The sequence below is a fragment of the Hetaerina americana genome, unplaced genomic scaffold, assembly GCF_022747635.1.
Source record: "Hetaerina americana unplaced genomic scaffold, ioHetAmer1.1.p SCAF_83, whole genome shotgun sequence".
NCBI lineage: Eukaryota > Metazoa > Arthropoda > Insecta > Odonata > Calopterygidae > Hetaerina > Hetaerina americana.
In genome coordinates, this window is record NW_027287461.1 from 327,617 (window position 1) to 471,795 (window position 144,179).

General features: G+C 38.6%; 1 protein-coding gene across 1 annotated transcript; it reads left to right on the plus strand.

Moving 5' to 3' along the window:
- Positions 1–15,175: 15,175 nt before the first annotated feature.
- LOC139698350 (prolactin-releasing peptide receptor-like) lies at positions 15,176–72,949 on the plus strand (the record flags this gene model as incomplete). The annotated part of the gene is made up of 3 exons (XM_071597268.1): positions 15,176–16,672; positions 60,661–60,897; positions 72,440–72,949. Coding segments are annotated over exons 1-3 (1,266 nt in total), but the record flags the coding sequence as incomplete, so codon positions are not given.
- Between the last annotated feature and the right edge of the window lie 71,230 nt (positions 72,950–144,179).

Here is a 144,179-nt window from a genome sequence, read left to right on the forward strand (position 1 = left end):
GTCGTCAAATGCAATGTTTCTATTTTCTTAAATCTTTCTAAAAGACTCATTGTCACCTCGGTCTGTTCTGGTATCTGTTGGAGGGATATTTTTTCCGAAAAGGCGAGAACATCTACGCTGACCTCCAAGTCATAATAATTTCCGATAATTTTAGAGGAAATCCAAGGGAGGGGACGTGAGCGTCGCTAGCCCGGAGACAATACTACTACTGTTCCAGGCCAACACCCTCTCACTCTTTCTCACTCCTCTCCGCGAACTGGGATGGTTGAGTAGAGCCTTGTTATTCCTCTCCAAGTCAATTAGAGTATGCCGAGGTAAGTGGGAAACGGCATGTGAAAGCGCAGGAACATTAAAAGTGAATGCTCTCTAAGGGAAGGGATGAGTGATCTTTCCCTACATGTACGTACAATTTTGTACGGGAGTAATTAATAGAAATGCAATGCTGCAAGAAAATGTAATTGCATGGTATTACATTTAAAAAAATGCCTATAACTAGATATTATCAAATAAAATGAAATAAAAGAGTATTTAAGCACATAACGATACGCATTATGGGGACTAATTATTATTTTTGACCCCAGAAATGAGATTAAAGAAGGATTTATAGAAGGCATTAGTTGTTAGCAACGCAAATAGTGTATGCTGAGTTTATTTTTTAGCGTTGTAATTTAAATCCTATATTTATTGGGAAATAAATCCTGTATGATTTTGTTTTCTTCGGTGCATAGGTTCGCCTATTTTTGTTTTTAGAGATCGGAGTAAATTAGTAGTTCTACGTTAGCACGTAATTAATAAAAAAACTAGCGCAGAGATACCATTTATCTTAATTGGTAGGCCTTTAATGCCTTCAGTCGATTAGAAAACGACCGTATCAAGAAGAAATGGTTTATGGAAGTCAAGTCGACGCTACAGTATATTTAATTGTTATGATTGCGAAACTAAAGCATGAGTAAAAAAAGATCAAAATTTAAAAAAAGGGACTAATAAGTGATTTAAAAATATTTCGGTAGACACTAATAGCTACGCGCATTTTTCACTATCGCAGCATTAAAACCGGATGCTTTAAAAATTAATTGCTGTTTCGGTATAAAAAAAGGGCCCACTTTTTTCTTTTCAAACATCGTTCTTGCCCTGTACCCAGAACATTGATTCGATTCCGTCCGTGTCGTCAAGGACGAAACTCGACGGAAACCAAGGAGTTCAACATTTTTCTCTCTCCCGTTGAAGAAGTGCATCGATGAGGTCACATTCCCTTGCGATCAATTAGTTTTTGAATGAACACATCTCATACATCGAACCCATTCCAGAGATTTGAACACGGCGTGTCATGGAACAAAATCTTTCCACCAATTTGTTGAAAAGCCTGAGTAACAGTATTGTTCAAGTGCTTACGCTCAAAAAAACCTTAAAGAGCAGTTGACGAACTTCATACCCAAGGTTGCACAGTCTACGGGATTCGGACGCAGTCTTCGGAATTCGGGAGCGCTCCCGTCTCCATGCGCGCAGACTCTCTCTGTCCTCTCTCTCTCTCTCCTCTCCTGCCCCTCTCTCTGTATCACTCTCACCACCTCTTCCCTCCTCTCCCTTCTGTCCCCTCAACGTGTGTGTGTGTGTGTGTGTTTATGGGAGAGAGGGAGGCCCCTTCCCCCTCCGCTTCGCCCCTCTCGCCGAACTCCCGACCGTACGATCCGCGGGAGGAGGCCGACTGGCAGTCGACTTCATTGCCTCGCGGCGGCAAGCTCGTGCCACGCACCTGCGCCCTCCTCTCTCGCTCCATTTCCAGGCGAGAGAGAACGCGCGCTCCGCGCCAAACTTTCCCAGGACCGAAGGTGTCGTTGTGACCGCTCTCGCCAAGACGTGAGACATCGGAGTACATACGTCCACGCACGCACAGAAGTAAATAATCAATTGCGTGAGTTGTTTTTGTTTCGTCTACCATACGCCCTTACCATTCTCGCCTGACTCCGGATTCCGGTGCCCCCGGAGACCGAGTTGCTTGATCTCTTTTTTTCACGGCACGAATCGGTCCGGCCCCCTCCGCGTCATCGGAGCTGCGGATCGGACGTGGGGGATCGAGGGGTGGGGTGGGAGGAAGTCAGACGAAACTTCTTAAAAGCTGCGGGAAAGGAGGGCGTACTCCGAGGCTGACCAGGGAGTTCCCATTGGCTAGTGAAGGAGACCTGACGTCCCGCAATCAGCGAACCACGCTGGATCATCAGGGCGTCGAATGCCCAGTTCTCGGGCGGGAGCCTCGAGGAAAGGTCGGGTATCTGGAAAGGTCTAGGGAATACCTTCCCTCCGTGAAAAGAGTGGGATTCGAGGAATCCACGAGAGATCAGACGACGTAATTATTTCCCATTCTCCACCGAGAATCCCCCGACGCACCTGACCGTTTCCATCAATTCGGACGTTTCCCTCCATTCCCCATCCGACCCCAAGCTGACCGCTGTTCACTTCCAATCGCTCGTTCGAAGCTCTCGCTCCGAAGCCTCCAGGGACGAGGGAAAAGTTTATCTTTCATCCGTCACTTTCCTGCCTTCGTGGGAAACTCGACAAGACGAGCCAGAAAATTAAAAAAAATTCAGTTGAACCAGGAAACGACGGCCGGCGGTAGGCGGAGAGAAGTGAGAAACGAATTAGTCACTGATAAGTAGGAAATGTAAAAGTTCGATCTTGAATAAATACAGTTTTAATGGCAACGTAAAAAAATAAAATAACATTAATATGGGAATGTTCACCATTTTCATCTTCACAAGTGAAGAGTGAGAGGAGGTTGGGTGAGGGTGATATGACACGGTCGGGGAGAAAAGTCCACTACAAGCGGCCAAGTGTGGAAAATCCGATTACGCCCATGAGTTACCGGACTTGGAGAGCAAAGTTCACATTTCTCTTCTCGTAAGTGGCGGATTGTGAGGGGGAGGGGAGCAGGAGGGAAAAAAGGGAGGGCCGTCCGAGGGATATAAAACAGCCAATTGGCCTGGGATCATCGTAGAAAAAAAGACAACACTAAACAGAGATCAAACTCGACCACGCGGAACAATTAGCGCGACCGGAGAAAAATATTAACGGAGGGGGTTCTTGAAACCTCTTTCGTTTAAAAATAAAGCACGAGGTGAGTCATTAGGGGTAGGGAGAGGGAGACGTCCAAATTAAAGCTAGGACTAATACCTTCGCTCCCACCTTCGTCCGAGGTTCTTCCAAGCTTCTCATTCCGGATATAAACATGTTGACGGAGGAGAGTGTCCCCGAGAAATCGACAGTCTTCGAATCTCATTCTTTGATTCATTCTCTCTCTTCTCCTTGGGGGATCTTCTCGGAAGTCTCCGGGAGAGTACTCCGCTAAAGTTTTCCCTCTCCTCGGAAAAAGTACTTTATGACCGCGGACGGCTTATCTGGAAGTCATAATTCGTCCACGGCCTCCCTTCCATCCAGACCAGGCTGATGATAACCTACCCGCCCTGAGGCTCATCACGAACACTTCAAGCCAAACCTATTCCTAACCTTTCGCAAAAAACTAAGACCGAGCCAAGTCGTCGCCCCCAGGCGCCCTTGAAAACTTCCGAACCTCGCAGAAGTTGGCCTGTCACCCGCGGAAACAGCGGCAGGGAGCGAACTATTAACTTAAAAGGGAACGTGGTCCGCTAGTCAACGAAAATAATTCAAAGGTAGGAGTAAAAGAGAAGGACACCTTCAGGGGTTGGGGGAAACATGGGGCTCCACTTTGCTGGGTAGATGAAAAGCCGACGAGAGAGGCGGCAAAGGAAACATAAATAGCCCTTCTGTAAATAAATATATAAAGAGTGACGTAGTCATGCGCTTGTCCACGACAGAAAGCCTTTAGGGTTTTGTGTATATAAAAACAGAGCTGCCGCATCCCTAGATTCTCACAAGTGAGTCCTTGATTGACTGCGGGAAACTAGGGTTGAATGTGGAGTCTGCGACGTTAACGAGCGTCGCGCCAGTCGGATTCGAGGGAACAAGGACGGGAGCCGAGGTGGTTGTAAAGGCGCCGGAAAGGAAGGAATAAGCGAAAAGGGTGACAACTCAATCCGCTGCAGGTTTGGACCGGGAAGGTAAAAGCAGGGGCGTGATATACGTCGCCACAGCCTGCATCCAAGAGCTCTCAATAGTGCGGGTGGAGTCTCAATAGTGTGCGTGAGAGAGTGCGAAGGGGGAGGGGAAGAGAGAGCGGTAAACCAAGTCTTGGGGAAGTGGCAGAAGAGAGGGTGGTTGGGGGCGTGGATACGGGGTTGGGGGGAGAGGGAATTCATCGGAGGGGAAGCCGGACGGGGTCAGGGGAGGTTGTGGTGGAGGAGGGAGGGTGCCCGAAAGGCATATAGGGAGGCGCCAGCCCGTCCACTCCGTGATTCGCTCGTGGTACGCTGAGTGGGGCCGACCGACTTGCACACAGCTCCTATCGCCCGGACCTGCGCCCGCAGTCGCTCCCTCTTCACGCGTTCCGGGAGCCGCGTACCGCGGACGGAGATCATCATCCACTCTTCGCCTCGAAGATTTCCTCGGGGAGCCCGTCCATCCGATGATATCCAATCCTGTCTCGTGCGCATAAAGAAAAAAAATTTCCCCACATCTCCTTCACAAAAATTTACATCAACCGTATAGCTCCAGAAGTACGCCGACGACTTCGATACACAAACATATCCCGGGCCCGTTGGAAACCACCGAATGTCTTTAAACCCCCGGAATTTTCCCAAAACGCGACTTCCACGCCCGAGTCGAGTGCATCACCCTTTGGTCTCGACGACAATACATTCCTACTCCCAATTTTTCCTCCCCTTTGTGCCAATCTGTTTGAGGATTTGAGAGGGGGAGTGAAAAACACGCTCAAACAAAATTATTTTTTCCAAGGTTCAGCTGTTTCATTCGCTAAGCCTGACCATTTTCTTTTCTCAATTCCTCAATCCCATCCGTCTCCATCTTTCCGCGATCCGTCACCCATTGATCGCGAGGGAGCACATCGTGGCCGTACGGACCTTTATAAGGGAGGCGGAATCAGAGCAGCGAACGCCGCGGGGGCGGAGGAGAGAGAGAAAGGAGTGGGGAACGAGACCCAAGGCGAGGCAAGCGAAAGGGTGTGAGGAAGGGATCGGAAGAGAGACAAAAAAAACAAAGGGCTTGAAGAAGAAGTGTGTTGACGCGAGTGTGTGTGTGTTTGTGTGCATCCCTCTCTTTTTCTCTCACCATATCTCCTTCTTCTGTGGTGTCAACAAATAGTGCGGGGTATGGTAAGGAGGTGAAGAGAACGGAGACGTGATAACGGAAATGAGACCTCGGTGATCTCTTCGGGAATCGATTTACACCCAACCAAACCAGGGAGGAGGGGGTGGGGGAGGAGAACGAGAGGGAACAGAGTCAGGCGGGCGAGTGAAGTGAGGAGCCTTGCCGATCACGGGGCCAGGGGAACATACTCCCTCCATCCACCACTTAAAAGTGGAACGACGGCAGAGGAGGTGGAATAAAAAGGCAAGAGGTTGCGAGGGTAGTTAAAAAAAAGGGCACGAAGAGGTAGATGAGGAGGGGCCTTATTTTTGACGGATAGGGAAGGTGAGGAATCCTTCCCTCCTCCCGCTCCCGGGAAGGATTCGAGTGAACGACCCGGGATTATGCAAAGGTGTCGAGTGGGAGTCGAACCCGTTCAGGAGACGGGAGGACGGTGAAGCGAGGAGGAAAAAACTTTCCGATACTTCTTTCCCACACGGGGCGGGGGGAGGGAGGGAAAAAAAGGGGTGCTCAGAGAGGCGCGAGCTGACCCTTTTTGACAGAAAAAAAGCACAGAGCGTCGCGGGTGTGGGGAACTCGGGCGACGAACTTCACCGTTCGGGGAAGACGACGCCTGTGTTGCGGGAAGCCGGGGAGTGAGGGGATAGAGACGAAGGACGGCGAGGACGACTAGAGGTGCCAAGTTTCTTCCTCATTTCCATTATTCTTTTTTTTTTCATTTTTCTTTTCAAAGAGGCGAGTGCGTGTTTTCGTCGTCGCGCCGGGAGGGGAGGCATGCGCGCGTGGACCGCTCCCCTCGACGCCAGCGAGGGGTGTTAGCGCTTGAGAAACGACCGCCGCGGCGAATCTTCCCTGCCCTCCGTGCTAGGGATCAACAAGTAGCGAAGCAACGTCGGAGGCGGCAATACACGCGGCGGACGCGGCTTCGTCTCGTGATCGCTTCACTCCGTCCTCTTCCAGCCAACGCAGGCCTGACCCTCGGCCGGGACTCACACCCCTCATCAATCCTCCCTATACCTATCCCTATTCACCTCAACCTGATCGGAAGAAAAAACTGACGGGAAACAAGGGAGAAATCATTTCGTATTTTGAACCCTTGGATTTCAATTCTACTCCTTTCCGATACCACCCACCTTCGCTCCCCCTACTCACGCCCACCTTCTCGACCTAACGGTCTCACCTTGTTGTCCTTCCGCTTTGGTGATTGCCTCACTCCCTTCTCCTGGCAGTCAGCCACCCGGCTCCCGAAAATCTCTCTCCGCCTTCTCCTCTATGTTTCGTTTTCTTTCCGTGCTCCCATCCGGGGGCTAGGAGAGGGTTGAAGAGGGAGAGGGAAGGAGTAGAGAAAGAGAGAAGCGGAAGGGAGACGGAATGATTCCGGAAAACCACCCGGCGCTCCCGAGGGCAAGTCGCGGCGATCCCGAGTGAGAGCGACCCGGCCAGCAGGAGTGAGAGCAGCTTGGCGGCTGAGGGAACACGGGGCAGGCGAGAAAACGGCGGCCGGGAAGCGACCATCCGCTGCGCGGGGAGTCCCTTTCGACCATCGGGCGAACCTTCAGGGTGACGCGAAAGGGAGTGAGGAGTGTAAAGGTGGTGCGGATCGCTTCGTGGAGGTACGATTTTCATCACCCTCAATCGCTGCATCGTTTATTTCGCCACCCGCGATCCCGATCGCGTCCGCTGAATCGGTGCCGACACTCGCGGTGGAGAGGAGGGGCCACGGAGGAGTATTACGACAGAAGTGTCCAGTCTCCCTCCCCTCTCCATCCCCTTAAGTTATCTTCCCGCCACCTTCCCCCTCTCAAGAGGGGACTGTCACGCAGTGGTCGACGGAATTACCCCTCCTCTCCCCACCCTCCCCCTCCGTTCGACAAAAGTCTTTCCGCGTTCCCGACTGCAGCGGAGTCGCTTCCGTCTACGCGCTCGCAAGGGCAGGCATCTTCCCCATCGGGAACAGTGACCGTGATCTGAACTGAGCTCATCTCCTCTCATAAACTGTAGATAGAGGGAACAAAGGAAGGACAGAGACGGAGAGACTACATTCATTCATTTTGATCACTTCGAAGAGAGCACAAAGTGTCCGTTCGTGGGTCTGAAATCAATCGGTACCGGCCAAACAGGGACATCAATCGCCCGCATCGGACACCTAGTCCTAAGACGGGGCCGCATTCCGTGGACACCAACAGATCTTCTGGAAGATCCTCTTAGGAGAACGCTGTGTCCGTCTGGATCAGAGAGGAGGGTGAGGCCGTCGCCGTGATAATCAAGTTCTTTTCTGAGGAGTTAATAGGAGGGGTGTGTGTCTTTGTGTTTTGTGTTGTGTTCGTGATACCGGGACGCGGTTGGGAGGACAGGAGCCGTCGAGAGCGGCACTCCAGTACGACCGTTCTCTCCCCGTTATCGAATTCATATCCTCTTACGGCATAAAGGAAAAGTTACATATTTACTCCCTCGTTGGAATTTCTCAAACAAAATCGTGCAGCAAAAAGAAATATTGATGCGTAAAAATACAAATTTACAAAGATATAATAAGCGAAGCGATTCTATTCCATACGCACATGTACATTTATATGTATTTAACAACAAATTCGTGAAAGACAGCAAAATATTCTTCATCTCTTCGGGGTATTTTTTATTTTCACGCACTGGACGCAATAAAAACAAGTAAGCTGTCTGAAAGGGAGGGGTAAGGGGAATATTTTAGGAGGAGTAGCGGGCCGTGAGCCGCGCTATTAAAATATTCCCCGATCCTTCCGGATACCTCGTCGAATCATATCCGTCGAACCGCTTTCCTGTCGACGGGTGACGCTCACGCGTTCTCCGTTCCCCTCCCCGGTTTTCCCGGCACGTGGGGCCGGGTGAAAACGTGATAGGAGGCTCCCCCCGCGGGGAATAGTCGAGGGACTGAGCGGCCTTTCACTCGCGCTTTCATCGGGGCAAACTCCCTCCCCACGCTGCCCTGCGACGAGAGGATAGAGGGTCGTCCGGTCGAGAAGAGAGGGATAAGAGATTAAATCCTTCGAGGGTGCGATAAGGTTTACCCGAAAACGGGAGTAGGACAAACGACGGGAGTGGGTGGGGGTGAAGGGTGCGCGCAGTGTGGAGACTTAATGAGTCGAAATGGAAAAAAGGTGTAGTAGGGGTTAGAGAAGCGGGTGGAGAAGAAGTGCGGACGCATTCACTCCCAAGAGAGAGCTTTCCCTCCCAGGATAGGCCTCGAGGTGCGGGTTAAGAGGGTAGGACAGGGGGCGACATTTAGTGGGCCGGGAAAGGTATTCCTACCGCCCCTACGGACGTGGGCGTGGTTAGGATTTTCCACCGCTGGTCCTGCCGTGTCGGGAAAATAAGGGCTTTAAAAGAGTAGAGACAGTTCCCCATCCAAGGCGAGGGAGGGGATTACTCCCCCCTCTGCCCCATACTGTTCATTATACGGATAGGAGTGGAAGCTGACGCTTGGCGCTCATAAGGAAGGTCGGAGATAGCTGAAAGGTGTTTTCGCATGTGTTTTGTGTGTAGTGGGAGAACGGAAGCCTCTGCATGCGACGCTCGCGAGCGAGTCGGTCGGAATCTTTTCCGAGGATTACAGGAGCATGATCGTGGAGATTAACGACGGAGAGTGAACGCTGGTGGCATATTAGAGGCGGGGGTCCAAGGTGAGGGTGAACCAGAGAGAGTGGGGGAGGAGGCGGGAGGAAAGTTTTCCCGCCTTGGTAAAGCCACACTGCCGAGCGTTAAGAGATTAAATCTCTCTCTCCCTCTTTCGCTGGCATCCCAAAATAAAGCAGTCCTACGTCGTCAAAAGGAACATAGAAACGACCTGCCTCTCCGTGAAGAACAGAGAGGAGCTCACTTCGTTCGGATCAGTGTTGACGAATCCGTGCGGCCTGCATCCAATTCCATCTCATCTCACTCTCCCCGGAAGCCTTTTCAAAATATCCTCCCCATTCTTACGACTCGGACACCCGAAATAAGTCACCCATTCCCCATTACGGGGAGGGAGAACGCCTCAAATCCCTTCCCCCCCCCCCACCCCCAATCCAAGGAAGTCGATATCAGCGATTGTGTTCGGCGAATCCTTACCGGCGTCAATATTATTAGTTTGTCGAAAGAGCTATTCCTCAATATCTCTCACTCTCCCAAGACGCTCACACGCCTCTCACCCGCCACGCGTCTGCGTCTCGTTAACCGTCAGCTGGGATAGAGTTACTAACACTCCGCCAGGAATCTTTCTCCTCCTTTCTTCTTCCCATCTCCCATCATAAACTCTTTAATTTCGTTTTCCCCACCAACAGGGTAGCCCTGGAGCTCTCTATCAATCGACCCTCGACCTTTGTGCTACCGTTTTGATTCCTCGTCCTTCTGTGTTCTGTTCCCCATTCTCACTCATCCACTCTTCCCTCCAGAGAGATCCCGCCTTTTTAGACTCCTAAGACTACGACCGCCAGTCACCTTGCCCCCCAGCCCCATCCCTCTGTCGGGACCTGGGAAGGAGGAAAAATAAATTTCCCCAGTTTTCGATCGGAAAAATCGGCGTGAGACGTCTTTTTGGGGGAATAACACAGCTTTCGTAAAATTGCAACGCTCCCCTCTCACCGTAAAAGCGGAAAGGGTATAAGGCCAGGAGAGAAGGGTGGTTCATCCCCGTCTGTCCGCCAAGCTACGTAGCCTTTCGGCGCTGTATTCCTCTCATTTCGGCTTTCCCCTTTAAGGCCGTGCCATTCTCGTGTTCCTCTTAACTCCACCCGCCGTCGGCTCCCGTCGGTCCTCTTTCTCCTCCGTGCGCATTCTCTCATCCATAAATTTCCCCTCACATTCCTTCCTGCTCGTCATCCCTTTCCATTCCCTTTCTCCCTTGACGGCCCACCATTTTGCCCTTTCTCCAACGAAAGGACGAAATCCTCAGGATCTCTTTCGTTCTCCCCATTGGTTTCCCCCTTCCATCTAAAAAGTTCGGACAGATCTTGACCTTCCAACTCTCCATATTCCTTTTGCACACAAAATCTTACGATAATCAAATTTTCGACCCCCCTTCCGATCGCTTGGAACTGCGCCCCTTATTCTCTACCTCCCCTCCCAACCCGCCCACAATTCTTATTATTTTCAGTTTAATTTCGTCGAATATCGCTCACCAACATAAAAATTTAAATATCTGATACATCTCGAGAAGACGGAAACGTTTTGCGTGGGAGGGAAACGTCGAGCCTCTCCCCCAGGGAGATCACCCCTCTCCCGTCTTCTCACCATCTCTAGGCTGAGCATCCTTCGCAAAGGCGGGGAAAGAAAAGAAATAAATTTTCATTCGTTTAATCTACCTCTTCGGTCCCGTATCGTCCATCCGAGGCGGCTGTTTGTCAATCATTCATACGTTTTTCCCCTCAGTTTACCTCTTCGGAGCCCTCACTGAATTCCCTTCTGGTGAGTGAGAGAATCAAATACGAGAGAGAGAAGAAAGAGAGTGATACTGGTGAGGAAACAGTTTCGCCCAAGAAGATCTCTGCTTTTTCGTCCGCTTTCCCTTTCCCTTTCTGTTTTTTTTTCTTCCTTCCTTCCTCCTCCTCTTCTCGACCGTTTGGATTTTTTCCCAGTCATCCCTCAAGCGTTCACTCGAATTAACCACCTCCCGTCGTGCGTTTCCCTACGTGTCTCACTCTCTCTTTTTCTCTTTCACTCCCTCCCTCAATCTCTATCTATTTCCCTCTTCAGCGTCTTATTTATAACGGTTTTACATCCCTTTTGACCTTTTCATTCAGGGAACGAAATCGTTTTGAACGCCTACTCAGGAGTTAAATCGGACGATATTTTTTCTCTCCGTCTCGTTTCAGGAAACTGGTGTGATGATTCCACTGGCAGGGAGAAAGAACTCATAGGGAAAAAATACATTTATTCTGAAGGAAGAAGCGCAGAGTATGGCTGCCTTTTAGCACACGCGAGTTATAAAGTGACGGCTGATTTGGAAAGTCAATCTATTTAAGCTTTAAATAAATACTATAGTTCATTTTCGGTTCCCTTCCATATCTGATTCCCACTCCTTCGTGTAAAAAGGCGCATATATTCTCCACATACATATACATATCAATACATGCCCGTGAATCATTGCCTTTGCGAACGCCACTTTGTGAAAGAAACTCAAGTTGATTTTTGGGGAAACTCAACTATTCTTACCGCGAGTGAAAACACACCAACCTCCAATATTTCCAGTTTACGCAACCCAGTATTCTCTTCCACCTAGATAGAAGATCTTGTGACCCTTTCGCAAAAATTTTCATCTCCCCGAACGTCTATCAGTTACAGCTCGCGCCATCAGAGAGTTAATCTCTGAAGTGCCTATACCTCTCACCACAACTCCGGCGACTATATTTATTGTCTCCGAAACTGATGGCGAGAAAGGGTACAATGGAATAGTTATATTTACGGGGGTTAGCCATATTCTGACAAACTTTTTCCAATTTTTCTCTCTCATTGGTCGCGCGTCGAGACTTCTGTAGTCAAAATCTCCTTAAACCGTTCCGGAAGCTGTCACAAACGTATCGGTATCCCTGCGGGAGCCATCCAATTCCCAGTCCCTATTCCCCAAATACCCTCAGCGTTAAGGAGAAAGGATACCCACTAGGTTCTCCTTTACTCTTCTTCCTCTCTCTCTTCACCAGACTTATAAAAATAAGGGTTGCGAGGAGATCACCCTACTCTTGCGTGTGTCCGTGTAGGGTGTGTGCGAGGGAGACGGGGGAAAAGGGGGGGGGGACAAACGAGGGGAAATATTGATCGAATCCGGAGGGTGGGTGGAATCGGGGGAGAACGGGGTGGGGGCAAATAAAAAGGTTTGTGTTTCTCGACTGGTGGTAGAGGTTTTCTCATTGGAGGGACCCCTTGCGAGGAGGACAAGAGGGACGGGAGAGCATACAAATCCAACGGAGAAGGAGACGAATTCCATCTCTCGGAGGGGAACTGTTCATTCCGGTTATCCCACCACCTCCGTCCGGCGGGCACCGGGGACGAAGAAGGCGAGACCTTCGCCCTTCTGCCCTTGGTTTAGACCTTAGTTGGCATTCGACTAGACGAGAGCGGGGGTTGATCTGGGAGGAGGAGAGAAGAGTGAGGAAGAGGGAGAGGGGAGGGAATCCACGGGTGGGACCCTAGATCATAAAAGTAGGGAATAGGGAATTCCGCCGCGAGAACACTAGGTGAGAGGAATCGGGGCACTTGTCTGGAGTGGTAAGGAGCGGAGGAGGAGAAGGGGATAGGATACCATTTTTTGCCCGGCGTCGTCGACCCCCTATTCGGTGGGGCGTCTGCGCCCGTTCCGGGGGAAGGCGTCGCGAGTGAGGGGAAGAGCGGACGGGAGCATAAGGGTGGGTGTATGAGGCTTGTGGGGTGGGGTGAGGGGAGAGGGTATTTGGGTGGTTTAACGAGGGTGGGGTCGTCACATGCCAACCGAGGTTTCGATCCCGTGATCTTTGACCTTTGATCAACTTCGGAACGGTGCGAGTACGCGGCGCGGGAGGAGGGGGGGAGGATAAGGGGTGTGCGGTGTCGTGAGGGTGGGTGGTGGCTCAAGTGGACGTACCTTCAGAGTACATACATTTACTTCCGTCTACGTACATATATATATATATATTTATGCGCGTGGGTATATACTTTCATAAAGAGTGAGAAAGAGAAAGAGAGTGGGGTGAAGTGAAAGGGGGCGTTTTTATGGTCCCCTTCCCGCCTCCAGCCGATTCGGGCGCAAACACGGTCTCGCTCTCGGCCGGAGCGGGAAGGGTGGAGGCGGTGGGGAGTCCGTGGGCTGCCGCCTAGGGCGAAGCGTCCACACGAACACCGAACACTCCCCATCCCCTCCCCGTGCGCCCTTTTCCCTGGCGGGGAGTCCATCCCCCCCTATTTGTTTCACTCCGTCGGACTTCTCTCTGCATTTCTTTTTTCTCTTTCTCTCTCTACCCCCCTCCGAGAGCGCTGTGATTCCTTAGCGCGTCCCCTCCCCGTGATCCATTCCTTTCACTTTCCTTCCTCCGTTCTCCCCCTCCCCCCTCGCCCTACATCCTTCCCATCACTCCCATCTCTCTCTCTCTCTCCTCTTACCTCCCCCCGCACACAAACACACACACAAATAAATCACGAGCCTCCTCACTTCCACTGCCTCCCGTCCCACGCGATAATCTCCAACGCCCTCAATTCTCTCTCTCCCGATCATTTCCAGCTCCCCTCCCATTCCCCATCGTAATCGCTTCCGTCTTCCTTTCCTCTCACCCCTCTCTCGAAAAAACGTCCGCCATTAAACTTATTTCTTTCCCACTAGCACTTAATCACCTTTATTCATTTCGCCATTTCCGCACTTGCAAAAAAGTGAACAATCCAATTCGTCTTATCCAGTTATTCTCGTGGAAAATTATAGATACATATATTTTTTTCCTCTTACTCCGGCCCAACTTTTCCTCTTTTTTGATTCCTATCCGTTCCGACGACGTTGTCGGAACGGAAGAAAGGGAGTATTCCCTTCTCTCTCCCATTGCCCCAGGGCGCGCGTCCTCTGGTCAACCCACGTGCGATTTTCGACTCCCACGTGCCCAAAGGAAATCTCCGATCATTCCAATTCCTCACACCCGTCCCCCGGGAGGGAGGACTCGGAGGTAAGTTGAGGGAAAAGAGCGAGAGAGAGCGGGCCCGGTGGAGGTAGAGGCGAGGAAAGCGATCGTCAATTATTTTTGTCACCGATATCCCAGTAAGAATAAAAAAAAGAAATAATAAAGGGATTTCTCCCTCGTTCCTCGTCCCAACTTTGTATCTCTTTTGTTTATTTTATTCATAATTCCCCCACACTCTCCTGTTCCCTCAGGGTACTTGTTGCCCTCCCTCCCCCTCCTGCCATTTCCCACAAAAACTTCCACTCTCTACCGCGTCTTGGAGGGATAAGCGCTATCTCCTTCGCCGTTGCATCCTCCTCCTCCCCTCCTCGTCCTTTCCGTCCCTCTTACATATGACCCCGTCCTTCTCCGGCGAGTTCAGCTCCACCGAGGAGCGACGCGAACGCCTGATCTCAAAGGAATCCTACCCGTCGTCTGTGGCCTCCACGCCAAACACTCTCCCGAGCCGTATCTATTCCTACGAGGGAGGTTGAAGGAGTGGGTAGCAGAGCGGAGTGAAACGCGGGTTAACGAACGGTGGTGGTTGTTTGAGATTCATTCGCTCTTTTTTTCTATTACATGTACATACATTTATATATTATTTACAGTTATCTCTCTCTCTCTTTCCTTCGGGGCTCTCTTCGAAATTCGTCCCAGGGAGAGCGATTGGGCGAGATAGGGTTTTGAGTGTCGAGTGTGAAGGAGGGTGGGTTGGGGTGCGGTAAGAGGGTTTCTGAGGAGCCCGCTCGTTAATCATCAACACAAACCTTCCGAAAAGTGGAGTCAAGGACGGAGGGAGAGATCTCCCGTCTCCCACGGTCTCTTCAGAAAGCAAATACCTTAGGGTTTAAAACATCCCACTGAGAGTGGGCCTTTCCGACGGATAGTCGACTGGGGAGAAAGTGAATAAAAAACTTGAACAAGTAGGTCTGATACCTCGTATCGAGAGAAAAATATCTATTCTGCTCGCGAGATCTATTTATCAAAAAAAAAAATACGTTATTTCTCTCAAAATGAAAACCGAGCTGATGAATTCCAGGAGAATTCAAGACGCAGAGGTTTGACTAAGAATAATATTTACTCTTTTTTTTAAAGTTTGACATTAATTCCTCATAACATTTTGTGGTGAAGACGAGTCAAGTCTCCAAGCCGTTAAACTACTCGATCTCTGCATCGCTGCAACTCTCTTTCTTGATCGAAGGAAAGCACGCGGGAGGACATTATCGAGGAAATTTAATCGATATAATAGACAGAATTCGTCTATTGCATCGGAAAAGCTCCATTTTGAGCTCTAAATCTCCTGTGGTTTTGTCAAAAGACAATGCCTACCTATATCGACGGACATTAGTGGAGATCGGTTATTCGAAGCTAGTGCTGGACGATAAGGCCTTAGGTATCGAGACTCTTAGCTGTTACGAGATAGAGTGACTTTGATTTCTTGCGTTTTCAAAGTAGGAGGAAATCTATCGAGGAAGAAAACTCTTTGGGGATTTCCCTTCCACTTCAACGTCCTTTCAAATCTTGCGCTATTGGGTCCTAGAGACAATAGGAAGGACAAATAGGCCAATAGTCATTTTTTCCATGCTTTTTTCTCACACTCCAGTTCGGGAATCGTAAAGTTTCTCACTGCCCTGGAAACTCTCCGTTGCTTGGCAGAAACCCATTCCAACGCCCGCGCGAAGGTTTTACGATCCCCTCCGCGGTATTTTACGTCTACACACTGCATACTTGATTATACACACTGGTACAACATTTTTTCGCGAGAACATGGGAGGCAGTAGCGACTTCCACTCGCGCATACACTTTTGAAGAATACGCCCACCAACCACCTCCCGAAGAATTAAATACTTAAGGCCCCCCTCTCTACCCTCCACCCCCCAAAGCAAAAGGCCCCCGTTCTCTCACCCTCGACCCTGCTGGAACGTGGGAATTCCCACGCGCTGCTACGGCGAGAGGAAAAGTGAACAGCGCACCACCAAAAGTTGAACATCTGAATAGCATTCCCGTGTCATATGTCCGCTCTCGTTGATACTTCTCCCGGCGGCGTCAACTGTAGCGTGTGAACGAAACCCCCCCCCTCCCTCACGCCTTCCCGCAGAGTCCGACGACGGAGGGGAGGCTGCTTCTTCGCTGAATCCTCCCGTCCCACCGACGGAAGGGAACATCGCGTAAAGGGTCGAGTGACTGATTCCTTCCGTGTCTTGTGGTCCGAGGATCCCAAGAGACGGTTTCGACGGGCGCGATATACTCACGGAGTCCGCCGGAGTCAGTTATTGCTTGTCTTTGACCCTGAGATGTCGGTCAGCAACCACAGCATGTCACAGATCCTTGGCGGCCGGCCCGGGGACGGTACCGGCGACCCGTCATCCAAGTTGGTGCCCATCGCCATGCAGTGGTCCTACCCGGACTTCAAGGGCTTCGGGGTCAACTCCACGGGACTCGACGAGCCCTCCGAGTATCCCCTCTTCGCAAATTTGGGCTTCACGACGGAGAATTCGAGCTCGTCGTTCAACATGACTGAGGACCCTAATGACGTCCCGCACGACGACCTAATAACCAACAAGGCGGTCCAGGCCGTCTTCTACATCCTCTACACGACGATATTCGTGCTCGGCATGTTCGGGAACGCGCTCGTGTGCTACGTGGTGGGGAGGAACAGAGCCATGCAGACGGTGACGAATCTATTCATCACCAACCTGGCCCTGTCGGACATTCTTCTGTGCACCTTGGCGGTGCCATTTACTCCCTTCTATACGTTCCTCGGTCGATGGATCTTCGGGAAAGTGCTCTGCCACCTCGTCCCATACGCGCAGGTGAGTTGAATTCTCCTTTAGTTGCCCCATACATCTAAGTTCGATTTTTTTATGTCTGAATAACAGTTACAATGGCATTTTTATGATGTTGAGGACTGATTTGGAAGTAAAAAAGTATCGCATATGAGGACTATGTTAGTAGTAGTCCGCTAGGTTAGGTAAATTCCGACGAACCCTGACACGACTGTATTTCTGAGACCTAAACAATATGACATGACGTATCCCTAAACTTCATCCTGCAATTAAAATAACTGGCTAATGAGCAATTAAAATAGGGGGAGAAAAAGAATAGGCAGTGCTTTCGACATTCCTCTACAATACCTAGAAATACAGGGTCCGTACAAAAGGTATCGGGACCGGTTCGCTGTAGCCTCAACGGAGCTGTGGATAGGGGTTCGACCGGTCGGCTCGGTAGAGGGGCCCCCCATCACTCAGGCGCACTTTAGTTCAGTCGCCTCCGGGCATGCGTTGAGACAGCAGGTGGATTCTTGTGACGTATGATTGTTTGTGGTGACGTCGCGCCAGCATAGAGCGCACGCACCATCGAGCAATGCTACGCTGTGAAGTTTTGCGTTAAACTCGGGAAATCCGCGTCGGAGACCCTTGAACTCATTAAACAGGCTTATGGGGATGATGAGTCAAGACGCAAAACAGTTTTTGAATGGAACAAAATGTTTGAGGAAGGCCGGGAGCTCGTCAAAGACGAGCACCGCGTCGGACGCCCGACAACCGCTCGAAGCGATTATCAGGTGGCCAAAGAGAAAAAATGTTTTGGACTCTGACAGGCGTTTAACCATCTCCTTTATCAGTGAGGAGACCGGCCTTTCAGTCGGAACCGTCCACATCCTTGTAACAGAGGATCTTGTGATGAGGAAAGTGTGCGCAAAGCTGATGCCGAAAGCCATGAGCAAGGAACAAAAACTGTCGCGGGTTGAAATCGCAAGAAATTTTGGACTGCGTCCAGGAAAATGAGAATTTTCTCGGCAAACGTTATTAACTCAAAGGATAGCTCAAAAGGATCTCAAAGGATATCGGTTCGACTCCATCGAGGTGGTTAAAGTAGCGACGACAAAGGCTCTCGACAGTATTCCTGAAACCGACTTCCAGCGGGGTTTTGATGAGTGGCAGACGCGCCGAACTAAGCATATATCGATGCAGGAGGAATGTATTTTGAAGATTATTAAGCAATTTTCATGATAACTGCCATAAATTTCGATTTTTGGAACCAGTCCCGATAACTTTAGTACGGACCCTGTATCGGACTTGCTTTCTTGTCAGTCTAGTTTACCAGTTTCTATCGTTTTCCAAACCCACTTCCAATTCCTTCAAAGCGCGCTATCGACTTGCTTAAGCGACCATGTTTCCGCGCCGTTATAAACCACGCTCCATACCAAGTTTTTTACGAGCCTTTTCTTAACATCCCCTCTCAAAGTCGCTGCCATGAAGTCCCTCCTTGTGAAAGGTTCTTTGCCTTACGCAGTTACAAGTATTCTTGTGGTTCCACTACTTTGACTATTATTGTTCAGAACACTTCCAAGATAGGTGAACTATTCCATCTTATCTAGTTTATGAACTCATATTTTAATATTTATCTTAGCTTTTTACTTTTTCAACAACCGCATAGTTTATATATTTTTTAAATTGATAATCATCTCTTACCTATTACCCTGACTTTCCTATAGGCTCAGAACTGCTTGCAACCCCTTGGCTCACTGGCATACTAAAGCTTGACAATCAGCATACCTAACTGGTTCTATAAATCGCCCACTGACTTTTATTGTTATGACCAGTTTCCCCATGCCAAGGTTACGGTTTCCTCCACATGCACATATAAGCTGAAAAGCACGGGTGATGATGGACATCCTTCTATTACTAGTCTTCCCAGCACTGCCTATCCCCTCTCTCTATTCGCCACACTAACCTGTTCAGTCTGACCTATTTACCGGTGGTGGATGAGTCCCTAATCTCTATAATCAACTCCTTTCTTTGTAATGCATTCAATTTTTCTGCCCGACTTACTCGTGTAACGCATTATCTAAATATACGGAACAAACAAGCTCATCCTAATGGTTCTCTGTGCTCACCTCTATTAGTGGTCTCATCATACTACTATGGTATCACGTGTACTTCTCTCCTTCGTGATTCCAAACTGATAATCTCCAAAGTAACCATTAGCCCTCTTTTTCATCCTTATATTCTACATCTCCATAATACTCCGCAAGCCTCCTCAGAGGTTTATGGCGGGGGGTGTTAGGTCATCATCGATCAAAGAAAAAAAATCAAAAAAGGAAAAAATATTGATGATCCCAATTTTTATTCATCCAAAATCAAACATATTTTTCTTTACTGCTTACCTAAGGCTCCCTGTTCCTATTTTGGGGAATAAACTAACGCTGTTCTGACATATTTCTATGGATTAATTCATCCCTCATTAATTCTTCAAGTTAACCCGTAAAAACTTCTTCCTACCATTTTTTCGTATACCCTTAAACTTTTCCACCAGAATATTATCAATACCTCCGGTTTTATTTGATTTCAACTCCCTGAATGGTCTTTCTATCTTGCAATTAAGTATACCTCGGCCCGAGGTATCCCCATCTATCTCATATTTTCTTTCTCTCTCTAAAATTCCTGGATTAATATATTTACCAAATAGATCCTGTATATATTCTTACCCTCCTTCTGGAATCTTTCCGGATTTCATTAATAATTTTCTCTCGGATATTTATTAGTAAGAACGGATTTTCTCTTTTTACTTCCTGATAGACCTTTCCCCTTTCTGTATAGCGCTCCTATTTCACCTTTCCAATGTAAACTCTACATACTCCCTCTTACCACCGCAATTTTTTATTTCTATTTATCGGTACTTTCTTCCACCTAATTCTAATACACCCTTCCATTCCTCCTCTATCTTCCTAAGCATCTAGTCCGCAATCCATGGTTCCCTTGTCCTGTTTTATTAACTGTTCCAATAGTTTCGTTTTTCGCTCTTGAAATTCCTTTCCCTTTTTTTCCTTTTATCCCTTTTTATCTTTATATGCTCCCATCTATACTTCACAACATTAAATGAATTCCATCTCTATTACATGAAGTAAGACAAAGTTAACAGGAAACGTTGCGTATAAGAAATATCTATTTTACTTCCGCTATTAGGTTTCGCATTACCACGTAATCATAAGCCTTAAAAGAACATTCTAGATTTGTTGAGACGCTACGGCAGATAAGACCGTATTGCATTACGACGACGTCTCAGGAAAATGATCGAAAGGCAGCTAAAATTTTCTACGTAGGATTCGAAGGTCAACTTAAGGCCCTTCAATTATATGGTCTTAGCCTTTGTACTGCATAAGAATCAATCATTGTGACATTGGTATTTAGCGGCGAGTACGTTGCCCATAGGGCATATTCTTACCATCAATTATTATTTAAAAACAATTGATGCTATGGTATGATTTCCATTTTGAATGAAAAGTCGTTACATACGAGGTAATTTGAAAGTTCTCGGAATTGGGTAGAAATAAACGAATTGCCTCAGTGAAACTTTTTTTATTTTTCAATGTAGTCTCCCTCTACACTAATGCACTTGGTCCAGCGATGTTCCAATATCTTGATCCCACTCGAAAATTGAATTCATTCATGCCTGCTTATTCCCTTCTACTATTACCACTTTTAAAGGCGTTGTAATTTGCAGAGCCGGCTATAGTAGTGGTTACGAGGCGCAGGCGCAGTATTAGTTATAAATAAGATATTCGTATAATAGGCGAAGTGAATTTTCAAATATTAACACTAAGACGATCCTGTCAGTAACTTCTCTCGGCACTGCTTCTAACAGCTCTCCTTAAGATAAACGAATAGGTCATGAGTTAAAGCCCCACTTATCGCAGCGAACGTGTACTGTTTCTTGAATATAAGGTGAATTCAATAAACCTTCTAAATTATGTCCGAAAGAATAAATAGCATTAAAATCTTCCGGTAAAAATCACGGAGAATTTGAGCAGGTGATTATCCGATGCGCTCGAATAGATGTGATATAATTGGACCGTTAATGAAACAATCTCAGCTGCTCCCTAATGGTCTCCTGAAATCATTCTTCCTTCTGCTTTCCTCATCATTGACGTATCTCATTAGTGTAAAAATAGATGAAATGTAATGGATTTAATCATTTATGCTTCATTAAATTTAACACCCAAAGACGTTGAAATTATAAAAAGCAAATGGTGATATCGTATTAAATCATATAAGTATACTACTTTTTTAAGACGGAGTTATGTATTTAATTTTATTTTGCCCAAATTGATATAATATTTTCCAGTTTCCCACATTTTCAATCTACAAATGAAAATAGGGAAATCCATCAAATCACTTGACAACAAGCTCAGAAACTACAGGTCTTAAAAACTATTTCGTGACTGTTGTTTTAGTGATTTCCATACTCTCTTCCTAGCAACAGGATAAGCGATATTGGAGTTATTATATATAACGTATCCAAAGCACTGCACTGCAAGATCTAATTCAACTCAACCCCATTTCCCCTGATTCAAACTGGCGTCCTCACATTTTTGGTTTTGTCCAGGTCATCAAGTTCAGGAAATGAAATTTGACAGAAATTTCTTCTCCATGATACCTGTAGCTCTAGGAAACGGTAGGGCTTTTCTTTTGAATACTTTTAATGCTTAGTGAATAATTTCGAGAATCGAAATACTTTATTCATTAAGAGGAAATATTAAGACGTAATTCTAAAATTCTAAATAACCTACCAAATTGTTATTCAGTGTTTCCTGTCCATAAACGTTACTTATATCCCACTATAATTATAAGAACGGAGAAAGGATAACATTTAAAAGTAATGTCTCCCAGAAGAACTGTTTGAGGTGTCACTTTGTGGAAGCGGTTCATATCGGAAAAGAAAATACTTTGTTCTTCCACATATATTTTATTATGCACGACCTAGGTTTTGACTTACAAAGTCATCATCAGGAGAAGTACAGAGGTCACACAGTTTTATATACTAGACAGAGATGAGGAGGGAGGTGGTACTGGTTAAGTCAGAGGAGGTAAAAGAGAAGGGAAGGGGGAGAGGGCGGTTGGGTATGGCGTCAGGAGGGGAGAGGGGCTGTGGAACAGAGGGAGGTCCAAGAGGGGGAGCGGGAGGAATAAAACAGGTCATTAGCCAATATATCCTTATAATTACTGTTCTTGGAAATTTCCAAACGTTCTAAGGCCTCTTATCTTAAACCTTTCTTCTCCAAATGTAATATCCCAGGAAAAAAGTTACTAGTGCGGTTATTTTCCAATAGGTACTTGGGAAAATGGAAGAGGGATTTCTGTTTTTGAAACAGGCGAAATATTCTTTCGCACTTTCACGGGATTTCCTCCCGGTTTTTCCAATGTAAATATCAGAGCACTCACAAAGCAATCGATACACTCCACTCTTTTCCATGATGGGAATTGTGTCCTTGCTGTTAGATAAAAGGTTAATTAAGTTACCTTTATTATAGAAGACTGGTATTATTGTGTTTTCTGGAGAGGTTCTTGTCACTTTACGAGATAAATACTCTGTACTTCACCTAATGATGAATTTGTAAGTCGAAAATTAGGTCGTGAAATAATAAAATATATGTGGAAGAACAAAGCATTTTATTTTCTGAAATTTCTCCCAACAAGGGCTATTATTTGAAGAACAATTATATTTATTTGTCTTTAGTCCAAAAACTGAACATTTTGGCCTTTACATCGGACTATTATCAATGACAACAATGGTTACATTTACAAACACCCAAGCCCTCGGTTGAAGAAAACCCACCCAGGCGAGAATAGAACCCACGACCCTGGGAATCGCAGACGAGGAAGTTACTCCGCCGCCACCGGGATCTTTGTAAGAATTAGCAAATGAATTACCGAACGTAAGCTTTTGAGATACTAAAATTTCTCGCATTTGATCCAACCCTCATCAAAACTACCTAAAATCATCCTAGGTGGTATTGATTAGGTGATGCCACTCATAAAGTTATTCCTATTACCGGGTCTACCACCGTCAGATGCCATTTTGGGGCATGGAAGAGTATTTTTGAGTTTCAGTAGTGAGTGTAAATATCCAGGGACTTAATAGTACCAGGAGTCTTAATGGAAGTGAGAGGTAACGTATGGACATTAAAAATAAAACGGTGGAAGCTGGAAATGAAATTTTCCTTTCCTTCAATTAAATGTTTGAGGTCCTCCAACAAAAAATGACATTTTATGCTCCTTGAAATTTCGTTTTTTTCACTGTTGATGAGATAAAGGTAATTCAATCAACTTGGCATAAAAATTCATTTCATTTTCTGTTTTTTTTTTGATGAACACGTGAACGAGAAACTCAATTTCAATGCAAACATAATTTCGACTCGATAGAATTTACTATGCAATTACTGCCAATTCCTTACTGTGCAATCATTTTTGCGACTTTTCATAAAAATCATGCGAATGTGATCAGCTCGTTTTAATAAGTTTGTTCTTTATGTTAACATCACTAAATAGTTTGCTTCGTTATCGCCATAGTGTAGTTTGCGAATTGTTTATTTTTTCCACGAATTTTGAATATTTATTTCACTCGACAAATTCAAATAAACTGTGGGAGATGCCACGACAGTAACTTTTAACGGACTCATCCAATAATTCAAGGGTTTATTTAACTTATATCTCCCATTAGTGTAATAGAGATCATTAGTGACATCAACCTTCTTGCCCCACCTTTTTTTTTAAACTTACTTTCATATTTCTACGGCAGTTTGTGCTCTCGGTTATAAATATAGCCAATAGATTGTTCTTCTGATCTTTTATGTTCTTCTCATTTCCTTTATGTAAGCCAGCATTAGGTTTGGGTCAACGTTATCATGTCAAAGTGATGAAATTTGACAGAAATTAATATTTTTTTATATAATAGCTCTCAGGACTAGCAAGGCCTTACCCTAGCTGGTGCTCTCCTTACACCAAAATTGGTCTTTGACGAGAAATTCTTCTGCCATTTTACCTACCCTTCTGTTAATATTATACGTAGGATTTGCTATGTTTGAAGAATGGAAAATTACATTACCCTTTTACATATATTAATCCGGTTCTTTTGCTGTACATTGTAATTGTTTCAATTCATTTAAATTAGAAATATATCTCTCCTTTTTAAGTACCACAACTGTGCAATGGTTGACCGTACATACGTATTTCACCACATAACTACGTTAACGCACCCCTCCTAATTATTTTTACTGTCGGACGTGAAGAACAACCCTTAAAGACTATTTTCTTTTATATCCCCTTGAATGGCCAACTGGGATAATCTTCCCTTTACGACCAGCGCTGTCCGCTTTGTCTTGCCTCCACCTTGAGCAGTGAAAACTTGGATGGCTATCTAATTGAGGAATGACTGAACGTTGGACCTGAATTTCCCCGTACATTTTCTTAAGAAAATTAATCAGTCTTACCATTGCAGTTTCATATATTTTGCTTTGAAGACATTCAAAATCAATAATGACCCTGTGAACCAAATATTACACCATTCAGCCCTCTTGAGATCAGCACAAATAAAGTTGATGCGTGGGTATACACAAGAATAGACTATTCCTCATAAAAATCAAGCGAGAAAGAGACACGGCATTCAATTTAACGATACTTTTTTTTAGAACGGCCAGAGTCAGGCAAATATTTACTGACCGGGTATAGTGGTACAGTGATATTATACACGAGCGGTCAAAAACTATAACTTTCGTGGCAACATGTCTGTTTAACGTGGGAGGAAGCGACCCTTTTAATTTGAAATTTCACCAGGAAAGGTAGGTAGGTGAATAGAGATGATTTATCCCAAGAGGTATTCCGTGGCGGGGATGGAAATGCAGACTACAATTACACGTGGTCCTACCGCAGTTGGCCCCGAAGAAAGCCCAGCGGAGAGTTGCGGCTTCCTACTGACAAATCGGCCGTAGGTATCTATTGATACAGGCATGATTTGAAGCAGGAGTGATTTAAAATTATATGATACTATATGCCCTTAGCGCCCCAATTCCCCTCGAAAATAGCAGGCCAGCAGGCTTCAAATTTGCCAACAACCTCGAATACTTTGATGCAAACATGTTTGCATGACCCGTCTAAATAAAATGTAATTCGGAAAAGAATGATTAATTACAGTGTTTGCTAGTGGTAAACCTCTTTCATTCTCTATATCGCGCCTTGAAATTCCTTCCCGTTTCTACAACACAAACTCTTAGGTTCGTTACAAGAGAAACATAACTCCCCTTTCGTTCGGATAATCCAGTTTGCCTTTAGAGCTTAACAGAATCTTATCTACAGCTAAAGGATGTTGATTTAAGAGGTTTAAAGTGTATTTAGGAATGAGTTTTACGATTGTATATGTAAGATTGCCCATGAATGATAAAAATAACCACTTGATACTTGGGTGGGTTAAGAGTAGAGGGAACAACGTATGTAACATGGAATGATACGCAGACATTTTATCCTTATGTGTTTTTTTGAGTTTAGGTGGATGGTAACATCCAAAATGGCGTTCTTGCGCTAAATAGAAGGATGATGGAAACACAATCACACTCCCTTCCATTCCCTTGCCATCTCTACTATCTATGTAGGAGCAGTGAATATGTGCGATGCCGAGTATTCTGATAAAGACGCGCTTCTATCGAGACCGCTGTCCTCACTGTTCAGTATATTGATGTGGAAAAGATATATATTCCATTTTACACGGAACCATAAGTAATGAAAAAACTTAAGTACAAAAATTACTTAAAATTAATTAAAATTGTTTGCCATATTTTCCGAGGTTTTAATGGGAACTGCTCGTTACTATATGGACCAATAAGTTCTTCTGGAAGTCCATTATCCGTATTATCACCCATTGCGTCACAATTTCTCTGAAACTATTACGAGCTAATTGGTAAAACATTATCAGGCAGTAATTTCCAATGCATTTTTATTTCCCTGAGGAAATTTTATTTCCATGAATCTCTCATGTAGTTTTAAAAGTTCTTTCTAAGTGACTTCAATATTTCATCCTTTCGTAAAAGAATGCAATCCTTTTCATTCCGAAGTGGAATGAACTTCATGGGATGATTTTTGAAGTAATACCTAAAATTTACATTGCTTTTTTTCATAAATGTATAGGAATTGCTTACTCAAACATGCACATCACCACTAACAGTCAGTCAGTTGTGGTTAGTTAGTCAGGCAGTCTGCCAGTTGTGGTTTTCATCCCACTGTCGTACATCACTACTTGCTCAAATCTTTTCCGTCTTCTGCCCAAGGCCTCCCTTCAAATTATATCTACATTTGTTGCTATTTTTTTGTTAAAACTCATCATTCCGCTGTAGAACCATATTCCCTCTGCCTTCAATTCACTAAGTTTATTTTTCTCAGCTGGTCGGATTTTTCGGATCTAAATATCTCAGAAAGTTTTCATAAACCACTACCTGAAAGATATTTTAGTATTATTAGCCGTTGACATTTACTTCTTCTGATGTGAAGCCGACTATAATGTCCCTATTCAACTCATCCCATCTCTCTTGATTCTTTCCGCGAAGAATAGCCGACATGCAGGGGACATAAATAAGCATCTAATGGACGTCTAATAAATGATACTCCTGCGAACATTAGGAACTGGCGGGAATATTAATCGAAAGTTTCAGAATGGATTAACACCATCCGATAATAAGAGATGCAAATTTAAGGAAGTAGAAGGGAGGAACTGAAAAGTAAGTGAAGGGCTCCAAGTGTGAAGGGCTATCCTGTGTAAATAACTGTTCATGATGAAAAGATAACATGGATTAATGAGTTTTACGTCATGAAATGTTTGTCCTTACTTTTTTTAAATTTGAGCTCGATCACTTTTTTCGGACATGATGCTGACTTTGGTTATTGTCCTAATAATATATATATATATATATATATATATATATATATATATATATATATATATATACGTAAACATACATATATATAATATGTATATATATATAAAGATATATATATATATATATATACACACGTATATATACATATATATATACAAAAATATATATACATATATATGTATATATATTTTTGTATATATATTTTTGTATATATATATGTATATATATGTGTGTATATATATATATATATACACACACAAACACACCTGTATTTTTAACACTCGTCGATGCTCATGGATGCAGTAATAAAACAAACGGTGCATTATTTTTCTGTGAAAGCTTAAAAGGAGCGTTAAAACATAGTTACTTTGGAAAAAAGCAGGTAAATTTAAATTCTGATAGAAAGATCTAATAAGAACTTGTGTTAGCTAAAATTCAAACTGCATGTTATGGTTACTTTTGGGCAAAAATATTTAAAAAAAATAGGGTTTGAAGTTGAGAGACCATTATACGAGGGTCATCCGGAAAGTAGTACCCGTTCGTGAAATAAAGACACAAAAGTAAATATTAACAAACATAAAAAATTTTATTTGAAAGAGGATACTTTAAACTACTTCTCAACATAATCTCCAAGCAAATTAAGGCATTTGTCATAACGTGTGACAAGTTTCTGTATTCCTGCTGCATAGTCCTTCGCCGCCAGCTCATTGAGATACGCGAGGGACCCATCTTGCACAAATTTTTGCATAATGCAGATGGTGTTTAACAATTTCATGAACAATTGTTCGAGAAACATTGGGAAAATGCTCACAGATGTCATCAATTGTGACGCGCCGATCGTTCCTCACGAATTCGTCAACTGAGCTCACCAGTTGGTCTGTAATGACAGACGGTCTACCCGAACGCTCATCGTCGTGTGTGTTCCCCCTCCCCATGTTGAAGTTGCGACACCACCGCCGAACAGACGACTCGTCCATTACATTGTCTCCATACACCTCCTTTAATTGGCGATGAATATCACATGGGCGAACGTTTCTTGCATTGAGGAATTTAATCACTGCCCTCACTTCACAACTGGCGGCGTTCTCAATTTTTTTAAACATTGTAAACAATCACAGAAACAACACAGGCAATGCTAGCGTCACGCAACTTGGCTCAGAGAAGGCAGACAAGCCACTGAAGCTATCTGACCTCGTCCAGCGGCTACTCGCGTCGTCAGCACTTCATGCGGCACGAACGGGTACTACTTTCCGGATGACCCTCGTAGATAATAGGACTTTTTAGGCATGTTGGTGGAATAAAAAATGAGAATGTTCCATAAAAATCACCAAAAAATGAGCTTTTGAAGCTCTTGATATAATTAGTACTAATTATATTGAAGTCAAAATGCCAATAAAAATCACCTTAAGGCTCGGTAAGCTGCGTGTGTCCAACAAAGTCCGACTTTTAAATATTTCTTTTCAGTATATAATTTTATACTGAACATTTTTTCATCGTTTCAATATATCCCTTGAACCTCCATGCTTTCATAAAACATAATTTTACAAACAAAATGAATTTCTCGGTAATGGTTGAAGGTTTGTACCTGGACATACATACCTTGACCTTGAGGACGCAAAGTGGGTCTCTTGTCAGCTTTAAATAATTTTCTGGCCTTATTAACAGCTTTGTGCAATATATGAATATAATAAGGTAAAGTAATCATAATGTAAAGGACAAGCGAAATTTTTAGAAAATAATGTACATGCTTTAGATGAATCACTCCCAACAATTTGGTGTGTGACTGTAGGTAATTTGACTGTAGATGTGCTCATATTCACCTACTTCATAATAAAAGCTATCCATGTACACTAATATTAAAATTGATTATTTTTAATACCTTGATGTTGAAAAGTAGATAAATGGAGGGTATCATTGTAAATACAGCAGTATTTGTAGTGTGAAATTACAAAATTACTAGCTCTGGTAGCAAAATGCGATGAGCCGACACATTAGTGACAAAGAGATATTTTTATAACTTAATTTAAAAATTATATATCCGTCTTTCCAGATTTAACTTTTTAACCAAAACGACCAGTTTGGAAAAATATTATTCTAATCAATTGGTGACAATATTGTTGGAGGGGCAAGTCACACTTCTGAGGTGCAGCGGGGGGGGGGGGGGGCGTAGCGCTTTGGTGGTGCGTAATGAGTACAGTTAACTTCAGTAATGATCTGGGTGTGTGACTAAAGGTGGTATAGGCCATTGCTCATTGAGGATTTAGTGGGATTTTCATTTAACCTAGAGATATACCCCGGGGAGTGGTTGTGTAAAAACTGATCTTTGACTGATCTTCGGTCAAAGTCGTAATTATATCGAGTTAATTCAAACTGTTCCGGATGCTCGATTTGATTCATTTTCTTTCAAATTCCACGTTTATGGAAAAAATTCTGGACAAAATGTTCCTGTTTGTTTATTTTCGATTACGTGATTTGCGATGAGTGAAGAATATGAGACAGATAAGCAAGCGCATTCGCGGTTATTGATAACTTTGAACTTACAGCCTGTTTTCCCCAAACGAGTAGCATTGTAATGAGCTTATAAACGCCTGTTTTGGACATATTACTGCTTTTATCAGTATTATTTCAAAACAGGGTATTAAGAACAAGCAGAAAGACATGATTTTGAAGTGCATTTGCGATTTTTTAGCTAGAGGGGCCTTAGAATGGGAATTCGTTCCATATAAGAGGCCCATTTTTGCCATTTCCGCCATTTGATCGGGAAAACGAATAAATTTCCCTCAACAAAAGTTCTTTATTTTTGATGAAGAGTCTTAGATTTCTTTAAGTATTCATTTTTAAGAAGCGATATTTCTTACTGAGTTGAGTAAGTAAGTCTTTTTTTTTAGTTTTCGAGATTTGAGGGAATAAGGAGAATTTTGTGAAATGGACTATAGAAAGCTGCGTGCTCTAAGAAAGGGTAGGTCAGAGGCGGCGGATGGTAAATAGTTGGCATAATCGGTTTGGAAAAAGATTTAATAGAAGAATTAGTTGACGGAATGCTTATCATGACATTTAGAAGACTCAGTTGTCGAATATACCTATGACCTCAAAGAATGAAAACAGCATGATCATTTAAATGCAAAATATTTCTCGAATTTAATAGAAAAAGAACAGTTTGAAAAAAAAATTTGAATCAGTAATTTTATTTCAAATTTCCCACGACAATAATAATGGCTACACCTTTTTGATCCAAGTGAGAGTGATAAACAAAACTATGGTGGAGCTTCAGGTAACTTCTAAGGATACTTGTACTGTTTTACTGTTATCGTTTGTAGTGATTAGAGTTATTAAGAATTATTCAGTTTATGAAATTTTAAATTCCTCTACGGAAATAAATCAACTATAAGTTAAAAGATAAAATGAAAGACATTTATGCCAGTGTGCCAGAATGGAGAGAACACATCAGCCTTTCCCATAGCACCTATGACAATTTCGTCATCTAGCAGGAAAACGTTTTACTGAGCACACACCTTAGAGCACACAGCAGTTAATTGGGAAATATACCGTCTCCCTTGGTATCTATTAGCTGATAGTTTTGCTCACCAAAATATTTTTATGGAGATATAAAACTACCCTCTTTGCAATTATTGGATAATGTCAACTTATTCTGTTAACTTTAAAGCTCCGCGGAAGTCTTAAGGGTCGGTATCAATCAAATAAATGTTCAAATTGGAAGAAATGGAATTTATTTTTGCATTCAGATTGTGGGTTAGAGATAATAATGGATATAATAGGTGTTTAATCTATGAACTCTTAGGATTGTAATGCTTTTTCCATGGGGAATGTGTTTGCAAATTAAAGGTTTAGAATAAAAGTAGGCACAAAAAGGCCCTTTTTATACACCTCAAAATCTTCCCTCTTTGCCAAATACGTACTCGCAAATAAGCAAGCAACCTGAAAACTTACTGGAGTAAAATTTGGTTAAATGAAAAGAAAGAAGACATTAACTCGAACATCCTAGAAGAGTTTAAAATCTTGAGATAAGATTTTGACTCTGAACAAGCAGTAGTCCATTATCACTTGCACGAAATATCTTCCAGTTTGCTTCTCTCCACATGACCTCAAAATGAAATTCCCTTAGTAACGATCCACTTCTCCTTTAGTCAAACTCTAAACCAATTCCGCTCGTAACTCACCTACAGACATCATGCTCGCTTCCACAGTTGGTTTTCCCTGATATTTTTTAAAACCAATCTTTTTCGGTAACCAAATTTTGTCGTGGAAAAATATATTGTTTCAAAAAATTACCTATACATGCATTTTGCGGTGTTATTCCATCAAGTTACGCTCACCCCATTGAGTTCTTTTCACAAGGACGGGGACTGAAAGCGTTCAAAGTGGCGTGGTGAATTGATGTGTGTGTGAGAGAGAGAAAGAGACAGGTTTAATCTCAAACATGAGATTCACTTCAACCGCACATCACCACGCTTATTTGAGTTAAACGATATTTAATCGACACACAAAAAGATATTCGCCCCGTACATTTACATATTTTCTGTGAAATCTTCCTCAAAAAATTGATTTTTTTGCCAGAGTTAGTCGTAGGATTGACGCAAACTACTTTTTTTTCTGTTCGTTTCGAATTAGAAGGTCGTGTGAGTTCACGCTTGGGTAATAGAATGGAATAATATATAAAAATCAGAGAAAGGCGGCAAAAAACAAAACAATGTTTTGGTCTTCAATCAGCAAGATAGTAATACAATTTTACTAATTTGGATATCCCAGTATCATGCTAATACATTCAAATTGGTGGGAACGGAACTAATTAATACTAGCATATTGGTAGTGAAAATGCAGAGGGTTAATATTAGAGAGGAAATGATAAAAATAAAGGAGCTTCACCAAAATCATCAAGGCATGCATGACTACCAAATTTTCCTTGAGTGGGTACTGAGCGATACATCAAAATTATTATTATTTCATTAAAACAAATAAAAATCTAAAAACTTCTAACATTTGGTCATTGTAAGTCTGGATCAATCACATAGAAAAAATGCTCGAATGCGTTTCGGGTATTCATTTTCTATTGCCCTAAAGCTACTATTTTAGCAACGTGAAGAAATGGGGTATTGCAAAATCATTAGAAATCAGATAATATTTTCTAAAGTTGGTTTTACACCTGAGATTTTTCCGCGGGAAAATTATGAATGAAATTAAAACTGTGATACACGGAACTCTTTCGGGGCTGCATGCGAAATGGGTGTGCATTTAAATAAAGACGGCATGAAATCATTGTATAGTCTGGAATGAAGAATAAGATCCCAATCAAGCTTGAAATAAATGCCCTTTTTAAAAGTGGATACGAAATTCGAGCAGCCCTCCGTAATAGCCCAGACTGCTTACACGGGATATGGATGGTAAGGCAGAAACGGGAGACGCCCCATTACCCTAGGCATCAGTCTCAAGCTTACGGCAGCTTAATTTTTAAAGCAAGCGATTAAATTCGATGATGAAGGTTATTAAGAGTTAAAACATGCCGCCAAGTGCAAAACCATCGTTATTCCGCAGAAAATGTCGTTAAAGGCCGGGTAGATTACTCGTGCCGTAAAATTGAGTCGTAATTGAATTAGAATTTACATCGTTGCCTGCCTTCCGCCTAAGTGAGATGGAAATGGGGAAGGCAAATTAGTTCATGGTTTCCACGCGTAATAATACTGCTCTGCAAGGGAAGTGTGAGAGGGTCGCATCTTTTGCGGTTTTCCCAAGGGCCAATCACGTAATAAATTCATCAATTCCTGTGGATTTCATGATTAGGTCAATCCTACTGGGTTAACCCTGGGGAGATTTTAGACCTCCCTCTCTACACACAAACATATATTATTATTAAGTAATCAGCCGGTTAAGGTAGGTTTTGCATGGACAGGACTATCAAATAAATATTTTTTGACTCCAAACAAAACACAATCCAGCAAATACTCAACATCAAGTCCATCCTCATCTCTGTGTGCCTCCTTCCTCCATTCATCCCGTACAACATCCCTATCATGTTCCCGCCCTTTCCTCGTTTACCTAACATTCTCGCCTCTATTAAAGTCTTCAAAATCCTACTGCCGACCAATATCCTTCCCTTCATCCATTTTTCTTGCCTCCTCAGGATTTCTCCCAACAAACCCTATTCTAGCCCACCATGCCTAGTACTTCCTCATTTGTAATGCTTTCGGTCCACTTCACCTTCTCTATAATTCTCCACACCCACATTTCAAAAGCCTCCAATCTAATTCTGCCATCCTTCTTCAGTGACCACGTTTCCGCGCGGTACATAACTACGCTCCATATCAAAGTTTTTACGTGTCTTTTCTTAATATCCTTACTCAACGTCCCTGTCATCAACTCCCTTCCCCTTGTGAAAGCCTCTTTGCTTAGCGCAATTCTTCTCCTTACATCCCTACTACTTTGACCGTGTTGGTCCAAAACACTTCCGAGATACGTAAACTGTTCTACCTGCTCTAGTTTTTGCCCTCCTATTTTAATGTTGAGCTTAGCCTTTTTCTTTCTAGAAAATCGCATAACATTTGTTTTATTAATATTGATTCTCATCCCATACCTGTCGCACTGAATTTCCAAATCACCCAGCAATGCTTGCAAACCCTTGGCTGACTGACAAACTAAAGCTTGGTCATCAGCAAACCTAACTGGTTCTACGAATTCCCCGCTCACTTTCACTCCTACCTCCAGTTCTACGCATGTCTCTTTAATCATTTCCTCTACATATACGTTGAACAGCAACGATGACAATCGACAGCCCTGCTTTACGCCTCTTCCTTACACTGCGCATCCGGACTCTCCGTTCCCCACTCTCACCTGAGCAGTCTGAGACATGTACAGATTGCGGATTAGCCTCTTGTCCCGCCAATGTATTCCTATTTTCTGCAAGATACTCATTAGTTTTTCCCAATTCCCTCCATCAAACGCCTTTTCGAAATCTACGAAACAGGCAAATACATCCTGACTGTATTCTATATTCCTCTCAATTGGTGATCTCATTACTGCAATGGCGTGCCACTCCCCTTTCTAAATCCAAACTGATCATCCCCTAAGTCATCATTTGCCTTGCTCTCCATCCTTTGGTATTTAATCCTGAGAACCACTTTAGCTGGATCGGAAATAAAACTTATTGTTCTGCAGTCCTCTAATAATGTTGCCTTTACCTTTTTTGGAATAGGAACTAGCATTCACAAAGTCTTACGGCCAGATTCCTTCCTACATCTACATGTACATAATACCCCGCAAGCCGCCGCAAGGGCGTGTAGCGGGGGGTGTTAGGTCACCAACTGTAAAAAGGAACAAAACCACATGCAAAACAACAACATGGAATATTACACCCACAGCAGCGCACACAATCATGCAAAAATCCCTTCATCCAACACTCACTCTTCCTAATAGATACTACGAATCAGCCCATATAGCCAATCCCTCGCACATTTTTATGAAACTTTTAGTAGTTCCGCAGGAATGTTGTCTTATCTCCCACGGCCTTATTTAATTTAATCTCCCATTAATGCCTTTTCTATCTCAACGTCGAATATACTCCAATAGGAATAGCTCCACGTCATGTTCTCTTTCTATGCCTAACCCAGTTGGCTTAAGTTCATTAACATACAATTCTTCTATATATTCCTTCCGTCTCTCCTGGATCTTTTCTATGCTAAATATTATCTTACCCAACTTATATCCAACTGTTAGCACCGTTCTTCCCTTCTTACTTCCCGATAGTGATTTATCCTTGCTGTATAGCGCACCAATTTCTTTCATCTTCTGCAAATCTTCCATACCTTATTCTACGTCTTCCAAAATGCTTCTTTTGCTTGATTTGTTGCCCATCTCAATTTATTATTTAACTTTTTGTACTCCCTTTTGCCTAACACTGTATTTAGATTCTTCCATTTTCTTCTCTCATCTATATTTGTAGTCATCTCATCCGTCATCCATAGTTTCCTTGTCCTATTCCCCATTAATGGTTCCTATAGTTACATAAACACATATGTAAGATTAAATAAATATATATTGTACGAGGGTAAACCCAGAAGTACCCGGCCCAATGAAGAAAACACAAATATTTTGGAAAAAATTGTATTTATTTCTAAAGATAATATCCTTTCATCTCTATATACTTTTCCCAGCGATGTCCAATATTTTCGATACCCTTTTTATAATAAGAACTGTCTTGCTTCTCAAAATAGCCATTAACAGCCGACTTCACTTCTTCACGGTTGGAAAATCTTTGACCACCGGGCCATTTTTTCAAATTTGCGGACAGAAAATAATCCGAGGGTGCTAAATCTGGTAGCCATTGGGTAGCAATCATGAGGTAGCTATTCAAACTTTATTGTTGTATTGTTATAAAATATATAATTATTTTATACATATCGATATTATATAAAATCATTATACATTTATAATTTATATCTTTTTTCCAAACACTAAAAGACGCCAAAAAGTTGAAAACAATACATTTGGATGAGGAAAATGGAAAGAAACACGCAGAAGATAATAAAAAGGCTACTGCGGAAGGTCAAAGGGTCCCCATCACAAGCATAAAACGTTTCGTTGAACAGGACATGAACCACGAACCTTCCACATACCGTATCGCTGATCTATTAATTAAGATACTGAGAAAGAGTTATCATCACTGGAATTGCCACTGTTCCCGTCTACCTCGTCTATATTTATGTATGTATATATATATATATATATATATATATATATATATATATATATATATATATGTACAGATATGTACTTATGTATGTGTCTGTGAATACTTGCATATGATAACGACTGAAAAACCTCTTAGAGGAAGTATAAACTCGAGGCCGCTGTACAAATACTACACATGACAACATATAAAAGAAGAACGGTCGTTGGACTTTTATGACGGTTATCACCGCATTCGTGTACAGAATAAAAATGGAGGGTGAAAAACAGAAAATGGTTAAGGGGGCGGGTGAGGGGGTACAGGGGGAAAGGGCTATGACATGTTATTGGGAGTTGGGGGTCAGTGTTAAAGGAGGGTTCAAATGCACGCTGACTTACGAGTTATTACATCCATGTTGGTCGTGGATTTGAAGAGAGATTTTAAGGAGGAAAAAGAAAAGTAGTGATGGAAAGGTAAACCATGAGAAGAAGAATACACAGATGCAGGGTAGATGGACGGGGAAGCTGATTTGATTGAAATATCTGATTATTTATGCGGAGGTAGAATAGGGTTCTACATTTTCCAGTATGGAAAGGAGGGGGAAATATTTGCGAATGAGGATGTAATAAAGGACATTTTTGAAGGGATAGCCAGTGTGGAAGTGGAGTACATGGACAGATGACTTGAGGAGGTGAGGGACTGAAAATGGATTAATGGACTTTGAGATCTTTCTCAGTTTTAAGGACCGTTAGAATGATACATCATGATGAGCATTACATAAAAACGGTTACACACAAGAGGCACCAGAAAAATAGGATCGAGGTGGATTCACCATTTGTAATATGGGATAAAAATATTTGTTTTAAAATTTTAATTTAATGTGATTCAGGGAATTTCAAGGTTTTGCATAGGTTAAGTATGGTCTCACAATTTCGGGGCAAGAAGTGTAGGAGATGGAAAAAGGTGAAAGATTTTCTAAGGTGCTTCTGATATCCCCGTTTAAGCAGCACGCAGTGTGTGTTATCAAGATGCCTGTTTAATGTGGGGGTGTTGTAAATTTGATACCCTCTAATTGATTGCCATTATTGAAAGTGAATTCATGATTAAGTATTTGGAGTGGAAGGGAGAGAAACCTCTGTAGTACAAATATTACCATTTATTTGTTGATTTTATCGACACTGTTGTGTAGAATTTATGATTTTGAAGGTGAATATCGGTGATTAGGAAAGAAAAAGTAGAGCATTTAATGAATATAATGGGAGTAGTGAATTTAATGGAGGAAGATGAGGTTAGACTTGAAAAGAGACTGTAAAGGTTATTTTTTCAGTGTTGAAAGGTGAAAAATGTCAACAAATTATCAGGTTCATAAAAGTCGTTCAAAGGTTTTGCCGGAAAGCGGAATTTGTTCTAGCTTACCAATAAAGAGGTTGGTATTATCTGGGACCTTACGGAAGCCTATAACAGTGTTTAGGTCCGGAGTAGAAACGTTTGTTTTAGAGAAAAGCTATTCACTCACGACAAATTTGAAATATTCGGTAGAAACTGGTAGTTCCTAGTAGTAGTTTTGAGGGGAGGCGACCGACAGCTGAGGTCATTTGCGCCATAGGGGATGGAGAGGAAAGGATGAAGGGTGGAGAGAAACCCGGCGTCAGCATTAGCCTACTCTTTACGAAAGGCGCCAAGGGGTCCGCAGTTTAACGTCCCATCCGACGGACGGCGTACTCACTCAAAGTGCCCTCCACAAAGCACCTCGAGTAGGGATCGAGGTACCTCTGAAAAATATTCAACACCGCCGGGATTTGAACCCGCGCCCTCAGGGTGGGAAGCCAGTACGTTAGCCCCCGCACCATCTTGATCCCCCAAACTAATTGGAAGGAAGATTAGGCGTCTATCTTTGGGAAAAGGTGTGGTGTTTGAGAGGACAAGACATGATCGTAAGAGATGGATGTGTAGAATGAGGCGGCTTCCATAGCAACCATGGCAGGTTTTAAATGAGGATGGTAGATCGTAATATATTTGGTTGAAAAAATTGGAGATGTAAAACAGGAGTTTAAGGAATGGGTAATGGCTTGCAGATCTACGAAGACTGACATTCTTACGGTGGGGGTATTAAAACTTGAAACAATTGGGCGGCCCATTAATCATGGGCAGAATGTAGAATTGGACGGATCTTAGGGTTCGGGGTTGACAGGATGGACATATCTTATGGGGAGTGACTTTTATCAGGTTTAAATTCACTCGAAAAGGAATAAATATATCTTAGAAATTGTAGTTTGGGAGTTCTGATGAGGGAGGTATGGGCAGGTGGCTCATTAAGTGGACGAAGGCCGGTCAATTGATTTTGGGTTTTGAGTAGTAATACGGAGGAATCCTTGTCTAAGGAGTTCACCATAACATTTAGAGGGCTTTTCTTTCGTTTACGGGTAGATGTCTTCCGGGTTAAATTGATTCGATTAAGACTTTTGTAAAGTTTTTTGAAGAAGAAGTTTAATGAAGATTACAGCTGGATTTTTTTAAGGTAAGTATTTCGGTTCATGAGTGTGAATCGGATGGAATTTGATGAAAGCAGCATTGTTGGGGAAGCGGCTTGAAGATCGTTGATTGGAATCCCAAAAAGTCCGTCCCCGTTGATTTATATAAAAAATTAAGATGTCGGTGGTGACTTAAATGTGATTTATTTTTGGCGTTCGGGAGGAAGACAGACCGTTTTCAAGGAACGATAGCTCCTGTCTGTTTACTGTGGCCGTAGATGACGACTTTGTGCGGGGACTTCTGGAGGAAGGGTGGATACAGAAAGGCCCGAAGAGAGGCAGTTAGATTCTAGGAGGAACGGAGGGCAATGTGACGGAGGAGGAAGGTTATGATCTCTGTGGAGTTAGGGAGAATAAGAGAGCAGAGGGGAGGCTCCGGCGGAAGTGGATGGATAGGCCACGGCTGAAGGAAATAGAGATATTTATTTATAACAATCCAATCCCTAAGGCTCGAAAGAGAATTCTAAGATTCATGCGACAGACCATTTCAATGTCGAATTAAAACATTATATGTCATGCATTAAATAATCACATTTGAAATGCAAATATGGAATATCGTACAGAGCAATTACATTTAATTTGGGGTCGTGCAACACCGCCTCAAGGTATGGCGATTTCCTTTACTCTATATCTATCTTATTTTTACCCTATATTTTGGAATTAAAGTGCCAATGTTCTTAGTACTCATACTTTATTCTAGTCATCTCAAAAGCTTCTTAACTTAAGGAAGGATGCGGGAAGGAGATAATGAGAAGTATACTGCGCGTTGGGCTAGAAGAGGGTCGGGTCGTCACGCACCACCATCAGATGAATAGGCAAATTTTGAAAAGAGCTAAAAAGTATGCTTCAAATGATTATTTTTATGTTCTATTTAATGTATCGTCTATCAATTATTGCAAGGCCTAATATCCCTTTTGTGAGTGAAAAAATGACCTAAAGAATACGCATTAAGTTCTATGTTTATTTTGAAGCTGTTTTGCCGCAGTAAAACTGTGAAAATGTTTGAAAAGGCACTTATCAAGTAACTTTAGTTATTCATCAATGTATTATTTAATGAAAAATACAAATTAACAATACGATACAATGTATCCAAGTGCCAACAATACATTACATTAACCTTGAGATTCTCAACGGCCAAATGAAAAACTAGAGCTGGGCACTGTCCAGCGCAATCAAAAGCACATTCGAAGGAGGTGGTCAAATATTATCAAAATTGACAAACAGAATTGATTATTATTAATAGAATTTGGCCTTCCATTAATGACAGAAGTCGACATTTCTGATATAACCTTCCGCCGTAAACTATTCATCGCGGGGCAATAAATGACTTGCTAACAGAGGAGAAATATTTAACTACATACAAAGCATGAGATAGAACGAGTGATGGAACATGAAGCATTAGGAATATAATTGAAAAATGAACTTAAAACGATAAAAATTTGGTTACCTCTTTTTGAAAAAAATCCCAATTTTGTTTATTCATGTAGAGTTACTATGGTTAGCAAATTTTGTTTTCAAAATAATAATTTTTCCCAGATTTCGACGAATGTTAGCATCATCTGGTGAAACATTGTTTGAAGACTTGTTTGCTTTTTTATTAATGTTTCACCAGACGATGAGGACACGTCAAAACCGGCCTTGTCCTGTAGCAAAAATTTCATTGCGGAAAAATATATTGATTTACGGACCCTATATATCTTTTGTGATGTCATTCAACCAAGTTACGACCTCCTCAGTGAGTTATACCTACTTGCAGAAATTACCCACCGCAGAAAAACAGCCACCCACTGATTGTTTTTTTTGAGTGGGAAAACATTTATTTGACTTTTCTGGGTAACGAAAGATGGAACTCTATGACCCGAGAAATAATTTAAAATCAGACATTTTTGACTTTGCCAACTGCAAAAAGTTAACGGCCTGAATAGCATGAATGTAAGAATACTAATGCTAACATTGAACACTGAAAACAAAAAAAAATAGAATACCTTCCTGTTGGAAATAATTTCCCTGAATACATTCATTCCAATAAAATATTTTCCGTGTCACATTGGTAATCAATTTTGAGAGCTCTAAATTTAAGAGACGTGACACACTATTAGAGCTCAGCTTTTAATTTTCCGTTTTGAAATTCATTTGCATTCATTTTGGAAAAAACGCTTGAGATGATGGAGTAAATAATTTCCACCATAGCTAGATGTTATGGAACATTTTTGTAATAGATTGCGAGGTATGAGTAATGAAATTCCGCACGTATTGTTATTATTTAGGATACGTAATATTTATGTGTTCTAAGTCTTCACTTATTCTCCTTTCCCATTCTTATAGTCATTTTCAGAACCCTTTATGTGGAACTTTCAGGAATCTATATTTTTGAATAGGCTAAGGAAAAACACTTTTCAGAGAGGAGTTGTCATTGAAATGCGTCTGAGAAAACAAAGAAATATAAATTAATGGAAATAAGAACTGCAAATAACTAAGGAGTGGAAGTGAAGATTGGAACGATTAAGAACTTAAGTACGCTAATGACGAGTGCCTAGATTGAGACGCCCGATTCTAGAGTGATAATGAATACGCCATGAATACCATGAGATAAAAGGAAATTCATTTGCTATCATTATATTTTAATTGTATCTTTTTGCTTTCAACCATATAAATCTGTCGCTCCATTTTGATATGCAATTGCCCCATCGAATCGGCTTACTGTGATCAATGCATTCAAAGTCGACAAGAACCTTCGCCCATGTGATTAAAATTTTGTTTGGAGCAAAGAATAAAAATATACAAGTTTCTTACATAACCAGCTGAAAGTTTATTAAAAGATTTCAAGCTTTACGTCGAATACCAATGCTTCAGTTTTTCTTTCACTGGCACGACACCCTTCATGATTGTTATCATTAGAAATTCATGGAAAGAGATCTGTAGGCAATAATTGGAATTAGCTACTCTTAGATTTGTATTCTTCGCATTGAAATATTCATGATAGTGAGTAAAACTAATGAATGATATTGCAAGGACCAGGCTGAATGTATATTTTGCCAAGTCGATGTTTATTTTATCGCCTCAAAATAAACTGTCTGGCAAGGGAAAAATGAAGGAGTGGAAGATGTGTATGTTACTACAATAGAAGCAAGATAGATACAGTATTCCCCTTAAAGTGTTCATACTACATATACGTTGTAGATGCTGTAGGTTTTGTTAAAGTGATCATGGTGAAAATCGTCGAACTTAGCGCAAAAAACTGAGGAAATAAATGGACACATCGTGGAAACGTGTCAATAAAGCTGAAAAACAACCTCCATATTGACTAAGCACAAAACAACTTGTAGCTAATGAAATAATACAAATATTGGATTCGGAGAAAAATAATTCATTTATGAAAGGCTTCAGGATCTTTTCCATGATGAATATAGGTAACTGACGAAACTATTTAATTTATTTTGTCGCTCTACAACTCGAGAAAACTTAAAAATCACGAGGCACCTTTTCTGTGTAAAATAAAAATATATCTTTGGATTGGATGCTCAGAGGGAAACCAATGATTGCCGATGCATCATAGTTCTTCATCTCAATTTCTAATTGTCACGGTACTTTTGGATTGAATGTTATTTCGTATCAGACCTAATTTTGAATTCTTTACCTAATTACACTATTCAATTACGAAAAGCATATCTTCAATATTTAGTAATATCATAGAGGTATACATGTTTTTTAATCCAAAAATTCTGTATCTTAAACCTTTACAATGTTAATGTCCGCACCTTCGGTTAAATCTTCTTTCATTTCATCATGTGTTTGTTTCGATGCGTTTGATCCTTTCTTGTTTTCCCCGAATTTCCTTTCCTTCCTGCCATGTATAACGAATCACACATTCGATGTGTCTAAAGGTGTGTTCATATCACCTGCTTCTTGTTTCTTGTGCCTTAATCCATAGGATTTCGTATTTTTCTCTTGGACATATTTCTTCGTTTCGTATTTTGCCTCACCATTAGTTTTTAGTATCCACCTAACTGCACAATATCCATTCCATTGTATAGATGAAAAAATATAGCTCCGTTAATGCCCTGTTTCAGTCTCTCGTTATTAAGAGCTCGCAAGACAAGCTGATTTATTGTTCCGACTGGGGATGAAGTAAAGTGTAATTAGAATTTCGTCTCACGCGGTCGTACGCGGATTCTTTCTCTTACTGATTTCGCCTCCGGGCAGTAACGCTGTTTAGAGGCTTTCCTTCGGAGAATTTTCTCCAGAGTAAAAATGAGGGTAAGGGAAAAAGAAGAACAAGACCAGGTCTTACATCCATTAATCACTACGCTATACTACATTTTAAAGTCTTTACTATTCTTTTGTTTTAACCTTTATCTAATGGATTTTCTAATCCATTTTTGAAATCGAAATTTATCAATTCTCTTCTATTGGGAAATGCTTATTTCGCTAAAGCAATTCCAAAGATACAAATATACATGGAACGAAAATATGATCCAATAATACGAGTATTAAGGATTTAGGGCTTGTGAGCCTCCAATGTAAAATGAAAAGTACTTTCCATAAAAAAAAGAATTTCTTGCGTCAGAAATCATCGGATATCTGTGTTAAAATTCGACCGAGCGTTGATAAAACTATTATCAGTTCCTATATAGTCTATCTAAAAGCGATGGAAGTGATTAATGAAAATTAATTTCCTGAGATGGTACTAATTTTTGGTTCTACTAAGAAACAGTAATGCAAAAAAATTACATCTTATGAGTAGAAGATAAGGAAGGTATTCAGTACACCGTCTTGGCCCAGAAATATTGCGTGGAGGTGTAGATAAGTAATATCAGTTTAGTGAAAAGTTGCGAAAACTTTTACTACTTATTTATATAGTTACGAATACTAACTGCCAATTTACCGTTCACAATTGCAAGTATCTTTGCTTCGAACGCTCTTTTAGTCTTTTGCGAAGTTTTCTCCCTCCAATAAATCCGTATAAATTGCACCAGAGGCATCAAGAGGCCACTAGGGTTGACTGTGAGTGAAATTCCGCCTCCTACCTAGCCGAAGAATTCCGATATCCTCCTGCAGACTTGTGGGCGAATTCTCTCCCTGGTATTCACCGTTGGGTTTCGAAGTGGATTGACCGTTATCGACTCATGCATTGAGGCGCGGTATCCCCTTAAACTCTCTCCTCATTGGTGCTGCCCTGCTTTGGCTCTCGTCCTGGAGTGGAGAATTGAGTATGAATGAGATGGGCAGCAATGCCTTGGGGGCCGACGCGACTCGATTCGACGCGAAAATTTACGACGACAAGCCTCTATGCAGTCACACACGTTGGAGATAGACCCTCGTGGAGAAGCGATGCCATAGTTTTCACCCACGCTTTCCCTTTCCGTTGCCGGCGGCACACTCGATTGAGCTCGAAACACAGGGTACCCGTGAACTGTTGAAAGTATTTCCTGCATGTGCGATATTAGTACTTCATTAGGTGAATTTCTAGGGATATGAATAACCTCTGAAATTTCTGGCAGTTTTTCTGATTATTTATTTAATGTTTATTAACCTGACTGCCGGGTCATTTACTCACCCATGTGTGGGTAACTCACTCACCCGTTAAAGCTAATAGGTCGGGGATTCGATTCTCGTATTGGGCATGGATGTTGTCTCCACTTTGGTGTTTTAGCCATGGGGAGAGTAGAAAAAATGTATTGATAGAAATGAGCTCTTACGGCTAGTAATATATAATAAATTTGAAACTCCAATAGCCGTAAACAGTTTTCAAACTGTTTACGGCTATTGGAGTTTCAAATTTATTATATAGAAAAAATGTGTTTTTGCGAGATTTTGGAGACATGTGGTCATGTCCAAGGATTGTACGAGGGATCATTTCGCCCTCTCTAACCTCCAGCTTTTAGCCTTCGATTGGGAAATTTCCATTTTAAGCGATCAAAACGGAACTCTTCACTTTCCATGCTCGAATATAATTATGTAAAAATTTGCGAAACAACGTACATTAATTTTAATTAAAGGGGTCAAAGAAATTTTACAGTACTCATTTTTTAAAGAGTTCTTTCAGGATATTCTTTCGGTGAGGCCAACGACCCATTCGAGTCGAGCTTTCCGTTGAAAACTGAAACTTCTTGGGGATCGGATTCCTATTTTTAAGAAATGAGACTTGGGGATGACTTTTTTGATGGGTTCCACTAAACAGAGGGAAAAGTTGACTTTCTCTTACTTCTGAAAGAACAAACATTTGTCAGGCTTTTGGAAACTATATATTTGGACACAAAACGCAAATAGCACAGAGGCGCTCCTCTTTTATCAAACAACCTATATTTTTTTGGGTTGAGTGCGTGAAAAGAATTTTAAAAACATAATCAATCGACTCGGGATTAAACCATTATAAAATCGGAAGGAACAAATCAATACAATCGCCATTGCAAAGCATAAAAACTCGAGGAACACAAAGGTGATCAATTAGAGGTGAACTGCACAGATCAGGTTGGGTAAATCAGTTTATATCTCCGTGTGACATTTCCCAGGAAAAAATGTTACACAATAAATCACGTATCTCATTTTGAGTCAAGAAACAAAAGCGCGCACCAAAGGTCTGATATTTGAAATTAGAGTGAAATTAGCAATTTCTATTTACATGGAATCAATGTAGTGACCTATCTGAAGATTTATTTCTGATGTGTGAGAGTACCTCGTGATAATTCCTACGGTCAATTTCATTTTCTTACGGACTCCTTACAGTCAGCTAGTCATGCCGGTCAAAGTGTATTTTAATCTGCCCTACTCGACAGCAACAGCCTCATTCGAATCCGAAGCCAAGTGTTCTGGACATGGCGCCCTCCGTATTTAATGTCATTAGATTTTGTAATCTTTCAGCATAAAGCGTTGGAAAAAATGGAATCACCCATGTGTGCATTGGCACATAAGGGTGATTCCAGTACTGTTTGTGTAAAAAAACTGCGCTTTTCAGCCGCCGCACAACTTCATCTATTAGAAAACACCGAGACGCACAATAAAGCAAAGAAGCGTAAAAGATATTTTGCTTAGAATTTTACTGATGCCTTTCCGAGTGATTCATCACGAGTATATGTCCAATGGTTGCGTAATCCTTATCCGTTCGGTTTTTATTACAATCAAAAGTTTTCAATTTAATGAACTCTCTCGTAAAAAATCTTTACATTGATATTACGGCATTCTGTCTATGTCTTTATGTGAAAATGATATTTCAATATTAAAATAGCGAAGGTGCAAACAAATAAAAACAATTTGATAAAAGTTTGCTAAATATTATGTCATATTGAGAATTCATGGTCAATACGCAGTGTTCTTTACGTATAAGTATGGTGCGTAATTATTTGTGAGTTTTAGAAAATATTCTGCGTTTCCTCGTAAACATAATAATATGTCGGTGATTTCCACATTTTTCGGGCTGCGTCCGCGTATGTCGTTTAAATGTACAACAGTTTCGCCAGCTATCCTGCTGGCGTCCTCAGGTCAAGGATGAAAAGAAGCTTGTTGTCCCGTCTTATATAGGAAAAATCCGGCGCCAATACCGGGAAATTTCTTGGCCAATCAGGGAACGTCCTCATATTTGCGCGGAATTATTCGTTTCCACGCACTGTGGAGTGGATATCCATCCTCTCTGTTAAAATTTTTTTCTCGCCTCTCGCCGCGGAAACCTTCGAACGAACATAATAATATGTCATTAATAATATTGCCCTACTGAATACTGAGGCCGGTACCAATAAGCAATTGAAGGGGAGCCGCGTAATTGTAATTCGCTTTATTTCTGCAGTCATATTTTATTTTTGATACGAACAATACAATACTTGTCATATTAAGTGGATAAGTACTCGATTTTATATGAGCTCATTGATTTATTCCCTGCATATCATTTCTAGTCCGTAGAAAAATATCCTCTTACATCTAAAGGTCAGCCATAAAACCTTTGTCCTTCATAATGTGTTCCATTGGTTTTCCTCAGCTGCAAGTCATTTTGCAAGGAAAAATCTTTTTACCTACAGGTGAACAGGCTTCATATACCTGAGGGATTCACTCCAGAGTACCTCTTTTCCTTTAAAGTTCTAAATTTAATCTGTCTAAAGCATTCGTTTTCCATCACATCTATTCATATTTTCATCTCTCAAAAATGCCAGAAAATAAACATTTTGCCAAGATAAAATCTGAATAAATCCTTTTGAAAGAATTGAGAGCCAAATCATCCATTCCAATGGGTACAGAAGATGAGTCAAGTGCTTGAAAGACAAGTTTGGAAATATAGGTGTAGTTACGATAGCAATCCCGAACGTAGACTAAGAAATGATAAAAATTTTGTTGCGTAAAATTTTACGGCGAACAACGTTGGTTGTACTGATTTTAAGCAAAAGAAAAAAATCCTCCGGCTGAAGGTCCTCACGATTTTCTATCACCTCCGTTACCTACACGACATGAAATTTTCTCGGGGCTAGTTAACTACATTTTTTGGCGGCAATATTGCCAACAATTGTCATAGAATGAAATTAATAAAATTGACATCCAATAGCCTAATCTAGAGTATGCTAAAGTAATTTACGTCTCGTTATAATTATACATCTTCGGCATGTGTACATGCAAGGGTTCCGAAGCATCAGACCAAATCTGGACAAGGTAACGCACTCTTGACATGGATGATCTCTACTAGAAATCTTTCTAAAATTCTTAATAGAATAACAAGACAAGAAATCGTATTTTCCATTGGCTTTCACAGATAACGGGACAGATTTTAAGTGGATTTCAGTGGAAGTATTAAGGACATTTTCAGCAGGGATAGAATCTATGTTACGAGATGTCCTTGCTTAAGACATATTGTAGCCAATTTAAACTTTCGGATCTATTCGTAAGGCTTATAAATATAAAATATGTTCTCTTTTAACTCAATGATTTCAGAATAACCGTCGTGATGTATTTTTTTCGCAATTTCCCGGTTCGTTATAACTAGCAGAGTTGAACGATATCAATTCTTTGATTTTTCGATTGGGAGGAATTTTTAATAATCTGCCAATAGGAAACATTTTCAAATTGATTGACGGATGGAAATTGATGGGTAGAGAAATGGGGGTACTTCGCAAAACAAAATCTTAACTCCGAACAAATATCTCAAACCAGATGAATATTTAAGGTCTGCTAAACTTCCGCAGTTCAGAATTAGAGGGATAACTAAAGAATGCTTGCGTTTTAAGGAGTTGAGCAGTAGAATTTCTGCGAAGAATTCACTTCGGGGAATGGAAAATTAGGACCTCAAGACTCACGGCTATCCGAAGTTTCCTTGTGGGTAACCCATAATTAATTCGGCATTTTCTTTTTCAGGGAGTACAAAAGTAGGTCGAGTTTTATGCTTAAACACCATTCAACTCTCACAGCCAAGACTAGTTCAAAATTGTGGTGCTCCATTACATGAGGAGAAATGCAGAGGCTCATATATCACCAATAGTGTATCTCGGTAACTGTTACCATTTATTTCATTTCTTACATTGAATTCGATTATCTTTCCTTTCAGGCTTTTGTTGAACAATTAACTACTACGACACTAATTATCTAAGATACGGGATCATAAAAAAATCGTCGAAACAAAATCATAGCAATAAAAAAATCTTTATATGCATAACGTAACAAATTTATAGAGATAAGCCTGAAACTGTAACGTTTTTAGGCAATTTTTTTACGGGAATGCTCGTTTTCAATCAAAAACCAGGACTTTTAAACTTCGAATATTAATAAATGTCGTCACATCGCAGATAATAGGCTCCCTTTTGGTCAACATCAGGTTCTCAGGTTCAACTGCAAGTCATTCAAAACAACCCTCATTATAGTAAATACATGTGGCGATCATGTTAATCGTTTGAGGCCTTTATTTCTCTGGCAAAATTAGGTTAAAGGAATGAACCTACTCATGAACAATTCCATAAGAAAGAATATTAAATGAATATTTTTAATTTTTTAATCCAATTTAGTTTTCGATTCAAAATTGCGATAGATTGTATAAAATATTCCAAAAATTACTCAAACTGCACGCTATTTGAAAGGCTTCAGCTAATAACTCCTTCTATTGTTTCATAATATAAAGAGGAAACGCTAAAATAAATCAATGAAGAAATAAATTAGGATTTATATATTTCACTCTTCTTTCAATTATTTATTTGATCACGCGGACCGTTTCAATTCCGTTACCTCTTTTTTAGTCATTTAGACTTATTATCTATTGCTATCAAACCACTTGAATCATAGTGCCTGTTGCAACTGAGTCGAGAAAATTTTAACTAAGCAAAAAATTCAGTGGTTACGTCAATATACGAGACAATTCCATTAGGAAATTAATGTCAAAGTTGCAATACACGCCGAAGAAAATTTAAAAACACATTTGGCATATGGATAAGGAAAACAGAAAAGAATATTTATGGGCAACCCCCATTTCGACCTAAAAAAGAAGTAAATTTTTTACCGAAAGTAATTGACAGATCCAGGGTCACACCCCGGGACCTCCTGCAGGAAAATTCACAACAAATTTTACCACTGAAATTTATATTTTTTTCTGTTTTATTTTTTGTCGATTTACAATATATCAAACAAATTTGCAATCTTTACCCTCGTTAAACTGGGTCTGATTAAATGTTTTAACACCAAAACAAATAATGAAATGCACATCAAAATGTTTTCGTTTGCATACATTCTTATATACTTTATCCCCGACTATTTCCAATATGAGTTACTGCAAATGAAATACTGACTCTTAAAACTCATAATGAAGGAAATGATTGATGTCAAAATCATTACCTTGCTATTTGGCATCATTGGCATGGCGGCTTTAGGTAGCTCAGATGACAATTTTAAATAAATATGAGTTTTTAACAGAAACAGAAAAAATATGCCAAGAGATTTACAAAGTCAACAAAACGCACATCGGATTCTGTAAACATAGCAATATTTACCAAATATTTTCTAATATATCATGTAGAAGTGTATCATGATTTTTAAATAATCGCAATTCCTTTAGGTGAAACATAATGACCGTTGTAGCGTAAAGCAATCGTGACAACTTTAGTTAAAGTAAAACTTTTCTATCATAACTAGCTCATCATAATGATTTCATTGGACATCTCCCACCCTACCAACCAAATCAATACGCATTCATCACCCATGATTCCTCAATTTGTCGAATGGCGCAATCATAAATTAGACAGTATGGCGACTCACACGCTTCTTAACGAGGAAGAAAGTTGCTCATGCTATTAGCAATAATCTTCATCACTCGCGTAAGAAAAGGGATCAATTCCATCATTTGTTCTTTCCCAGCTTGGTCCTGGCCCCATAAATTGTTGTGCCATGATTTACCGTGGTTTCGATAACTCAACCGTTGCTATGAAAAATTTGGGACGAGATACACGATGACATTCAACATACTATATTTATTGGTGGTATCTCTTCAGTTATAAACCCAAAACCTTTTATGCCACATAACTTGCAGTCATAAATTTGTTTTCTTCCAACCAAAAACAAGTGAAAATTTTTTTGTCATCGCCTAGCTATGTCAACGAAGACTTTATGAAGAAAAATCACTGTTTAGTTGCTTTTAAAGCATCACCAGCAGAGAATTCTTACCCCGACGACAGATAATTTTTACGATAAATTTTACCGGACGAATTCAATCCAATCCATTTTATTCACAAACTCATATGCGTATCGGGTCAATACCCACGACAGGTAGGAATCGATTACGAGTCATGATCGTTTTGGTTTCAATGAGAGATAGTGTCAATTGCCCGTAAACCGAAATTTTCACGCAAGAATTAACTAGCAACTATTTCAACTGATTACTTCAATTAGCTATTGGTAATCATAATATGGCGCATACAGTAAAAAGTCAACGCTAGCTCATTATGGTACTTTAATTAATATGTAAATGAAAACGTCCTCACAAGTGAAATAATGAGTTTTTAAAAATATAACAGCAGCAAAATATGATAATCAATTTAACGTCGGCATACGAGGCTATCTAGTTAATGAATGGCATTTCATCAGGTATCTGCAATGACAAGATCAACCCAAGGGCCAAGCGAATTTGAAATCAGCTACATTACTGGTTAGCTTTTTTTAATACGGTTGGTCGGCCGAGCTCATATGGTGCCGTTAATTTGACTCTCAGAATCAATTTCACTGTAATAAAAGAGCTGTTGTTTTCTGGGGGCCAATATTAAGTTCAATGTTAGTAAACTCTGACTTAATCGAAGAGGAGTATTACACACTAATTACATAGAAATTTACATTTATTTATGACCAACAAACAAGTAGACCTATAATCTTAACAACAGATACTTCATTAAGTCATTATCCTTCGGAAAGTTAAAGGGAACTGTTTTGCGGAGTAATTTTAGCAGAAAATGTTTGAGTAATCCCTCGCTAGGCCACATTCATAAAATTTCGTTTTATGCAAAAAAGAGCCTGTTACGGAGAATATGATTGCTGCGTAATCCGATTTTTATGACATCGTCATGAGACTGGTAAAATGGGTTCAAAAATAACTCAGAAAAGGGAGGTGGAGGAAGACTGGAAGAAGAAAGGCATTTAGGATCGCATTTTAAATCTGGGTAGAGCCAAAAGCGATGATGAGTTGTATGATTTTTTTCAATTATATGAAAATATAGTATTCTGCTTAACTTAATCGTCATTTGAACTGAGAATTACGGATACAATTTTTTAAAAGGTTTCCATCAGCAAAATCAAGCAGACTCTTAGGCTTCGGATAATCAGATTTTCTTCGATTTCAAACTTCTTCCAAACTTTTCACATGCGTGGTACAAAATTGAGTTTAGAGTTACAGAAGACGAACAAGGAAGGCGGAATTACATTTGAGTGTCTAAACTTGGGCCATTAAATCGTTATCTCCGAACGGAAATCATTTGGGGTGAATGCATTCTTCAAAAGCAATAAATATTTTTCATAGAATTTCAGATTCCTTCCCCGACAAGTCCTTATGAATCAAACAGAAATAAATTTAAAATTAAAGAAAATCTTATGTCTCTGAACGATAGTCCCACAGAAGATTACCTGACGCATTAAAACTTTGCTTTTAAATTATTGCATACTATAACGTTAAAGGTAATAAATGCAATGACATTGCAGTGCAATATTTCCTGAATTGGCTTAATTTTGATAAAGTTGAACAGAAATGAAGTACTTATAATATATTGTCCAAAGAATTTATAACAAATAACTAATGGATTATTTAAATCCACGGTATATTTTTAATTTTTGAGACGAATGATTGTGTACAAATTTAATGTACTTTAGAATAAATTAATTATTTATCACATTTTACGACAGAAGGTTCAAAAATCAAATACGGAGATTCCGAGCAGCTATATGCGTTTTTTCATTTCTTCAGGGTTCGCGATTTAGTTTGTAGGGAAACTTAATGCTTAAAGATCGTTGATAACAATTTTCTTATCATTGCTTTAATAAAAATCAAAATAGGGGGTATATATGAAATTCCGTGAACGCACGCTAAGTTACGTCACTAGGAAAATTAGAGGACTCTCGGAGAGACGTGCCCGAAAGAGTTCCATTTCTTTTTGACTTTATGTAAGATGAGTGCAATGCATATATTTTTCCGGTACTAAAAGTTTTGTATGGCAAAAAAAATGCCTGGTCTTAAATTCGTAGCAACTTAGAGTAACGTGTTAGATTAGGGAGTGAGATTAGTGAATACTTCATGTTAAGCTTTGACATTATTATATCACTTGTATCCATACTTTTACAGTTTAGAATAACTTATGTAGTAGTAGTTTTGAGGGGAGGCGACCGACAGCTGAGGTCATTTGCGCCATAGGGGATGGACAGGAAAGGATGAAGGGTGGAGAGAAACCCGGCGTCGGCATTAGCCTACTCTTTACGAAAGGCGCCAAGGGGTCCGCAGTTTAACGTCCCATCCGACGGACGGCAGAATAACTTATCAAGGGCATACATATCATCAAAAAGTTATCACACATTGTTCTATATTGCTGTTGTATATAAGCAAATGGTAGTATTTTGATTTTGAATAATGATCACGTGATAGCAATTTTGCAAGATAAATCTTGTGTACGAGCTCGTATCTTTCCTTGATCGAAAGAGTATAAGAGAGAATCCTTTCCCCTGGAGGAATTTAAGATTCATAAAAATGAAGGTACTGATTTTTTTCTTTTTTATCGATAAATACTCTAACCAACTCTGGGTCAAATAAAATGTTCACTCTCTTCGATTCTCTATACGAAACTATTTATTGGATGACATAGAATTCCATTTATAATTTCACTCAATGTTCTACTTTATTAAAAAATGAGACCCTTCCATATCCAATAGTTCCAACACCACAAGGGCTTGGGAAAAAATTCCAATACTTATTATGCTACCAATTCTAGTTAATTCCCGAAAATTCTCCGTGGACTAAGGAGATATTTTCTGTACGAACGGAGAATATTTTTTCAGACTTTCTGATTGTTGCGGGAAACCACAGAGAGTTAAAAGGGGTTGGAATGCAGGATTTGTGAATATACATTTTGTGAAGTCATATTGGAAAATATGATAAATATTCCCAAGTAGTGGCAAAAAATTAAATTATTATTTGCCAGAATAACTAATACGCAGAAAACAGTTGGATTTTATCAAATTCAAAAAGGAAAAATATATTTTTAATTTAACAAAATTAGATTTCAAGAATTCAACCCAATCAGAGTAATTCTTAATTAAATATACGAAAGTTGGATTAAAAGCATTACAAAATTCACAAAACCTCATTCAGTAGGTACGCTTAGAAAGTAGCATCAAACTAATCCGGGACCTGAACTTCTTGAACCTCCAGTATTCCACCCTAAGACCCAAGTTTGATGTGCCCTTAGATGCTCCTTTTAAATATTTATTTTAACCTTGATAGCTTCGCAAAGAATAGGATTCAGTAAAGGTAGTCCGCGTAGCAACTGTATCTCAATGTGATGAATGCAATGACATCCGATCCCCACGGGATACCCATTTCGTGAGAGTGTCACGTTTAGAATTCGACTCAATAATTTAAATACAATTGAATTATTGAATACAACGAAAAACCACCTAAACATTTACTTGCATGTAAGGATGATAGTCGGTGGACATTGAATAATGAATACCGACAAATTTGAGACTCAGTGTAAGGCCCATGCTACGCATTACGTGCCTGGAATGAGGGCAGTCATTGCAGCCAAGACTGTTATCTCAAGAAATCCTTTCGCAGTCGAATATACAGAAACTTGAGGCAGGAATTAAAAGAATATACTAGTTAAAAGATGGATATGAAGTTATAGGGCGATTTATAGAAAAGAGAAAGAAGGAATGAAAAATATTTAGAGATATTTCAGGTTCGCAAGATTGAAATATTGAAAATATTTCAGATTATTTTAAGGCATAAAAGGAGAGAGAACTTGTAGAAGAAGACTGGTTGGCATAGTCTTTGTAGTTACTATTCTGGGGGGGAGGTCATGGATTGTATTACACTCCAACTTTTCAATTAAATATTAGTCTCCTTTATGTGAAAAATGTTTAGCCATCGCGACTCAAAGGGAAACGAATTACTAACCGGATATCTCATACTACAGCGGATTGCTTCGAAAGTCGAGAGCAAGGTTAACATCACCATAACTCAGTCAAACCTCTTCCATCTGATTTCCAATAAATGAGGACTTAGTTGCTGTCCGAATCCTGGATGCGGCAATCGGACACCGCTGGGGAACGGCCCAATGAATCCAGGCAAGTGTCGTATGACACGACACTAAATACTATAAAAACGCTCGTTATAATGAAGCATTCTTTAGCTCAAAAACTCCTAAATCCATTGATGCCTTCCAAAATGCATACAAAAATACCCCCCTACATTACATAGCCAACATTCTCCCGTCAATTATAGTTTTCAACATTTCCGTTCCAACATCATTAAATTCTTTCTTCAAAATTCTCCGAACAACATTCTCTCTTTCATTACGAGTCTCTCAGCATTGGCTTTTTTTTGTTTCTGTGCATTTCATTTATTTTTATATGTTCAATCTCACCTTTCGTAAACTACCAGTCTAGTCTTGACGACCAAGTTTCAGAACCACATACAACTACGCTCCAATTCAAATTCCAGTGATCTTTCGTGCTGCATCTTTATTGAAAGTAATCAGCTCTCACCAGTTGGAGAAACATTTTTCCTAGATGTAACCTGTGGCAAAAGGTTTCATTGACAAAATTAAAACTTTGATCAATGCCCCTAATATTTGGCCTATTTTGGTTTAAGCAATGCTTAAATAAGTAACTATTTAACCTGCTCTAGTTGAGAGAATGGAATGAAGAGTGGACTACCATACGTACGCTTCGAGACAAACTATGTGCAGAAAGTATTGTGGTGGGAAGAATAATCTGATAAGAATGGAAGAGGAATTAGAGATCGGGAAACATTATTTCACTATTGAAGAACCAGTAATCATTGTTGGAAGTGAAAGAAGAAAAGTAGGTTTCTGATTCGATTTCATTAGCACGGATCTTCCACTCAATAAAACCAGGGGGGTGGACCCGTGGCTATAGACGCTTGCCTACAGTTTTCCGTTTGGAATAAATTAAATTTTCTAAAAACGCACTTCCTTCAACTAAAGGGTGAATTTGGCATATTATTTTAGTAAATTGGAAATTAAAGCATGAATCTGTTAAAATAGAATGCACTTCATTTTACTGGAGTAATTTTAATATTTAACTCAAGGTAGCTATGATAACGATAGCTTTGTATACGTTGACAAAAAAATCCGGTTTCCAAATTCGATAGATTGGTGAGGAGTTTTCATGTGCGGGGAATGGACAGGGTGGAATCGAGGGAAAGTAAGATGAGGGGCTGAGAGTGGAAGGCGTGAAAAGAATCACCGACGGGAAGGAGAACGCTAAAATTGGGGTGACTCCCCGGGAGACGACTTTTATTGACAGCGAAGACGGCTGGGAAAGGCGGCGGCGAAGTGTCGAAACCCGCGTCTTTAATGAAATTGAGGCGCGGGAATTCACGAAACATCCGATCCATTTTATCAGTGGGACGTGTCCAGGATGTTCAGTCAATTGCAATTCGCCGCACGATGGATGCAATTCACCGCGAATTCAATGAAGAATCCACCCTAAGAACCCGAGTGAGTGAGTGAGTGATTTCCGCAAGGAAGCGGAAAGGAGACATATTGCCTTCCTCCTGGGCAGAATTCGTTTTCGAAAGAATAGAAAACCGTGTGGCGCAAAGAATTGAGCACGAACCCTGACAGGTTGGTGCTTGGTGGATGGCTGAAGTTAAAAAAAAACATATCTCCAGAAAAGCTACAATTTTTCCGATCCATTCTTGAAATCCTCTTCCGCTCTTGAAATTTTTTCACTCCGCTGAGGAACCTTGACGGTTGCTGGGGGCAGTGTTTGGTCAGTGAGCGTTTTGTGCAGCAGGAGTTTAAAAATATCTCCCTATCTTAAATTTGTCCAATCTATCCTCACAATCCTCTTTCGTTCTTGATTTTTTTCACCCCTCTCCGAAGCCTTGAGTGTTACCGGGGGCAGCGTTTAGTCATTGGGGTTGGCGAAATTATTCCGGTGTGCAAATTCTAATCAAAGGTCAGCTTTCCAATTGAACGGTCGTTGTGACGAAATTAATACGTGGGCCTACCCAACGAGGGAAAACTCTGACAAAGTGCAGAAACGATTCAATTTATTTTGATGACGAGGTGTGGGGTTGTGAAACCAAGTGTGTGGCTCAAAAAAGATAAAATTCGGAGGTAGTTTTTAACGAAGTGTGGAGCCAGGCTTCACTCAGAGAAAAGGATTTGATTTAAGAATTAAAACTGAAACATTCAAAACTTTCTTGTTTGATTTGCAGTTTAATGAGAAAGGAGAAATCCAGGATTTGATGATGGAAATACGAGTTAGCTATTTAAACGACATGTATGCGAGCTTAATTATACGAGACTGAATGCCAATTAAAAAGCGATACCTTGTCATATTAGCAGCTACTTATTCCACCCCCTTCAAATTTAATAATCTTTAGTTGTCGATGGTCCAATGATTATTATAAATTTTTAAAGATTATATATATGTATATATATTTCTATGCATATATATATATATATATATATATGTATATATCCCTAATAAGCTGAAAATTAAGTCATTATTGTATATATATATATATATATATATATATATATATATATATATATATATATATATATATATATATATATATATATATATATATCCTTAATAAGCTAAAAATTAAGTCATTATTGAATAGCATGTATGATAAAATTAGGAATATGAGGAGACCGTCCATTTCATACCGTACATTCTAATTATTTCCAAAGTTTCCAGGTAATATAAAGTAGAAAAATTAGAGTATGATTAAATATTGGAGTCTTTAATTACTAAGGCTTATCGTGAAATGCCGTAAAATTCCAAACAAACCTTTTAATTAAGCTTCCTCTAAAAATGAAAAATTGGTGGGAATTAGGTTTCAAATTAATTAGCATATAACCATTGCTGAAAACGGCATTTATTTCTTGATAAGACACATTGAGGCTTCTCCTGAGTTTTTAAATTCATCTCATTAGGGAGGTCACTACATCGACGCACTTGTATTATGATGATTAAAAATAACAAGTCACACTGATCGTAGAATGAATGAATAATTAGTAGCCAATACACCTCCCGCTTTCAGTTCTCCAGCGCATTTGAAGGTAGCAAAATATTGGTTTCGCGAGTGTAGACTGTAACACCATTTCATTGCATATTTTAGCATATCAATATTCTATGCTTTCAATATGACTTACGTAATGCTGCGGTCGACCCGAAAACTTGAATAATTCATAGTATGCATAGTGTTTCCATCAAAATTAATCCTTTTGAACCGCTATGTCAAAATCAGTTGGCAATGGGATTCAAACAAATGATACCGTAGGCGCCCTTGAGATAAAACCATGCCTGTATGAGAAATTTAAGGAAACACAACATGAAAGCCTTAAGAGTGTCACTGTAGCGGTTTGTTTCCCAGAATATCATTACCTGAAAAAATTAATATAAAATATCGGCAATGATAACAGGTTTTTTTGTGGAAACAACGGGCAAAAAAATACCTGAAATATTTTCAGGCAACAGAACTGGGAGAGAAAAATCGAGACACGGAGTGTATCGTAGACTAGAAAAAAACATTGTAAAATATTTGAACAATTCTTCGAAAAACGAACAGTCCTCTAATTACCCGGATGTGTTCAAACTAACGTTATGGAACAAGTAAAATATACAATGGAAATTCTTTAGTTACCTTGAAGGGCCTTGTATTTGGCAAGCTCGTAGTTGGAAAAATAAGAACGTAAAAGGAACATCAAAAACACATCCTTTCGGGAATTAAAATTGAATGCTGAATCGTTATTTATTTACTTTAAATCTTTTTCACTTAGAGACAACAAATGAGCAAATCTAGAAAAAAATATCCATTTAATATTCACATGGATCATTTATCACTCATCTCAGAGAAATTATAATCGAGAACTTAATGAAATACTAAGAAACCCCAAACGGGTTGCAGAGTATGAAACTTCTGCCGAAGTGCAGTGCCACACAGGCACTTACATGTTGGAAAATCTGAAGTCGAACACTATAGAGTAAAAGAGGCACACTTAAAATATAAAACTCTATCAAGTTAGACCATGCGCGTTTAGTTGCGAAATAGAAAAAAATAAATCAAGTAAATAAAATATATAGGGACTAGAAGTAAAGTAATAACGAATACCGCTGAGAAAGATTGTTCACATTAATTCCCTCCCTCTCCTCTCCCCACCCACACGGTTTCTCGACCACGTGCAAGTTTGGTATCAACATCTTATTAAACACTTATATTTTTTAGCACATCTGAAATTCCTTTTCAGTTTTACATTTATTTTCTCATATTATTGCGGCATATCCGAGGGACTTAAGACGAGAATTCGCTGAAGATGGTAGGTCTTTCAGAGAATTATGATAAAAATAGGTAATTTTTTGATTTCTCTTATGTTTTTCTAGCATTTATCACATCTAAGTCATAAACTTATTCATAAACCGATGCCACCTCATTCTTATGTGTACTATAATGGCACAATCAATGCATTTTTTTAATGTCGTGAGTAATGAAAATGCTGGTTGCATCATGACACCGGAGCTAGCTCATCATTCGTTCCTCCAAGACTCCCGATTTCTCTTCGCTACCGCCTCGACGTGCAGAGGGAGGCCACTCTGGAAGAAGGCCTTTGGAGGGTTTCCGAGGAATAAAATAGCTCTCCAACCGACTGTGAATCGACCCTCCCTTTTTTTCCGCCTCCACACCTCTCTCCACCCTTCTCCTCATTAGCCTTTCCGAACTCCCCCGAACGGGACATTGTTTTCGAAAGCGCCTCAAAAAATTTATATTTAACTTCCTCCTTTTACTCGGTTCCCAGCCGAGGGATGGGGGTAACGCTCCGATGGGACGACACACGGGCTAATTAAATAAATAAGTGAATGAAAACATAGGAATGTCTAAAAGGCGAAGCTTAAAACGAGGTAGTTGGGAAAATTTGGATGACTTGAAAACACAGTCCATGGACGGCCCTGAAATCTTAAACTTTAATTGGGCTTGTTTTTTTAATTTTTCCTCTTCTCATGCAAGAGGCCATAACAACCACTCCATTTTCTCTCCTCTGTACCCAGTTTAATTAATTTTTAAACTTTTTCCACTAGGTCCCAATAAGTGCTGCACTCTCATTACAGGATATAGAATTATCTAAATGATTTTGGAAGGCCTATAATTAAAAAAAAATATAGGGAGAAGTAATATTCTGTACCGGCAATCTTACTCGCTGAATTCACTCCTTATGCCACATTATTTCGTGTTCAGCCTTTGAGTCATAAGATATGGGTACATTTTCTTGCGATAGTCCCCTCTAACGTTCATGGCGAGTTGCATGGTTCTAAAGGGCAGGCTTCGAAAAGAGGTGCTTTTATCTATTATGGCCTTATTTCAGCCTTATTTCTGAGAGTGTCATGCTCCATGAAGTATCTGGAGATGTTCTTTTTGTCGCGGTGAGGTGTTCGTTTTAACTGAACACATTCGTCACGAATGTGTTCAATTAAAAACATATTTCCACTCAACATAAAGTATTGAATAAAATGTATCAAATGTATATATTTGCCACAGGATAGCCAGTGTCCATATATATCTGTTTTGAAATTTATGAAATAAGTTCTTTCTACAAAATAAACTAATAAAATAATAAAAAAATAAACGGATAAAATTTTCAACAAACATTGAGTCGTTCCATTCTTTTAACATCAAAAAGTCTATGGAAATTAGATTGCACACACGTACACCTATTGCTATCTATTTTGCTTTTATATTTTAATTAATTCTTACACCTATATATCTATAAACAAATCCGCGCATTTAATTTTACACCAAATATACAAAAAATCATTTGAAAAGGGCGCTAAAAGTAATTTGAATGATTATACTTCCAAGCTCAGAGAGGTTTTGACTACCTCCTTGTATATCTGGGCCAAATGAATGTTGTCCCAATGTGTGCCCCTTAATATACGGGGCTCACATTACTATCGTCATATCTCATTGTATTTCCTGTGCCATATAATAGTAGAATAAAAATTATTCTCATAACCTTTGAAATTAAATTAGTTCCTTAATTAAAGTATTTGCTGGACATGCGGGAGTAGTTTGCAAATTTATCACATCTCTCTCACCTTATTGTACTAATTACCACCTACGTGAAGATTTATTGCGATGATCCTAATGTTGTCAAATGGGCTTAATGCAATGGTGTTTTCCTGAAGAAATACAATGAATAGAGAATTAATGTGATAATTATAGAAAATGCACTGGTTAATCTTATCAATATTGAGAATAAACAGTATTAAGATTGACTATTTTGGCATTAGTTATTTGAATACTCTACGAAAGTATGATTTAATAATTAATTACATCAGATATTAAACCACATCACCAAAAATGAATGCTGTTGCACCAAATTGAATTCCTTAACACTGTCCTTCTGAAACTAATAGGTAATAAGTAGTTTCACCGTCAATTCCACCTCATGTTGGTTAAATTTTCCCCGATGATTTAAATTAGATATATAAATACCGAAACGCAACGGATTCAGAGTTTCTGTAAACGTATACATATATGTATTTAGTTCGCGCCACGCTACCTCTCTCCAGGCACATAGCTTCAAAAATCCTTGAATCTAAAAAAAATAAAGTGTGATAATATATCGGAAATAAAAATAAAAACGCTAAAGGTGTTGCTAAAAGTGTTATCCTGTACCACATGTTCTCTCTTAAACAGCCAAAATATATGTTTGAATGCATTACCAATGTTTAAATATGTAATTGAAAACATCAATTTTATTCACTGTTTCTCATAGGATACCATTTATGAAATAATTACCAATTCTAAAAAATATTATGATAAATATTTAATAAATAATGGGTGTAATTAACTTATAAACTTTTGGAGCTACGGAGTCATTAAATTCATTTCTTAATTGGTTTACTTTGTTAACAAAGGCGGAAGAATATTTAATTTATATTTGTCGGAGCCTTCTTATATTTCAGTAACCTATGTGCACCATTTAAGAGCAATGAACGGAAATACTCTCTTAATTCTCAAAGGCATGCACCCAGGGAAATAGATGAACTCTCTTACTTTTTCCTTTCCTCCCTATTTCGTTTCTGTACTGAGAGTTATTGAATATTGATTCTTGAATCAAAATAATCATGTAGTATTTGAAGGATAAACCAGATCTTACTGTATTGACTGCCTAATTTGTGTCTCTGCCCATCCCTATCTAGGGGACCAGCGTGTACGTGTCCACCCTGACGCTCACCTCGATCGCCGTCGACCGATTCTTCGTCATCATCCATCCGTTCCGGCCGCGAATGCGGATGTTCACCTGTGTGACAATCATCATGGGCATCTGGGTCTTCTCGCTCATCGTCACGCTCCCCTACGGGCTCTTTATGTCACAGAGCCTCTTCGAAGACCGCTTCTACTGCGCCGAGGACTGGCCGTCAGAAAGGTTCAGACAGGTCCGTCAACTACTGCACTAGGGGTAAACTAAGAGAAGGAAAAAAGTTGTAAAATACAAATGGTAGTAACTTTTATAAAAGAAAATACATGATAATTTGGAAGCTTTAATATATCGGAAGGTTCAATGGGACCATGATAATAATGCTTGTAGAATGAAGTATGATAAAAGCTTACTTCTATCTCCTTGGTGAACGAAAGCCCACCTATGAGAGAACCGCCCCATATGCCTTTACATTAGCAGTCGACGATAACCATCGTTAACGTGATACAATAATCTTGTCAAAGTCATCGATTTTGGAAAAAAAACTATTGTACCAAATTTAATTCCTTAATACTTTTCGAAAAGAAATAAGTAGTTTCAGTTACGTGAAACCGACGAAGGGAGAGATGGTAGTGAAATAGAGGACTACAGTTTAGGGAAAAGGAATGACCACAGGGGGAAAAATAGAGTTCAGCTAAAGATGGCTTTAATTATAACAAACAATTGGTTCAAACATCACAACAGTTGGGCATTCAAAATGATATATAATTAAAAGTATACTATGGCTAGGCACAGATTAATAACAACGTGACTAATTGGCACAGTTTCCCGGGAGCGAAAGCAGATTCAGATAATTGTTTTTTACTAATAGAGTGTACTTGAGATTTAAGAAAATAAAATGGGGAAGATGGGTAAGAAATTAGAATTAAAAAGAATTGACCGGGATTACTAAGTGGCAGTGTAGAAATTGATGATTGAGAAGATCGTTACTCCCACGGAAACTGAGGTAAGATTGGCTTCAAACAGATGGCACTGCAGCATATCTCCTTACTGGGAGGTCTGGAATGAAACGTCATTATCTCTCTAAGACGCAAATGCGTGGAAAGACAACGGGAAAGAGCATCGTGGGAAACAAAGGAAGTTAGCATAGCAACGCAAGTGGCCAAGTTTAAAGAGGAGATAGTCACGCCACGAAAGCGGGTAGAACAAAGGGGCGGTTACAATGGAGACCCCGGCCTGGAACGGTACGTATGGTTGGACAGTGGCCGATCTTGCCGCGTGGAATGTATAATTTCGATTGCGGACGCCTGACGGTGTGTTCTTGGGGAGAGAGGGAAAACGGAGAGGATGAGGAAACGGCCAGAGGAGGCAGGAAGAGGGGAAAAATCATTCACCCTCAGCACTTGATTTTCTTTTTAGCCCGCGAAAGACAGTAAAACTTTCAGGACAATGAGGGATATTTAGACGTAACGGATGATGGATTACATCTCGGACTCGCAGGAAAAGGAGAGCGAAAAATGTAGGCTGAAAAGAGTAAATATCACAAGAGTGATTCTCAACGATATGAATATATTCCGGCTAATAAAGAAGGCCACTTGGCTCTATTTATAACGTCTGAACTCATTTACTTTTCCTCGCATCATGTGTTTGTATCTAAGTACTTGATCGTACCATTTATTTCCAAATAGATGCATTAGAATGTTTTATCCTGATGCTATTTGAGAGAGAAAGCGTGGCTCATAAAGTGACGCTGCATGTTTATCAAGTTTATTTTTATTTCATAAGTAGCTTTACCATACCAATATGGCTAACTACCATAAAACAACTTAGAGTGGGTACTTGTTTTTCTCTCAAAGATTTTACCATTAGTGTACGACTTGGTAGTGCTTATAATGAGACTTGATTCAACATTTAACTTAGATTGATTGAGAAAATAAGAATACCATTGGTCTCATGGACATCGCTTGAAGACTCTCCGTCACACTGAGTCAGAGACAAAGCAAAAATATGTTAGAGATTTAATAATTACGATTATATCAATGTCTAATTAAAATAATTGTAGAAAGTGTTTTTTTATCACAAAACATACTCTCATTTTTGCTAATACTAGGGCATTGTAAAGAAAGTCGCAATATTTTCTTAGCGTCTCACCCAAATGTGGTCGATTAATTATCCCGAATTTCTAAGTTCTAAAATAGTTTGTCTGCTATCTCTTTAGTCATTGGCAATGCATATTTCTGATTAAAATTTATCAGATCTAACTACACTGTATGTTTTTTCTCATAATTGTTTTTCACTTTTTATTTATTGATAAATATTTTTATGAGTTTTCTTGGAGAAAAATATTATTTCATGAGTTGTCGTTGATCAACCACTCGTGAATTGTAACACGACAGTACGAAAACACAAGATAAGGCGGATAAGGCGTTCGCGAACCTTGAACCCTCCGGTCAGTAACCTCTGTGTGAGAAATCAAGACATTTGAACGAATGCTAATTCGACCAAAACTCGCCCATCTTTTTCTTTTACTCCCCACCACGATTGTGCGAAAAACTTTTCCTATAATCGCCGCCGACCCATTGAAGAAAAAATGAAAAAAATTAAAAAGAGAAGGGGGGGAATAAAAGTATGGGCTCCGCCGATGAAGGAAAAATTTCGTCATCTCCCGGCGCGGAAAAGCCCGCTGAACGGAGCGTCGACACCCGTTCAAATGGGTTCACCGCGACCGACCGGAGGCGCTCGGGAGTAATATCGGGGGAGCGCATACGGGGATGGGGAGGGCTGGGAAAGAGTGGAGGGATAAAATGCCGCAGTCATTTTTTTCGCTATCTTCTCCGGGAGTGTCCGGAGCTTATCTATTTCACGTCGGGAGGCGAGTCTCCGTTTTATTTTTGTGCCAACTACTCCGTGGGTTTGGACGACGGGGAGAGAAGAGGTGGGAGGCTCTTTAGAGTAAACTAATTTATCACAGAACCTTGAGACTGGATGCTTCGTATCACGCCCGGTTTGGATGGGGCTTGCAGAGCCGCGTCGGCGGCTGGATCGGAGGGGGAAAAGGGGGCCGAGGGGTTGATGCACGGGATATGAGGAAGGACGCGCGGTAGCTAATTTAAATGCCGCCGTCAAAGTGAAGAGCCTAGCTCTAGTGTCCGTCCATAACGACAACCCCCCACCCAGTATATATATCTCACTCGGGAGCCGAGGGAAGAACGGGCGGAAACAGAAATGGGCGTTTAATTCAGCCATATATCGCATTTTTCCCATAAATTTCCTTAAGTATTCGTCGAAGGGCAAATAAAAAGTGTGGTTCCACAGCCCTCATACTTGATATTTCGAGGTGTAGCGTTATCTCTACTTTAGTGCGACATGAAATCAGCATTCAGAAGTAAAAAATTGGCAAAAGTTTCAGCACTGTGACTATTTTGCATTAGCGGGCTCCATTTTCTCTCCTGCTTCTCCCTCCTCCCTCCAGTAAAATGTTTTATTATATATATATATAGTTATTTATTTATTTATTTATTTCAAACGAAGGTGCGATATGACGTTAGCTAACAAAAACATAAAACAAACCCAAAAAAGGACACTCGCACGTATTCCAAATTTTCGGTGGCAAGCTCACCTCCACCTGGGGAAGGAAGAACCGAGGATAAGGTTTCAAGAAGAAAGAACAGAAGTAACATGGATGCGGGATAGGAGGGGAAGGTGGAGAAAAGTTTGTGAGAGGAAGTGTGAGGAGGGAAAGATTTAGAAGTGTGAAATTGATATAAAAGATTTGTGACGAAGGGGGAATGAAAATATCTGTAGGTTGGGGAAATTAATGCCTGAGGTTGATCCCTGGCTCATTCTAGATATCTAGGAGCTAGATGAATGCCAGTTACCTGGTTTGTGTTTGAGTGGAGGGCCGGAGGGTGGGAGAGATGCTAGAATAGAGACACCCTGTTATGCTCGGAGGCGTGCTTTGGAATTGGGAGCATCCCGAAGTGGGGAAGAATTCTTGCACGAAGCACGGTGGTCATTAATACTAATGTATTTTGGTGTTTATATAGTACTTTCCAATGTAGAAGGCAGGGCAGAGTTGGCATCTCCGATGGTAAATTACATTACTGGAATTGCTCGAGAAAATTCGTGGGAGAAAGTTAAAAAGCGGCTGGGAGAGGGATGAGATTCAAGTTTTGGAAATACGCCTTTTTTATTTTGGTTTAATCCAGGGTATGGGAATGGCTTCGGGACGGGACGTGGACTTAATTAGTGGATTGATTGACTTAAGGAGATCTGATAAGTTAGCGGGGCGTTTGAATGTTACGGAGGGACATTTAGGAAAAGGTAGGAGATGGAGTTGTGGTTCTTGAGGATAAGGGATAGGTTTTTTAGGATAGATCTCAGCGACTCCAGGCCAGGGAAGTATGTGGTACAAATTGAAAAAGAGTGGGTTTCAGCGATGGAGGAAGGTTTGGGAGTGTAAGCATGTCTTCGGATTCTTTTGTTTAGGAGGGCCTCAGGGTAACCTCATTGGAGGAGAGAATGGTGCAGGTTTGAGAGGAATTTATTTAAGGAATCGGGATGATTGTAGATTCAGTGTCTTCGTATGGAAAAGAAATAACGAATATAGCGGTTAGTGTGATACGTGTGGCAACTGTTGTAGTGTAAATCTTGCTGTTTTTTAGTTGGTTTTATTTATAGAAGTTTGGAATGTTTTGTCCATTAATGATGTGTTTAAACCTAGGAAGGTGAATTGGGAGGAGTAAACTGTAGAGGAAAAGGAAACAGCGAATGAAGTGTTGAGTTCGAAAATGAAAGTTTTCAGGGAACAGTACAATACAACCAGAGAAGGAAAGTATCATAAATGCATGTGAGCTACAATAAAGGTTTCAGGGGTTGTTTTGAAAGGAATTCTTTCTCTGCGAGACTAAGAAGAAGGTTGGCATACAGGAATAGGAACAGGCATACAGGGCAGGTTCAGCCTTGTAGAAAGGGCTGAACCTGCTGCCGAGGAGTTGTTGCCATAGATAGCAGGATCCTTAGATGAATAACATAATGTAATCTTAAGGATGCAAAATGGGATATCATTAAAATCTTGTTCTTCGACAAATCTAATTAATATAGCCCGTTGTGAATAAAGAAGTGATAGAAAATACAAATACATGCATGGACGAATATGAGACTTAGAGCTCAATACTGAGGTAAATAGAACATAAAAAGAACAAATATAAAGGGTACCATCCTATCTATACAATAAACCGCACGTAGGTCACCATACCAGTCAATGATTAAGAACGGAAGGAGAAGTATATGAGACTTAAGAGCTCAATAATTTGGGGTATATAATTTAAAAAAGATTAAAATAAAGGGAACCCCAACCATCTATACAATAGGTTGCTCGTAGGCTACCATGTAAGTCAATTATCTATATTGGTGGTTTATTCGAATGTAGTCATATTTTCCTTAGCTTGTATTGTGGCCGCGATATGCGTTTTGTTTGTATATATATGTTTGTACACAAACATATATATATGTATATATACATATATATACATATATATATACATATATATATTTATTTATTTATTTATTTACCAACACATATCCATAACGTCTCATGCAAAAGGCACACTTGGGGGTCTTGGAATAACTATAATAGATATAACTTTTATTTATATAGATATATAATTTAGGCTCCTAGGTAAGATTTCTTAGAAATGAGGTACGCTTTGTGCATTCTTTCACTCCAGGTCTTCATGAGCTGGGCGCCTTTGTAATTTGCATTGTTTCATTATTTTACGAGCATCTACTCGCATCGATGCCCAATAATACTTGAGCACGCAAGCTACTAAACTTTTCAACCCGGGGAAAATACGTACATCACGGGCGTCGTTATTTTGCAGTAATGTTTTTCTGCAGAAGATTGATAGATGCTTTTGACTAGACTCGAATAACACAGGAAACCGAACTTGGCATGTTGGAGAAATCACCATTTGCTCTAACCATACCAATTCATTTCCTTGAATTCTTTATTCGATTTTTACTTTCATTTTCCACTCAACGGTATTTCCGTTGGACGCAGCGGCGTGTAAAATTTTATATTTAAAATTTTTTCCAAGTTTACTTTTAGAGGCATTACTCATCCGCTGACATTTGAAGAATCGTGACTCATTGTGTTCTAGGCCTGCGGAATGCTTGCGAAGCAATTGTTTTGAATGCTGAGGCCGCTTCGATTGAATCCACCAGCGTTTCCGAAAAGGAAACGCCGACGGAGTGAAAAATGGTCGTTTTAGCGTTCACTTACGTACCGAACGGAATATTTTTCCTTGTCTGTCTGACTTCTCACGATTTTTCCAGAATCACGGCCCGGACTTGATCGTTTTGTCGAGTGTATTTTGATTCATGAAGTCAATCATATACTTTAGGCAATCATTTAAATTCAAATTATTTGCCAAATGTAATGAGGATGGAAACTTAAAATGGATTGCATCACTTAACACTGCCGAATGTCTTGCTTTCGCAGGACATGAATGGTTTCTTTCTGTATAAAGAATATGAGGCTTGTCATCTTTTTGCTTTCTCAAAATATCGTCTACCAAATGAAGAAAAAGATTAATTGCCTGCCTTAATAAAGAGCTGTAAAATGGCATAAATGTCATTGACCTAAAAGGAAACTATGTTATTTTACAGGTCAATGTATGTGTGGATGAGTGCAGAGAGCTGCTATTTCAGTGAATTGCAAAATCGATAAAGAAAGGAAGATTGATGAATTGCCTTATCATGTAAAACAAGATTTTTCCCCGTGTTCCGTCATATGGGACGCATTCAGCTGAATGGGATGGAAATGATACATCCAAGGGGGAACGACCTTTGCTTTTACCCTGCTGATGCGTTTCTTTGACCGGATCATTTTGGGTCGCTTAGGATCACATCGGACTGGGAATGAAATAAATGAACGAGAAATCAGTATAGGGAGAAGAGCCGGGATGTATTTGAGTTCTAGTCGAAAACCTGCATAATTAGACTTTAGAAATTCGTTTTGTGCGATCGACAAACACAAAACCTCATCCCCCACTCTTCTGTCGGACGTTAGGGCGGGGAACGCAAGCCCTCCATCGTATGAAGCTCCCCGGGCCTCAGGGTTTTGTGGACTCCGCCCATTCCTCCCTGTTCCCTCCACGTGTGGATGTTTCTCTTCCGCGTATGTTTGCTATTGGGGTAAGATGGGCCGTAAAGTAAACTTGGAGGGGAATAAATTGCAGGAGTGAAGGATTTAAAGGGTCGTTCATGCTTCAGGCGGTTGGAATGGTCGAGCACGTTTTAGGTTTTCGGGATGTGTTCCTGAAAAATTATTTAGCCTGGAGAGTTACGGATTCACTTCACGCTGGATATTTTGATAATACGGAAATAGGAGGGACATTTTCAACGAAGTCAACGAGAGAAGACGAACTATAGCAGTATTCGGGAAAATACGTCGTGGAGTGTAAAAATTCAATATCAATACAGTAAGTACCATATGTTTTTTAAACCGATGCATTCATGACTCCTGTAGTCATTTATCTTGTTTGAGTGGTTTAAATTATAACCAGTTATGCTACCTCCGGCATTTATTATATCGTTTACAAAGCCAAGACTCTGATGTTTTAGAAAAAAATAATAAAATAGGTATATCACGTACAGGATTTCAGAGTTTACATTTAATTTTTGTGACGTTAAAGGGGTTTATGTATTTCTCTTTCGAATGGGTTACACGTTTTTCATGGCAACTAACAAAACGTATCTCTTAGATATTTCATTGTGATAGAAAATGCCTTTACTTCAAAATTTAATATTAACAAAATACAAGTTTACCAACTCAATGCTTTCAGACTCTACTAGCTGAAACCTCATGACAATGGTAAGAAAAATCTATTGTAAATGTCATAATTTTTTTGCTTGAAGCAACCCATTTTCATCAAATAGTTATATGTTTTTGCCAAGAAATGTCGACTATTTGATGAAAATGGTCGTGTAACGCAAAATTCAGCGAAATCTATGCAGAAGACGGGAAGTTAACTAAGCATTCTGTGAACACTCAACTCGAGGGAAATCTTATTTTAATGGTACCATAAGATCAGTTTCCGAATACACTCAAAGGGCTCTCCAAATGTCCCGATGGCAATTATTCTGACGGCCCTTCATGCAGTGGAATTCATACCTAATGAATAATAGATGCTATTATTTCCTCTTGAATAATGTAAAGAGAAAGGATGAATATCCTCATAGATTACGCGTTTCCCTAAGAAAAAGGGTTATCCTTTGATGGTATGCCTTAACGGAAACTCTTGGGTTGAATAAATCTAAATGTCTGCCAGCCTCGAGCCATAATTCAATTTGAGGTTCCCTGTTCGGACTCCCAAGGATTCCTTTTCAGATGGAAAAATTACAATTGAGATTTAGAACTCATCGTCGGAGATTACTGTGCCCAAAGTCGGAGGTAGTTACAAACGAAAACCGGGTAAATGGAAACAAACTGCCGCCCTGTGGTGTGGGAAGAGTAATTAGGTTCATTGGAAAACTCAACCAGCAAATGCATTTTAAATGCTCGGGTTGAAAATGAATGCTACGTATGCTGCAGCAATAATATCGTGATGAAAATTCAACTTAGTAGTGACACGTTAAATTTAGTAAAAAATCGGTTCATACGACAGCTAGAGTGTAGTTTCTTTTTCTCATGGATAGTGACAGTGCATTTTGAACTAAGTAGATTCTTTTTTTAGCTGATTTTTAATAATATAATTGTTGAATGTTATGTGAGTAGTGGTTTTCGACATGATCCCCTCGCACTAATTCTGCTTAGTTCCCTGCCTATCTATGCTTAACCTGCCTTCCACATTTAGACAAGGGTCAAGGACACGACGGTATATGTATGGAGGTCACCCAACCAACCTTTATCCAGATCCAAATTTCTTAACTGCGTTAAGTGAAGGTAGTCGGTTGTTCAATGTGGCTAGGCCCTTACTATTTTAATGACCTAAGTAAACAATTACATGGACTTATGGATTCACAAACATCAAATCAAGCTTCCGTTATCATACGTTCGACGTAATTAACTAAACAATGGGCAATATTCGCTACAAAGAAAATTTATTTACAACAGCTATTTCAAACACAAATACGTGGTTTTAACACGAACAACATGACTCCCTTTAACTAACATAGTCAGGTAAGGTATTTTTCTACTAAGGTAGCCTCAGTCATTGTCCTTTTTACAAGGTGAGTCGTTCAAGAATTTCTTAGTAAATACAAGAAAAGACGCTCGTAAAATCGGAAAGGTGTACTTTTAGCAAGCCTCATCCCTCAATAGACTGCAGTTAAAGTTTCAATGGTATCCATGTCATGGTTTTATTTTCATAGTCGATTGAAGGAACAATTTATATATTTAGAAAAATGAAAATAACGAGGGTCGTTCGGTGATTAAGCACTTTCATTTCTATGGATTAATACCAAAAGAGATCAAAGGCAAATTGGATGAAGTTTATGACGAAGGAATTGGATGGATGGATAGGTTTATAAAAAGAAAATTGGATGAAGTTATCTGCTCTTGTGTTTGCGACTATTAACGATTATGTTAATAAGTTTAACTGCTGTCATACATCAGCAAATGATAAATATCGTTTGGGATGTCAAGTGGAAGTGAAATTTTTCGAAATGGTTCACAAAATCCACGATATGGTTCTGAGTAATCGTCGAGTAAAAGTTCAATCAAAATCTCATAGACCCCTTATTTTCCTGTATACCACCATGTCGTCAGCAAACAATCTGAGGTTGATACTAGCGCGTGAGCTTATGTCATTAATACGAGGGTCATCCGGAAAGTAGTACGCGTTCGCGCCATCGATGACTACTATTCGTCTGCGATTTGAAAAGAAATCTCAAATCAAATTTATTACTTTCTCATGGATACCAACGCATTTAAGTTTCTGTAACAATTTATTGTGGGAGACTTTATCAAAGGCTTTCTTGATTTCCAGAAATACTGCATCAACTTGAGTTGTTTTCTCTCGATCTAGGAACATCGTGAATAATAGCACCCGATTGTGTTTCACATGATCAGTTCTTTCTATTTATCCTCGCCAAGTTTGGTGCCGCGTTTGTTCTCTTTGGGGAATAGACGCAATCGTGTGATGAATTCTGGTATGACGCTTTTCCGTCGATATTATGACGCTTCTGAATCATCAATGCATAACTGTGGACAAAACATGGATATATATATATATATATATATATATATATATATATATATATATATATATATATATATATATAAGATACATACGGAATCATCAGCATAGATTATTAGCAAAAAGGATAAACGATAAATGAAGAGTTCAAGTATTATTAGTCACCCTTATACGTTTGTCATGGTGCATGTAGGTTACCTGTACTTATCGTCATACACATTATTTATATTATTTTACACAAACAAAACTATGCATATCTACAATAATATGTAAATATATACACATACATACATACATATATATATATATATATATATATATATATATATATATATATATATATAAAACTAAAATTTAAGGCAAATTTAATATTTGATGCTGAATTCCTGATGCGTAATCAACCCCTGGTACACGCCCCAGCGGTGGTTTTTCTTAAGCGTACCATGAGGATAGATAGATAAAATATCTCATACCTGTAGTAAATATGGATCAGATGTGACGTTATCACAAATGATGGGATCCGGAAATTAACTCATATTAAACGACAAATAACTCACAGGTGTGTTCAAATACTGGGGGAATAGTTTGTAGAACATTTCATCAAGTAGTAGCGACAGTATGACGAGAATTAGGTTATCAAAGGAGATGTATAAGAAGAGGAATTGATGATAGATGCGTTGAAAAAAGGTGTAAGAAAGGATTTGCCAAGACATTAGCCGTAGGGTAGGGATATAGAGGGGTTCTGAAACCAAGGCCTTAAGGTAAGAGTATGAGCATGCATGTTTATGTATAATTGGCTTGTATTGTAACACCCGCTGGCATATACACTTGGAATGTGAGGTTTCTGTAGATTTAAATGAAAGAGAATAGATGTTAGAGATGAAAGAGAATTAATGGGCTTTTGAGATTTGGTTTCCATAAAGAATTTTGCAAATAACTTGGGCAGAGAAGTACTAATGAATGTTTTACTCATCATACAGGAAGAGAGGGAGTTGCTAAGTATTATTAGTATTACTCAAAGGAGGTAGTAAATATAAATAGAGAATACAATGAGAGGCATATAGTTAGAATTTAAAGGCCATGGTGATGGGTGAAACATAAAGTAGGTGGGAAAGAGGAAGTAGTAGATTAGCATTGCTGAACGGGCCTTAAACCATGCATATAATGTAGCTGAATGTGATTTAAATGAAAATATAGCATTGTTACCAATCATACAATCCGCAATAATATCAAATCAATTCTGCCAATTTGTTTTATTTTTATATGTCAAGGCAATATGCTACTCATACCGTTAAATTTAATCCCGGCATATGCTTCGAAATAAGTAATTTACTAGCTCTCTGGCCACAGTTTTGAGCAAATTTTTTCAAATCTTGTTTTGTGAGTTGCAGATATATTATAAGCGTTGTGGTAGATCTATCGTAATTTACCGATACAAGAGCAATATACAAGTATCTGTTATTAATTTCACTTGATGCTTTGAGACATGGGCCTCTGGTGGAGTAGAGCCACTGAATGAGACATTATATAACTCTATTTGTTACGGTTGACCAACTAAGACTTAATTACTTTTTATAGGTGTTCGGAGGCCTCACCGCTTCAATGCAGTTCGTGATACCATTCTTTGTGATAACTTACTGCTACGTCCGTGTGTCTCTACGGCTCAACGACCGGGCGAGGTGCAAACCGGGTAACAAGTCCTGCGGCCTGGTGAAGAAATCGACCAAGAGGGAGGAGATGGACCGTGACCGGAAAAGGAGGACCAATCGGATGCTGATCGCCATGGTTACCATCTTCGGAATGTCGTGGCTCCCCATCAATCTCCTAAATCTCATCAATGATCTCTACATCCCTGCCAGCGTCTGGAAGTTCTACTACTTCTGCTTCTTCTTTGCCCACTCTCTCGCTATGAGCTCCACTTGCTATAATCCCTTTCTCTACGCCTGGCTAAACGAGAACTTTCGCAAGGAGTTCAAACAGGTATTGCCCTGCTTCGGCTCGGTCTCGACCCCATGCAACGCCGAGGTGACGGGCTGCGGAGCTATGGTGAGAGGAGGGAGATCAGGGGGCGGAGGTCAGGGGGGTGGCGGCCAAGGCGGTGGGGGAGGCGGTGGAGCTGTCGCTTCATCCGGAAGGGGCGGCAGCGGGAACTGGCGCCGGAGGTCCGACAGGGCTTGCAACGGAAACGAGGTATCTGCGGTGCAGGAGACTCTCCTGCCACCATCTCTCGCGAGCAACAGCAGCCAGCCAGGCTCTAGGCGTTGCTCCCTGGGCGCCGGGAACAGTAGCCGCGGGCAGCAGTCGGCCGTCACGACGGCTACCCAGGTGGAGGAGTCACCGGAGGAGGAACTGGATGGTCCCCTCGTGCAGTACTCCGTGGAAAAGGACGCGGTCGAGCTGAGGATCAAGGACATAACCGGCCGGGTCGACGACGAGGAATCCGAGGACGAGCCGGGGAAGAATGGAGTGCTGCTCGGGCCGGCGGTGGGGAACACCCGTTTAGGAGATCTCGTCTAAACACTCTCGACAAAGTGTCACCCGGCGTGCGGAGGGAATATCGCCACGGTGAGTGAATTTTGTCCATGTAATTATACAGTGCCTGCAGGAGATGAGCTATAGAAGCAAGCCACTTATGACTTCCGTGTCTCTTATTTGCTTGCAAGGTTGATCATTTAATCTACTGATGAATGAAAACGAAAGATTTTCCTTTTTCCTACAGAAATAGCTCTACTGTTTAGAAACACTTTCTTACTTGGGAGTATAGTACACACCAACCCGCAGAGATTACACTCTGCAAAAAGAGATCAAATTTTCGTATTAGAACCAAGGAGCATTAATGTGCTTTCACGCATTAACGCCACTTTTCTCATTTCGCAATGCGTGTTAATGGAGGCAACCACAACTCAAATTTCATACCAATAAATATACAACCTCCAAAATCTGAGAAAAAAATCGACGTCCTAGAAATAAATGGAGACAGTTATTCGCGGGAGTAATGCGCACAAAATAGAGGAACGCATTCAACAAAGCTGTTCCGAAAGAACAAACTGTGCATTAAATTAAGAGTTAATTATGTGCCCGAATCTCCTTGTTCCGATGAATCAACCACCAATGCACCAAATTGCTCTAAGTACGTGTAGTGACAGGTTCGGCAGTTTACACCTTCCGTGCTGAAATAAGCCCACTGAAACCATCCAACAATCGCCATCGCCTCTCACTCACTCATTCGTTCACCCTTCATTCTTTACCATCCCCCAACACTTTGCCCACATCCTCCATGTCCTTTCCCTTGGAACGGCATTCTGAAGATGCCGGCCTTGCCATTGAAACGTCAAACATATACTTGGGTGTTTTTCTTTGTGTTTCTGGGTTAAGATAAGTTTTAATCAAGAGGAATGGTAGGGAAGGTCGATTTGTGCGGATCACAAGCGTCAAGGAAATCTTTTTACGATTTAGATCCGTAAAATTCCACCCTCTCCATCATACCTGTGTTTGTCATTCATGTGGGTTCCTTTTCCTTTTCTTTATACCTATATCAATGTGAATGAATATATATGTTCGCCATACAGTGGATTTCCGTGTTTGAATGCATGTCGTATACAGATATATACAAGTATGTATATATGCGAGTGTGCATGGGAGTTCTTTCTTTCCCTAGAGGAAGGTGGTTTGGCCACCTCAAATTTGGAATACATGTGAGTTTCATTTGTTAGTGTTTCTCTCCGAAATCTGGTTATTAGCATTTCAATTTAGAGGGACAACTTTTTCGAGTAAATCCGAATCTTTTGGCGCACTTCGGTTTCCTCATTTATTCTGTTATTCTGTTTCCTCTAACCATTCTATTCTGTTATTCTGTTTCCTCTAACCACCGTGTTAGAGTTCCATATAGGGGACAGTGTCACGTTTGTAATGTAAAAAGTATTGTTTGCCTTTCTCAGTGCGTTGTAGAAGAAGTTGGCTCTCAGTAAAATTATTCTATTCTTTTTATATTTTATTTGTCTGAAATTATCGGACCAAAAATTGTCTACTAAAAAGTGCCCCCCCCCCGTCCCAAACTCTCCCAACCCCTCTCTTAACCTCTTTAATTTCTCTCCACATCCATTCTGGTACAGTTTTCTTCTGCTGGCGAATGTCACGAATCATAATTAAAACATTTCAGTTACCACCTGAGTGCCCTTTTCTGTCTATTTTTGTCTATATTTTTCCAATTCCAACAAAAATATGCTATTTAAAACATTTTGTGAGTAAATTGAGGGAAAATAGCAAATATTTCTCTGTAACTACGGGAAATGCACACACATATACGATACGATTGGTACTCTCTAACCTTCTCCTTAAAGTGTCACGGTAAAAAATGTCCCTTCATAGAAATTTGGGGCATGCATTTCTTTAAAATTGAATTATCTAAAAAATTTAGAGATCACAGTATGACTGATCCGTGTCATGTGTCATTTAAACCAAATCACGGGTAAAAGTTTCAAGCAATAAATCAAATTTCAGAGACTCTAGGACATAACTGGCTAAAAGTGCTGGCCCTACCAAACACGATAATACAGATTGAAGGACATTTGGTCCTGCCAAAGAATCTTCATCATATATTATCATGTTTTTTCTTCAAATTGAAGTAACAGCGAAGCATATGACCGGAAATCTCTAGGGTTCCTAATCCGGTGCGTGAGTGTACAATTTATATACGCTTAACGGGTCTTTGCCACGGGAAATATTTCCTGGTAAACTCAGGGTAAGTTTATTTTGTAAGATTAGTTAATTTTTTTCTTTTTCTAATATTTCTTCATGAAACGCTTTTCAGCGTTTCGTGGTAATTTGTACGATGTTGAGAATTCTTCTTGAACTTATTTAACGATCGCAATTGAGTTCTTCAATTTATTACATTACTAATACTTTTTTCTGGAAAATAATTTTTACTTTTCCATAGGTAAAGAGTATTCTAATTGCAGAAACAATTTATTTTCCCCTGGAAAGAGTTTTGATTTTGATGCCACCTTTAAGGGACGCAATCGTGAAAACTTGGATTGTTGCTGGTTTTTAAACGAACAACAAAGGCAGGCTTCGTAATTGGTCGGAAATGAAGACTTTAATTGATGTTCCACAAGATAAATTATTTTCATTTTCTGCTTAAGATAACGAAGACAAAGGAATATGGTGAATGCGTTAGTAGTGAAGAGGAAAAACTACCTTTTCTGCCGGTAGGATTCCTAATGAAAGTCATGGAGCGCTCATAAAAAATTACTTTTTCCTTTGACGTATGCTAATAATGTATACCTTTGGTCTACTCGGGCAATTTCCGCAAAACATAAGCAGCTAAGATAAATATTTGAGATTTAAGATAAAACACCTTTTGCTCTCGCTGTTTTCTGCATTCTTTTCCGACTTCGAGGAGAAATTCTGAAAAACTGGATGAGATAGTGAGGTAACTAATAGATATTCTAAAAAGGTGAAAAATGCAGTTTTCAATAAATATTTTTGGTAATATTTCTTACTTTATTACATTTGATTATAATTAGAGTAAAAGACTTACGAGGCGTGGAAAAAAACCCTGGAAGCGGTGTGTGGACACACAAGGGTACTGCTTCGAAGAATTTTGAATGAATGTATCAATTGTGGTAATAAATTTTTTTCGACTCAATCCTACTACTTTTGAGATAGATCTTCTTGCATGCTCTATGTTATCATTCAATTCACCTTTGAAATAAAAACACTTTGGTAAACATTCTACTATTTGTGACGCATGAACATGCTGAAATGATCGACTCAATTAGGAAATTTCTGTCGACATCTATCGGTCCTCTGTTGTTGAGTTTCATTTCTTCATCAAGAATGAAATTTAATAGATAAACGTCTGCGTAATATTCAATAGAAATAAGTTAACTAAATGGATAGTAAGAAGAAAACAAAAAGAGTTAATCAGTTAATTTTAGAATTCTTCCAGTCAATGCCTTACAGAGACTTGCGTAGACTTCTGTCTCTAATTACTTGAAAAGTGTCCCATCGAATCGTGAAGTGTGTACATATATTTAGATATTAAGTTATAAAACAGTCGCAGGCCAAATAATATATAATAATGAATACGTGAAATATTAATGCGATATCATTTTTTCAGAAACTATTAAGTTAAAATAAAGAGATTTTCAGTTCACCGTAGGAAAATGAGGGAATTACGAATCTGCAAAGTAACTAGTAGACTTGATTAAAAAAGTAAGACTAGATTGCTAACACATTAATCAGTCGGGATATTTTAAAAGTGATTCACAGTAAGGATTAAAAATGATTCTTGATATCTGTAAAGCAATTAGTCATTTCTATTATATCAATTTATGGTAGTGAATCTTATAAAGGTCAAATGTTTTTCTCAGAAACAGTAACAATACAAAAAATACCCTAAAAAATGCAGAAATCGCCACCACCGACCGTATCCTCGTGTTAGCTCAACCTAATATCGATTTTAAGTACCAAAAGGATAACCGTTATTCAAAGAATAAAATGCTAAAATAATTTAAAGTACTGCCGGAAGACATTTAGGTGAGCCCACCATCCACCGGATGGTCGCTTCCGCCTCCGAAACGGGTCAGACCTTGACACTGACCCCAGGCATAACTTACGTTATCTGCTCATGCAATCACAGTGAGTTGGCTGCAGTGTAGCCCGACATCTGCAAACAATAAAAGTTTCATCTGCTTTAACTTTATAGCATTTCAAGCGCGACTGCGCCCAGAGTCCAAAAAAGACCGAGATTATTCATTCGAAAAAACACTCTAGCGGCAATAGACTCTCATGCTAATTATTAAGCAGGAGCGGAGGAAAGGAATTGGACTGCACGTGAATAACAAACAAACGAACGGGGGAGAAGGTAATAGGTTGACTATCCCGAAAAGATAAAATACTGACCGGGTCCAAGCTAAATAATTTGTGGATAAATTATTTTTTTTCTGTAGCTGAAAGAGTAAACAGGGAGGATGCGTAACCTTTAGGGATGATCTACAGTCTTAGAATGTTTTTGATGGACTCTGGGTATACACACTACTGTACTATTTAGCTCTAACTAACATGAAACGAAATACCCGTGGACCCCATGCGACATACAAGCATATACTTGTATTACAAGAAGAGAGTTCATAGTTCTGTATAGGTCCTATCTCTCTTAAATCTATCCTAAATATAATACCGTTTCCTCCCGCTACCTTGCCTACCCCTATTGCCGTCTAGGGAACCCCATTGTCTCTCAGTAACCCCTGCATCAACTAACCCAGCTTTCTTCAAATTATTCCCAACAGCCGCATTTCTTCTCTTGCCATGCCTAGAACGCCATTGTTTTTTTTTACTTTCCGTCTGTTATTCTATCCTCCACACACACATTCAAACCCTCCACATTCAAACCTCCATTTAACGATAATCATCTTACCTTAACAAATAATTTTCCTAACCATATGAAACAGAAAACGTGAAAAGATTTAAAAAGAAAAGAAATATTTCACAAAAGAGATAAATGAAATGAAATGGAACTCTGGAGGTCAAGCGTTTGCATCCTGCAGGTACCACATATTATCTTGGTATTCTTTACTCTTGGTTTCTTTAACCCGTTTTAGGATGAATAAGTACATAATGACCATCGAAGAAGTGTGTGGGTAGACATTTGCGTAGGTAGATCCCTACTACGCAGAATCTGTGGGCTGCGGCGGCTTAGGGTCTCTCCGGGATCATTCCTCAACCACTTCTTCCTGGATGACCCCCGGATCTCTCGTCGCCGTACAAATTTCGCTACGTGGGCACGTCCTCGGCCTCGTTTATTCCCGGGAGAGGAGCCGTATCAACTCTTCCCCATCGCTGAGGACTAGAACGAAGCCACTTTGACCGCAGTGACCGTTCGCAGCCACCCTCCACTCACCAACCCTTCTCACACCTTACACAAACCGTCGCCCTCTCGCTCCCCTCCCTCCTGGGTCTCATTCGATTCCCCTGTAAAGGATCCAGACCATTTGCATATGGGATGCTCGTTCTTTCAGATGCATGTGGAGTGGGGAGAGGACTCCACTTTGCAGGAGAAGGTGGAAATATACCCGAGAAAACACTTCCAGGATTCAGCACGTTTGTATAAATTCCGATGGACGGAGTCACGGGTAACAGTCGATCTCTCGTGATGTGCCACACCTGCGGGGAGGCCTAAGGGAGCGAACGAATGGAGCAATGGGCCTAGAACTTATGGAAGAGTAATGTATCAGCGGGACTCTGAAATTTCGATGCATTTTTGCGACCAGGAGGCATTAAAGGGGGTGCATCGAAGATACATCATACATATGCTTGTGCATGTTTGTATATAGTATATTATATTCACATTCATTCATTCACAGTGATATAAGCAAGTACAAAATAAAAGGATAGGAACAGATACATGTTTGTTCCTTTCCCACTTTCTTGCATATATTTCCGTGTGAATTAAAATGTTTTTGCCATTTGGCAGGTTTTGTGTTTAAATTTGTACGTGTACATACTACCTTGATCAAAAATTTCCCGGAATTTATTCAGAAAATTAAAAATACAAGTTTATTCATCTAAATCTATATTGTCCCCTTCAAAGTAATCCCCATCGACTGCAACACACTTATGCCAGCGCTTGATCCAATCCTCGAAACATTTTTTATATTCGGTTTTCGGTATGTCCATCAGTGCTTCCTGCGATTTTTCCATTACTTCCTCTCGGCTGCTAAAACGCGTTCCCCGTAATGGTTTTTTAACTCGATTGAACAGAAAGAAATCACAGGGAGCCAAATCAGGTGAATTCGGTGGCTGTTGGATGGTATTTGTTGCATTTTTCGTCAAAAAATTACGAATAATGATAGCACTGTGCGACGGTGCGTTATTATGGTGCAAAATCCACGAGTTTTCTGCCCACGTTTCTGGTCTCTTTCGGCGAATTGCTTCACGCAAACGTCTCATAACGCCCAAATAATACTCTTTGTTTACTGTCTGGCCTTCTGGCAAAAATTCATGATGCACTACACCGTTGTAATCCATGAAAACCGTCAGCATTGCCTTCTTTTTTGACTGAAAACGACGTGGTTTTTTTGGTCTCGGCTCATTTGGTGAACGCCATTCACTTGCCTGATGTCTGGATTGCGTGTCGTACTCATAAACCCACGTCTCGTCTCCAGTAATGATCCTTTTGATGAATGTGGGATCGGATTCAGCCTCGCAAATCATGTCTTTTGCGACGTCAACACGGTCTCTTTTTTGCATGAAATTGAGGTCTTTTGGCACCAACTTTGCTGCTACACGACGGAAACCCAAATCATTAACCACAATGCCTTGGGCGGATCCATAGGCAATGTTCAAGTCCTCCGCTATTTCTCTGATGGTTAATTTGCGGTTATTGACCAACATTTCTTTTACTTTATCAATTTTTTCACCGACTTTCGATGTCGATGGTCTGCCACTGCGTTCATCATCTTCGATTGACTCACGACCACTTCTGAACCGCTCGTGCCACTGGTAAACGACCGTTTTTTTTAGAGAATCGTTGCCGAAACACTTTTCCAACATTTCCAACGTCCGTGCGCCACTAAATCCGTTTTTTACGCAAAATTTAATACAAGTTCGTTGTTGCAAATTTAAATCCATTTCTGCAATTGTAAAAAATCGCCAACACACACAGAGATAGATGTACTCTTGGCTACGTAACTTTTGCAAATGTCAAGTTATGACACTAAGATTTAAAGGGAATATCAACAACAGATGTACCAATTTAACAAAAAAAACAGAACTCAAATCGGAACGATGGGAGCGCTACACGGTGGTTATTCCGGGAACTTTTTGATCAAGGTAGTATATTATATATGTATATAATATATATAATATATTATATATACATATATATACACATACATAGAGATGTTTATGATTGCAAACATTTTTCTCTTGATCTATGTTGTATCCATGCTCAACAGCGTGAGATTTTGATTAGTATGTGGGTTAAACGATAAATTTAATGGATTTTGCTCCTCGGGTTGCTTCCACGTGAAGTAGGAACCGAACAGCTTTCTACTTCCCGATTACGATCGTGGAGACGAATTTGTCCTCCAGCCAGAATTGACATTGTCGATGTTCTCCGATTGGGGATATTTATCGTTTTCGGTGAACTGGGTAATGTTCAGTTACAGATACACGCCTATATGGTTTTTTCCTATCCTTTTGGGATTTGAAATTTACTTTGATGCAGTTGATGCAGACTACTGAAACTCTGACCTACTGCGACGCTGGTTTGTTTTGCCATTGCAAATATCCTTGAGGCCATTTGTAATTACAGACAGCAGGTAAAGCCATGAGAGAGGATTTTTTAAAGGTATATAGGAAGTTTTTCTCTTCGCAACGATGTGAAGGAAATTTTCCATAGGAGATCTGCATTTTTGATGAAAATGTCAAAATTTTTATGACATTTTTGCTCTAATACCATTTATATTTATCTGATGCGAGTTGTCGACACTCCAGGGACGCCTACGATCAACTGGGTAGAAATAGAAGTTTTCTCGTAGCGTATGAGGTTAAATTAAAACTTTCCTTTTGAAATGAGGTTGTTTTGCATTGTCATTAGAACAAGATAGTACGTTCACTTAACCATAAAGAATAGATTGTCAAATGGGATCATATCTATTATTTATCCATTTTAATACATGACAAATAATTTCATGAGGCGCAAGTTTAACTTTTGACAGAATTTTTCGTATTTTGTGGATTCAGTATGTGCGCTATTACAGCTAAAAATTTATTGGGAAATTATGATTCAAGAATATTCAAGGATATCATTTTAATTCCTTATTTTGAAAGCATTTAATATTCGAGGGAGGCGGATCGTATTCATGTCACCTCCTATGAAAATTCAAAAATTGAAATAAGTTAACTTCAAACAACATCAACGGGCACAATATGCATAAGAACTGATACATGATATAAAAATACGAGGGTCATCCGGAAAGTAGTACCCGTTCGTGAAATAAAGACACAAAAGTAAATATTAACAAACATAAAAAATTTTATTTGAAAGAGGATACTTTAAACTACTTCTCAACATAATCTCCAAGCAAATTAAGGCATTTGTCATAACGTGTGACAAGTTTCTGTATTCCTGCTGCATAGTCCTTCGCCGCCAGCTCATTGAGATACGCGAGGGACCCATCTTGCACAAATTTTTGCATAATGCAGATGGTGTTTAACAATTTCATGAACAATTGTTCGAGAAACATTGGGAAAATGCTCACAGATGTCATCAATTGTGACGCGCCGATCGTTCCTCACGAATTCGTCAACTGAGCTCACCAGTTGGTCTGTAATGACAGACGGTCTCCCCGAACGCTCATCGTCGTGTGTGTTCCCCCTCCCCATGTTGAAGTTGCGACACCACCGCCGAACAGACGACTCGTCCATTACATTGTCTCCATACACCTCCTTTAATTGGCGATGAATATCACATGGGCGAACGTTTCTTGCATTGAGGAATTTAATCACTGCCCTCACTTCACAACTGGCGGCGTTCTCAATTTTTTTAAACATTGTAAACAATCACAGAAACAACACAGGCAATGCTAGCGTCACGCAACTTGGCTCAGAGAAGGCAGACAAGCCACTGAAGCTATCTGACCTCGTCCAGCGGCTACTCGCGTCGTCAGCACTTCATGCGGCACGAAGGGGTACTACTTTCCGGATGACCCTCGTATATTAAGTTATTTTATAATTTCGTTTCTGTTATTGTTACGATATTTTTCTTAGGAATTCAAATCACTAATCACCAAGGACGCCCCGGAGCCTGAGTAATTGTTAAACCTTCTAATGGTAAGCAGAACTAGATGGTATCCTTTTGTTTTATGGGGCATTTATAATTTATTAACGCGCCATTTGATTAAACTAAGTATATATCATTAATTATTTCAAAATTGCGGCTGCAGTTCTATTTGAAAAAGTTGTATGATGAAAGAATAAATATAATTATTTCAGGTGGATTTCATTAGAACAAATATTCAGGTTTGCCTATGCCGGAAAGAGACACGAATACCATGTAGCATAAAATTAATAAGTACAGTGAACTGATTTCTTGTGTTGGCGTGAAATGTAAAGGTATCATAATGAGAATGTCAAAAATTACGCGCACGAAAAGGCCTTTATCATTGACCTGGATAATTCGACCTAATAGGAACGCCCTCCCTGCGTCAAGGAAAATAATTAGGCCCGCAAAACAGGAGAGGTGATTGATGTTTCTATCGACGGTGATTTTCATCTTCTGTCTTTCTCTCTCTATAGAAACAGTTATTTGGGTGTTCCCTTTAGATGTTTTTCTTGCAAATTGAGGAAATGTGGATGGTCGCAGAAAGGTTTTTGGTCAGGCGGGCTTTGAAATGAAATAATTGGCTCTTTAAGCGAGCGATGAGTGACAAACGGAATTCCATTGGCCATCAAATTTCAACAGAGGCCAGATTCTAGAAGAGCTCTTATCCTAGTACTGACTGCACCCTCTTGTCAGTTGAATAACCTTGTCAAAAGTGTCATTAAGAGTGTGATTAATTTCTCCTTTACATCAGAGTTAAATAAAATGCATCATTTAAATTCGGACGGAGCCATTCCTTTTCATTGATTATAAGATATTTTCGGTTTAATTGCCTTTTACATCGGCAATGCATTTATGGGCCCTCCTTGATAAAATTTCATTCTTCTTTTACGCTTTATTTCCGTTGATTATGAAATGAACTATAATATATACTTAAATAATTTAAAGAAACATTAATTAAAAATTGTAATTACTTAAAAGGACACGCTATGCTAAATCTGAAATTATTCCCAGAATGCAACGAATTCCCTAAATGCAACGCAAAAATAGTAAGGTTTATAGTCTCAATGTGTGAGTGTATTAATTTTTTGCGAAAATCATATGCAACAATCATAAAACATTGCCTAATTGCATTGAAAAATTCAATTATTCCCTCTAATCTCAGGCGAGCGAATTTGGGGATAATGAAACCGTAAAACTTGTTTTAGCAATGGCGACGGGTTAAAGAAAAACAAATAGATCTAATTGAGGCATTTGTCAACCATTAAAATGCCAAAACGTTTAGCAACGAAATTTTAAGGCGATTCCTGTAAAAAACAGTGCCACAATAAAGCAATCACCTAATGTTTCACCTCTTCTAAAATTGTCATGCTACAGCATCCGCCTTTGCATTGAGTTGCGCCACACATCCTTTCTGCACATTCCGTACAGAGGAGTGAATCCTTCCCCCGCGGTACCACTCCTTGAATTAGTAATTATCATCATACCACTATAACCCGCCGACGCGCATGTGACCTTAAAGACGTCTCCTCCGAGGAAACTCGTGGAGCCTTCACTTCACGAAGAGCGTCTCGCTGCTCCATGCATCCGCGCGAACTCGCTCTCTCGGTAACGAGTAAACTTAGGACGACCTGGGCGTCCGTCTTCCCCCCTCACCCCATCCCCCCTTATTTGGAGTAAAAGGCAGTGTGGAATGGGGAAAGACGGGCTGTGGGGAATGAGGAGTGTGCATGAAGAGGGCTCTGGAGTGAGAGGAACGAGGGGGGGCTGTGAGAACCAAATAGATATGGAGGGAAAAGAGAAAAAGGCTGTTGGTCCGGAGGGGGAGAGAAAGAGGTTATAAAGGCTAACACGAAAACGATCTCTCCCTGATACCAACAGAGCTCGAATTCGCTCCTTTTTCTTCTCTCATCTCGATCCACCTTCCCACACCCCCCCCTCTATCCTCCCTTCTCCTCGTCGATGTTTTCTTTTTCTGGAAAGTTCTTTTGACTCCCGATTCTATTGAGTTTTGCCTTTGTGTGCGAATGTGGAGAAGTGGGAGCGGTGGGGTTGGATATTCGGTGAGAGGCTCAACTCCCGTGCACCCTTCGGAAGCAGGGAGGGGAAGGAGGCTGGTGGGGGACGGAAGGAGCGAGAGGCATAGGGGGGGGATGAAGGTAGATGAAATGGGGGTGGTTAAAGGAATGAAAAATGGTGGGCTTCTATCGCAGAGGAGAGGGAGGGGCGATGAAGAAAGGATGGTCGAAATGGTGGGAAACGGCCTTCGAGAGGCAGGTAGATATGTACCTAACTCTATAGAAACTGCTCCCGGAGACAATTGAGGCAGAGCTCGCGGTTCGGTAGTAAGATTTAAAGAGGGGGTTGGATTTTGTGCGTAGCCATCGAGAGAGCTCGCAAAGTTGACGTTAAAATAGAAAAAGAATGGGAGTCAGGGAAGGAGGAGGATTGAAGTCATGACGTCCACAAGCATTTTTCTTATTGGCGAATCTGTGCACGTGTGGGTTTTCAAGACTTCATATTCAATGGCTTCTTCGTCACTCGGTCCAGAGGGAGGATGGAAATGGAACGGAGTTACTCACTTCTTGTTTTAATGCACAACGCGTTTCAGCACCTTAAGCGTCATCTCCAGGTGTACACTTCTAGATGAAGGAACCCTTATCCGATGCTCAGGTACGCTAGTGATGTTTTTCCAACAAAAAGTTTACGGAAACTACACTGGATACGTTTTGGGGTCAAACCAAAATGCTATGTTATTTTGACGTCTTAGCTTCTTCTATCTCATTTTTTATCACAATTATGAAAAAAAGAACGCAACGATTTTTATAGAGTGTAACCTCTTTGCAAATAAAACATCAGGAAGCCCCTTAAATCGCGATTGAATAGCTGTCAATTTTTCCGTACCTTTCGATAATAATTAATTTGTGTAAATATGTGTAAATTTAATCATATTTATCAGTAGCAGTATCTTTCACTGGAACATTAAACCAAAAAATGGCGATTTTAACGGTAATTGGTAATCGAAGATATAGATAAATAATTATTAATTAAATATTCAATTAATATTATGAGTTAAGTTTAAATATTCCATTAAATTCTGTTCAGAGTTTTATTTCTGTTTGAACCACCGTACCTCCCACACTTTCGTCCCGGCTTCTGCGCTCAAAAAAGTGCACTCCGTGAAATGGACTACCGAAATAAATTTAATTTGCTTATGCTATGAAGCTCGCCAGTCTTTGTACTTAAATTGTTCTTATTTCATACTGGTTTAAGATCTCAGGAATAGCCACATTTCATAATGAGTATTTTTATGGTGACTTTCCCCATATAAATATTTTTCACAATACTTTTGTGCTTTCGGCCAATAAGAACGTTAAATAATATATAACATTCAGTACTGTAACTTCAAATTTTGGACACAGAAATTCAAGAGTATTAAAGAAATTAAACGTTTAAAAGAATAATATGATCTCGAATTAAATAAATTTATTGTTGTGGAATGTCAAGGATTTTGATTTTACGAAAAATTTTAAAACTTACTAACAAATTCTATTCCCGAAAGTCCCTGCGCATTTCACTTTTACTGTTAAATCTTGTGGTTATTACCCTAAATTTAAATTTTATGAAGTAACATACATTGAAAATTATTATTATACGAGGCCATAACGTTTAGACTCGTTTGGCACTAAATGCACTCTTAAATAAACAGAATATCTAAAACTATGTGCATGCTACATTAAAATTCAGCAATGCATTCAAAAATCATAACGTTGTAAGTACGTAGGCTATTGATCTGGTTGGACCGAAGAATAAATAATATGATTAATAATAATTTTTCTGCGAGTTGTAACCGAACGCTATACCTGAGCAAATCAGCATTGATAAACGCGCTTCGGTTGTTATCTGCAGACTTGTTTATTATTCAAGGTCAAGGTCTCTCATTATAAATTTTCTTTGGAACTATCGACATGCACCATGTATTCACCTCCACTTCTGAAGCGAGAAACCGCAGATGCGGTTAGAGATGCACGCTCCGCAAATTTATTTGCGTAGGAGATGCTCACTTCCAAATTAGGATTGTTTCAGGACTGGAATATTTCTCCACTAATTCACATCTCTGCGCGGGGAAGAGCGAATCGAGAGTTAAGTCACACTCCACCCCTCCGTTAAATACAAAAACGAAACATTCTCGGACTATTTGTACCGCAAACGAGGACGAAAATTAGATACAGAGGAATGGATTAGAAAAAATACTAGTTGTTCACCGAATAAGGGAGACCTTCAAGCATATATATAATATCTATCGAGGATGTAATGATCAAAAGCAACGGGGTCGATGTAAAGAAATAAATTCCTCCTTTGATCGCCTGATTGCACGGTAACTCTTTAATCTTGGGTTTCTTGGGCCAAAATCTTTTATTTTTTTGTTTTTTAACTATTTCTGATTTGATTTCAGCATGTTTTCCTGAGAACGCGCATTTCAAACGCTGTTGCCCACACTGCACGAAATTGTTATAAAACGGACGTCCATTAAATTGGAACTTTATTTAAGGAAATAATTCCTGATAACCGAGAATTAAAACAATGGATATAAAAAAATAATTCAAAAAACTAATCAATTCTCGAAGAACAAAAAATTTTCCGGGATAATCTTTTATTCGTCCAGTAAAAGTAGGAGCGCAAAGAAATGGAATTTTAGTTCTGTCGCATGGCTAGAGTGTCGCGGTAATTACTCAAGCGTGTTGGACCGATTGCACTCATTCAGTTCAATAACCGCGGATCATATTAAAGAAAAACGTAAAATAGTGTTCATCTGTAATGAAATCATTCATTCAGATATAAGTTAATTGAAGTATATTTGTTCCACGCAGCGAGCGCTTTGATCGATGCATAAGTTTCTGTTCACGAGGAGCCAGCAGGGGTATGGTCTATCAGAGTCATATAATGTCGGCTCTCAATTGTACTAAGACAGAAGAAATTGATTAATAAAATAATGAAAAGTATATATAGGAACTGTAGAGTCCTCTTTCATATTCTGCACTCAAACGCCTTACCGCTTCTCATCGTTGATGTATTGCATCCAAATTCCACGACGGCATTCGCGTTGAGTAGGATTACGAGAGGATAAAGGACGTAATGTTTACTTGAGAATTTCGAAGCTTTATTTTCCAAACCCTATTCTTTTATTTCACTCTTAACTCTAGCCAGGAATCTATAACCTATCCGGTAATTATATTAGGAATCGAAATCCCAGACAGGAAGTACGATGCGCACTAAAACAAGAGTTGAAGGCTATGAAGGCTATCTGCTCTGCTCTATGGAAATTGATTTTCTTCAGATTATCGTCTTTTCCTTTTAGGGCACGCCCTAAGTGGAAGATAACAACTGCTCCTCAAAATTCAGATTTCTAGAGTTTGATGTTTACCCTGTCACCATTAGTCCTCTGCCATGGGCATTTTCATTATTATAAACATATTATGCAATTTTGATTTAATCAACATTTTATGACTCTAGATATTTACAAATCCACTCTAATGAATTAAAATAATAGATCCACCCCAATTTTAGCCAAAACTTCGGAATTTTAGCTGCGTAGCAAAGTTTTGAAAATTATAATCAGTTTCTAAGGAATGTATATAAAGCACATCTCGCAACGCACATTTTTCAAATTAGATACGTATTTATAAATTACCGTTGAAGGGGATAATCCAACTTGAAGGGTGTCCGAATTTGTATCCAACAACTTAGAGACTTTTATTCGAGACTTTACTATCACATGGCACCGATATATTTGGAATATGCTTAACCGTCCTTGAAGAAGAGAGATGGAAACCTTTCCTTCTTTACGCCATCTTGATATTTTTATATGCGTAGCAAAATAAATGCTTCCTTTTTCATCGTATCCTTTTTGCAAAGTATGGGGAGTTTTGCACTGCTATGAGAAGAATTTGTGCAATACGGTTAAGGTCAATGATGTAAGTCACTGGGTTTGTAAGTTAAGGATTTTTAATTCAAAAACACTCAAACGACCACATTTCCAAACTCATTCCAAAAAATCTGTGGTTTGATTAGTACTGGTGGATAAGATGGTGTGTGATAGGTAATATATCACAAATTAATCAATATTCTTGTTGATTACTCTATTTGCATAAATATCTTCAAATGGAGTTGAACTGGATACGGTATATCAAGTCACCCTTGGCAAACTCAAGCCTTAGATCTGAAGACACTACTGGATTGCTCTAAACGAAACTATTCCCGGCGTAAGGCAACGCACGTGATTAGAACACGAGAGTGATAGAGAGATCAACGCCGCGGAGATCAATGATACAGTACCATTCATTGGGGCTCAGCATGGAGAAATGCAACTAACTATTCCCACCTCTTGGGCGTTTCACCGTATAGACTCTATTGCCAGTCTCGGTAGGTACGGAGTAACATGCTCGCATGCCAATCCAGGAGGCTGCGGATTCAATTCCGGACTACTTGGGTTATCCTCCTCCTTAGGCCTAGGTGCATGTGACTATCCTTGTTCCCATTTGTGTAGAATATCTTTATTATAAAGACTATAAATGATTAGTAATATAAACCGTTAAATAAAATGTTATGTTATTTATACCTCGAGGCGAAGGAAAGGATTCGAGGCAGTATACCAAGAAATCAAATGTTGCGCAGTGTAGTCTGTGACATAACAATTATCTACATACATATCTACATAAATATCTATGCGCCTTCATTTAATTTGAGCTTCTTGAGTACGGAATACTAAAAAGAAATCAAAAAAAGCTTCAGATAGTAATCCTAGAAACATTATCCCTACGATTTATTTAATGTATGAAAAGATGATTTGAACTCTTTCTTAAGCATCTCTAATGACTTGTGTTTAATTCTGGCTTTGACTAGGAGCTTCCAAATTTATTCCTTTGTACGCAACTATAAGGTTACCATTTAATACTATAAAAGACGTAAATATGAAGTAGAATATCATGAAATATATCAACCTACGAGGACTTAAATATACTAAGTTAAATTTGCATAACTCAAAGACAATTCAAAGAATTCAAAGATATATTTATAGGCCTATGAAATTATTTATCGGTATAAAAGTAACAGGTGGGAACATTTGGTTCAAAATACGATGGAACTTTTATATCTACAAATAAATAAAGTTACAATACAACAGTTTTCGATTAATTATCTTTTTAGTAGAATTTTAGTAGAATAGATATGCTCTCATCTTTGCAGTAGAATAACTGCCCGCCATAAAGATAGTAGCCCTGAAGTTATCTGTCTAAACGTTTTCACCCCGGTTTTCAAATAAGTACATTCGTCCCAGCGCGAGAAAAACCACAAGGGAGGTCCAGCGATTGCATGACCTGGTTTATTTGAAATTTTAGTGATGAAAAAATATTTCCTTTGGTAAATAATTTTAAATAAATTAAACTCAGGCAGTACTCGTTCTAATTGTAAGGCTTGATAGGTTCCTGTCACGTAGGAAATTTCATCCACCTCTTGGTTAACAGTGCATCAGACTTCGGACATGGATAATTTGATTTAAGTAAGTAATCCTGGCTTCAGCGACAAACATTCATTGTAAAAGAGTTCCTAAATAACGGAAAAAACTCTCATTTATTATCTATTTGAAATGTAGTGATAAAATACCGTAGGAATTCTTGATAATTGTACTTATTATAACAAATATTTCACTCATTTTCAAACGAAGGTAGCCAAAAAAAGGGAAAGGAGAAGAAAGCATTTAAGGATATTACTCGGTTTTTCCATTACGCAAATTTGTGAGGTAGTTTCGGATTCCACCAGGAATTTCACCTTAAATATTGAGGTTATTATTTCATTATTTTCCTTCTCATGTAAGAGGGGTAATAAACCAAGATGATATATCATGGCATCAATAGAGCTTATTCATTAATGTAAGATTATTTAAATTGATATGTGAAATAAATTAAAAATATTTCCATCAGATTCCAAATGGGACAAATTTCGCGTATTGGGGTTTCATATGTTACAGCAATAGTGAATCTTTTTACCATTTTCCAAGTTGCGAAATTGATATTCAATTACTTTATTTAACTCAACTTTCGTTTAAATTAAAATACCACCGTAACAAATTGGTACTCACTACATTTAGGCGTCCAAAAATATAAATTTCAAATTACAATACATCGTTACCGCATTTACTTGCGTTCAGTAGTAATCAGTACTTAGGTAGTAGAAAATAAAGTATAAACATGATGCATACACTTTTCAAAAGCTTGGTATCTATGAATCTACTGAAAACTTAACGGCTTAGAAGAACTGACAGGTCTGTCTATTGACGGAAGTGATTTCATATTTTAAATTGCAACTTCGCAAGGTACTAAATAATAAGAATTGCAGTTTATTGAAATTATTTTAATTAAAAAAACCATTATATCAGTTAAAAATACCATGCAACGTACTATATTTCATGAAATGTTGAGTAAATATACACTCTAAGGTTTGATTGACTACTAAGTATATTGTATATGAAATAGAGCATTATTTATATTTGTTATGTAACGCAAGTTGAATGGTTAATTACCTCAATTGAAACAATTACTCATTTAAATGTAATGTATCCTCGATTCTTTTATATAATTTCCAATTAAGTACATTGAAATGAAATAGGTAACCACGCAAATAGGTACACAAAACAATTATATATGAATAATTAAGCATAAAAAATTCTATAAATGGGTTTTAAAATATTACACGTTCATATATTTCAGGTAAAATGTTTCAACATTAACTTCTAATCAAAACAGAAACAAATAATCCACTACATAAGATTTAATCTGAATATTTTTCTTATTTAAAGTAGAATTTTTGCTGTGGAATATAATGAATTTTCTCAATTAATATACGATTTGAGAACCATGTTTTATGAATATGTTGTAAGACACACCCTTAAGTAACATTAATTGCGAGGAATTCCTTGAATCCCTCTTAATATCCTCGTTTTCACGAAGTTTTTCATGAATAATGGCTGCATGTTACAAAATTCACAGAGATGTAGAAATATAAATAAATGAGGAAACGCGTGGAATGTTTTCGTTGGATATATTCCTAGAGGGCGTATTAATTATGAAATATACAAAGAGATTTGCCCATTGCGATAATATGCTACATGACAAGGGTAATGAATGCCATTAAGGAACAAAGAATACCATTTATAATGAGGACCAAAACATTTAAGAAAATATGCGTCAGGAACCATTAAAGCCAGAGATATTACGTTCATTGTGGCTGCTCAGGCAGTGTTATTTACTGTCGGGGCATTCAAAAGTGTACATTTCTCGTCACATTAGTAATGTGAAAGGGAGCTGATAGCACTGGCCCCTTGGAGCGTCAGAAAATAACAAAGAGATGATGATCTTAAACTAGATTTTAAGGTCGTTATATGATTAAAATAATTCAGCATTGAAAAATTGATATCCGATTAAATATTGATAATAAAATATTAATTAACTTACTTACACGAAATTGGTCACTATCTCTGAGGAAATTAATCAATGACATATTTTGGAATTGAGTAAATATTACAGCATATCTCTGACACTCAATTAGAAAAATAACTCGGTTTGTAGTGATATGGGTGAAGGATTTTCATGGCAAATTTCAATTGCGTGTACAGCTCGTACCCTTATTAATTAGCTTACAGCAAATTGATTTAGTCAGTCAGTTTAAGGAAGCTTTCATTATTTTATTTTGTTGCTTGACTTAAGGGCTACCAAATGCATTTTATTAAATGTCGATTAGAATGATAATCACTAGGACATATTGTGATCACATAGGTGCAGTAAAAACTAATATTACACTATTAACTTCTTAGGTGTTCGCATTAGTATTATTAACCGATTTTTAATTTTACCGGAGACGAGGCGAAACTCTCTTAATATTGTGTTTCAGCAAGGAATGCCTGAAGAGTTTGTTTTCTAATGACTATGCCCAAATCATTTCTTGATAGCTATTTACAGTTTTGCGTGTACAATTTGTGTGATCCTGGGTACTCAGTTCAATTATTAAACGATTACTGGATGGTATTGTTATTACAGCGGGCATTGCGCATATCAAGAGAGAAGGTGTTGAAGTGTGAGCGCACATTTTACTCAAGCTAGAAGTGGTGAAAATGTGGGGCCGCCCGAGATAGATGCATGTGGGTACTGCAGAACAGTAAATGCAAACTACTGGGGAAATAATCATACAATGCTTACTCCTAAAATGGACTCTCCATCTAACGCCGTGAAACTAGGTCGTAAAAGACTGGGTGCAAGGTAAGGTCTATTTAACACTGATGCTAGTTTCTCAGATGGCTGTTTGTATCTATACACGGGACATTTAAAGTACTTCTTCGAGCTTACTTTCAAGGAAAAGGAGAGTTCTGGAGTATTCCTCGTTGCTTAAGACTCTATGGAGCTTAAACTGACGCTCGTACCAGCCATTTCTCTTTGACATGAATTTTTTAATGGAAACATTTGCCAAGCACCACTGCAGTAATTCTTGGCTCTTGAATCCAAAAGTGAAACGCACCTTGTTTTTCGTTTTTTTGTTTCATTTGATTCTCTTGAATAAGCTGCGGCAGAATGTCAGCGAGGGAAGTGTTTTTTTTAATATACACACCGGTGTTTATTAAAGAGGATATTGAATATGAAATCTTCACAATTTCCGGGCCACCCTGCACTTGAATGCACTTGGATGGAAATCGCAACGGCCTTCCACGTGAACGCGTTGCTCCTCTCCCGATTTTGTTTTTTCTTCTTTGCAAAACATCGCTGGGAACGCCAAATGACGTCGGGGAGTACGAGGAAATAGAACTTTTACGGTTTCAAGGGGAAAGCAATTATCAACGGCGGCGACAACTCCTGGCATCTGCCCGCCTCAGAAGCGCCGGACAAAAACGCCGCCTGCGACCGCATTCATTCGAATCAACATTTTTGTTTTTTTTTAATCCAGAAAAAAACCCACTTCTGGGCTTATTAGGCAATGGAAGTGGGCGGGATCAAATATTTAGATAGTGAACTTCTACAAAATCAGCAGTTTTTTATATCTCGGTCAGTCTTTGTTTTTTTCCGCTTTTCTTCGGTAGCCTCAAACGGTCGAATACTCGAAAGAGTGTTTGTATGAGTACTATAGATACCACAGAAAATTTGCGACGTACTAAGTTCGCGTAACGCTTTAAAATAGCTATGCCCGTACCAAAGATTTAGCAACAGGACAAATAGTGTGCATGCGTGTAAAGAAGGAGAAACCCTTTTTCGCTCAAAAGTTCCATTCGATAAAAATCGCCAATTTCATGCACCGGTGATCATATGAATTACTTTGCAATGCATTTATGTTGCGAAGTTGAAGAAAAAAAAGAAGGAGGAGAAAATAATGAAGAAAGAAATACTATCAAGTCCAACTGTTATAAGCTCCGTAGCCTACATGTTAAATGCAAATTAAGTCAAGCCAATACGGTGTATTTCGCATCCCAAACGGAGGTACTAATTTTTCGTTCTGAAATATCATGTTTCAATGTAGTTAAATTCATGGAGTTAATGAAACTATGTTCTGCGTTATCTGAATTCTAGTGGGAAAACTTTAGGAGTTTTAATGAGCGCGATAGATGCGAACACTGAGGAATAGCAGGAGAGAATGCCGAATTGTGTCACTAGAATTAACGGTAAGGTATTCAGTTAGTTAGGAATAGATAGCACAGCGGTTTAAACTTCTGCTTGAGTACCTACATTTAATAATATTCAGTTAGAGGCAGCTTTCTTTCTGCACTACTACATTTCACAATACCCAGCAGACTGAAATATTGAAATAAAACGTTATTTGATTACCTTTCAAGAAATGGCATGCTAATTCAATTAATTTCTTGCCTTGCGATGAAACATAAAGACAATTCCTTTGAGAATGATAAAAAATAATATGAATTTTTTGAGAATTATGAAGATAATAATATCACTTGTCTTTTCAATTCTACTCAGAGTCCCTCAATTATGATTCCCATTAAAGAATTTATAATACTGATTTAGCAACAGTATTAAAACTGTTTTCCTGCATTTACGATAAGTTATATAAAATCAGATTTGAAGTTTTTCCTTGGGAAGTGCATTTATGGAAAAGGGTGGCTATGAGACAAACATAATGAAATATAAAAGAAAGATTTTTTTAATTGTGATTTTTGAAGAGCAAACTGTATAAAATATGTGTCATGGTCTAGGATAAGTTATCAGCATTTATATAATCTAATTCATAAATAACGAAAGTCAATAATTACCACGTTGTTTGTGACTAAAATGCTTGTGCCGTGCATAAATAATATCTTATGAAACAAACGAATTAATGACCATAGAAAGCTAAAAATTGCGGCCATGCAATGACATATGAATATAAAATAATATTATAAATAAATTTCAGCTTTGTAGATTTTAATTCTGTATGCATAAATAATTGTATTTTAAATCAAAGGAGGTGTCAAAAGTAACTGATATTTGTCCACCATCTTTATTCTCTGGGCCCATCATGAGCGAGAGAAAAAGGTAGCCGAAAATTGTAATTTAATAGAAAAAAACTAATTTTTAGCTTCAACAAAAAACGCAATCAACTTTTCATTTTTTGAATGGAGGATGACAATAAAATGCATTCAAGATGATAAAATACACAATAATAGAAAACTCATTTTGAATAAAACAACTCGATCATTTTTTTGAGTGAGGAGCACTTACTAAAATTAGAACTCTTAATGAGAGCACTACTCGGAGATTCGGAATTTAAGAGTTTTTATAGATCGAACGATGTCATTCATTTCCAGAGCTCTACTTCCCAGTTCCAATGTTTCCAAAGCTATCGTTTAATAGAAAGAGAAAGAGAGAGAGAGAGTGAGAAAAAAAATGATTTGGCATTTCATTTATTTTTTATTGATGAAAAACAACCATTTTTACTCTTTTCATAAACGTAGTTAGGAAAAGGTCTTGCGTTCGTTTAAAAGAATTTATCGAGATTGGAGTGAAATGAATGTCCGTAAAGTGCCCTGTGCCCGTCTAAACCGTTTTCTGGACAATTTCTGCGAATATTAAAAGGCACAAACAGGATTTTTGTCCACGTTTCATATGTCCTTACATACGATTAGAATTTTGTTAACATGAACATTCATCTGGACATTTCGATGTTGTCGCAATACAACCAAACCTTATGGATAATCAGACTAGAGGCTTTACAAACGACAAGACGATGGTTTTATAAGCTAAAGTAATAAGTCAGCATGTAAAACCATAGCCATACAGTATCATTTCTAGAATCCGCAGCGAATTTTCTTCGTCTCATTCTGCATAAGGCCTTTTTCCTATATCCAGGTGGCTATTACTTCCGCGGGTGCTTTTCAGCGTCGGACCAAAACTGGCAATCTACTATGGTCTTAGTTGCTGTCCCTTATATTCTTGGGGAGCGTCCTTTTTGTCTCCTCGAGCGCGCTGTTTTTTAATCGGGGACGGCACGTGCAGTGCTCGAAAGCGAGGGGCAGCCGTGACGAAACAGTGACTAGTGTCAAAGACTTGTTCCAGGCCTCGACATTAGCGCAGAGGGCACGGAGAGGACACTCCTTATCTCGTGCATTGGTCCCCAGAGTGAAGAGGACGCGTGAGCGCGTCTTCTCTCAGACGTGTTCGACGTTTAAATACTTATTTCAGTTGTGGTTTTTGTGGATGTGTTATGACAATATTTATTCATTTGAATTAGTACACATGCTTTATCGTGGTCTTGAGGTCATATTATCCACTTTGCTCACAACTGCCTTGGAGTTCAGATTGACAACAATTTGGAAGTTGAAGTTTTCAGGTCGAAGTGAAATAGACTTGTAGATGTACCTGATACGGAACTGAAATTTACCAACCTGACCTGACAATGACAGTCGTGCCCGAAATTTAAGATGGCAAAATTTGTTGAACACACCATATTTTAATCGAAATAGAGAACATCTGTGGATTTTAAACAAATGCGAACAATCATAAATGACACAATTGGGTCATTTTTATGACTGATAAATTTGCTAACAATTTTTAGCAATAAAGTTTGTTCAAACATTAAATTTATTAACGGTGGCGGCGGGGTAACGTCCTCGTCTGCCATTCCAAGGGTCGCGGGTTCGATTCCCGCCTGGGTCAGTTTCCCTCCATCTAGGGCTTGGGTGTTTGTAAATGTGACATTGTTATCGTTGTTAATAGTTCGATGTAAAGGCCTAAATGTGCTGTTTTCGGACTTATACTGAATAAATAAATAAAATAAATAAAATAAATAAAATAAATAAAATAAATAAAATAAATAAAATAAATAAAATAAATAAAATAAATAAAATAAATAAAATAAATAAAATAAATAAAATAAGTAAAATAAGTAAAATAAGTAAAATAAGTAAAATAAGTAAAATAAGTAAAATAAGTAAAATAAGTAAAATAAGTAAAATAAGTAAAATAAGTAAAATAAGTAAAATAAGTAAAATAAATAAAATAAATAAAATAAATAAAATAAATAAAATAAATAAAATAAATAAAATAAATAAAATAAATAAAATAAATAAAATAAATAAAATAAATTTAAAATTTATAAATACTGTTACGTTTTTATAAATAAATTATTACATTAACTTTCAGAAAAAATTATCGTCCAGGTAGTATATAATTTTTTTACAAAATTAAATCGAAATATACTTATATTACATGTGGTTTTGTAGGAAATGATATTGAAGTTCCAAAGCACAATTACGATTTTAACAAATATTTTATACTACATGTTTTATTACACTGGTTGTGAATGTTTCAATTCGTTCTCAACCATTGCCGAAAGAGTTATATTGAAAATCAAGGCCTTCAAAAGTTTATTGGGATCAAGGTTCAGCTTGAAAATCCAAAACATCTATCATATTAATTTAATTGTAGAAACCATCCATTAGGTTAATTTTAAGTTAACTAATTAAATTCTCTAATGACAATCTATTTCGACGATTACGTTCGTTGTTTACGTACGTTGTGTGTCTTATAATTACGTTAACTTTGTTGACTGCACTGATGCATATCATTTCCACGGTAAGCGGTGCAGCGAGATGTGTTAGGCTGTGCGCTGCCGTTGCTGACTTTCGGCCCCATTCAACCCACCGGCCGTGAACTAACTCTTGAAGAGTGATGTTTGAGCACGATTACGTTTTGCAGCGACGTCGCAATGGAGGGTACGTGGATTCCACCGCTGAAATTACCCCGAAATCCGTCCCTATCTGCGTCAAGGACACGTCTCCGATATCCATGCGTCTAGTCCGGGTCAGACGATCTTGTGGGCATGGGTTACCTTTCCATACGACCCCACGGGAGGGAGATGTATACTAAAGCTTATAAGCCAAACACGACATGCCTCCCCAACTGGAAACGTACAGGAAACGATGGCACCGTTGGCATGGGCATGCACTTATAGTCTGTCAACCCTCAGCCGAGGGCGACGTCAGAGGTTTTTATGTGGACACAACCTTCCGATAGGTAAATTGAGAGGCCTCCATTTCGAAACACAATTGGTCCATTTGCTCGCAATTGGGAGCGACGCGTCGGTAATATTACGAATGTTACCATATCTCCTGAACCTTTTCTAATAATTCTCTCTCGGTGTTATAAACCGAGAGTAAGTTAGACAACCAGACTCTTATCGAGTTCTCTCTCATTGGAGGAAAACTGTAATGACGTCATTAACTCCGTCCCTTTCTCCCTACAGCAGAAAAAACATACACGTCATTCTTGAGTTCAAACAATCTCAGTTTTCCATAGCTTTATTGCCCACTGACGGAGGTTTTGACGTCTGGACGTCATTCTCGAAATGCATTTTCTCAGAGAATTCAAGCGTCAAAACCATCATTAAAGAGAAATCAAACGGGTGAAAAAGTAAAGAAGTATCCTAGTATATTCCAGTATCACACTGCATATACCACAAAAACCAGACCAAAGTCATATCTTGATATACGAAAACAATTCCAGCATCACTCCACAACCACGCAAGCACTCCTGCTCCCGCTAAACTTAAGGTGTTTTTGAATGCCAAGCCACTGGACCCGTGGAATTTCCAAAACGGATTCACGCGCAGATACTAGTTTGGTAACCGACATATTCCCGATGCGCTCGACCCTCGTTGTGAGTGGGGGAGGGGCAAGAGAGGGCATTCATTGACGAGTCCACGCGGAGGGATGGATCGACTCCATGCGCATTCGGTGAATGCCAGCAACGTTCCTCCCACATCCAATGCCGAGCAACCTCTTCTTTGGCACACATCCTTTTCGTATTCGTCCGTCCGGGAACTTTTTCCACTCTCTCATTTTCCACATGCGGGGACGCCAGCGCACCCGTCTCTTTCCGAAAGAGGCATTGGAAATGCTTGCTGCGCGGGGAGGGGGAGTGGTGCAAACCAGAGGTTCCCCCATCGAACGCACCTAACAATGGCGGCCGACGTTCGTCATCCACCCCTCCCCCTAAGCTCCGCATACGTTCCTCCTCCCTCCCTGTTCAACCCCGAAATCCCTGACAGAAATTTCGCGCGGAGCGAGAATGGTCGCTTTGGATGCCGGCAGAGACAGGGGAGGAACACTACCTGCCTTCTTTTAAAAATCCACTTGTCATAATCACACGCAGAAGCAACGAGGCATATTATACAAACTGTCAGATTTATTTAGCTTCCGCGGCTAAAAGTAGGTACGCATATCGTATCTGCAGGATTGAAGGGTTTCTGACAGAAAAGCCGTAAATAGAACAGGGGAATTCTAACGGAAATTTTGAGAGAAGCAAACAAAAATTTGTTGGAAAAATGGGAGCAATTATGGATATATTAATCCTGCATTGAATCAGGTGAACCTGAGATGTTGTAGAGATATGAAAATATTCGGCCCCCAATTTAAGTATAAGATAATTCATTTAGAGAAGCAAATGAATGAACGAATATTTTTATTAATCAGCAAAATTTATAGGATATAATAGCTGAAATAATCCTTTCCGAAAATCCTGCACAGGATGGATTTTAGAGTATACTATGATGAGCATAAAATCGGACGTAATTCTTTGGGTATGAGTAAGTATTTTGGAGATACCTACGTTTGCAAGCGTCTTCATTATCATTAGACAGAAGACATCGGGAGGTAAGTGAATGGCTTATGAAATAGTATTTTGAATAATTATTTGCACAGGTATGAACAATATCGCAATGAAAGACCAATGTTACGACTGTTTGTTCCAAGATTGTGGAAGAATGATTAAGCAAACCGAAATATGAGATACAAATTTTGTTTTTGATAATAAGGAATAGATCATGAAAGTCAGTGGTAAGTATAATTGAAGATATAGGATGCGTTCCGAAAGTAATCGAAATAAATTTCCCTCGCCGCTCCTATTGGTTAGAGTGGGCTTGAGCTGCTTAAAAACAGGTGAAATAGATGCTAAGCTTTGCCGCGTAATCAGTCTCAGTGCTCTCCAAGCTGCGGAAGTGGCATGACGTCAGTTATTGTAAACCTCTGCGTGCCGATCGTGTCACGAAAAAGACCAAAATACCAACCGAGTGGAAATTAAAGTGAAAGTTTGCAACGAATTGAAAATGAACCTGATTATTTGGACAACGTCATTTCTAGTGATAAAACCTGGGTTTTTGAATAAGACCCAGAAACAAAACGCCAAAGCTCTGAATGGCACACCGACCAGTTCCTCATGCCCATAAAGGCAAGAATGAGCAAATCCGAAGTGAAATCAATGTCCATTGTCTTTATCAACAGTAGAGTGGTCTATAAGGAGTTTGGTCCTCAAGGACAGACAATTAACCCTGCCTACTACGTGGATGTGCCGGAAAGACTCCGAAAAAGGGTCATCAGGACGAGAAAAGACATACAGTACCTGGCAACTCCATCACGACAACGCGCTACGAGGCCGCAAGTTCCTGGCCAAACACCATGTGCCAACGCTGCCCCACCCCCCTATAGTCCTGACGTCGCCGCAGCAGACTTCTTTTTGTTCCCTCGGATTAAGGCTGCCCTGAAAGGAACCCGTTTTTCGTCCATAGAAGAGATCCAATCAGCCGTGATGTAGACCTTGCGAGAGGTCCCCGAAGGCGCCTTCCAGGTCTCGTTCCGGTTATGGCAGAGTCGCTGAAAAAAATGTGTCGAAGCCCAAGGACAGTAATTGAAGAATTTCAAGTGTTTGAGAAAATCTGTTCAATAAATTAATGAAAAAATAAAAGCATTGCTTTTGGAACGCACCCCGTACATTAAAGATGAGGAATCAAGAAGTCTAGCGAAGAGAAGCATTCATAAAACAATAAATGAATGGGACAGGAGAGAGTTAGTTATTATGGGAAAAATTAGTGAGAGGGATTATGTTTCCTTATAAACCTCCACAAGGAGGCGGATGAGAAATCATTACTGCATTCGTTTAGTCGTATACTCATTTCCTTTTGTAATGGAAAATATATGCGAGCGAGGATAGTTTTATTTTAAACACAGCAGGTATCAGAGTTTTAGATGCATTGGGGAGTTCAGCCACCTTTGTTAACATAAATCCAGGCAGGAAAGAAATGTAACAAAATGTGTGTCATTTATCTATGCTGGACTTCAGAAAGCGATAAACCGATCTTACCGTTGAACCGGCAGAAGAAAAGCACTTTAAGTCAACACATACGACGAGACACTAGGCGGAGTACGAATGTACGACCTTGGATTAGAAGGCAGAGAGGGCAGTAGAAGTCTTTGATTAACTACCAAATTAAAAATATCTTCCTTCCATGTGCAGCTCTTTGAAGAGTTTATTACCTTTGGCATAAGAAATAAACTTTGTGTTTCGGATGATTCAATGCCTCGACCATCTCTCAACATGCCCAGAAAAACACCAGGCCACCGAAAGGCAACAAAAGTGCACCCGTAGGTAGTTTGCCCTATGCATCATTCTATGTTTAGTCTACGGAACTGCTGAACTTCAATGAATAGGTGACGACGGATTACAAAACTATTCGTTTGCAAAATGTTTTTGCATTGCTAGAATCAAATTTCTTAAAGCTTTTGCTTTGAGTGAAGCGGATAGAGAATTTTTTTTGTCACTTTTACGTCCAGTTTCAAACTGATTTTATGAGTAACGATACTCTTCCGTGTCGAAAAATAAAGAAAAAATAGACTTCATCGCATAACCCGAAGTTAACACCCATTAATAGTTTTGTGTCTCTCCATCAGATATTATCGGATTGATATGAGATATCAGTATGGAAAATTGGAACGAATCTAATTTCAATGGGTAGGCATTTGTTTTGAAATCATGAAGCTAATGGATGAATAAGCAAAATATTTACTTTAAAGCCAAGGGGAATGGCACCAGAGTTAATCTGTTACAGGCGTGAGACAGCAGCCAAAGGTTTGAAAGAATCCTCTCCTAGCGACGGCAAATTTTTTTGCGTTCTCTGTAATTACGATTTTGTGAAAACTATAATGTACAATAATTATACAAAACAAATGCCCATTCGAGATCGCTCATGTGAGATGTTTCACTGGAATCAGAATTTCATGTAGCAGTTGAATATTTATGTTGTTTATTTTCATTACATAATGTTGTGACTACTACTCTCTTTTCCGACTTGATTCGTCGTGAGAGTCAAGAGGGGGATAGGAACGTCCCAGGGAATACGCGACGCCGGTCGGAATCCAGCATGAAGATGTAAATTGTTTCGCTGCCACTATTTTCTTTGGCAATTTCTAGCCGATGGAAGGCGACTCACAAGCCATGTCTTGATTACGCTGCTAATGGCAGGAGGTAAAATTACCAGCGCAGCTCATGTGCTAATTTTTCAATCTGTCCTCAAACATTGACGACTCCAAACGACTTTCTTTTCAGCGCGAGCCTCGCGTGAATTACTTGGCGGATTAAAAATGTCCCTGCGTGTCTCACCGTCCAGATTTAAAGGGGAAGAACCGAATGGAGCACATTTTTCTCCGACGCGGGTGTCATTCCTTTAATGCCATTCTCGTCACCAAGAAACACATCCACCCTGTTACTAACAGCTGTCTCTTACGCGTAGCGAAATAAATACCTCAGTTTATACCCCTGTAGTTATCGTCATCTACAATTTTCAAATTATTATACACATTACTGTAACTGAAACGTAAGAGAAACTTAATATTTTATGGCGCATGCCTAATGTTAAAATCACACTAACCAAATATCTTAGAAATGACTTTCAGGGTACCATGTAGATGCAGATGAATGTCCATTATTCCAATTTACAGTGCTCGTTCCCTTGTAATAGTTGAAGGAAAGGGGTGTAAAAATATTTGAGTCGACGCAGGACTGTTTTTTAGTCAATGCAGAGCTACTCTGACATTAAAAATAAGGAGAGGTACCGACAGAGAAAGGAAAATTGGTGGAATACGCTCCGCATATACCAGGCTGTCCTCGTGATGATGCATCGTTTCATTTCCAGGTCAACCAGTGTTCTCTTCTCCTCCCGAACTAACGCGCTGCCATGGGAGTCGCGTTTGAGTTGGTCCCGGGAGAGGGAAGTTATAAAAGGACTCTCACGTGCGAATCCTCGGGGTGACTCCCTCGGATTACTAAGGAGAGGGTGGTCGTTCGTCCGTGAAAAATTCCTATCTGGCCGCAAGGACGGGTGATGTGTTGTCTGTTAAGTTCCCCGAGGCGATGATCGTGGGACACCGAATCCCTTTGAATTATTATTTTTTTTTAATATTTCGAACTGGAGAATGTGAGTGCTTTATTTTATATCAGGTCTATTAAGCCAGGGAGATTAAATGCCATTCGCCTCGTGAATTATGTAACGCGGATTTTCTTACGTCGAGTTTTTGCCTTCATGGAAAGACGTTTACTCTCCGCTGAGTCCGGGTGAAATTTATATTTGAGGTGAAGATCCGTCATAATGAAGTTTACACGAGAAATAGACAATGAATAAAAATTTAAAAGGAAGTGTGATACATTTGCTATCGCTGTATCATCGAATGAAGAAGTCCTTTGAAGAGTGGGTGAAAAAAATTACTTATTACAGACAAAAACAGGGAGTGAGATAATTGGATACGTTCTGAGGCAGAATAGTTTTCGACCAACCAAAATGGAAATAAATATCAAGGGGAACAAATATACTGGAAGATAAGAGAGAATTTCGGGTATATGACGGGAGATGATGACTACTGGAAACGTGAAGGAATTATAAAGTTAAGCATTAATTCCGGTTCAGGATTAATTTAATTTTCATTAAAAACATATGATAGCACGCAGCTCATATATAAATCTCTGTCATTCTATCATCATTAAAAATGATGGTGTTAATTTCATTAAGTTCTTCAATTCATCTTTCAGCAAAAATCTAGATACAGAGGACGAATTTGAAGCAAAATCGCACTATAACATTTTGAGATGAAGGTTAAGCTTTAATGAACTTTTACTAAAAAAATGCTAACCCAGGAACAAAATGATTTTTCACTTTTATATTATAGTATCATCATTATAGATTTCGCGAAAAAGGGAAAGATGAATTTTTTAATGTTTTTAAGTTGGTTTGGATCTATAAGCGTAAAATAAGTGTGTAACTTTAATGCAATGGAAAAAGTATTTTACCTGATAAGCATCGTACGTAATTGTCCTAATGACCAGTCTTGAAGAGTACATTTGGTCGATATCTTTATCTACTCTTTATTATACTGGAATAGCTCAAGAACTCAAATCAATTCAACATTATTTATAATATAAAATCAAGCAGAATCATATACGATTGGCCATAAAAATTATTATTTCTAAAACCATTATTTTTTTACTCTTACCCACTGAAATAAAATACGAATATATATATATATATATATATATATATATATATATATACATATATTAACTATTCCTCGATCTCTACCAACCCAACAAAAAAATATAAACAGATAACCAATGCATACAATTCCCATAAAATTCTTTTCTCTGATATTTATCAGATATACTTCTAAGACACAATTAAATTAGCACAATACATTCCATGTAATTTTTAGCAATGTCATAATTTTGATTGTTTTCTTAGAAATATCACGCAACTCGTTTTGCACCAACTTCGTAAAACTAATTTTCCAGATTAAGAGGTATCCCAGATTTCCTAAGATTCATAATCATTGCTAAAAATTTGATATTATATTCATCAGAATCATGCCACCATACTTCTTATGTACCCCGTATATTCTTTTTCGACTGACGTTATCCTCTTCATATTGCCTTTTTATGTAAAAAAACATTTATTTCAGGGTAGAGAAAATCAGATTCATGTTGAGGGAAATAAGAGTAAAATAAAATATGAATAAACTGAAAGATCTCATTCTAAAAAAACGCGAGTGGTCATTGAGTATTCTCAGTCCTTCAGGGAGTTAATTAATTAGGAGGGCACAAAAAGAGATATAATACTTCTTTCAACGACTTAAGGGTTTGAACAAAAAGCCACGCTGCCCTTTAAAAGTCGGTGTTCTTTATTTGTCAACCGAGCGTGATACTTTTCTTTATTTCTTCTTCACGTCTGCTACAGAGGACATTAAACGCTCCGAGCGGAGTAAAAATGCTCCTGTCCTTTTGGCTCCTGGCATAACTAAGTTTTTTGAAGTCGACTATAAAACCTCTCATGGATCCAAAGGTGTCGTGTAAATGGGGAATGAAATTTTACCACCGTTATCGCTGCGCGCATGAACGGTGCCATTAAAACAGTAGCAAGACAATAGCAGTTAAAACTTTCAACGGTAAAATTTTATACGAATCTGTTTTTGCTTCGAGCGTTGTTGAAAATTACCGTAGATAAATGTGATACATACATATATATACACACACACACACACACACAGATATATATATATATATATATATATATATATATATATATATATATATATATATATATATATATATATATATATGTATGTATGTATATATATATATGCATGCGTGTGTGTGTGTTTATATATATATATATATATATATATATATATATATATATATACACACATACATATAGTATATATACAATAAACACATATAAATAAATATTTATAGAAAATTATTGAGAATAACATGATATGTAATATTTGTGATTATTTACTGTAAAAATTTTATTCTCACTTGCTAAAGCGACGTTATGATTTTTAATATCTTGTTCAAGATTATATTATAAATCTGTCAGTCATTTCTTCAAAAAATATCAAATGGAATGGTAGAACAGGTCATTTGGAGTTTCAATTTCCATATGCTTAAGATGTACAATGGTACCCTGCGATTTGGAATACTGGTGAATGAATTGCCAAATCCTTCTCGGTGTCATCTACGGATGATAAATATCTTACACTAATAATAAATTCCTATCACTTGTGAAGTATGTCATTGATGAGATAAAATATTTCTTCCTTAAAATGAGCAAGGTTAGGTGAAATTTTATGGAAACTAAATATTTATGTCAACTCTTGACATTACCATATAACTTTAGAACGACCTTTTTAGGTTAAAGAATTGCCGAGTTATTTCATTGCTATCATGGGAGAGATTAAGAGACTGCTTTTAAATTAATTATACTGATGTTTCCTATGGGAAAAGTTTCCCATTCGAACAAGAATTTTGATGGATGGGAATACTTAATGAAGGGACGCAGAGCTCAAAAATGGTCCTTGAGAGGGGCCCTAGAATGGATATCGTGCAAGCATGTGTCATTTAGTTGCACCGGTGAGTAGCTTTTTGAAATTTTATTAGCGATACTTGATCATCAAAGTTCAGTTTTGAGTAGAAAATTAAATACCTAAAAGCTCGTCCGGACTTCATGATCATTCCAACTAGCATTTGACAAGCTTTTATCATCGTTCCGTTATCTGCAAATAAATCTGGATGAAATCTATATTTGACATTTTTTTATTTAGCACAAAGATATGCATACATTGGAGGCTTATGTGGTTCTTTTTCGGAGAGTGAAAGAAAAGGTAAAATGGACGGAAAGGAAAACAAAGGAGGCTGTGAACATGATGTGGGATTTCAATGCAACAATTTCAGAGTGTAAAAATCATTCGCCTTGACTGGGATATAAAAAAATGATGTGGGATGATAGAGATAAAGGATTGCTGAAGGAACTAGGAAGGCGACGGGGAAGATAGATGCAGAACATTTTCATTGGGGATTGAATGTTGAAAACAAATAGAGAGGAGTACGTTAGACGGGAAATTAGAGAGGAGAGAGAATAGGTCTGTTTAACAGAGTGAGGGGCATGATCTGTGAATTGAAGTACATATATCTGGAATCGAAGGCCATATTTTAGCTCTGAGTTTTATGTCGGATGAAGCTTTGAAATTTTAAGCATAAGATCTGTGTTCATCTAAAACCTACCTATACTCTTATAACATCAAATGAGAACTTCAATATTGACGAATAACTGGAGATAAACGGCTCTCATTCGTGGAGCTCACCGTTAAAAAAAAACTAAGTCAATTTCGTTTAGTCAATATTTAGAAAAATTACTTTGCCTTAGCTCTTCAATCTATTCCGTTATTATCCAAATTCACATTTCCTTTTAATTACAACATTTTAATCTTCCAGGCGTGATGTTTTGCAATTATATTTGATTTCCTTTAGATTTTCCGCGTTCCTTTTGACTCCGCTAAAACTCATCTCTTTCTTGCATTGTCACACTAAATACATAAAAGAAGCATCTAACGCAAGGTAGAACACATTGAATTTTCAACTCTTTTTAAGGTTGTACTGATATCGCAGGCACTCTCCATTACTAAATGTGTCTATTTTATCTTCACCTTCTAATGAAGGCTCAAGTATTTATTTTTTTACCTTCCTTACTCTCTGTCATCTATTGTACACAGCCATTGAAAATCAAATTTGACGCTAATAATTTATCGAACGATTGGTAACGCCCACGTAAGTGCAAATATGCTGTTATTATTTTGGTATTTGTTAAGAGCGATGCTCAGAGGTCTAAACTTTTTCATGCTGTTCTTATCAATCTTGGTAGTATTAATTATCATTTCCAGACTGCAAATTACAATTTAATCCCTAGAAAATAAATTACTAATAAGCCTTGTAAAAGAAAGAAATTAAATAGTAGCTTAACTAAATTTTATTAATGGTATTGATATATAAGTATGTAATAGCCAGCTATCATCCCAGTAATTTTACCATGTCGGAAATATTTTGAAACAGCTAAACTATGAGAAAAATAATAAGTTAGCAAAATTATCGTTCTTTCATTCGCCATTTCCGTTATCATAATTTGGGGCATATTTACGTTTGTGGACCCTCAAGGCCGCAAGGCGGATCTGTTTGCAGCTATTGAAATCTATAACATAAAAAATCAGCCATTTTTTTCTATTTTATATTTTATTACTAAGGCTATTTAAAAAAATCATCTCATCTTCCTGCGTCTTAAAATGTGAATTTTCTCCATTTGTATTACTTCCAATCCAATTTCACCGAAACTTTATATTTTGTCTATTATTAACGTACCATTTTTTGTGCTCAATCTTGTTTTATTGCTGAGGACATATATCCGAAAAGAAACATAAGGTATTTTCCAAAGGGGTCTTGACCATATAAAATGTATATCTTTCGAGGACTTGGTCCGTGAATCTAGAATTGCTACTGCATGAGGCCGAGATGCATTGCCGTTCCAGTATCGGAAGTTACCAGTTTGGAAATTTTCCACGCAGCAGATGTTGAGAGAAAACACACGCACTGCCCAGGCGCCCAGGAGTGTGTGGAAGGGTAGAGGAGAAGATCCTTTGCCCCTACCTTTTGGGATGGCCAACATTCCGAGACCTTCCCTCGAGGAAGTCAGCAGGGATTCAAACACCAGAACCCATTTGCAGACTCGAATCAAACGTCATCGGACCACGGGGCTTTTCTGAGTTTCGCCATTTCCTTTAGGCCGAAAAAATACTGAAACGGGCACCTGGAGATCGAGAAAGATACACACACACACAAAATAAGACGGAAAGGAATAGCCAGAGAACGATAGGGAAGCTAAAGATTTTTGGTTTAATTTTTGTTTTTCTTTTAAACCAATTCAATCACCCTTGAACTTCCACGAACTCACCGCTTCGCTGGCAATGGGAGCACGAAATTAAAGTGATCGGCAGCGTGGGGAACGTATGTTCTTGCGCGGAATGGAACCCTTTCCACATGCCCCCACCTCTTCTCATTCCCTTGGCCACCTCGCGGCATTGCACTCCCTCGGGAAGAGGTGGAAGGCTGGAGTGGGGAAGTTAGGGTGGGAGGGGGGAGGATAGGAAAAGGGAGAACGGCTGGAGATGCCGTTATCGACTGGGGCGCAGCTCGTCGAGTCCAGCGCAATGAAGACCACGACCGGCCATCCCCGTCCTTAAACCTCTGCCGCAGTCGTTCCAAGCCATGAAACTCCACCGATACCGTCGCTAAAAGAAGAACGCGTAGCCGCAGAGGGTAGAATGGATACATACCAAATATACATGTGTAATTAGTAGTTCAATACACCTCGCTACTCAAAATCAAGCGGATTCATTGTGAGTCATTTTGCTTATGGACAATTGCAGGATAGGTTTTGAAACCCATTATTTAATATTTTCAATTTAAATTAATAACAGACACCAAACACAATCAATTCAAGTTAATAGTAAATTGAGTTAAGTAGTAAACAATATTCAATAAATTGCAAAAGCTCTTGGTAAACAATGATTTACTTGGATGCACGAATGTCCCCAATCAAAATGCCATAAGTTTTCATTTCTTCCAAAGAGCACATTCATTTGATGAATGCTCCAGACGATAAGTCGAGTTCGTTCGCCAAATGAACGCGGTCGACTTTTAGCAACGTAAAGTTCACCATGGGTAAACATCGGCCGTGTGGATAGACGCCAACGTTATTAGAAGACTGACCTTGTGCTTTTTTTATGGTTATTGCGAAGGACGGAACAGCAAGACATTTTTTCTATTGAAGAGCAAACGGAAGTAGCGTCTCGGATGGACGTAAAGGTAAGAGTTGTGTAAGGATAAAAGCGTCCGCTGATTCTACAGTTAATGCTTTGCATACTGTTTACATTCTACATGCATTAGGTTTTCTCTGATTCGTGTTCAATGACTAAGATTTTGTTCTGTTGAAAAAGAGAATGACGACGTCTCTTTTAAAAATAACTGATAAAGAGGTCACCTGGACGCTGTGAGACTCTTCAAAATACCCACTAGGGCACTGAATTAAAGCATGCTTATAACCAGTAGCAATCCTCTTTACACTTTAAACATTTTTAGCTTCGCCCGGCAGGTAGAGCAAGGGTTTATTTAAAGAAAGAATTGCTGTCCGATCATGAAGTTGGCAGTAAAATGTCAATACTGTTGACATATGTATCCGCAAGGAAGTGGATTATTTCCATAACATGTTTATATTGATTCAATAGTATTAGCTCTAAGTTGTGGGTGCACTCTTAATAACCCGTCAACTAAGGATTCAGAAAATTTAACCTCAATTGTTAGACCTCTCATATATCAACCGTAATATAAGAATAAATGAATAAGTAAACTAATGCAAAAAAACTTTATGACATTACTAATTGTGGACAATAACTAACATACCGTCATTATATCATTAATCGCAGTATATATATATATGCTAAATATTGTACAAAAGTGATTCTTCAGAACCTTCAGTGAACACTATTTGAAATTTTACCGTGTAATGGCACTCTTACCACACGACATCCCAGGATGCCAACTCTTCCCCTAAGTCCACGGAACTGATTTCGATTTACAACTCAGGAAAATGGCATTTAATTCTTTGTAGTGTTAAGATAGCTTATTTTAAGTTTATTTTAATAATTAAAATACAGTTTAATTAATTCAAACAGGATTGTTTATTTTGGAGAAAAATAAATTATTAAAACTCAAAATTTAAAAGAGATACCTGCCCTTTGTTGAATATTTATTTCGAAATTCTGAGGGGTGATGGCACATCTACTCGATGTCACCTCGATGATAAAAATACGCTCTATCATCTTCTATCCACGGATAACAGAAAATTGACCTTAGGGTGTTAAATATACAATAATAATAATATATAAGATGTTTGGAAAAAGTGATTTTGGAAAAATATTTCCAATTTAATACCCGCTATTTACCCTCTATAAATATAATAATACCTGCCATGCAGCGAAATTAAATAGTAGGTATAGTAATGGTAGGAATAGTAGGTATTTACTTGATGTAGAAACGTAATAGTTTACATTTTCCTAAATCAAGGGGCTGCATACCATACTAATAATATTTGTCTACTTAATTTTGTATTGAGTTAAATGTCAGATTACCTTTTATAATAGATGGCAATGTAAATAATTGGAGGAATTTTTGACAAATGCTCATTTTCTCAACTCAATGCATTGAAATATATTTCCAACTGCTTACCAAATATTTGAGCTCACTATTGGAACTCTCAACAATATCCATTTAAAAGCCTTTAAATTTTACATTGAAATATAATAAAGAAAAAATAACAGCTATTTAGCAAAATAACTCTAATATACCAATTAAGACTCTAAGAAATTGAAGTTGGTCTACCATCAAAGGATTTTTCGTGGTCCATTCGATAGAATGCGATTACTGATGGCAAAGTCATTATTTCAAGTTTCGGGTGACGATTTTAGAAAATTTCAATAAAAAACGAAACAGTTTAATTTTCTTGCAATAAAAAACTTCGTGGAATACCGCATTTGGCATGGAAAAAGGAATTCCCATTAACTAAATATGTTACCTTTCCCGTTAAATTGAAAAGTGTAGGGAATTGGTTGTGGTGAGATATCCTTATGTTTTGCTATCCCATCCTTATTTATAAACTGTTAAAAAATCCATTTGGTTCAAATTAGTGAAAATTTGGTGGTATTCTTTACAATATAAATAGGTAACTTTGATTTCGAAACTCATATTATGAGTCATTGGCTCGTGACTTTATTTTTCTGGTAAATGCATACAGGATCTCTGCATTACGCAGGAAATCAGATGTAGAAACAGTCCAACGTAATGAAGAAAGTGAATTGAATAAAATACGAACCTGGTAGCAAAGAGATCATTATAAATTGTTATATAAGGTATCTCAATGAATTCAATTTATTAATGCCACCTATTTCTACTCACATATTTAGGTTCTTATGTACTATTTTCACGCAGATGTTTGGTGCCTCAATGCCACTGGATGAGATACTTTTTCAAGGACTTATGGAGCTGCATGAAATCTTCATATAATTAGGCAAAGTGCAGAAACGGCCATGGTCGTCATCCCTAAGGAATTGAAACAGTAAATGCGTCGGCTGAACGCTGACAGATTTGTGATATTTCTCAGCGGCGCGACTTCCATTGCAGGCTCGCCGAGTAATCGCAAAACAACGTCAAAAGTGATAGGGCATCGCGACCTAATTGGCCAGCAATTGGAGGATGAGTCCAGGAAACATAACTTGGCAATCCCAATGTGTCCGCAGTTACGTGCAACGGAGCAATTCATACTCAGTTTTCTTAAATTGAAAAAATTTTATCACCAACTTTCTCAAATATTTTTACTTCCATGGCAAATTTATGACGCGGCGACGAGCGTGGACATAAATCATGGATCCGTTACGTGCTTAATAAAATACTTAGAGCTGCTTTCCTTGGCAAAGAAGATTTATATCCCGGACGATGGGCCTGGATCTAGGGAGGGATTTTTCACGATGGTAGTCAATAAAGTCCAGTCTTCCATTAACTTTATACGTGCCGTAAATTGAGCTCAATATTTGCCGAGCGTTTTCGATTTAAGCCGCATGGCAAAGAACTGAGAGCGATTTACGTGAGCAGCACGTGATAATTGAACCTTTTGGCGTTATTTAAATCACGTAACTCAAAACATAACATGCTTCTATATCTGAACACGACGAGAAGTTTAGATAACAGTATCAAAATGAAGCTGATTACGTTATATTTGCGACCCCAATGTCACCGTTGAAAACGATGAAATTTCGGATTTCTATCAAAAGCCTGGAACCATTCGCAGTCAGGGTTGTGAGGTTTTACTGGCATTGGAAATGAAATATCAGTTGAACTCAACGAGATATCCAATCGGTAGCTATTAAAAGTTTGCTAGAACACTTAGTAAGTCACCTCTTGATTATGTAATTTTTTCTTATTACTCAGTAAGATTTCTTATGGAAAAAAATATATTTAAAATTAATTAATGATGTTGACGAGCATCTTTCGTAATACCAAACCATCAACTCTCTTGACTTTCGCTACCACGCTCGCCTATTGCTCAGAAGGTTATCCACTTTGTTTTGGATGCCACCACTAAAATCATATTCCTTACGGTTCTCCGGCAGTTCTATATTGAATTTCTATGAAAGTCCCGAAAAATGAATCGTCAAACTTCTACTAGTTCTCTCGTTAATATTCTCAACATAGGAATCGTGATCGAAGTAATTGAGCGGAGTGTTTTCTGATTAAATTTGAAAAGAACTAGCGTTTTTCATTAAAATGCGAAAGGTACTGTCCAATCACTATTTGTTCACTGTTCACATTACAAATATTTATGAACATCTCCCTAAGTGAATCAAAGCATGATATGTTCTTCATTAAAAATTCTTTTTAACATTCATTTTTTAAAAGTCTGCAAATTTTTTATCTACATAAATTTTAGAACATCGATGAATGTGGCAAAATAAAATCGATAGTGGAATTTTGCATCTATGAAATACCCAAGAACTTAATTAGCAATCATTATTTTAGATAATTATAATATGGAAATCAAAATCCATGGCCTTTGGGTTGCCTCAAGAAGTCTTATACACTACCATTGTTAAGCCTAAATATTTTTAAATGTAAGCGTAATCTATTCATGAATAATTATGTTACATAATCATTAATAATTATATTCAAACATTATCAAGTCCGGGAATATAGTTTAGAGTTTTATTTAAATCTAAAATCAGTGTCATATCTTAAAGTGTCAACCGACATAAAATAAATAATTTCACAATTCAAATAATACTGTGTACTATTATTTTGAATACCTATAGACGTTGATTTACCACGCATTTACCCTACGAGTTTAATTTTTTAACAAATGCAATCTTAACATGCACAAAAGTCTTTGCACCGCGTCTATCTGATACTGAGTATGAAGTAGTGTTTAATTGAATGGTCTTTTACCTGTTTTTAACCGGATACGAATACACGGATACGGAATGCGTGAATATATGGATAATATCTTTACGTTTTCCGTGTCTTCACGGTGCTCGTCGAAATTGTGGACTACGGTTTCGTTGAAACACCAATGGTTGAAGGTTTGAACAGCAGCGCAACTGTTGTCAACAACGTAACGCTAACGGTGATAAAACGTAAAATGGAAAGAAATTGTAATTTTCAACGCCGCGGAAACATAAGAACCAGCAGGTGAATAATGTTTATTTATTGAAATTGGAAAAAAAATATTAAATGCTCATTAATCTGCTGAAGATCCATACAACCACAGAGTGGGAATTGTAATACCTTATTTTAATTACTCTATACCTTGGACTTAGGAGATAAACAGATTTATGCAGCCATGTTATGTGAGGTATATAACGAGATGCTCTCAAGTTTTGATTTATTTGTTAATCGGATAATAATTATCATAATTTAATTTAGTGCCCAGCCAATTAATCCACCCAAAATTTAAAAGTGACCACAGAAGCCCATGATATACTGGATTGCAACAGTTTTCAAGTGAAATGCTTTAAATCTAATTATTCAAAATTAACGTTAACTTGCTTTTTAAGTGTCCATCGATACGTTGTGAAATATATTGGAAGACCAAAGAGAATATTCTCATAGCTATAAAACCAATTAAAATACCTATTTGTGGGTAAAACACTTAGCTACTTGTACTTGAAAAAAAAAGTCGAGAAACTCCGAAGCTTACCAATTTTAAGGCATTCGTGGGATTCGAGCACCTCTAATGTAAAGATAATCAACTGAAATAAGCTTTTTAGACCTTATTTTATTTAAAACCTCTGTCATATTTTATGTGTTTATGCAGTCATGTGTATTACCGACGAAATTTGATTTAAAACATAACTGCCAACGTGTAAATTTACCTCTGAAGTTTACGATCTGTTGAATCTTATTTTTCATTCATTTTATGTTTCACTGATAAATCTATACATAAGGAAATCTAGGCCACACAAAATCATTGTTTACGATATAAACGAAATAAAATTTAGTTTTTGGGGTGATACTCCAAAGTGAATCACTAAAAAATATTTAAATTATTTTCAAATTACTTTTAAATGTGACGATCGCTCTAATGTTTATGTTCTACTGGATTTTAATAAGTCATTCAATGCTTCTCAGTGCCCTAAGGCCTCTGCTAAGACCATGAATAGAAGGATCTATATAAAAAACTAAATGCGTCCATATAAGCCATAAAACTAAAGTCGAATTCCTTGGAGGTAGTATGATGGGCTTTAATTCATGTTGAGAAACAGTCACAAGTTGAAATGAAAGCAATTCTCCTGACAGTTATGACCGATAAAGTTTCGTATTTGAAATAAAAAATAACAAGTTAACACCAATTCAAAAGGTGCGCTCTAGCAGGCAGGGTCTGAATGTTTAAGCGGGTTAACTCACCCAACCGGTAAGTGGGAATGTGGTTTCAAATCCCGATCGAGTGATACCCTCAATTTGTGTATTTATTTACTTCAAACCCCTTAGATATCCGCCATCGCAAGCTATCAAACCTACGGAAAAGTATTAATTTAACCTTATAAATATAAATAATAACCTTAAAAGTATAAATATAACCTTTAAATTTAAAAGTACCAAAGTCTGAAACTTTATTCATTACGGCTTCTTTTCGCAGCGAATGGAACGAATAATCTACTAATTTTGCTTCTATTTGTGTTTCATTGTAGCTACAAAGGTATGGAAAAAATCTGAAATGCAAGAAAAAATTCCGCGAAAAACAATTAAAGCGGAGCAAACCAAAACCAAAAATACCATAACTATCTGTACAAAGTGTTAAAAATCATGCAATTGTAGCAGTACTGATTTGTCTCGTGCGTAGCACAATTGCCTGTTAACACAAATACGATGGATGCATCATGGGCAATTTTGGACTAATAAGTCTTCAAAATGTTACTGAACTAATAAATTTAATAAATAAATGTTCATGAAAATGAAATATTCTAAGGAAAGTTTCCAGAAAAAAAATATCACACTTCAATTAGAACGCATCAAACGTGTTATCCCAATATAAAGGCTATGACGGCATGTGCACAAAAATACAGTGCTAATGTCAATCAGCGGTAAACAATAAGATATTAAATATTCAGCCAGGAAAATAGATTATTTCATAAAGTGAACAATCTATATAACAGTAAAAACACTAGCGCTAATGCATAGCAATGAATGTAGGCTCCGTCACAAAACGTAACGAATAAAATAAAAGCGGCCGAGATGAAATTTTTGAGAAAGATCAAAGGATGTTCCCGATTGGATAAAATGAGCAATAAAACATGAGAACAAAAATTAGAACTTAGAAAATTAGAATCATATTATATAAGAATAAATAAAAAAATACAGGGAAATATGGAAATACGACACTGAAAGAAAGGATGACGTCAAGTTAACCAAGCTAAAAAGAACATACGAGTATATACCTTAAGGGAAAAGAGATGTTGGCAGACCCAAGTAATCATGGGAGAAGAGGAAAATAAATATTTAAAGTTTCAATTGGTTAAATTACGGTTTATGATGAACGATTATTTCATGATAATGCTCCCAATTTTTCCTAATTGTTATGGAAATCACAAAAATCTTTACCTTTGGTTTTGAGGTTTCTTTAACTTAGTTTTATAACGTTTATTTTATGCTTGGTGTCAAAAATCTTAAGGGTATTATATAAAAAGATCTTCACGACAACTGTCTGCGTAAATACATTTACCGGGTGATTCGCAGGGCCTAAGAGGCCAACCATCTATTATCACGTACCTCTCTCATCAATCATTATACCGTGAAGTCATTTTTGTCAAAGCTTGGCTGCACATTATCGTCAATGAAATTCGAGCACCAGCTGCCAACGCATGTCAAGCTCAATTCCCCTTGCGTCTCCCGCCTTAATTTTAATACGCACAGTCCCATTCGCAATGGCTGTCGAATGATTTGAACAGGGGCGGAATGCCGATGAACATTCTTTAAAAGCGTCCCTCTCTCTGTTGCGTCGCTCGTCACATTTCTCAGATGAAGTCTCTCTGAATGACTTGAGCTTTTTTCATAAACGCGCCCTTTCTCTCCCCCCTATATCCTTCCCCTCTCCCTGGCTCCGTTCCTTACCAGGGGCGGGAGGGGTGGATGGAAGGGTTTAAGAGGAGAAGACAGCGGAGGGAGGGCGGCGCGGGCTCAAAGTGTTGATAGATTGGATCGCCATCATGGGAGATTGCTTAAAGGGGAGCCTCCGTGGCGATCCACGGGAAAGTGGCGGCAACCCTGAGGCCTTCGGCTGAAAATCGAAGCGCACTTAATAATTTTGGCCAACGGCTCTCTGCGGACGTCGCGGCCATTGCTGGAGAAGATCTCCCGCAATGGGTGCGACGCCTGGGAAGAAAAATCACGGTTCCGTTTTCATTTCCTAGGACGGGATTTGAACTTGCAATCTCATGGGTGGGTGGCTGGGCAAGGCTTTTTCCGGTAGTACGGAAGCCTCAATTCACATATGTCATTGTAACACCGACTGCAGGGAATCAAGTTGTTTAGGCCAGACATTTGAGTCGGATATCTAAAATTTGAACCTATGAATATGATTGCTTTGGGATATTTGTTCGTGAACGAGTAAGGAAAGAAATGTAAACCACCATCATTGGGTCAAAGAGGTTGAAAAATAAAATTTAAAGAAATAGAAAAAACGAAGAAATGATAGGCATTTCCTGCCATGCTGGGTATGAGTGGGGAAGAAAAAAGGTTGTGGGATGAAGTTCGAAGTCAGGACATATAGTACTGCAGAATACAGGAGAAACAAAGAAGCTGTTGGATTATTACGGTAGTATTAAAGGGAAGAATGCTGGGGAAGAGAGGCAGAATGAGGCAAGAGGCCATTTTTATTTATTTTGCCTTAGTCCGAAAACAGCACTTTTTGGCATTTTACATCGGACTACTAACAGTGTTATCAATGGACGCGATTACAAACACCCTAGCTCTAGGTAGAGGAAATCCCGCCCAGGCGGGAATAAAACCTACGACCCTTGGATTGCCAGACAAGGACATTACCCCTCCACCACCGGGACTGATTTTAAATGGAAAGGGAAATTTTGATGGCAACAAGAAACTATGATAGGCTAACGAACTAGTTGTCGTAATAATTATTTCATGGTGTAAGGATATTTATTGTCGGCTTTAGGGCTTAGAAGTGAAGTAGTATGCAATGTTGGAGTATATCTAAACTTAACATAACCCAGTAGATACCAGTAGTAATAAAAAGTTATCTGGGTGCATAACTTTCGCAAAAAATATTTTAAAATGTGGTTGGTAAAAAACATCACAGATCCACTTTTCTTCCTTTTACTTTCATTGGTGGTAAAAGTTTTGGGCGGAGAAATATAATCGATGAAAAATTGAATTTCTGGAAAAGGAATTTGTACCTAAGCACGTAGAAAAAAGTCTAAAAAAAACGCATAAAAGTTACTTTGAAGAGTAAACATAAGGAAAAAGTCCTAACCTTACTTGAATATTTTATTCAATAGATCGTATTTCAGGACTGCGTGAGAGAGAGAGATGAGAAGTGGATGGAATAAATTGAAATTGCGCAAAGGAAGACAACACCTACGAACACGTGTTCCGCCAAAGAAAAGAGTAATACAATAAAAATTAATTACGTCACTGATGTAAGTGTAAAAATCGAAAAGTTCATTTTTGCTAGGCTAACTTATGTACGCTTTTTGGGTAGGTCGGACAGTTCTAAAGCACGAACTTGACTAAGGCACGTGGATTCACAGTGGCTAGACAGGATTAAAAAACCGACCTCACCGCGCTCATTTTCACGTCTTTATTTCGAAGAAATAATAAAACTGAATTCCGAGTCTATTGTAAAACCCCGCGAACATTCTCGAGAGCTATATCCTCAATGCCTAAACCGTAAACAATTTCCGAACAAAATTGCACAGATTTATATATTTCAATATACGAAAAGCATTTCAGCTCCCTTTCCCTCATCTGCTGGTGAACATTAAACGGTTAAGACTTAAAAAGAGAGAGAGAGACGAAAACTCAATGGCTGGCTCTCGCGATAAATGCGAACGGCTGAGCGTTTTCGCATTCGTTTCGTCCCTGCCGCCGCCGCCACGAGAGGCGAAAAGTAATTTGGAAGCTTTGCCGAGCCACAGCCCAATGAATGCGGTAGATTTTCGAGATTACCCGGAACGCAGCGCACATTTTTCTCCGCCAGAAAGAATCGGTCGTTTGGCTAGGAACAAAAATGAAACTTTGCCGTGCGTCCGTTGAGGAAAAAGCTGACTCATCCCTCGGATGGCTTCCCTCTTCATACAGCCAACTTGCCCCCGACAAGAGCGTCCGACTGAGTAGGCAACAGCGTCAATTTGGTACAACTATCATCAGCGCTTTCGTCGAATCTATTAGGAATGTGAGCAAACTCTGTATGAAGATGAATTTGTATCACATGCTGATAAGTAAAACGCTACGCTTGTTTTAAAGTTACAATGTTCTCGGCGACATAGTTTCATTCACAGACAATCTATTCGGGTTCGCAGTGCTTAATTAAAGGTATGATTAATAACTAAAATTAGAGTTAAATTATATTTCCATCGAGTTCAATTGATTTCAATATCTAATTACAGCTTTTCGAAACGAGAGAGAGGCAGTTCACAGTACAATTGAAAATTGCCAATAAAGTTCTTTGCAAAAGAGGGCAATATAAAACTGCTATGGCCAGATTACAAATGAAATTGATAGTAAAAAATGAGAGAAAATAATTGCATCTAAATTTTACATTTATATGTATTTTGCTCAATTTTGTTTCAATCCAGGTGAATTAAGTTCTTATTTTAGGAGTTAAATTAGTGAAATATTCATGTTAGCATCTATACTAATCCTATTACGATCTGGAAATCAACTGAAGGCCAATTAAACACTTCCATATTTAATGAATCTTTCTTTTCATCAATCGGAGACACTTTTATGTCACGGCAAAATTGGATAGGTTTATTATGAATCCTTTGAAAGTAGCTTTATTTCAGCAAGCGGGAGCTTGAAAAAGTCAAAATACTGCCCATTAATTATATAATAATTGGACTGGACTCAATTGATCATGATAATGCTCTTAACGACGTCGTAAAATTATTGTAGCTACGTAATGGAACAGTCAATGCTCCGAAAGACTTTGTATACACTAGATTAAATTTAGTGTACTCCTATTCGGTGACAGATGTTAATTCAAATGATTATTTAAGGAACGAGGAAGTCCGATAATGAAGACAGAGTCAAGTCAACTCTGTTTACAATTCAAGTAGTTCTCATGAAAAACTCGAGGTAACGTAATCAACTACCATTACATCCATTTCTGGTAAATTTTTACCCAAAAGTACAGAAATAAATGAATATATTTTTATATTAATTCATTTAATTTTTTAATTAAAGATTTATATCTTAATTATATTACTCTTTTTGTCTAACTTTATGATAAAACCTCGTATTAGGCGGTAGTAACTTTTATTTTCACAGTACCATATATGGCACACCCAAACCATAATTTGAAATTCATTGTAAATTTTCCGCATATTGATGCAAAATTTGGATCAATATTTTATTTAATATCCTGTTATATATATATATATATATATATATATATATATATATATATATATATATATATATATATATCTCCAAAACCAAAATGAACAAAGTATTCCACTAGAATGCTTATAATATTTTAATTCTACATTTAGTTTACTGAAATTCGTAATACAAGGCAAAAGTGATATCTAAGTGAACCCTTTAAAATCCTGTTATGACTTGTAAATTAACCTTGACTGAAAGTCCCGATGGTAAACGAAACATAGACTATTATATTAGATATGACACAGTTGTTAGCAGTATATCCTTTTTGGTGGGTCACGATTCATGCAATAAATTTTTTGTGATATCCGTTATGTTTACCTGATAAACAATAAGAATTTCACTGTTTAATATCTAAAGAATGCTTCATGACAAAAGTGAATTTCTCTGCTGTCTATATAATGTTATCCTGCACAACAGAATCATCATGTTCTATATGTTGTCATGCCAAAATTCGAAATGGCATTATTTGGATATATTTTGAAACGCCAATATTTGAAACTCGTTCATCACAAATATAACAAGTGGAATTTGATGAAACTCTCCTTTGCGGATTTGAAAGGAAAGCAGTTTCATACGTTATAAGAAACAACCAAAAGTAATCAGCAAACGGCCACCTGGTAAACCCAAAGAGGAAACCTGTGAATCAATTCCAGCTTTTCAGTGTCATTTTTACTATTCATTCTACCTTATCTAGTTTTCAAATGATAATTCAAAACTAATTACAATATGTAATTTCCTATTCGTAAAAAAAATGACAAATCTAGAATTTCTGTTTGCGAGTTTAAATGCATTCGATTTTGCTTCAAACGTTATGCATCATTTTTTTCCACACGAAAGATTTTTGTGATCTCCAGACGTGTCTGGAGTTCGTTGGTACCGTAATAAAAGGGCAGAATCCCAATGAAGTTTCGGGTCTTCAGTAGGACCAAAAAAAGTCATGCAACAATGACTGAATTTACCACCAGCAATCTCTTTACAGAATCGATTATTGGTATATCATATGCCTTTTTTTCCAAAAAAATTGACTTACTTTGCCAATTTCCCGCAAAAGTGTAGTACGTATAGGATATCATTAAATTCAGGAAGAGTAGAAGGTATTATAAAATATGCCTTGAGCTTTTATATATATACAATTCTGCGTTTAGATTAAAAAAAACGTTAGAACGCCGAATGAAAATAAAATCCAAAAATATCGTAGTTTACTTTTCTCAAAACAAATTTCATTCACGCCTGTGAAATACTCTTTGAAATTTCCGAGCAAAAAAAAATTGAAAACCCCAGTAATAGTTTTAAAAACTGTGAAAGATGCCGAGACAGTAAAATTTAACGGATTCAATTCCTATCATGCATTTAATTAGCCTTGACCGGAATTCGAATCCGTATCCCGGTCAATTCGAATGATTTTTACACTTTTAAATTGTAAATAATGTAAGTTTTCAAGTTTAAGAAGCTAATGGTTCAAATAGGTATACTCTGTTTTTTGACAATAAGTTAACCAATATTTTATGTTTCATATTAATACTCCTAAGCAAGAATTTTGAAATAATCAGGTTTTAGCCTAGTGACTAAGCAAAAAGTTATGTTTGATTTTAAACATGGGTTTTCCGTAATAATGTAAGGCAATGTGAATATTCTATTCCAATGTTCATATTGGAAAGCGAAGATCATGGGCCTGAAATCTACATCTCTCAGATTACCTGTCGAATACACTGACAAGCATGATCCCTAGACCTCATCATCCTATCCTATGGGTTCCAGAGGCTTCACGGGAAACCACCTTTCACTACCCTGCGATGCGCACTATAACCACATGCTTAGTGCAGTATAGCAAACTAGGTTGAGATCTTAGGCTAGCGATATTTAAAAAAAGTTGCGTAATAATTAGTCGTGTGGTGCCAGGAATCACGTTGCACTCGCATACAAATTAAAGAGGGATCAAAATTAGATCACTTCATGATTTCAGAGGCTCATCCTCTTTATTTCGATTATTGGAAAGAATTGAAACGTTTTGCAATACACGAACTGTTTGTTATTTCTCCGACTTTGATCCTTAAACTCATTCCATCTCACCCTGAAATCTGAATTTTCTACTCGTCTATTGCAAAAACTTCAATTTTTTATTAAATCATCATCTTATCTTTTCGTACATTATGGACTGAAACAAGACATGCAATCATGGGCGAGGAAAATTTTTCTGTATTTAACTGTCTTGGAAGTGAAATATCACATTATATTCCCCTAATTTTACTTTCAACGCAGAATTTTTTTTGAAAGGACAATAATAATTTTTAGTTTCACGTCTTACAATAATTTGTCTGAGTCAATATTTTTTATTTGTGTTATCACTCACCCGAAAACTCCCATTTATTTGGCATTAACGCTTCTAACAAATCGTATTCGTGACAAGGCCACTTCCTCAAAGGCTGCATCTTTTTAGGTTTTTTGTTCGAACGAATCACGCGAGTTGCAAATTATGAATTGAACCTTACCCGTGACCTGTCAAGAGTGATACTGTCAGATCATTACCGCGTTATTTTTACTTAAATCTCTCCGTATGACGAATTTCAAGGCATTAATTCGCCGTTTGGTTATGTAAAAATTTCTTTTTGTCTTACTTAAAACTATCAACTCCTAACTTTTTCTCAGCCAAATGTTGGGCTTTTCTCGGAGTTTTATTACGTCTGGTTAATGATGGATTCTTGGGCTATTATGCAGGCGATCTTACTTCAAAGGTAACTCTTCAGATTTGAAAATAGAAGACGGACGGCATGAAAATGAGTCCCTAAACAGGGACAACGCAACTTGGTGGAAAGCCAGAAAGTAAATCAGCTTGATGCAAGGTAACACCGAGGAAATTCCTGAATAAATTTTAACTTTTCCGTGTCAAATCGACTACTTTTCCATTTTTCCTAGTTTTCAAATTCTAAAATCAACTAATTACAAGAAATGATTTCCAATTGGTTATAAGAAAAAATTGGCCGTAACGTATTTTTCGTGGTGAGTTTATACTCAAATGAATACAAACATATGAAATGGGTACACGTCTTTATTTCCCACTCGATGGATTTAAATCAGGTGTATTTGTAAATGTAGGTGTGATTTGTGTGAGAAAGAAGTACCGCAAACGGCTCGGATAAAGCGTCCTTGAAAAGCAAAGGCAAAATATAAAAGCCTTGATCTAATATCAATAGGGGTGGCTCGAACCTTTCAGTCCAATGGGCCACAGACTCTCCTTATTAAAAAAGGATTAGTGACATTCCTGAAGAGTTATGTAGATGACCTTTCATTCTACTCTACCATCTTTTTGTGGAGTATCCATTCATCAAGAGGGTGTGGTGGACTCGTACTTCATGTGCTGCAGGCGTTGCAAATCATAAATTTCATTAACATTTATCCATGAACTGTCACTTCCCTTATTTTACAGAGTAACTACACTTAGGTGGCTATGAGAACTGTAATAGTAGACGTTCATGATGACACTGTAACTCTTGTTAACTAATTCGAGGTTGGGTAACTTTATTTCAATAAATGAAAATTTACGAGAGTTGTCTGAAAAGTTTCCGGCCTCAGAAAATTTCAGAAAACAATGTCTTTTATCTTTGTTTGGTAATGAATACGTGTCAATAATCATCCACATCAAATGTATGTAGTCGATTTTTTATATCTTTTTGGATAGAATTCCATTGCTAGTTGAAGGATTGAAATAAGTAACTTAGGAAAAATCTCTTTCGCAAATAAATAAACGAAAGCGAATGATGTCAGAAAATCCTCTTTTTCGAGATTGATCAGATTCAAGAATAAACTGAGTTTTCATTGAAACAAGCGATTGAAGTAACGTAAACAAAACGTTTTCTGAAATAAAATAAAGTTTGTCCTTAACAAAATACCTGTTGTTCTTCCACCATGCTCGATCCTGATTCAAAAGCATTGTTACCATGTTAAACAGGCCACATTTCAAGTTTTTCAAAATGTGGAATACGCACGTATGCATTGAAATAAATATAAATTTGCATTTAAATAAACTTACAAGTCAAGAGAAACGAATATTTTTACTATCAAGAGAAACGAATATTTTTAGCATTTCAAATTACGAATATCTTTCAGGAATACTGAGAGTGAACCTTGATCTTGTTCGGAAAACTAATCCCGGAAAATGATGCCGGGAAGCGAATGAAATTAAAATTGTGGTGGAAGGAATATTTGGAAAATACTACGGAAAGGTCACTAGGCGATTTTTTATCACCCATGCAAGACCGTTCTTCTAGCACACATAAAGAATAGGTAAATATATATAGTCCTTAATTACAGATATTACAGTAGGTGCAGTGCTATCCATAGTCTGGAAGGTTCAGCAATAAGTACTCTATGCTGTTTCTCCACGGTAGGATTATCGAGTGCAGCGGACGACATTTATTTATTCCTTTGAAGGAGAAAATGAGTTATTGGAGAAAGGGTAAGTCAGTCCTTCCACAAAAAAGAAAGACTCGAGCAATTCGAAAAATTTTATAATCGACGCTAAGAGGCGATAAAGGAGGAAAAAAAACATACCTCAAATAATAATAATCCCTCCTTTTTGCTAGAGAGAAAAAAGGAATCCCCTTAATTGATTATCTCGCGCATCCACCGTATGGAAAAAAAGTTCATTGACGCGAACGACAGACCTTTCTCCGAACCCAAAACGTATTTTGAAATCCACCTCTCCCAGAAATGTGTAGGTGGGACTGAGTCTGGATGTATATGTGCCTGTATGTGTGCGTCTCCATTCTCCAATCCTCGTCCCCGATGAAATCCTCCCCCGCGTGACCATCCCCTTGATCAAACCCTTCCCCTTTCTCTTGTGTTCAACAAGGGTACTTTCCGGACTCTCTCGAAAATAAATAAAAGGGAAATCTCTCCCCCCATGACTCTACGCAGAGAACACTACGTTCATTTTTTGTTGGGCTGGAAAATATTTAAAAAATTGGGATCGGAGGAGGTGAAAAATTTTGAAGTGGACTGCCGAAATTGAAAGCCTTTTTCGAACAGAAAGGAAAAAAAAAGTAATAAGAGGAAGGGGAGTGGAGCAGAAGAATGGAAGGAGGTGGAGAGCAGTGAGTGCGATTGTGATGAAGGAAGAGAGAAAAGAGAGGAGTCAAGAGGGGAATGAAATGAGAAGAGGATATATAAAAAGGAGAAGAGTGGGAGGTGGGGTGCTGAACATTTTCGGGCGAGGTAAAGTTCGGAAGGGGACGAGAAGGGTTCGTGATGCTGGATTACGCTCGAGAGGCTTTCATTCCTTTTCATCTCCCACTTTCTCCCCCTTTCTTCGTAGGGCACTCCGCTCCTCAGACGGCAGCGATAAAAAAGAGCCCCTTGTGATGGCGAATAAAGCGATTTACACCAGTCTCTCTCCATGGAGAGGGTCCAGCCATGCCAGCTCTAACCCTGGAGTGACTTCGCCCTTTTGCAAGGCCGAACAGGAAGTGAACCGTCCGCATTGTTCACGTGCATTGTTGAAAAAATTTCACTTCAAGTACACGATGCTGTAACCTAGAAAATTTATCTCGAAGGGCAAAAAAATAGTTCCCCTACAGATTGTAGAAACTGATATAACTGATTCAGCAGAGCTTAGAACTCTCAAAACGTATTTAAGGTGCAATAGTCAGCACGGCTGGATGGATTTAGAAATTCCTCGACTTTGGCGCCTTCTAATGACTACCCTTTATCTACTCTTTTGCTGAATTCCTCTGATCAGGCTGAGACAGACATGACTTCAGTAAATGACGCTAATTATGGGCAAACTTCTATTGCGATTATTCAAAAACTACTGATTTCCTACAACTTGTAAGAAAACTCTATTAACTATTTTTTTTACTTTCCCTTTCCATTCTGACGGGGAAAACAGACAATAAAATTAGATTTTTACAGAAAATTAAGCCAACAATTCTCTGGAAGAACACTTTTGTAGTCCAAAACCTTTTCAATGATTAATTATTTAGCTCCTATTTACTTTTTACGACAAGCAAAATACCCGGAAAATTGAAAAATACATGCAAGTTTTACTTTAAGATTGATGTAAGTGCAACATAATTCGTTTTCTTCTGAGGATACCGTCATTCATCCACATATTTTGCAAAATGCGGCAATATAGACAAGATACTACTCCCTGTTTACCAGGAATATGAGGTGCGATAAAGTTCTAAAGCCTTATTTTTTTTCAGAAAAAATATTTACGCCAAAAATTTATAACATACATGTGTATTGCTTCACAGGGCAAGTACTTTGTAAACACAGTTTTTTCAATCTGATGAGGCCATGATTTCATGGACGCCGAGAACACCTCTCTGTGCGTACCTTTGGCCTAATGGAAAATTGCTAAAGGTCCGTGGCTGAGGGGTTCTCATTCTATTTTTAAACGATTCTAGGACTTTTTTGAACTGTGGTGCCTCATAATGCACATTTTTTATACCTATAAACCATTGCAGCAGGTCTTCGGCAATTAAATTCCGATAGATCTTAAACTACACAAGTAAGAAAACCGATGGACATGCTTTTCTTGGGAACTAAACGATACCATTTGAAGGGTTGAAAACGTCTCTCACTCAAGCAATACCTGCGTAAATAATGTGAACTCAAGGACGAAGTCATCTATGTGCTATATTTACTCTGAGTGCCCGCATTTATCAATCTTAATCACATCTAAATACTTACAGTCTAGAGAAAAAATTAGGATACCCTCGAGTTTGAAGTTTCCTCGTACTCTATTCCTAAGATTCGTTCGAAGACTCCAGGTTGACTCGTTCATTCCCTGATTATATTGAAAGGTTAAATTCCCTAATTATGTTAAAGATTTTAAGGTTAAAAACAGTGAAATTTTTAACCGTTTTTCCTGGAAAATGGCGTCAATGATAAAATTTTTCCTAGTGAAACACTAAAGAGGATGAAAGATATGTGAGATAAAACGAGAAATGCGAAAAAATAAGCAATCGTGACGGGAGGTTAAACGAAAGAGAAAGGAGGGGTATGAAGGAAGGGATGAGGATTGATGACTTTGAATAAATATATAACCTTAGCAATGTAATCTCATTTGGCGAATGTCCAAATTAAGGACAGCACGTACCGTGAACATTTCCTGCGAACCTATTAAAAAAAGGAGAATCTCTCTGAAGAATATAATTTCATGTTAATCAGCATATATTTTAGCACGATTTTAATTTGTTTCTCAACATTACTTTTAGCAACATAAAAACCTATTTTTCTCATTTAATTAAGTGATTAAATTTCAAAAATTATAAAATAAAGAAGAAAAATACTTTATTTTCTTACCACGGGACGTCATTAAGGCCGCGGCCTTCAGGAGGAACTTATCGAGCCAATTCATGGGAAACATTCGACCAAAAATACTTCGACGGTTGGCAATTTTACTGAAGTAGTGGAAATTATTTACTAATTCCACCGAAGAGTTCTCCAACACACGAAAGCAATCCATTGATGAGGGATCAAAATTTATTATGAGGGCATTGATTCAATTCATATTTTTTCAAAATTTACAAACAATATATATAATGTAGTTAGCAGATTTATTTTGTGGAAGCGATCCATACCTCGAAAGACTACACTTTGTATTTCCACAGATGACCTAGGTTTCAACGCGTAGCGTCATCATCAGGTACACACATCAGGGACCAGGATAAAGCGATTGCATTTAATATATACCCTTGGTGAATCGGGTGGGAGTTGAGGACGGTGATGATTATTGGCGAGTAGGGACGAGGAAGGGGGGGACGCAGGATTGGGAGGTGAAAAAGATGACGTAAGCATGTGAGAGAGAGGAAGTGGGGGAGGAACCCTGGATTTTAGGATTCAGGTATCCCACTGCAGTCATACTTCTGGAACTTGATCTTTGGTCTATTTTTAGCTCCCTTAGATATGCGTTTTAATCTCATCTATGCCCTTTCTACTATTCTACAGCCTTTAAATTTACAGCTTCTGTTTATTTCTGGAAACAGTAAAAGGTTATCTGGGAAATATTGAGCCTGACACCTCATTACGCCATTTTTGGCCAAAATTTCATGAACAAGCAGTGAACTGAAGCGAAAAAGAAATATCATGGTGCTAAAGCCATGAATTGTTTCACCACGAATACGGGCGTGTATTTCGTATTATTTCACGAAAAAGGCGTTGACCTTATAGGTACAACTCTTCATTGAACGTTTTACCTCGTTGCAAGAACTCATGGTTCAATATGCGGTGCACTATGCGAAATTACAAAATTCCCGCTAATTTTTGAAGAATCCTCGTACATACCAATATATGCAAATACAGATAACCACATTTCATATATTTTTTCTCTGAATAGGTTATATGGATATAACTTCAAAATTCTTTGCAGTCAAATTATGCGTAAACGCTCCATATTTAATAAAAATAAATTGCCTGCAACTCCACAATACAACAATATTCGAGATCGGCTATAATTTAAACAAATAACTAAATAATGTTAGATAACTGTTGAAATAATTTCTGGTGTTTAACAAAATTCGATGCGCAGAATTGCACAGTCACTTTGAAGACTTGAATTAGATTCTTAAGGTAATACACTTACAGGGCATACCATTTTATCTTAATGTAAAACGCGTATGAAAACTCAGGGGATACAAAAATACTCGTCAGCTTTTAGATACGCATAAGGAAATGTGATATTTTACAAAGAATAAAAGTATATTATTCCCGCGGTACCTGCCATGGAACTAAGCAAGGATTTAAAATTATACCATAAACCGAATGTGACAATATCAATATAGGACAACTGATTTCCTATAGCCCAATTAGGCAACGGATTTAACTTTGCTCTTACTTTACTGCGTGGCTGCAGGGGAAATATATACAATTTTTATAATACACTTAATTGAGATCCATAGTGGGTATGAAGAGCTGTCCTATTCCAACATTAGAAATCTTTGACGGGATGGTACCAGGATTTTGACTTATCGATGGATAATTCGAGCGGTTGTGGGATATGCCGTGCCAGTTACTATGACGGAGTCATCGGCTAATGTGTATCAGCATGCATAAACTTCGCAGTCAAAAAATCATTCATCTTGACCGAGACTCGATCCCAGATCCTTCGATTTCCGACCGAGTGCTTTATCTAAAATTGGTTAGTACTAGCGGAATACCCACTCTGATACATTTACTAATTAGGTCAACGTTCAAACAAAACATTCATACGATTCTACACAAAAAGTTATAAAATTTGGATCAATATTACTCGGACCTTCAATAAAGGTAACCTCGCAGCAAACATCAAGACATTTTTTTTGGTGGAAACAGAAGCGGGAGCCAATCAAATCGTGTAAAATGAAAATGGAATCCGATAAAACTGTCGACGCAGCTGGCAAGGATGTCGATAACGATTGATGGAAAGAGACTATCAAAAATACAGGATGAAATTGGACCGACACAAAAAAGGGTTTAATTTGATCGAGACCAGACCGTTGGCTTTTCTTTCCAGTCTCCATTATCCCTCGAGAAATCTCCTCTCGTGAAAAGGCAACGTTTCGAAAAAAGTAATCCGAGTGCAACAACTCAAGAAAGACGGAAGGTAACCGCTGAGAGACGAATATCCCTGGGAAGAGTCTCGACAGTGTCATTCCTTCTTTATCGGTGAACTGTTGGGAATTCGAAACAGTGCGTAGGAATTGATGCGAAAAAATATTGCAATCCACTTTGAGCCTAAAATATTTTGAAATATGACGATTCTTGAAAATGAATGGCCGAAGGTAACAGGTTAAGCGTGCTAAATGGTTAATAATAGCTTTATTAAACGGCAGGTGATAAAAGGTATCTCCCAAATAAAAAATCAAAATAAAATTAAGTTAAATTACATCCTTACTCCGATAATTCTCGGCAGCTGACTATTTGACTCACTATCGTGCAACAAGAAATAAAATACGAAATATTTCGGGAGAAAATATTAAATAAAATTAAACCTGTGGCGGCAGGTTAAATATTTTTTCTCCTTTGAAAAGCTATCGAAAGCTAAGCCATTCGAATTTCGACAGGGGTCAATGAATTTTTATTGTTATGAGGTAAATAGCAGGCATAAGGAAATATGCAGCAAGTATGATCTCATATGATTCGAATCAAGAGAATTTGCCGGTGGAATCTATCAAATTTAACTTTATGCACACCTCACTTGGGATTTTACTATATTTAATACATTCACATATAAATAAACAACCTCAGTTCAAAAAAGATTTTTTAATTCTTTTGCTTAGTGGCGTAAACAGAATTTCTGGTAAGCGTAGGGTAAGAGGGAAAATTTAGCTGTCCTTCATTTAATTCTCTGCTATGTAGTACCAATAATGTTATTCTTAATTGCACTCGTTTATTAAAAGCCGTTCCCTGTCGGCTTTCATTTTTTGTTACGTTAAGATTTAATAATTTATTCCTGATTTTAAAATTCCCCTTCTCTCAAACCACAATTCCAATTCAGCTTTTTTTCAATTCATGTTTTTTTTCAGTACCATGAGTTTCTAATGTACAATGACCGGTAACGGTGAGGTTTCACTCACCGGGAGGGTTTATAATTGCCCATTTGGACAGTCTATGAACATTTATGTCCAAAAATCACGATTCATGAATTAAATACATAGAGTGCAGAAGAAAGCTATTAAATAAAGAAAAATAAAGAAGATGTAAGGTAATTAAATAATATTTATATAATAGTAATTGGCAGCCGTCTGTTAACAAGAACCAAACCTTTAGAGGATTCCTGCTACTTCTAATGACAATGGTATGATATCGAAGAATGTATCATAGAACTTATATTTTTTAAATGAATTTTTAATAATATGTACATAAAGAATTAGCTCGTAACTTTGATGACTAGGTATTGTTTTGCTGGATGAATAATTTAGTCAACTTTCGAAATGAAAGATGGGAACCAAGGAGTTAACAGTGCACAACAGATTAAAGTTTTTATTTTCAGGCCTATGTTCAGCTGAGAGACGATTTTAAGCTGAAATAAATATGGGCAATAGTTTAAATTAATTGTATGTTCAAATTGATAAAATAAATGAAATGAAATAGAAAAATATGATGAGAATGTTAATGCAAGGAGATGAGTCCTCAAATTTACCATAGTTCATGATATACTTAATACTTTTAGTTCAATCAAGAATATCAACCTTAATAAAACATTCCGGTTGTACCGAACTCAATATGCGATATTGCGATGAGTTTGCTCATGGTTTACTGGAAGTGTACCTTGAAAATATACCACGGAGTCCTTCGGATAGCGGCAACAATCTACCTAGATTTTGTCGTTCGTCATGGATTTGATTTGCGCCACGAAAAATTAGTATATCCTGTTTTTTAGATACAAGTTAATAACAATTTTAACATGAAATATAAACACAAGATAATAACTTCAATGCCACTTTCGAAAAGTTTATAGTGTTACCTATTAACATTTATGCACTAAAGAGTCCAGGATAGAATGAAATGCCTGGGAGGAAAACCTGCATTGTGGTTACCATGAATAACATTACGTTCAAGGTAAATATCTGAATGCATTGCAAATATGTATATTATAACAATGTTACCAAAATATTAACACTTACAATTTCGATTCGTTTCATTAAACGAAATTGAAGAACATATTTTACATAATTAAAACAATTACTTTTTCAGATAAAAATTAGCGATACAATATTATTTTATAAATATTTCATGTAGCCTTTGAGATGATAAAATTATGAAATCAATAAGTCACCCATCATTTTTAAGAGCTCTATAAACACAAGAAGTACGTGAAGATAATTTATTGCTTCTAAATAAATATTCTTTAATTGAATCAAGCTGCTCATGTTTTGTTAATATACTCTCTACTTCACAAAATTTACTGCAGTTTTATGACTACGTCTTTGTAAAGGAAAACGATCACGGCCTATTCACAGACAATTTTCTCACGTGGCTGCAATTACTGTGACTCAATATCAACTCTCTCGCTGTATCGTCATGGAACACTCTAATTTTAGAGCTTTTAGGTAACACGACGGGAGCAAGCAGCTGCACTGCATGCTCTGGAAATTGCGAGGGAGCTATAGGGGCAACATTTTGAGAAATGGTTTCAGCGAGAACGGAAAACGCATCTAAAACGTTTGAGGAAGAATTTTCTGCAGCAAAAGTTTATTCTGGAAGCAGGAAAACGTGAAAGATGGTGACGGAGTGTGAGCAGGAAGGTAATAAAAACAGTTATAAAAGCATGGCGCACTTAGAGTGACGCGGTTTGACGCAGAGAATTCAGCGTTGAGGAAGGAAAATACAAATAACTGGGAGGCATTTGGGAATTGAGTTTATTTTTCACAACTTTGCGTCCATTTAGATGTAACTTGGAATAAAACAACTTAAACTTAGAGTTGACAAAACACTGGTGATCCTCAGTGAACAAAAGTAGCAAATAAAACATATATTGTTCACCAAACTGAAGAGAGGTAGAAATTCTGGGATGGATGACGTACTCGAAAGACTTACTCCTCCTTCCGAAGGAGTGTCTTTCGCTTCAGGGGTTCAAAATGATAGTGGCGGGAGAGGAAATAAGTTTTTTTGTCACGAGTTTTATTCCACTCTATCTAAGAGCTAAAGGTCGAGTGACACTGAGGAACATTCGTTTCGCCAAGTTGTAAAAATAACAAAACATTACCTCTGGAAAGCACAACTGGCGGAGGACACTAGTCTCTTGACGTCCTGCTCTTTCTACCGTTTATACTAATCTTTTCAAGGGTTACTTTTACTTAAAAAAACAAGTCTCCCTTAATAATTACTCCTTGAGGAGTTAATTATTATTATTATTGAGTAATCTACCGGTTAAGGTAGATTAAAGGATGGACACAACTATCAAATAAATATTTTGTCACTCATAACAAAAACAAATCAAGCAACTTACTCTACATCAAGTTCTTCTTCTTATCTGTGGACTTCCTTCCTCCCACAATCCCCACCAATATCCCTATTCTGTTCCTGCCGTTTTCCCATTTGCCTAACATTCTCCCCTCGAAGTCGTCAATATCCCACTACCGATCAATAAGCCCTTCATCCATTTTTCCTGCCTCCATAGGATTTCTCCCAGCAAACCCTATTCTCACCCATCATACCTATTACTTCCTCATTTGTTTTCCTTTCAGTCCATTTCACCTTCTCCATTATTCTCCACACCAACATTCAGAAGCCTCAAATCTACTTCTAACATCCTGTTTCAGTGACCACGTTTCCGCGCCGTACATAACTACGCTCCATATCAAAGTTTAAACAAGTATTTTCTTAACATCCTTACTCAACGTTCCTGTCATCAACTCCCTCCTCCTTGTGAAAGCCTCTTTGCCTAGCGCAATTCTTCTCCTTACGTCCCTACTACTTTGACCGTGCTGGTCCGAAACACTTCCGAGATACGTAAACTGTTCTACCTGCTCTAGTTTTTGCCCTCCTATTTGAATTTTAAGCTTTTTTTTCTGGAAAATTGTTTCAGCTTTGTTTATTTATAAGGATTCTCATCCCGTATCTATCGCATTGAATTTATAGTTCACTCAGCAATGCTTGCAAATCATTGGTTAACCGACAAATTAGATTTTGGTCATCAGCTCTTTCAAGGCAAAACTTTCGTGACTCATTTTCTTCGATAACGATTTTCGTTGAAAATGTTCCACTTCCTGATCCACGTATTTCAGAGTCATCATGATCTATAGTTAAAAATCAAAATAAATGCCAGAGAGAACCCTCGCACAAGTGTTTAAATGGCTGACTCTCATTGTAAGTGGTTACTGCACATTCCGAGGAATATAGTGAAGATTTAATTCGAGTTAAAACAAATTACTTCTTTTGTCGAAGAAAACATATATATATATATATATATATATATATGTGTGTGTGTGTGTGTGTGTGTATGTGTGTATATATGTATGTATCACATTTATCTACGGTAATATTCAGCAACGATCGAAGCAAAAGCAGCTCGACCCAAGCTATGTGATCTTTCGGGTAGCAGATCTTCCTAGGAAACCATAATCGGCACAGGGAAAGGAACTGGCCCCCCTACCCTGACGTGTGAATTTCACACGCCGTCGGGCTTAGTAATGGGTGAACTCTACCATCGCCTGCCAAACCGGGTTGATTACTGCGGTTATATATATATATATATATATATATATATATATATATATATATATATATATACATATACATACATATATATACATATATATATACATATATATATATATACATACATACATATATATATATATATATATATATACATACATATATATATATATATATATATATATATATATATATATATATATATATATATATATATATATGTATATATTACCCTCTGAGTCTCCACTCCATTGAGTGGAGGCTCAGAGGGTGAGAGAGATGATAAAATGGAGAGACTATAGCATATATGCTACACTACACTAAATGCTCCACTCAAATTCAAAATAATAGAGCACGCGTTTATCTGGCTCCTTGAAGCCTGGAATGAACCAGGTATTAATATAAGACATTAATTACACCAACACTTGCATATTTATACCCCCCTCCGCTCCCAAAACGTTTCATATTATTCCCACACTTCTAAAAATTTCCCTACCAACTCTTCACCTCGCAAACTTTTCTCCATCTTCCCCATCCTTCCAGCGTCCCTGGCCCCTTCTGTTATAACATACACCTCAGTTCCTTCTTTCTCTTCCATGTGAAAGGTGGTTAAAACATCGAAAATTCGAAAACGTTTGAATTTCTCTCCTTTTTTGAGTGCTTCTGTGTTTTTGCTTTTTGTTGCTAGTGGTAAAGAGATATGCATAATTATTCACATCCATAAGAATTTCACATAATTTTTATTTATAAGTATTATTTAAATATATAAAGTATTATATTTATGTATATTAGTGTAAATTACGTTTCCTCGATAGCTCAAATGGTGAGAGCATCGGCCCGGCAAGTCGAAAGATCCGTGATTTAAGTCCCGGTCAAAGAAATATTTGTGCACTTGTCATCTGCTTGATTTCACCTTCCCTATCTCTCCTGTATTATGCATGTTTTATGTTTGTTCATTGTAAAGGTGTATATATATATATATATATATATATATATATATATATATGTATATGTATATATATATAATGAAATGCACTTGAATGATTGGCCCAAACGGACGACGAACTCGATTGGTTTATTACCTTGACTTTCTCGTCATGTTGATTCAATGCACTTTTTAATATAAGGAAAGAATACTGAAATAAAAGATTACTGAATTATTTGAGTTCATTCAGCATGAAAAATCTTTACTCTAACCCTTACTGGCAACTGTACCTTATTTTCAAAATTATGACACCACCTAGTAAACTTTCAAAGAATGTAATCATATACCATTAAAATAATCCCCAATAGCATTCAAAGAAATGAACATGTTAACACGCCACAGGAAAAAAAAGATCGAAATGACAATTAAACTTGAAAATGTCCGGCTAGTGGCCAATGGAGCAAATAAATTATCTGTCTACCTCTTTACGCTAAGAAGCGTAGACCATGGTTTTAAATTTGGAAATCTTTAGTGGGTGACGACAACTTGGAGGTTAATTTCCTTGTCTTCTCTAATAATTTCACATGACCTTGGTTTATGTTGATTTTTATTAGTTAACAAATATTTCGCGAGGTAAAGAGTCATCAGGAGATACTATCTCACAAAAGCATTGGCCACTGACTGTCTACGGACGCGCATTACCCATTTTAAGGACGAGGAGATGGAGTCGGAAAGGGTTGCCTCGAAATGGAGAGGGGGGAGCTGTGAGGGAGGGAGAGAGGGGACGTGTGAGAAGGATTCACAGGGAGAGTGGTGAGACTGGAAGGAGGACGCAGGGCACCTGTTGAGTCCCCTGGACGAAAGGAAAGCGGGGGTGGGGAAGTGGCGGCGATGGGCTAGAGGAAGTGCTGGAGTTGGAACTCTGAACGGGGGGTGAGGGAGAGAGAGAGAAGGAGAGGATGCCGGAGGGGCAAGCGTGGGGCAGGCATAAGAAGGAGGCAACCGAAAGCGAGAGTGTATCTCCAAATCTCCTTCTCTCTTTGCAAGGAGAACGGAAACGAGGCTCTGAATGCCCGACGCGTTTGCGGCCGTGAGATGCCACCGTCAGTGCTACCCAGGGGAGATATGAGAGGAAGGTGAGGTTTTCGGAAAATAAACGAAATAAATACTCAAAAGATGAAGGGAGGTAGTAAAATTGAGAGGGAGGGAAAGAAGGTAACACGAGAAACAAGGCGAGTCCATGGGTCGGAAGCAAGTTTATACGTGGTCAGCCTGCGCAAGGGAAAAATCTTTCTCTTCCTAAAAATATTGGTTGATCCCAATTTATACTTCCTCGTATATGCTATTTCAACGCGAGGAGTTCTCGCTTAACACTTTCAAATGAGCCTTCTTCTATCTATTAATTGCTCACTGTTTCATTATTTCGTCGTTTCAATGTGCTTTCTTTCCAAATACGGACCTGGTATCGCAAGCATTGTCCATTTGCCACCAGGTTTCGATATATTCGAAGCGGGCAATATAATAGTGATATTACTAGCAGATAGTCATGCTACTTGCTAGACTTCAAAAGTATCGCCGCGTCGTTAGTAAACCAACTATTGTATACACACTGGGATAGAAGTCTCCTTCGTAAAAAAGCTGAAGTTCGTTAAATTTAAAACCGTTGTTTTCAGATTGATGGGTCGATGTTTTCTGTAGTTCCTATGAACTTCCGAGTATTCCGTTGTACCTCATACTCCCCTGGCGTTTGTGAAAGAGTTTCAATTTTTAGTCAAGGAAAAAGTTTTAAAGTTAAAAAAATATTCAAGAACAGAAGTTCCCACCGGCATCTGCCATTTTAATCCGGGATCTTCTGAGCAGTGACGAATTCACGAAAAAACGCAACATAACGCCATTATTGACAAATCGTTTTACAGACTAAATAAGTGTAGCATTATGGTTACACCCACGAGAAAGAACCGACAAGATTCAGGATTAAAATTAAAGCCTAGAGAATTTTTGCATTGACTTTTTTTTGCATTTTGGCGAGTCTCCTGAACACTTTCCTCTTTCGCGTTGACTTTCCGCACATTCGTGAGGAAGTCGATGTTCACTTGAGCGCGAGAGGAGCTTCGAACTATCCGCGGGAATAGGTGTCCTCGAGAGAAACCCTCGTGTGGACTTAACGGTCTTTGGAGGCAGTTTCAGACCAAGAGGAAGAGAGAGATAGCGACTGGGATTCGTAGAGGAAGAGGAGAGAAATTGGTCGGACGGACTAATCGACCAGATGGAGTGCGGGAGCTCACCACTTCGTCCCCGGGAAGGACGGGTGCGGGGTGGAGACCGGAGGCAGGACAGGCGGACGGAAGGGGCGGGGGAGGGTCGCGAAGGCTGTGTGAGTAGCTCTCGAGAGCATCTGCCACAAGGGGGGGTAGATTGGATGGTGCGGCGACGGATGCCGAGGGACAGCGTAGGGACGCCCCCATCCCTTTGACTTCAATGGAGCGAAATTCGGACGCGGCTGCCACTTTCCCACATAGCTACCCGAAAACGGCGGGGCGGGAATGAGGGCTAGCCGGGGTGAATGAAAGCGATGGCGATGCTGAGTGATGGTCGTGTTTGCCCTTACTCAAAGGAAGGTGCGCTCTAGGATTGGTCCGAGCCATTTTCTCTGAAATTTTCATGACGAATTTTATGAAAAATATTTGCATATAAACTTGAGCATTTACTCTTACTGATTAATTAAATTTCTTTTTGGTTGGACTAATCCGAATCTAATCTTTTATCTATCAAAAGATGGCGTTGTTTAACATTGTGGCAACCGAAAAAAGTATGAAGCAGCGTAATTTTTCTAAAAGTTCTAATATTCATGTATAATAAGAGAGATATTAATGGGTTGGTTTACGCAGAGAAATGACACTTTCGAGCCGTTTTTAAATTTATATTTGTACGTATAGGAAAATGAATAGGAGTGGTGTCTGTTAAATTTTTAATTATTTAGCATGAAGCTCACTCAAGGTCTTGCTAAGCATGTAGTAATCAACTGCAATAGAGAGCTCCAATGAAATTTCTTTAAACACTGTTATTTATAATGTTTTACCATGCCTCCGTCCCCCATGCAAGATTGTTAAATTTTTGTGGTACATCCCACACCAATGAATGAATAGGTCGCAATACCCCCTGACCATTATTTATTATGCTTTAACGCATTCGTTTTATGTTCCTTCTGAAAATTATTCCATTGCTGAAAGATATTTAGACCAAAGTCACATGTTCATTAGCTAGCGGGTTCGTGAGCCCAACGAAAAGAATCCCTCGTATCTCAACCACCCCCTTTAAAAACTCTAGTACTACATTTTTGATGATGAAAATCTTGTGAATTCTGTCATTAAAAATTTATCTACACGATGTAACGTAAGATTTATTTATGGCTAATATACCATAATTTTTATTCTGAATGCATTGACTATTACATTTTTCTGGACATTTTATTGACTGGCCACCATATTTTTGCGGAGGCCATAGGGTCGGGATCGGGAGTCAGCTGGATCGCACATCTCATGAGTTAGCTACTCCGCTACTTCCATATTTTGTCTAAAAATTGCGTAAGTAATGAATTGATGAATTTATCTAATATTCTCGAGATTATATAATACTTTGTTCCCACCTCATTAAATCATACTCACGTTTAAACTCATCACGCTCAACAATTAACACGGATCAATCCAAAAACTGTATTTGATGGTATTAAAGACCACTACATGTAGGTACTTAATTGATTTAAATGTGGACGAAAACAATATTTCCAACGATGCCTGACGATATTTGACTCAATGCCTCAATTCCTGGGAGAAATGAATCTGAGGTATTATCTAAATAAAGATACCATTCATTTACAGTTTGATAAGGAATCGAGGGAGTATTTAACTGTTGTTTTAAGCATAAAAATGCATCATAACCCTTGTTAAACACAGTATAAACCCATGAAATCAGTACTAGTAGCGGGATGGATCGATGCTGAAACATGGAAGTGGTTGGAAACGTTGTCCTCGGTCATCTCAGCATGACCATCTGGACTCGAGCCAAAAATACCTCCGCATGGTGTAACTCGACGCATCGAGACGACCTTACTTGTTAGTGCAGCATTATATGGGCGCCATATAGATAAAACCTCGCTTGTTACCTGGCATTTCGAATTTTCATGTTGAAATTTTGTGATTAATTTTTTAAATTTCTACTGAATTCCATCATGGATCACATCAAGTGGACCTGCTCCACATCCTGGGTGAGCGAAAGTGATATTGAAAACGTAAAAACATGTATATCTGCCAGTAGTAGTTATTATAAGGGGAAACGAACGACAGCTGAGGTAATTTGCACAATTTAGGGATAAATTGGTTATTTCGTATAGGTAGTATTTTTAGAGGATCGGGAGAGGAAGGGTTGAGATAAACTCTACGTTGAAGTTTCTTCCTATTTCTAACAAAATGTGTCAAATAGTCACATCATTCAACGGACCTATCCGACGGAAGGCTATTGGCTTGCTCTCCACATAGCGCTTAAGTAGAGGTCGGGATACTTCTGAAAAATTCTGATACCACTCTGAGTCGAAGCAGGGTCTGAGGTAGGGAAGATCTTCCGCGGTTGTAAATAATTTGTAGTCTCTCCCAAAACTTTTACTTTATAAGGCTTTAAACTATCCAGATATCATTTATTAAGCTTGAACGCATTAATTTTAAGTTGTTTCTGAAAATTATTTTATTGCTAAAAGTTCATTTATATCAAAGTTGCCTGTGCATTAGCTAGTTAGATACTCAGCCCAAATCAAGAATCTCTCTCTTTAAAAACTGAAGTACTACAGCTTTCTTGATAAAAATATTTCCAATTTTATTTTTTAATAATATAACTGCACGAAGTAACATTAATTCCCGTTTACTGTGACAGAAATCCTGTGGTGTACACACCGTAACAACCATTACACCGCATGTCTTTCGAATAAACCAAAAATGTATAGGGAATAAATCGGGAGAGCTCAACATTTTAGCATTATGTTGGAAGCGCCCCGAAAAATTTATACTTTCGTAAAATCATTGTGGGAAGATAGAGCGATACTCGGAATGAATCCCACAGCGCCATTTTGACCACAGGATCTACTGGCTTAGGATATTTCGAAACCGAAATTAGGGGGATCGAGTGCAAGTGGCCGGCGTGAAATACCCCAAAGAGGACGAGATGGCGAGGAAGATGAGGATATGGAGGAGGGGAAGAGAAAGAGATAGAAAAGAGCGGTAGGGATCAAGAAGCCATCCGTTCATGAAACCCTAATGAATAGTGGCTAATTGCTTTCCGGCGATTAGAAATTATTCCGTCGACCATGGGTAATACCGAAAACCCCTACATGGGACCCTATGTCGGAAGATTATTTCTGGTTAGATTTCCAAATTTGATGAAAGAGATTGTCCGTAGGAGGGAGGGAGATAAGGAGAGTTTGTGGGGAGGGTATGGAAATACGTGCGCAACATTTAGCAGGAATTTACTCCTCTAGAGGCGATATTCGATCCGATACAGCAAGAAAACACCTTTGCTGCGGTCACTATATCTACTATAGGGAAGTCTGTGTATTGCTAATAATGCTAATTCAAAATATTAGCCACCGCAGTATCTGTTTGCGGTCGGATCTGTGCTTTCTCCTTCTGACCCTAACGCGGTCAGCTAAGTCAACAAAAATCATTTGGTTTTGAAACCCAAGCTCATACTTACGTTAAGCTTACGAGTGTTTATCTTAACTGTTTTGTATTACAAGTTCGAAAGTTTCCAAGGAGATTATTTTAATTGGGAACATTTCGTCATTGGGAACGACTCTATTTTGTAATTTTAGGTTGTCTGAAAATGTACCTGGGAACTATTTACCTTCCATTATCTAATTTCATCTACATTGTATTTATTAATCAACACATTTGATCAAAAATTAAATTTGATTATGTTTATTACATGCCCCTCCTAGGGGAAATATGTAATCTTTAGAAGAAAGAAGATTTAGAAAGAAGATTCTCTTATAGAAATTAAAGAAAAAGAATTTATTAAATCATAACAAAATATACGTTTATTATGAATCAATTAAATAAAACGAAAATGTGACGATGCATCATAAAAACCATCAATTAGGCATGGAAAACAAAAATTAAAGTTAGATTATATAAAATAGTACGGGCATGATTGAGGTTAACAAATAGTTCTTTAATAAATTCACTCACCGAGTACTTAGATTTAACTTTAAAAATTAATTCTGGAATACCTTGTAGGCCTCGTAGTAACATCAAGGAGTTATAACGGAATAAAAGTGGCATATATAGCAAAGTATTAGATGAGCTTAGGCAATTAGACTAACAAACTATGGAAATAGATTGTCGCAATGAAAATTATCAGTATCAACACCATTTTTCATGGAAATTCTCAGAAACATGAAATTAAGGAAATGTACAAATGTGCAGAGTGATGTTAGTTATGGAAGAATATTAGATGAAACGTAGAGAGATCTTCTTGCAAAAAAGAATGGCAACTATTTCAATAAGAATGTTTCTTTATTAAATAAATAATGAGCTCATTGAGTAAGTTAAAAAACTAGTGATAAAAGTAAATAAATGGGTATGTTTAGCCTTAAAGTTCGTCTGCATGTAGTATTTGCGGAGCAGTTGAGTTTGACCTTACATTCTTCGAGGATGGTTTAACTGGATTTGGTTTGGTGAAAATAAAAGTTCACCTTATAATTAAGTGAAGGGCTCGATTTCACTGCGGTGATATTTAAAGAGCGAACGTGATATTGCATAATTCAATCAGGAGATAATATTTAATTCATTTTTCGCTAGATATTGTCTACGCTGGAGGGTTTAACGACATATGTGTTTTACATTTCCATATTGGGCATCAGAATAAAATACCAAAGGTCAAGAATGATACCTCGTTATACCTCATTTAAATGCAAAGGTTGAACAGTCAGCATATTAATTTTCGGAAGGCGCAGGGAAAGGCTATTGCCCCTTCCCTTTGTATAGTGTATTTGACGTGCACAATAACTTTGTTGAATCTATGCTTCACTTTAACTTTTCAGGGCTAATTTTCAGATTAAATACCTGTAGCTGTTTATTTGTGGTGTATTTGCATTTCCGTTCTGCTGAGAATTAGGGTATGCTAGCTTGGTTTGTGACAGAGGATGTACGTCAATTCTCTCACTGAAATCGAAAGCCACAGCTGAGCTCCAAATAAATACTGCAGCAAACAATGCCCGTTTCGCTACCGAATGTTTTACATTATAATTTCAAGTAAACTTTTAATCATTAATTTAGTACTCTATAAATATATGACTATTTTTTTTACTTTATTCGAATGAATAATGAAGAAGTCGTGCATTGTCAAATCGTAACAATACCAAAAGCATTTTCAATAAAAATAAAAGTTATTTTAAAGCATTACTATTCAAAACACATAGGGGCATATATTGTCCACGTGATGATAGTATGGTATTGACGGTAGTATAAGCAATGATATGCTTTTTTAAATTGCATAAAATTAAGTGTCCATACGTGAGAATATGTTTCATTCCGTTTTATACTTACAGATGTAAATTGTCAAATATTGTGAGAAAATTTCACATTTAACGTTCAAAGTACACTTTCTAACACATAGAAGTCTTTAGTGTGAATATCATTTATTACAATAATGATTAGCAAGTTTCATTAGTACATAAACGGCATTTTTCGTTATGGAATGCAAAGATGATTGTAACAAGACATCGAAGTTCCAAAAGTTGATCGATATAAATCGATGACCAAGCTGCAAGATGATCCATTATGGCCCTGTACCGTCAGCTACAGGTATATTATTCGGAGTTGAGTATGGTGTGTAATGTAAGGGCACCGTTGATTCATTTTCCACTAGTTTTCCAGCAATATGGTGAAGAGGAAATATAGGTAGGTTCCTGAGACATAGGAATGCACTTGAGGGTGATGGCAGAAAAGAGAAGGACAGAGGGGCATTGCTTCATTTATCATGGAATAGAGTGGCGCTCACTCCCTTGTCTCTTGAGACTGATGACGTCTTTCACGGTCGTTTTCGGACTCAACAGGAATGGGAGCGAGGAGAGCGAAGGGATTGGTGGAGATGTTAGTAGAGGGGAGGAAGACATGCCATCATTGGCTGAAGGAGCAGGAGGTCAGAGAGTCGAGAAGCGATTCCATTAATGATTACCATTCCATGGGTTCACTCGCACGACGGGAAATTGAGAAACTTCGATGGAATGAATGAGAATGCCCCTTGTTTATCGATGCAATGAGCGGAGAAAGGCCAGGCATCGCTCTGAATAAATAATTATCACGTGGATACGAACGATCCTCAAGTTAACTTCCTACGCAATTATATCAAGGTAACTCTGGCCATTTCTCGCACTCCGTGAGACGGTAACTCTACTCGCCCCAATCAGTTCTACATCTAGTTATACGACCATTCCATAGAATTGTGCAAAGTTATAAGAATTAGATTTCAAAGAAAAGG